This window comes from Pistacia vera, unplaced genomic scaffold, assembly GCF_008641045.1.
Source record: "Pistacia vera cultivar Batoury unplaced genomic scaffold, PisVer_v2 Contig1268, whole genome shotgun sequence".
NCBI lineage: Eukaryota > Viridiplantae > Streptophyta > Magnoliopsida > Sapindales > Anacardiaceae > Pistacia > Pistacia vera.
Window position 1 is genome coordinate 301,248 of NW_022195323.1, and position 124,204 is coordinate 425,451.

The window sequence follows — 124,204 nt, forward strand, 5'->3', positions numbered from 1 at the left end:
TAGCAGTAAATAACCATTAATATCACCAAAAGTCATAAAACCTCAAATCAAACTTTAAGAGGATTCACTCGAATTTTGATGAAATTACAGTTAAAAGTTATAACTTAAAAAGGAGGGTGTTTATAGTTTAGAAATATATTGTAAAAGTTGACATGAAAAAAAAAAAGCTTAAAGCAAATGATTTTGTTTCAACCAAAAAAGAAAACAAATATAGTCGAAAAGATAGTGACATTCGAGTCGAGGCTCATATAGTTTGTCTTGTTTTATAAATGTTCGCTGGGGAATAGCGACCCATTTAGACTAGGGTGGTAGGTGGGGTGTGCCGTATTTAATTTTTGCTGGTGACCAATAAGTGAAAGTGTTTAACAAAAATCAATCTCTATCTGCATCTGATTTGCTTTAGGGTCCCAATCTTTTCATATTTGAAGCCAAAAATACTACATCGTAATTGGGTTTTTTCTCTCTACATTCTCTCCTGATCCTCATATCCCTCTTTCTTCAACCTCATGTCCTTTTCACCTTCAATTTTCCATCTTTTTTTTTTTCTTTTCTTTTTTCATAATAGCCTTGATTTCATCTTTTCCTTTTTAACCTTTCAACTTTTTTTTTTTTTTTTTTTTATTTTTGACATTCGGGAATGTTCGAATTAGCTTACGCGTACTTCAACTAGTTGCTCTAGACCCTGAAGTTAACAGTTAAATAAACCTCTAATAATTATCTCTTATTAGTAGTCGTAGGGATTCAAACTTAAGACCTCTTGAATAATACACTCAAGAATCTTAAACGAACCATCAAAATATCTAAATTAGTTTAACCCCTCAACTTCACCTTCTCTTCCCATGGTCTATTAACTTTCAAGCCGCTTTTCAGTCCAATTTAAATGTTAAATTAATACTGTCATGCACACTGGACTAAATATTCTGAGCTTCAACCGTCAACATTGATTATAATATAGTATTAAACTGAACAAGTGTGACAAAACCTAGGACTTAATTAATATATCCAATGATATGGCATTACCAAGTATTATAATTGAATTGAATCATCTGGGTAAACTGCCAGAGTAAATTCAGGGTTTAAAAAAGTAGCAAATTAGAGTGTGCCACCTCATACATTGACAGTGGGCACAAACACATAAATAAAGTGAAGTGTGGCCAAATAGAAGAAGTTTGACCTGTTTAAAAATCGAGAACTGGGACAACTGCAAGTCAACCAATTTTAATTTGTATGTTTGGTAGGACCTGTCGTTCGTTGCTTTGTTCCAAGGGGTTTCAATTGAAGCTCTACTCTCTATGCCCATTTAAAATCCACTGCTCATTGAAACACATAATAATAAAATTTTGTAACTGGAATTCCCTTTTGAGGAAACTAAACTATTAATTGTCAAACTTGACCCTTTAAACATTCACAAATTCTACTTGGGTTTCTCTCATTCTCTTCTCTCTTTATCTCTTTTAATTCCCCTTTTCGAGAAAGTCTAACCATGGATAAGCGTCGCCGGAAGCAACCCAAAACTAGTACTAGTTGCTCTGAAGGTCAGCTGTTTCATTTTTTTTTTTTTTTTTAACTTTCTTGTTAAACCCGTTGGTTCTTGTTTGAGCTGTTGGATTATAACTCATGTTTTTTGGTTCTGATTCATTAATATTATTAGCATTATTGATATTATTTATATAACAACTAATGGTAGGTACCTTCAATCTCTAATGTTTTGGCAGAGGTGAGCAGTATTGAATGGGAGTTCATAAAAATGTCCGAACAAGAAGAAGATCTCATTTATAGAATGTATAAACTCGTTGGAGACCGGTAAACAAATCATAACTTACTTTTTTCGTTGCTGCAAAATCAGTTCAAAGTACATGTTCATGAATTGTTTTTCTGGGTTGTTTTCATGATTCAAATAGACTATTATCCTGTCCATCAGTCTATTTAATTTTCTTCAGAATGAAGCTATGTACTGTATTTTCGGAATCCATTATGTTTCAGCTTGTGCTTGTACAGCCTTCAAAATTTAAGTTTTTCGAATGACTATTTTATCCTGGTTGAATTCAACTAGTTATGAAGATTTTAGAGACAATTAATTACTCTATGCCTTCACTGTCACTGTTTTACACTTGAGCACCATCCCTTGTATCTTGATCACAGAAATCTCTCTCTTCAAAAAATCTGTTTTCCATCTCTCAATTTCAGATACAAAACAATCTTTCCCTTGGGCATTATCTGCACCAAATTGTATGTTAACTCCAATTGAGCTTGAATGGTTGGCCGTTGTTGAAAATCCATTGGTAATAGGATAAAGTAAGGTTAAGAGGCCGAGGCAACAACCTTCTGTTGGATTCATAATATAATAATTTATCAACAAGGAGAACATGGATTGATGATTACATTTTTTTGATGTTTATCTTTTCTGTTGCTTGAAAATATATATAAAATAACTACATTAGGTGATGGCTTGGGCAACTTTCACCATCATACTGTGAAATAATTGACCCAGTAATCAAATATTGATATACACTCACTTTCTGCTAATGTGATGAATTTCATTGTTCTAAAAAACATTTTTTTTCATACGTAGCAGAAGCAACTAATTTGACCTCATTTTTACTGTATAAAAAAGTTAATTCTTATGTGATTTTTATGTATATATTCTCGATGAACGTTCAAGTTAGTTTATTTCATCTCATTGCTGATAGAACATAAAATTTTCAGGTGGGCACTGATAGCCGGACGGATTCCAGGCCGAAAAGCAGAAGAAATAGAGAGGTTTTGGATTATGAGACATGGAGAAGTGTATGCCAGTAGACGAAGAGAGCTTAAGAAATTTAATTCCTAATCATATTAGTTTGGCTAATCGCAATTCGTTAGGGAATTTGATTTTCTTTTTTATCTTATCTTTTTTTTTTCTTTTGAAGACTTCCTTTTTGTACAAGCCGGTGCTGGTGAGAGTTGCAAGTATTGTCGCTAAACTATATTGTTTAAGTACTGAAGCTTATAACTTTGTGTTTTTCAATTACATTACATGCAAACACCAAGGACAAGAAAGGATGCACATTCATATAAAATGGATAAATAATATGTAAATAATAGTTAGAATAAGTCTATCCTTACAAAGACTTATACAAAGAAGCTTACAAAGTGAAAAAAAAAACACAAGGAAAAAACGGAAAAAGGGAAAGAAAGAGAGAGAGAAATCATGAAGATCAAGAATGAGAATTGTCTTTATATCCTCCCTTTGTATTTGTCTTTGTAAGACTAACACTTCTCTAATAGTGATATGGTACTGGGGTGGAATTCCACTTGATAATTTTTTACAAATTGGCTGTCCTTCTCTCTTTTGGGAGGGGTTGATTGGTCTCTATCACCTCTTTCCAAGTCGAATATTGGGCCACAACATTATTCCATGTCGCTGCTTCATGGCGCCCCACTGCAAGCACACCTTAACTTTGGTTGCATTGAATACTTCAAAAATTCTGCAGTCGGTAGAATTCTTAAAACATTGTGTTTCTATATATATATATCACTGGCATCATCTAAAAGGAAAATGAAAGAAATATGCTTGAAGTTTGTTTGAAATGGTTGATGGGAATATGATTTTGTTTGAAGGCTTGTTCGTCGATCAATTTCAACCCAAAATAGTTGCTGGGTTTTCCTTTTATGTAAATTTGCTGGTCTGTCTGATAGTTGAGATGTCTTATCAGTATATCTGCGGGTGGATTCGTCTTCGTTTATGGCATGTCACATTTATTTGTTATTTATTTTATGAATGGTATGACATTATCTACACTTAGAAAAACAAACAAAATGAAATCATAATGGCATTGGTTGTTCACTAGACACTCCTAGATTAGGACCAACCTCTCTCGGAATTAAAACCTAACTGATTATTTTGAACTTCTGGTTTTTTTTTTTTTTTTTTTTTGCAAGCCTCTTAATGGTTGCAGTGAATTAGGCAACATTATGGTCTACAAATTTCATTTTATTTTTGAGTAATCACAAGAGCAAAGAGTTTTTCCAAAATAAGAACCTGCTGAGTTTTCAATGTTTACATTTTATTCATTAGATGACTTCATTTGGGATAGAAATTATAAAATAGATAATGGTTGTTAGACGTTTAAGTCTATTGGTTTATAAAAAAGAGGTAATCCTCTAATTCAATAAAGTCTTATTGGATGAGAAGTGACACCCACTTCAAATTCTATCAATGATGAACACTGAAGACTCAACCAACTAACTCAATTTAAAGTGCATCTCTAAATGCTGAATCAGTTTCAACTTAGACGTTGGGTCCTACGATTCAGTTGGAAATTTTGGAATGAGAAAGTGGGTTGCTTATGGTTCCACAATCCACCAGTCCACTGGTCATATTACTGTACTATTATTTATTTTCTTTCTTTTAAAACCAAAACAATACTAGTTTCTCCTGCTTCATATCCATATTATATATTCTCTATCATGTTTGACGATTATATGGAAGCGGAAACCTTCTCCTAATATTTAAAATCACTACATATCTTGTTGATCTTTGTTCCTTGTTTAACAACTTCAAACTTGTAGACGTAAAAATCTACCTGTACGGAAGGGGGGTCTGATCCCGTGAGGTTGAGGCCACTAACGATCCGCTGTACCTAAATACGTAGAAAAACAAGTGCGTGAAGCGAACGGAAAACACCAGGGTAGTGTTTGCTATAGGCACTCCGACACCCAAGTCAACAAGGCTATAAAAGGCTAATTTAGTAAGGGCTAGGGGGTAGAGAGGTTACCGGAAGTCTAGTTGGAGATTGTGACTATGGCAGTGATGTGTAGCTCTCAAGTAGGAGCTTCGGGTGAGAAGGTGTAATGTAATATCCCTTGTGAGAGGGTTGTCCTCTATTTATATAGGAATTGTCTGGTCTCCCAATCTTAGTGAGAGTAGGAGTCCTAGTGTGACTCTAATACAAACCCTAGAGGAGTTAAGGCGGTGGTGAGCTGTCTTACCAGTGTTCGGATAGAAAGGTGATCCCGAACTGGAAAGTAACTTCGAGTAGGAAAGTGATCTGAATAGGAAGGTGACATTCGAATAAGAGATTGATTAGGAATAGGAAAATGATCTGTGGGGGCCGTGGGCTCTGAACTTGCTCATAGGTCCAGGAAGTGAGCGATGATTGGGAGGCTTATGCCCCGATGGTTTGGGCCGGTTGTATCTCGAATCAAATGGGCCTACACCAGGATTGGGCCTGGTCTCTTCCACACACTTAGGCCCATTTTCTTATTTGGGCCAAGGATGATTTTTTGCCCTAACAAAACGTTATCAGTCAAATGCTTGGATCTTGTCGTGAAAATTAACAAAACGTTATCAGTCAAATGCTTGGATCTTGTCGTGAAAATTCATTTCTCCATTCTTATCTGACACGGAATATTTTTTATCAGTATTTTAATCAAGCAGATCATCACAAATATATTCATTGGATGGATTGGGCATGTCCAATCCAGAATACACGACCCTATTGCAACAACGATTTATAAGCCCAGCTCGTTAAGAAAATGGATCGAAGTAAACAGAACGACATTACACGGACCCATCATCTGCAACATAGGTCCTATTGTTTATTTGTTACCCACAACTAAATAAAATTTTGTCTTTTTTTTTTTTTTTTTTTTTTAAAGAAAATAATGATATTTCATTTTAATTTAATTTTTCCAGATCATTCCTGAGCTTCAATAGTTATGTTGAAAGTTATGTTGACATGATTTATTATGTATGTTGTCTTAAGAAGTGATTTATTTAATATAATACATCTTTTTTTTCTTTTTTTTTAATAAACAGAATGTTGGGTCAGTTTATGCGCATTTTGATTAATTTTCAGGACTCATTGAATATTTTACAAATTTTTTTGATGATCAAGCCAATCCCTTGAGATTAATATATCTTTTTTTATGGTATTTAACTTAATAAAATATGACAATATCAAGATTAGTTTGGAATTGATGATTAAAGTCAAATTTGTGTGAGAATATGTGTGCGGTTTTTTCAGAGTTTTACTTGTTTAGTGGTTAGTACTACGACGAAGAATCAAACCGACCAAATTGAAGAAATAAATTGTAGTGAATAGTGGCAATAAAGACATTAACTGCCGTCTGAAAACTGTGGCATTTGAGAATGACCCTGTCGCCGAGTAAACTTGGAAATTGGAGGAAGCTGATTCTACGTTGTTTGTGGACGCGGTGAGTATCCTTCATTCTGTTGGCTTCAGCGTTTTATTTGCGTCATAGGTCAAGGTCAACAAATGTGAACGCAACTTTATCAATAACAAGGTCACGCGCACGCGGACGGTGGACCATCTTTCTTATAAAGGATCAAATCACTTTGATTATCTATGAAAACTACTTCTTTAAATCAATCAATCAACAACTATTTATAAACACAACTATATCATAGTCTTTAAAAATGGGTTATAACATTAATATTACACTATACGAAAGTTAATTATGTTAAAAAAGTTTATAAGCGTGGCTTAACATTAATTATGATTTGGTTTGATAAAATCAGGTAAATGTATAGTTCAATAAGATATTTTGATGGGCTTATATGATCATTACAGAATTTGTCTACTACGCTTTATTTTGAATAATCTGGATTAATAACAAGTGTAAGCTTAGACTTGTAATAAGCTTTAGAGTTTATTGGATCTTTAATAACAAATATTTGATTGATTGTTAATGTATAAATTATAAAACTTATTTTATAATGAAATCGATTAGTAGTAAAAGATTTATATTGATATGCTTTGTTAACCTTTGATAAAATACAATTTAAAATATGTAAAGTGTATGTTGGATTCACAATTGGCTAGTGTGAACACAATTCATCTATTCCCTTTTGATTTTTGTGGCAGCAAAAGAAACAAAATCTTCATTCAAAATTGATGGGGGGAGTGAGAGTCTACGATGTTGAATTCCTGATGAAGTCGTAAAAGGCTTATATTGTTGGAATGAAATGGGAAAATGAAATATTATTGCTGCATATAGACGTAGCTCTTTGTTTGTCTCCTTTTAAACAAACACACACCATGATTAAGGCATTTGCATCCTTTTTGACCTATTAAAAAGAAAGGCCCACACGTTTTCTACACTAAATGAATTGAAAAAGAAACAAAAAATCCCACTTTCTGTACAATAACTTGGTAATTTCTTGGAAGAACTGGTTTTCCCAAATTTTGCTGCAGCTCTCTCATGTCAATAAATGGAACTCTTTGTCAATCTATTATTATGATGATATATTCTGCGTGGTTATAAATAGTACAACGAATCTTTGAATTTTAAGATCACTGGAAGATTTTGGGAACCTGGCCCGGAGGGTTTGAAAATTACATGCCTTCACAGCAGAAAAAATGAGTGGTGCTTGTATTATTCGAAAATAGTGGTGATATCACATTTTCGCTAAATGTGGCTGATTTTGAACTTTTTGTTAATATAATTAAATGAATGTATTAGTGTTAATTTTTTAATAATCAATGTAGTTGCTATTGAAACGTCGATGAACATGGCATTTAATGGAGTGGCCCTGGAGCTGTGGATGCGGCCATGGTTTCCACTTGCTACAGTTAAATACAGAAAAATCAACATTACCTACTTATTTAATAATGCAGGTTCTGAACTTAATTAAATAAATGCATTTCTATTCCATGTTCAATTATTTTTAATATCTTTTAATTAACATCAACTGATTGAATGCATGTGTTATATATGTAACGGTGGCTCCGTATTCTTTTGTTATCCTTGGCTGTCTTAATAGAATATGAATTAACTAAATTATCATCAAGGTATCAAACAAATTATTGAAACTTTTTTAGAAAAACCGTGTTTCAGATTAAAGAATTACAAGTATGAAAAAATAAATTGCTCTGTTGAGTGGTTTAAGTATATATACGAGAGAAGACATTGTGCTTCAGATTAAAGAATTACAAGTATGGAAAAAATAAATTGTCCTTTTGAGTGGTTTATGTAAAATATATTCATATTTCAATATTCATATAAAAGTGATAATATAATCAATTTCAATATAAAATCTCCATGAAATATATGCGGAAGTAAATGACAAACCTCCAGCTATAGCAATTGTTGTTTGATCTTCTTGCTCCTTAAAAAATTACAAGATCTTCTATTGACTGCAATTTTAGAGTGATGGTTTTGAAACTAAAAATAAAAACTGCGTCATATGGGGACCTATAAAGTCTCCTTCTTATATGCAGTTGTCTTTTCATCAAAGACAACTGCTCAAAAGACACAACCGTATGACCACATCAGTCCACATCAGCAAGGACCAAAATGTAATTATATGAAAAGTGTAGGACCATATTGTAAAAAGTCTAACATTCTCCGACTTGATCCAAACTTTTATAATATAATCCAGAACACAAGAGATGTATATGCGGTATGTTCAATTAGAAAGAGGAAATTACATGAATCATAGCAGTAAGTCCCTTTTAAACAAGTATTACCTTCTATGTATTACAATGCAATTTTTCTCTTTCTAAATAAACGTTTAAATGTGGAATATCACTTTATAAACAAACCTCAAATGTTTGTTCCAAGTCCTCTAGAATGTTTGTTTGTCTCCAACCAAAATGTATACAACTTAAAAGAGAAAACAAACTAAATTTCAAAGTTTCAGACAATGAAAGTATTACCTCTCATAGTGACAAAACGGGACATAGTCCCATTTGAACAACATGATCCTTGAACGTCTTTGGTGGCATGCCTTTTGTTAGAGGATCAACAATCATCTGCTCGGTATGTATGTGTTCAATGAACACTTCTTTGGCTTTAACGTGCTCCCTTATTGCTAAGTACTTAATGTCGATGTGTTTACTTCGACTTCCACTCTTATTATTCTTAGCAAAGAATACAGCAGCTGAATTGTCACAATATAACTTTAATTTGTGCCTGAGATAGACTCAACACCTCCAGCTAGAATTAAACTCTCACAAATACCCTGTGTAGTTGCCTCAAACAGGAAACAACCTCAGCTTCCATGGTGAAGTGGCAACTAAAGATTGTTTGGCACTTCTCCAAGATATAGCCACCTCCAAGAGCATAAAAACAAATCCGATGTTGATATCCGAGAATCAACGTACCCAGCGAAGTCTGAGTCTAAATATCCGATGACTTTAAAATGTCGACCGTCTATAGTAAGCATGAAACCTTTAGTTCCTTGAAGATACCTCATGACCTTCTTTGCAGCTCTCCATGATCCAAACCTGGATTATTTTGATATCTTCCTAACATGCCAACTACAAAAGCGATGTCGCTATGTATAGACTTGAGCATACATTACGCTTCCAACAGCTGAAGCATAAGGAACGGTTTTCATTTGTTCCTTTTCAATCTCGTGTATGACATTGGTTCAGATTGAACCTGTCACCCTTAATAATGGGTGCAACACTGGGTGCAAATCTTTCATCCTAAATCTCCAAGAATTTTTTAATTATTTCATGAGATAGTCTCAAAACATGTTGAGACCTATCCCTATGAATCTTAAGCCAATGACATAAGACGCCTCACCCATATCCTTCATACTAAATGTTGAGAGAGAAATAGTTTCACCTCATGTAGCACCCAAATCATTGTTGCAAGTAGAATATCATCTACTATAACACAAGAAAGATGATTTTACTCCCACTGACCTTGTGATATAACCTGATCCATGCATTCTCTATAAAACCAATGAGAAGATCAGTGTGAAATCTTAAATACCCCTGTCGGGAGGCTTGTTTAAGTCATAATAGACTTCTTAAGCTTGCAAAACAATGCTCTTTACCAAATGTTAAATACATTCATATTCCAATATTCATATAAAGTGATAATACAATCAATTTCAATATAAATCTCCACGGAATATATGCGGAAGTAAATGACAACCTCCAGCCATAGCAATTGTTGTTGATCTTCTTGCTCCTTCAAAAATTACAAGATCTTCCACTGACTGCATTTTGAGTGATGGTTTTGAAACTAAAAAAAAATTGTGTCACATGGGGACCTGTAAAGTCTCCTTCTATATGCAGTTGTCTTTCCATCAAAGACAACTGCTCAAGAGACACAACCTTATGACCACTCAGTCCACATCAACATAGACCAAAATGTAATTATAAAAGTGTAGGACCATATTGCAAAAAGTCTAACAGTTTAAGTATATATACTAGAGAAGACACCTTAGATGATGGTTTTTTATTTTTTGATAATCGGGTGTCTGAGCTAGCTTATGTACCTCAACTAATCCACATGACCTATTGAGCACCTACAAGCATATTTTTAGATAAGCCACAAATATGGTAGGTGGTCTCAAGGTGATTTGAACCCACAAATTAATAAAATGAGCAAACTTTCTTAACTACCAGATCAATCTTGAGGTTCCACTTAGATGACTTTAGATATAATATAATATAATTTTCAATTTGTCAATATTTTAGAATACAAATAGTACTCTAATTTTTTAATGGAAGACATTAATTCTTCTATTTTGTTGTGTTCTATTAAACGTCAAATGTCAATAATAATCCTAATAAAGCAAGGCATAAAAAAATATAAAGAAAAAAAATTACAAAGTAGCAAAATATATATACTTAAATGGTGTTCAATAAAGTTCATTCACTTGATTTTATATCAATATTAAAAAAATAGAGATTATAAGCAGGGACGGATCCAACCACATGGCCCACTATCAAATTTTTTATTTTTTAATTGTTAATATATATTTTTATATTTTGGTCTACACTAATAAAATTAATAGATAAAATATTAATATATTTAATTTTTAGTTTGGTCCATTCTAACAGAAATTTCTGAACCCACCACTGATTATAAAGAGTTTAATGAATAAAAATAAAATAAAAAGTTAAATAACCAACCTATGATAGCTTACGACTCATAGTATAATTTATGTGAGTTAACCCTCATGATGGTCGTAGTGTTGTATATTTATTATCCAATACATCATTTACAGCCTTATTTTTATTTATTTTTATCTATTTTTTACAAAACTTCCTTGTTTTGGGTAAACATTTTGATGACTTTAATAATCACATTATTTACCATTAACAAGTGATATTGACAAATGAATTTTTAAGGGGGTGTTTGTCTAAGCTTATAACTGGTCAAACTAGCTTATAAGCTCTAAAATTAAGCTGACCTGTTTGTTTATAACTTTTTTTAGCTTATAAGTTGATTTTATAAGCCAAAAAAATAAGTTGGGGGGAGGTACTTTTTTTTTTTTGCTTATAAGCACTCTGCTTATAAGCTAGTTTGACCAAGTATATTACCACATTATCCTTGTTTAATTTTAAAATTCCATAATATATCCTTATTTAATATATTATCTTTTTAGTCATTTTATAAAAATGTACTATAAGCCACGTTTACCAAACACGTCAATTATTTATCAGTCACTTATAAGTACTTTAAACCAAATACGTAATTGCTTAAAATTTCAAATGCTTATAAACTAAAATTAGCTTATAAGCACCTGTTGCTTATAAGCTAATTTTCATAAGCTCAGACAAACACCCCTAAAATGTTTTAAACTCCAAAGCACGGGACGCGGAACTGTTTTTGTCTTCTACTGGGCTTGCCTAACGTGGCGACTTCAACAGTTCAACTTGGATCGGTAGCCGTAGGTACCCATAAAATTTAGAGCATTAGATACGTTTGTAATTATTGCATATATATATATATATATATATTAATTAGTAAACCCATTTTCCCATTGAGGTTTTGGTGATCTACATTCGCATCTATAATTTTATAAATTACAGAATCTTACTCTTAAATTAACAAAAAACTATTTAATTTAATAGTTAAAAAAAGTAAACAATCATTTTAAAGATAAAATTTTAAATACCATTCCGCTCTCAAATTCACCCCACTGAAAATTTAAAAATAACACTTCATTTCTCAAATTCACCCCACTGGAAAATTTTAAAATAACACTTCATTTCTCAAATTCCTCCACTAGCAATTTCAGGTCATTCCGACCTATTCTTGTGCAATCAACCCCTCCCGACACCACCATTACAATCCCTTCGACCACCACATCAAAACCCTTAACCTTCTTGCCTGATTGAACCCCCAATCGCTAATCGCTACTCTTAGTTTCAATCGACGTTTCATCCAAATTCTAGCAGATCCAGCACCGAAAACCACCCCTTACACCACCAATAGCATCACCGACTTCCCCCCATCAAAACCCCCAATATTGCCGATCGCAATTGTTCGTTGATCGCCGCGACCTCTCCTTAGGTTTTTGCGTTTTGCGCACTTTTCCAACCAAATTCCGTGGAAAAGTTAGTTTTGTGAGGAGGATAAGGGATGTTGATATGGCTTGGGGAGGTCCAATGGTGCTGGAACATCCCAGATTTTTGGCTTTGTCGGGATCGCCTCTAGGATTATTTGAGATATAGGAGTTATTTTGGAGAGAAAGTATAGTATTAATTTAAAGTGGAATTTAGTATTTATGAAACTAGGGGTGGGAACTGTAGATTTGCCAAACCTTGGGTGAGAAAATTAGTTTACTCTATATATTATGAAAAATGCTATCCTTACAAAAACTCATACAAAGAGGGCTACAAAGTGACATCATTCAGAAGAAACAAAGAAAAACAGAAAAGAGAGAAAGAAAAAGAAAAATCATAAAAAATTAAAGATAAAAATTATCTTTATTGCCCTTTTATATATATCTTTGTAAAATTAACATTTGCCCATATTATTTATATTTCTCAAAAGGAATAAAAGGAGGAGGGCGGTGCTGTAGCTGAAATATAAATAAAGGCTAAACTTGGTTGTGCTCACATGGGTGATCAATCAACATCAGCGTAGCACTGGGTTACATGGACGCAATCAGTTACGTCACATCATCCATCCGATTCATCATCTGTCTAGTGATTACGCGGAAGAAGCTTTGAAGATTCTTGCTGCCACATCACTCATTTTCTACTATGTTTTTTTTTTTTTTTTTCCATTACTACTAGTCAATTTAAAAGTATTGAATGGGTCAGATTTGGACCTTCTTCTTTTCTCATCTCTCACACTCTCTATATTATAACATTACCCCTAATTGTTCCTTCTGTGAAAAAACAACAAACCCCTCTCTCTCTCTCTCTCACCCCACAGTCAAAAGTTGCTCTTTTTCCATATCTTTCTCGCTCATATCCTCAGCATATCCCCTGCTCTTCTGCCCACCTTCCTCACTAAGAAAAGTTATTTGCCTTTGCCTTTCCCTTTTACATTCATATTTGCTTTAACAACCCTCTTTCTTCCGTTAAATTTATATCTCCCTCTCTCTTTGATCATTGCCAAATTATAACCCAAGTTTGGTGTTTTGTTTTCGGTCACTTCTTCTCTCACATTTTGTTCACCTCATCTCTTCCACTGGATCTTATTCTTCCTTCTTCGCTTCAATTGCTCCATCTATAATTATCTAACTATTTGTATTCCAGTTTTAGTGAATTTTCTGTATGGAAAAGACCATGGATCACAGAGCAAAACACTCTCATCATGAACTAATCCAAGGAAGAGCTAACTAAACAGCTTAGCAACCCTTCTTCATCGCCCAAAACTCGACACTCGTAATCCAAAAATTCTCTCTACTTATGAGAAAGCGCTTTCATGTTTGAACTCTGGTGCTTCTCCGGTTGACCGTAAGCTCAACAATAATATTACAATCTAGCATCACCATATTCCTTTCCCAAGTGTACAACAAATGAGGCTTCGGATCAAGATTGTAAAGATCAATGTCACAGTAAAGTGTACAAGAAGAGGTAAATTTAGGCGATTTGCAATTATTTTATGACATTTCTGCAACTTATGATTGAACTTGATCTAATTTGAATTATTGTATTGCAGAAAGACAATGGCCGGTGGACTGAACAAGTAAAGGTTTGCTACGGGACAGGGTAGAAGGGCCTCTTGATGATGGCTACTGCTGGAGAAAATACGGACAAAGGTATTCTTGTGTCTAGTTATCCAAGGTAAGAAGATTTTTTACTTGCAAACTTTCAATAATTTTCTAAATCACGGAGTTTAATTGGCCAGTCTATGTCTAATGATAATCAGTGTCGCTAATTAAAATACCTCGAGTATTAGACAAAGGTTAACCCACAATTTTTTTTTTTTTTTTCTGCTTATCTAAACTGACAGTGCCTATATTTTTGCCACAAATACGACTTATCTACTTCGATTATTCATTGTTCACTCACAAAAACATGTGTCCACTGCCCGCTAATCGAAAAGAAAAAAAAAAAAACTTTTTGAAATACATTAAATGGATATTTATATCTACAGGTCATATAGTACATTAGTACTTGAACCTAACCACAGCCCCTTTACTATCAGCCTTAGAGGCTAGAGCTAATCAATCTAGGCCGCCAAACCGACTCAGTCGCATCTCTCTCAAGCCTGAGCACCAGAGAACTTTAAGTTTGGTTCTGTCTTTTTGCTGTTTATGTGGCAAGGTTCATGCATCTCTGTACAAATTATTCGGTCATTAAGCTCTAGTACTGGTGATTGGTGATAGCAATTCATATTGTCCTTAGGGCCCCTTTTAAACGATTTCTCTTTTCACTTGTAGGCCATGTATCTTTCATATGACGTGTTTTAGAAAAGTATTAACTATTGAACTACTAGCTATATATATCAGGCCTGGTCCTCAAAACTAAAACATCTCTGTTCACAATTTTTTCTTAGAATCAAAAGGATATGTATATTTCTTATCTTCAATTATTGGTGAGTACTCTTCTTAAAAGACAAAACCCTATGATGTGAAGTGCATTATTTAACATACGCATAAATTTCCCATGAACATATGCAGTGTTTTCACTATTTGGACTTTTGCCTTTTACATAATTGTTTTCGCGTCTTTGTATCTAATTTAACTTGATTAGATATGTTGACTGTTCCTCTGAAATTTTTTTGTCACAATTTGCAGAGGGTATTATAGATGCACTCATCGTCACGCACAAGGTTGTTTGGCCACAAAACTTGTTCAAAGATCGGACGACGACCCTACCATTTTTGAGGTGACCTATCGAGGAAGACATACATGCAGCCAGAACACTCGTTTGGCTATACCCTCTGCTTTATCAACAAAGGAAGGGGCTAAAGATAAACAGAGTCGTTATCATAATCAACAGGAACCAGAAGATAAAGTAAAGCAATCAAAAGAGTTCATGATCCATTTTGGAACGGAGCTCAAAGTTAAGACCGAGGACCTGGACAACAAGGAGGAAATATTTCCTTCGTTCTCTTTTCCACAAACATCAATTACTGAAACTGAAAATATGGAGCACGATATTTTCAAAGAGTCCATGATGGAAATGGAAAACAATTTCATGGGTAGTTTTTCTCCATCATTTTTATCGCCCACAACTTCTGAATCCAACTATTTCTCAGTGTCACCATGCCACATGAACAACAGCTTTGGATTAGACCAAACTGTGCGTACTCCAGAGTCTGGAATCACTGAGATAATTTCAACCCCAAATTCAGTCACAAATTCACCAACTGTGGATCTTGATTTCTCACTTATTAAGGTGGATTTTGACCCAAATTTCCCCTTCGACAACCTAGACTATTTCTCATGATATGTTTCTTTGGCCTCATCGCGCCCAGTAAAAGAGTGAGTGAGACTATCAACTGATCCTAGCCAGCGTTGGAAAGATTTGCGGCACAAGAGAATTTTCTTGATTTGGTAGTTGGTTTTTCTTTTTTTCTGTTCGTCACCCTCCTGTGTACTTAGTTAATCGACATAGATTTCATTTGCAAGTTCTAGAAACCTAGGCACAAAATTGCAATCTTGTACCATGTAAAATTTCCTTATTTTTGAGCTAATGATATATATTTGAATAACAAATATAATATTCTTTAGCAGAAGCAGAAAAGTGACTGTTAAGTCGGAACAGCGAAATTATCACGAAATAAAATTTTAGGAACTGAGAACAACAAAGTAAACGTAAGAGAAACGAATACTATGATGAAGACATCCTCTAGAACCATATCATATGGATAGTAAAAACGGCCTAACTGCAGTTTTAGTGTATCTAAATTAATTAAATCATGTTGTATTCAAATTTCAAACTCTCCTCACTCTTGAGACTGCCATCGTCATCGTATTTATGCAGTTTTACTCCAATGCAATTGGCAATTCACTTGAGCTTTCATGTGAAATTCCAAATAACTTGTACAAATAGGTATATAAAACCGTTTGGAAAAGTGATTTGAGCTAGAAATGAGATTATAAAAAAAAAAAAAATTCTCAATAAACTTTTAATTATATATTAATGATGTTGGACCCATAAAAGAGATGAAAGGGTACGCAAAACCACATGATAGACCTTGTAAATGTACAAAAGTTCATCGTTTAAAATTTTTTGTTTTACTTGGGATTACACAAAATAATATGACATCATCATGTATAGCTTTTTAGTACGACATTTCGTTCCTTTCTTCCAATCCCTTCATACGACAAATCGTATTAAACTATATGTTATAACGACAAACCGTACAAAATCCTATCACACTGGTTTTGGATTCTGTGGATGAGTTTCAGTATTTAAATATGTGATGATTTGTTTATGCTAAAGCCTAAAATAAAAGAAAGCATATGCCACCAATTGAAACCATAAATGTAAATTAATAGGATGGTATTAGTAAATTTTTCATACCCCATGGTTCGCTGGTTGTACTTCCCACGGGGAATATTTCCTCTATTGGTATTATATGGTGATGATATGTTACACGTGTTACAACTAAGTTGAACTTAAAAAGATAGTAGTTGGTTTTGGGCCAGCCGCAATTTAAAATCACAGCTGGACCACTCAACTTATTAGCCACGAAAAGGAGTTTGACACTTCCGCAGAGTGCAAACGACATAGTCCCACCCAAGGTTTGACAAAATCCACATTTATTTCAAATTTTTACCCTTAAACAATCTTGTTAGCAATTATTAGGGTATAGAGAATGTAATTATCATAATACCCTTAACCCTAAAGTAGTATTTGGTTTTGGGCCAACCGCAATTTAAAATCAAAGCTGGACCACACTCAACTTATTAGCCACGAAAAGGAGTTTGACATTTCCGCGCAGAGTAAACTACATATTTCCACCCAAGGTTTGACGAAATCAAACCCTAAGTTACATTTATTTCAAATTTTCATCCTTAAACAACAGTGTTAGCAATTTTTAGGGTTTAGAGGGTATAATTATCATAATGCCCTTAACCCTAAATTAATAAATTATGTTTTAACCCTTAAATTAGTAGAATTATAAAACTTACCATTTTATTTTCAAATTATGTCAAAAACACACTCGATCACTACACACCCTCATCGGAAATAGCCCAATCTGGGCTGCTTTCGACGGCATTGAACCCCGTGGTCACCTCCATCACCTTTCCCATAGTCTGTTGCCCAAAACCCTCTGGTTCTCGACTCATTGGCCCCTCCAATCGTCGGCACCGTTAGGATTAGGGTTTTGGTGTTCTTCACTGAATTCCGATTGATTCCGGCGATGAAAATCCAATTGGACTCCACCACTGCAACCACCGTCTCCAAATCAATAAAACTCCTATGTCCCCAGCAACCGTTTCGTTGTCGTTCACTAGCCGAGAGTTCGTGTTCATCAGCCGTTTTTTGGTGAAGTGGTGGATGACAAACGGTGAGCTACCGTGACTAGGAACGTTAGGGGTTTTGGAGTCAAATAGTGGTGGTGGTTGGAGTTTTCGCCGTTCAAAACGGCTAGAAACTAGCAAAAACCAGTTGCATGTCACGGCTGCCATGCTCGGCGATCATCGAGTGATGAGGGATTGTGAAGGGTATAGTTTTGTAGAGAGGAGGATGAGGGTTCAAATGATGGTGACAAGAGTGATTTTGGGTGGAAGAATCATCAAAAAAAGGGTGAAAAACGTCAGGGACGTCGTCTGCTAAAGTGCACCGAAGGACTGTTAGAGGCGACGGTTTGTTAACATGCGTCACCTATGTAAAATGACCAATTTACCCTTTTACCGTTACATCAAACATTTTTCCGTCACTTTAAAGGTGAGAATCTAAAATAAATGTAATCTGGGATACCATCTTGGGATTTCGTCAAACCTTAGGTGGGAATATGTCATTTACTCTTTCAGCAGATGATTGCCGACACTTTCAGCACAACATTGTGGATCAATTTACTGGATCCAAAAGCCCATCAGAGCTTCAGAATAAGAAGCCATCACTGGTTTAGACCGCCCGTTCTTCTCGCACACTCGATGCTATCATCCAGTATCATCTTTGTGTCGTACTTGTATTCAAAACCCTTCTCTATAAGCTTTGTGCCGCCCCATTCTATTTCTCTTTTCGGCCCATCCAAATACCTGAAACCCAATTTCACAGTCCCATTAAAGACTTCAAATAACAGAATTCAAGATAACACTGTGCAGTCTGCAATATAAGGCTACGTTGACTACTTCCTCTTCGCTTCAATTGTCTCCACTATTAATTATCTACTATTGGTATTCCATTTTAGTGAATTTTCTGTATGGAAAAGACCATGGATACAGAGCAAACACACTCTCATCGTGAACTAATCCAAGGGAAGGAGCTAACTAAACAGCTTAGCAACCCTTCTTCATCGCCCAAAACTCGACAACTCGTAATCCAGAAAATTCTCTCTACTTAGAGAAGCGCTTTCAGTGTTGAACTCTGGTGCTTCTCCGGTTGACCGTAGCTCAACAATAATATTACAATCTTAGCATCACCATATTCCTTTCCCAGGTGTAGCCCAACAAATGAGGCTTCGGATCAGAATTGTAAAGATCAATGTCCAAGTAAAGATGTGTACAAGAAGAGTAAATTTAGGCGATTTGCAATATTTTATGACATTTCTGCAACTTATGATTGAACTTGATCTAATTTGAATTATGTATTGCAGAAAGACAATGGCCCGTGGACTGAACAAGTAAGGTTTGCTACGGGACAGGGTAGAGGCCTCTTGATGATGGCTACTGCTGGAGAAAATACGGACAAAGGATATTCTGGTGCTAGTTATCCAAGGTAAGAAGATTTTTTACTTGAAACTTCAATAATTTTCTAAATCACGGAGTTTAATTGGCCAGTCTATGTCTAATGATAATCAGTGTCGCTAATTAAAATACCTCGAGTATTAGACAAAGGTTAACCCACAATTTTTTTTTTTTTTTTCGCTTATCTAAACTGACAGTGCCTATATTTTTGCCACAATACGACTTATCTACTTCGATTATTCATTGTTCCTCACAAAAACATGTGTCCACTGCCGCTGAATCGAAAAGAAAAAAAAAAAAACACCTTTTGAAATACATTAAATGGATTTTATTCTACAGTCATATAGTACATTATTACTTGAACCAACCACAGCCCCTTTACTATCACCTTAGAGGCTAGAGCTAATCAATCTAGGCCGCCAAACCGCGACTCAGTCGCATCTCTCTCAAGCCTGAGCACCAGAGAACTTTAAGTTTGGTTCTGTCTTTTTGCTGTTTATGTTGCAAGGTTCATGCATCTCTGTTACAATTAATTCGGTCATTAAGCTCTAGTACTGGTGATTGGTGATAGCAATTCATATTGTCCTTAGGGCCCCTTTTAAACGATTTCTCTTTTCACGTTGTAGGCCATGTATCTTTCATATGACGTGTTTTGAAAAGTAATTAACTATTGAACTACTAGCTATATATATCAGGCCTGGTCCTCAAACTAAAACATAATCTCTGGTTCACAAATTTTTTCTTAGAATCAAAAGGATATGTATAATTCTTATCTTCAATTATTGTGAGTACTCTTCTTAAAAAGACAAAACCCTATGATGTGAAGTGCATTATTTAACATACGCATAAATTTCCCATGAACATATGCAGTGTTTTCACTATTTGGACTTTTGCCTTTTACATAATTGTTTTCGCGTCTTTGTATCTAATTTAACTTGATTAGATATGTTGACTGTTCCTCTGAAATTTTTTTTGTCACAATTTGCAGGTTATTATAGATGCACTCATCGTCACGCACAGGTTGTTTGGCCCACAAACTTGTTCAAAATCGACGACGACCCTAAACCATTTTTGAGGTGACCTATCGAGGAAGACATACATGCAGCCAGAACACTCGTTTGGCTATACCCTCTGCTTTATCAACACGGAGAGGGCTAAAGATAAACAGATCGTTCATAATCAACAGGAACCAGAAGATAAAGTAAAGCAATCAAAAGAGTTCTGATCCATTTTGGAACGGAGCTCAAAGTTAAGACCGAGGACCTGGACACAAGGAGGAAATATTTCCTTCGTTCTCTTTTCCACAAACATCAATTACTGAAACTGAAATATGGAGCACGATATTTTCAAAGATCCATGATGGAAATGGAAAACAATTTCATGGGTAGTTTTTCCTCCATCATTTTTATCGCCCACAACTTCTGAATCCAACTATTCTCAGTGTCACCATGCCACATTAACACCACTTTGGATTAGACCAAACTGCGTACTCCAAGTCTGGAATCACTGAGATAATTTCAACCCCAAATTCAGTCACAAATTCACCAACTGTGATCTTGATTTCTCACTTATTAGGTGGATTTTGACCCAAATTTCCCCTTCGACAACCTAGACTATTTCTCATGATATGTTTCTTGGCCTCATCGCGCCCAGTAAAAGAGTGAGTGAGACTAGCAACTGATCCTAGCCAGCGTTGGAAGATTTGCGGCACAAGAGAATTTTCTTGATTTGGTAGTTGGTTTTTCTTTTTTTCTGTTCGTCACCCTCCTGTATCCTTAGTTAATCGACATAGATTTCATTTGCAAGTTCTAGAACCTAGGCACAAATTGCAATCTTGTACCATGTAAAATTTCCTTCTTTTGAGCTAATGATATATATTTGAATAACAAAATATATTCTTTAGCAGAAGCAAAAGTGATTGTTAAGTCGGAACAGCGAAATTATCATGGATAAATTTTAGGAACTGAACCAACAGAGTACGATTATAAGTACTTTAACCAAATACGTAATTGCTTAAAATTTCAAATGCTTATAAACTAAAATTAGCTTATAAGCACCTGTTGCTTATAAGCTAATTTTCATAAGCTCAGACAAACACCCCCTAAAATGTTTTAAACTCCAAAGCACAGGGACGCGGAACTGTTTTTGTCTTCTACTGGGCTTGCCTAACGTGGCGACTTCAACAGTTCAACTTGGATCGGTAGCCGGTAGGTACCCATAAAATTTAGAGCATTAGATACGTTTGTAATTATTGCATATATATATATATATATATATATTAATTAGAGTAAACCCCATTTTCCCATTGAGGTTTTGGTGAATCTACAAATTCGCATCTATAATTTTATAAATTACAGAATCTTACTCTTAAATTAACAAAAAACTATTTAATTTAATAGTTAAAAAAGTAAAACAATCATTTTAAAGATAAAAATTTTAAAATAACCATTCGCTTCTCAAATTCACCCCACTGGAAAATTTTAAAATAACACTTCATTTCTCAAATTCACCCCACTGGAAAATTTTAAAATAACACTTCATTTCTCAAATTCACTCCACTAGCAATTTCAGGTCATTCCGACCTATTCTTGGTGCAATCAACCCCTCCCGACACCACCATTACAATCCCTTCGACCACCACATCAAAACCCTTAACCTTCTTGCCTGATTGAACCCCCCAATCGCTAATCGCTACTCTTAGTTTCAATCGACGTTTCATCCAAATTCTAGCAGATCCCAGCACCGAAAACCACCCCTTACACCACCAATAGCATCACCGACTTCCCCCCATCAAAACCCCCAATATTGTCGATCGCAATTGTTCGTTGATCGCCGCGACCTCTCCCTTAGGTTTTTGCGTTTTGTCGCACTTTTCCAACCAAATTCCGTGGAAAAGTTAAGGTTTTGGTGAGGAGGATAAGGGGATGTTGATGATGGCTTGGGGAGGTCCAATGGTGCTGGAATCATGCCAGATTTTTGGCTTTGTCGGGATCGCCTCTAGGGATTATTTGAGATATAGGAGTTATTTTGAGAGAAAAGTAATAGTATTAATTTAAAAGTGGAAATTTAGTATTTATGAAACTAGGGGTGGGAACTGTAGATTTGCCAAACCTTGGGTGAGAAAATTAGTTTACTCTATATATTATGAAAAATGCTATCCTTACAAAAACTCATACAAAGAGGGCTACAAAGTGACATCATTCAGAAGAAGAAAACAAAGAAAAAACAGAAAAAGAGAGAAAGAAAAAGAAAAATCATAAAAATTAAAGATAAAAATTATCTTTATATGCCCTTTTTATATATATCTTTGTAAAATTAACATTTGCCCATATATTATTTATATTTCTCAAAAGGAATAAAAAGGAGGAGGTGCTGTAGCTGAAAAATATAAATAAAAGGCATAAACGTGGGTTGTGGCTCACATGGGTGATCAATCAACATCAGCGTAAGCACTGGGTTACATGTGACGCAATCAAGTTACGTCACATCATCCATCCGATTCATCATCTGTCTAGTGATTACGCGGAAGAAGCTTTGAAGATTCTTGCTGCCACATCACTCATTTTCTACTATGTTTTTTTTTTTTTTTTTCCATTACTACTAGTCAATTTAAACAAAGTATTGAATGGGTCAGATTTGGACCTTCTTCTTCTCATCTCTCACACTCTCTATATTATAACATTACCAGCAATTGTTCCTTTTGTGAAAAAAACAACAAACCCCTCTCTCTCTCTCTCTCTCTCACCCCACAGTCAAAAGTTGCTCTTTTTCCATATCATTTCTCGCTTATATCCTCAACATATCCCCTGCTCTTCTGCCCACCTTCCTCACTAAGAAAAGTTATTTGCCTTTGCCTTTCCCTTTTACATTCATATTTGCTTTAACAACCCTCTTTCTTCCCGTTAAATTTATATCTCCCTCTCNTTATTCAAAGATGTACGGCCCCCAAAAGAGAAAACGTACAGGTACAGCAGTTAGTAACAGTTCCAACTAAAATAATATATAATACATGCTCTAATTTATTTCCCACATAAATGAGTTTCAAATGTTTGAAGTTGAAGAGACGACTGCAGAGCATTCAAAGACTTCATGCATGTTTAACTACTGACACTGGGAGGTATAGAACGATTAGTGGTAGTGGGGGATTAAAAAGGCCATGACAACTTCAACGCAAGGAAACTGATCTGAAAACTACATGGCTTAATGAAACTATATTTTGTTACAGATCATCATTAGTTCCCCACGCACACTTAATATCCTTTCCTTTCCTTCAAATGTGAATACTATTGACAAGATAGAATTCATGCTAGATGCCACCATGTTACATTGATGACCAGACTGGCTGAATGTTAGGGCCAAAAATCGTCATTGGCCCAAATAGGAAAATAGGCGTGACACCGAAGAAGCAGCGAAGCCCAATCCTGATGACCCTACCGCGTTAAGCCCATTTGGTACAATGTGTAGCCGGCCCGAACCACGTGGGCACGAGTCTCCTAATCCCAGCCCATTTCTCAAGTCTATGGGCGAGTATAGAACCCACGAACTCACCACCCATTCCTGGTCACTTTCCTGTTTGGAGTTCTCCTAATCAAAGTTAACTTCCTATCCGGACGTTGATAAGACAGCTGGTTAATGCCCTGATTCTTCTAGGGTTGACATCAGAGTCACGCTAGGACTCCTACTTCTACCAGGATTGGGAGACCAAACAATCACTATATAAGCAGAGGCCAGCCCTCTCACAAAGGACATCAACATTACCCCTTCATACCCGAGACTCTTTACTTGAGAGTTTCACTTATTCGCCGTAGTCACGGTCCCCGACTAGACTTCCGGTAATTTCTCATTCCCTAGCCCTCACTATATTAAGCATTTCAGCCTTGTTGACTTGAGCGTCGGAGTGCCTACGGCAAACACCACCCTGGTGTTTCCCGTTCGCTCACGCGTGTGTTTCTCTACGTGTGCAGGTACAGCAGATCGCTAGTGGCCTCAACCTCACGGGATCAGACCCTCCTTTCCGTACAGGTAGATTTTTACGTCTACACTGAACATATCTGCAACTACAAATACTGCAAATCTGGGTAATGATTCTTGATTAAAAAGTCAATGAGGGACCTCAGAGATTTATTAAAAATTTATTACACACGTTGATTGGACTTTGAATACTTCAATATAAGTAAACCGTAAACTCCCAACATAATATAAGTTGGCCCCATTAATTGTTCCACATAACTCATGTGGACCTCATTGCGCTAGCCATAACTAAGCGAAATTTGCTCTGTCTTCTGTAAAAAAACTTTACTTGGGTGGTAAGTCAACTCAATAGCCCAAGGAATATAATAACTTGTGATGATTAGTGATCATAACAGTAGAATTAAACTTACCCCTAGAAAATCATTAGAGTAAGAACATGAAAGATTAAGAGGTGTCCAACATGTTTTATCCATGCAGTCCTTAAAACCAGTACCATCATCCATTAGTGCTGATGCAGAAACCGTGCTGCCTGTGTAAATTAATCTCCTCACTGTTCCTGATCTAACACACGTCATTGCAATACTCTTAGCTACATAATTCATCTGGACTTGATAAGCCCAGGAGATCCTCTCGTGCCCCACGTTATATGGACTGATGCCCTAAAGCCCAATTGCTAGCCTTCTTCTCAGCCTTAGTTATCTTATTTCAGTGTTATTTCCTTTCAATGTATTTGCTGGTTTATTTCAGTTTCATTGCAGTTCATTGCACGTTTGCAATTCAGGTGTAGTGGGCGACTGAGTCTCCTAAAGAGTCGGATGCCATTAGCTTAATTTCAGTTATTTCCTTTGTTGTATAAACTAAGAGGGAAGGCAATGAGAGGGCAGATAAGAAGTTATTATATTTGTGGTTCATTATCACCCAAAGAGAATACATTACGTGTGTTTGTCATGCTTGTACTGATTGGGACCTATCATTGGTATCAGAGCTAGGTTCATGACGACAAACAAGGAACGGATCAAGCTTCTAGAGGAGGGGCTCAGAGGAGTTTAAGATGGGATGCAATAGATGGAGTTGGGAATCAAGGACAAAATCCAAGACTAGAGGATACCATTGCAAGACTATCTAAAGCATTTCTTTAAAGCAAAGGATCACCTAGCCACTCTAACTATCAGTAAGGGTGTTCAAAAAAATACAAAAACCGAACCGAACTGAAAAACGGTTGGAAAAATTCAAAAAACCGGATTTCCGGTTCGGGAAAAAATAAAAAGCGATTAACCAAAACCGGTTTTTTGAACTGGTTTTACATATATATGTATATATTAAATAAAAAAATAAAATAAAATATCATATATTAAATAAAAAAATAATAATATTTTTAATGTATTGTTAGTAGTGGTCAATTGATATCTATGAATGTTTAATTTTTATTTGGATATGCATTGTTTATATTTACAATTTAATTTAGGAAAAAATAAAAATAAAAAGTTTTACAAAAAAAAAAGGATAACCGGTTTTTCCTCCAAACTGGTTTGGTTTCGGTTCGGGAATTTTCCTGAATCGAAAAACTGGTTTGGTTCAAAAAAGCGATTAACCGGTTCAGTTAACCGCTTTTGAACACCCCTAACTATCAGCGTGAAGGACCCAACCGAATCAACCGAGATACAAATGATAACACTTAGCCATTTTCTTCCAAGATTGCAAAGCTGGAATTCCCGAAATTTTCAAGAGATGATTCGATGGAATGGCTCAATTGCGTGGACCAGTTCTTCGAGTTTCAAGAGGTAGCCGACGATCAAAAGGTTCTTCTAGCTTCGTTTCATCTCGAAGGCGAGGCGAATCAATTGTGGCAATGGTTCCGGAAAGCACTTGATGAAGAACAGATGAGTATCTCGCGGGAAGACTTCAAAGATGAAATGAGAGCTCGGTTTGGACCACCTGACTCTGAAGACTTTAACGAAGCTTTATCCTGAGTTAAACAGACGGGAACATTGCAAGACTATCAATGGGAATTTGAATGGCTTACGAACAGGGTTTGCGGATGGACCCAAAAGGCTCTCGTGGGTACATTCATGGGAGGCTTGAAACCAAAGGTGGCTGATGGAATAAGGATGTTCAAGCCTCAATCTGTAAAAGAGGCAAGTAGTTTGGCAAAAATGAGGGACGAACAACTTTCGAGACAAAGGCGATTCACACGGCCAAGCGCCTTACGAGCTTCCGCCACTGTAAGTAATCCCAATCCTCCCATGCGTTCCACACAAGCAACAATCAGAAGACTATCCTGGGATGAAATGCAAAAACAAAGGACTCAAGGGTTGTGTTTCAATTGCAATGAAAAGTTCACCCCTGGACATAAGTGTCAAGCACCACAATTGATGATCCTAGAGGGTTGTATACAGGAAGATGAAGCACCAGATTAAATTGGAGGGATAAACATGGCAAGAGAAATACCTGAGGTTGAGGAAGATGTCAGCATAAAGGAGCCCAAGATCACTCTACATGCTCTAACTGGATGGACCGCACCGAGAACAATGCGAATTAAGGCAGTTGTTGAAGCTCATGAGGTGGTTGCCTTAATCGATAGTGGATCCACTCATAACTTCATCAGTGATCGAGTAGCCAAAATGCTTCACTTGCCCGTGAAGCCCACGGAACTGTTTACTGTCAAAATTGCTAATGGAGAAAGATTATCATGTAAAGGGAAATATGAAAAGCTTCTGGTTTATTTACAAGTTAATGAGTTCCATCTCGATTTCTTTTCGTTGCCCTTGACTGGTTTGGATGTGGTGCTAGGAATTCAGTGGTTAGAAACATTGGGTTCAATAGTTTGTGATTGGAAGAAGTTAACCATGGACTTCATTTCGGAGCAACAACCTAAGAAACTTCAGGGGATTAAAGTTCCACCGATACAAGACACCACATTGCAGGGCTTCACTAAGGAATTTTGACAAAGACAAGCTGTGTTTGCTTTATATTTTCAGCTCGAAGGGCAGCCAAACCATGAGGAAATCCCATCGGATATGCAAGCATTGCTAGAGGGATATTCAAATGTCTTTACCGAGCCTACCAGATTACCACCAGCACGTGAAATTGATCACACAATACTACTCAAAGACAGAACTGAAGCTATTAATGTGAGGCCATATAGATACGCATATTTCCAAAAGACTGAGATTGAAAATCAGGTTCAAAACATGCTCAATGCAGGGTTGATTCATCTGAGCACCAGCCCCTTTTCTTCTCCGGTATTGCTAGTGAAGAAGAAAGATGGCACATGGCGATTTTGCACAGACTACCGAGCATTAAACGCTACCACTATAATGGATCGTTTCCCAATTTTGACAGTAGATGATATGCTTGATGAGTTATACGGAGTTTCAGTTTTTACTAAGTTGGACCTCAGGGTAGGATACCATCAAATAAGGGCCAGCACCCCTGATCGATATCCCTAAAACAACCTTTCGCACTCACAGTGGCCACTATGGGTACTGGGTTATGCCATTTGGGCTATGCAATACGCCATCTACCTTTCAAGCAATAATGAATTTGATTTTTCAACCATATCTACGGAAGTTCATCTTGGTGTTTTTTGATGATATTCTAATTTACAGTCCTACATGGGAGCAACACTTGGAGCATGTCCAACTTGTATTAAACATCCTCCGGCAACACCAATTCTATGTTAAGATGAGCAAATGTGCATTCGGCAAGCAAGAGTTAGAGTATTTGGGCCACATAATCACACATCGAGGAGTCAAAGTTGATGAACAAAAAATTGAAGCAATGGTTGCATGGCCAAGACCCTCCAACATCACTGAGCTCCGTGGTTTCTTAGGCTTAACTGGCTACTACCACGAATTTGTTCAAGGTTACGGATTAACAGCTCGACCATTGACTAACATCTTTAAGAAAGGGAAGTTTCAATGGAATGAAGAAGCGGAAGCGACTTTCTTAGCATTGAAAGCCATGACATCAACCCCGACACTAGCCATACCAAACTTTGCCGAACCTTTCATCATCGAAACAGATGCTTTGAGAGAAGGAATTGGAGCGATTCTAACTCAACAAAATAGATCGATTGGATACATGAGTTGAGCCTTGGGAATTACTAAGCAAGCTTGGTCAATTTATTCCAAGCAAATACTAACTATCGTGGAAGCAATACGATTGTTGAGACCATATTTACTTGGCTGCAAGTTTTACATCAAAACTGATCATCGAAGCCTCAAATTCTTTTTAAATCAACGTGTTGCAACTCCGGAGCAGCAAAAATGGGTGGCCAAATTATTGGGGTATGATTATGAAATCATCTTTCGACCTGGCTGTGAAAACTTTGCAGCGGATGCTTTATCTAGGTGACAAGAGAGTCCATTGTTGGTTGCTTTTCACTCTCAGAAGTAGATATTTGGGAGCAGATCAGAGAAGTTTCTAAGTCGGATCCCTACATACAGCTTATGGGACACAAGGCTAATGTTAATCCACATGGACCCTTAGCTTGGCGTGATGGTTTGTTGCTTTACAAAGGGGAAATCGTGGTGCCTACTGATCCCTCTTTAAAGGCCAAGTTGTTATATGAAGTTCATGATTCTAAGGTTAGAGGGCATTCGGGCATTCTTCGAACTTACAAAAGATTGCAGCAACAATTCTATTGGTCGAAGATGCATGAAACTGTTCATGAGTATGTCCATAAATGTGACATATGTCAACGCATCAAACCGGAAACCATGGCCCCAGCGGGATTATTACAGCCCCTACCAATTCCAGCACAGGTGTGGGATGACATCACTCTAGACTTCATTGAGGGGCTACCAGCTTCCCACGGCAAAGACATAATTTTGATCTTCGTCGATCGGCTAAGTAAGTTTGCTCACTTTATTCCCTTAATTTACCCATTTACGGCCAAAGTTGTTGCAGAAAAGTTTATTGAGGGCGTCGTCAAACTCCATGGAATGCCACGATCCATCATCAGTGATCGCGACCCAATCTTCATAAGCAAATTCTAGCAAGAATTCTTCAAATTCTCTAGATCAAAACTCATGCTCAGCTCAGCTTATCATTCCCAAATGGACAGCCAAACTGAAGTCGTTAACCAATGCGTCAAGCAATACTTGCGCTGCTTTGTTCACCAATGGCTGCGCAAATGGAGTACTTATCTCACTTAGGCAGAGTATTGGTACAATACCACCCACCATGCCTCCACGCAGATGACACCTCACTAAGCTCTTTATGGTCGTCTCCCTCCACTCATTCCGGCCTATCCGGCGGGTCTTTCACTAGTCCATGATGTTAATCAAACCCTCCTGCACCGTGACAAGCTACTCCACCAACTCAAGTTCAATTTAGAGATCTCCATGAACTAAATGAAGCTACATGTCGACTCCAAGCGTAGAGATATCCAGTTCACAGTTGGTGATCAAGTCCTACCTAAGCCTCCATCCCAATATGCCAACAAACGGTCTTCAAACAGGCTTGTCAAAAATTGTCCAGTCGTTATTATGGACCATATCCTATTTTGGAGAAGATTAGAACTGTAGCATATAGATTGCAACTGACACCCAGAACTCGAATTCACCCCGTGTTCCATGTCTCTTTGCTCAAACCATACAATGGCACTCAAGCTGACCCACCATTTGACTTACCTCCACTTGCGGACGATGGAGTACCAGCCCTCAAGCCTCAACAAATACTTGATACACAATGGGTTAAACGTGGAGACACCTTCATTGAAGAAAGCTTGGTGCACTGGAAGCATCTACCCCACGAAGAAGCCACCTGGGAGCCCTTTGATGCACTTTGTAATCAGTTTCCTAATCTGATGCTTGAGGACAAGCATCCTCTTGTTGGGGTGGGCATTGATAAGCCCAGGAGATCCTCTGGGGCCCCGAGGTCCAACTCACGTTATATGGATTGATTCCCTAAAGCCTAATTGCTAGCCTTCTTCTCAGCCTTAGTTATCTTATTTTAGTGTTATTTCCTTTCTATGTATTTGCTGGTTTATTTCAGTTTCATTGCAATTCATTGCATGTTTGCAATTCAGGTGTAGTGGGCGACTGAGTCTCCTAAAGAGTCGGATGCCATTAGCTTAATTTCAGTTATTTCCTTTGTTGTATAAACTAAGAGGGAAGGCAATGAGAGGGGAGATCAGAAGTTATTATATTTGTGGTTCATTATCACCCAAAGAGAATACATTCTGTGTGTTTGTTGTGCTTGTACTGATTGGGACCTATCATTGGTATCAGAGCCAGGTTTATGACGACAAACAAGGAATGGATCGAGCTTCTAGAGGAGGGGCTCAGAGGAGTTTAAGATGGGATGCAGTGGATGGAGGTGGGAATCAAGGACAAAATCCAACGACTAGAGGATACCATTGCATTTCTTTAAAGCAGAGGATCACCTAGCCAAACTAACTATCAGTAGGGAAGTTAAAAAAAAATGCAAAAACCGAACCGAACCAAACCGAACCGGTAACTAAACAGACTTTTGAAAATTACAATAATAAATGAACAACTTTTGACCTGTAACTCGGAAGAGTATTGAAGTGATGCCATCTTTGTTTATGTAGCTAACAATAACAAGTAGCTGGGAAGAAAACAAGAGTAGAAAGGTAGTACAAATATGATTTTCTTTATTAAAAGATGTACGGCCCCCAAAAGAGAAAACGTACAGGTACAGCAGTTAGTAACAGTTCCAACTAAAATAATATATAATACATGCTCTAATTTATTTCCCACATAAATGAGTTTCAAATGTTTGAAGTTGAAGAGACGACTGCAGAGCATTCAAAGACTTCATGCATGTTTAACTACTGACACTGGGAGGTATAGAACGATTAGTGGTAGTGGGGGATTAAAAAGGCCATGACAACTTCAACGCAAGGAAACTGATCTGAAAACTACATGGCTTAATGAAACTATATTTTGTTACAGATCATCATTAGTTCCCCACGCACACTTAATATCCTTTCCTTTCCTTCAAATGTGAATACTATTGACAAGATAGAATTCATGCTAGATGCCACCATGTTACATTGATGACCAGACTGGCTGAATGTTAGGGCCAAAAATCGTCATTGGCCCAAATAGGAAAATAGGCGTGACACCGAAGAAGCAGCGAAGCCCAATCCTGATGACCCTACCGCGTTAAGCCCATTTGGTACAATGTGTAGCCGGCCCGAACCACGTGGGCACGAGTCTCCTAATCCCAGCCCATTTCTCAAGTCTATGGGCGAGTATAGAACCCACGAACTCACCACCCATTCCTGGTCACTTTCCTGTTTGGAGTTCTCCTAATCAAAGTTAACTTCCTATCCGGACGTTGATAAGACAGCTGGTTAATGCCCTGATTCTTCTAGGGTTGACATCAGAGTCACGCTAGGACTCCTACTTCTACCAGGATTGGGAGACCAAACAATCACTATATAAGCAGAGGCCAGCCCTCTCACAAAGGACATCAACATTACCCCTTCATACCCGAGACTCTTTACTTGAGAGTTTCACTTATTCGCCGTAGTCACGGTCCCCGACTAGACTTCCGGTAATTTCTCATTCCCTAGCCCTCACTATATTAAGCATTTCAGCCTTGTTGACTTGAGCGTCGGAGTGCCTACGGCAAACACCACCCTGGTGTTTCCCGTTCGCTCACGCGTGTGTTTCTCTACGTGTGCAGGTACAGCAGATCGCTAGTGGCCTCAACCTCACGGGATCAGACCCTCCTTTCCGTACAGGTAGATTTTTACGTCTACACTGAACATATCTGCAACTACAAATACTGCAAATCTGGGTAATGATTCTTGATTAAAAAGTCAATGAGGGACCTCAGAGATTTATTAAAAAGTTATTACACACGTTGATTGGACTTTGAATACTTCAATATAGGTAAACTCCCAACATAATATAAGTTGGCCCCATTAATTGTTCTACATAACTCATGTGGACCTCATTGCGCTAGCCATAGCTAAGCGAAATTTGCTCTGTCTTCTGTAAAAAAACTTTACTTGGGTGGTAAGTCAACTCAATAGCCCAGGGAATATAATAACTTGTGATGATTAGTGCTCATAACAGTAGAATTAAACTTACCCCTAGAAAATCATTAGAGTAAGAACATGAAAGATTAAGAGGTGTCCAACATGTTTTATCCATGCAGTCCTTAAAACCAGTACCATCATCCATTAGTGCTGATGCAGAAACCGTGCTGCCTGTGTAAATTAATCTCCTCACTGTTCCTGATCTAACACACGTCATTGCAATACTCTTTGCCGCAAAAATTGTGGCTTCAGTCATGTTTTTGAACTGTTTAATTATTACAAAAATGAAACCTCAAATGGAAATTACAGGATCTTCATGGCAGAACTACTTATAATATAAATATGTGTGTGTGCTGATATAATTAATTAACTCCAGAGACAAGCCTGATCATACTCGGTGTGTAGCATTCATGTTATAAAGTTAAGTTTGTCTCTATATTCGACAAATTAAGCAATTCAAATTCTCAACGGGGAGAGAGAAAGAGAGATACCCAAGTTCCTCAACGTTGCATTTGACGGTATATCCTTTCTGTAAAAGCTTCTTGACAAGGGCAGATCGGAGCCAACGTAACCTGCAGCTCCAGTAAAACATATCTTACAGTTGTTCTTCTGATCCATGGAAAAATGTATATGTGGTTTAACACCTGCCCCACTTTCCTCTCACAAAAAGAAATGCAAAAGAAGACTTAAAGACAGCCATTAATGTTGCTTCAACAACTAATTCAATTTTCATAGTAGTAATGCTCCATCTCTTTCGTTTACTTTTGATCAATTAAAATCCGGTTATCCTTTCATTACCACATACCCACTAGTTAATCATAATTGTGATTGAATAAAATAATAATAATAAATTCCTACACAAACAAACTTAATTGGAGAGCTATACCAAACACAACATTTTCCTTCAGTTCCTCTCCTCTTTCAAATAACACTACTCTTATATTTATTATGATGCCCAATTCAGAGCTTTGCCAGTTGCCATAAACTAAAAACTAAACTAATTCATGTTCTTAAACCCAGATCCAGGTTTACCTGACCATAATTACAAAATTTTGAAAATTATATTAATTTATCTAAAAAGGAAACATTTTTTTAAATAATAATAAATAAAAAAAGGTACACCTTTAAGTAGCGAGTCAAATATGTTGTGCATGAAGAAAGAGTTTAGGAGACAAGGGTTAGAATTATAGAAGAATAAAGAGAAGATGTGGATATGATATTAATACTTGTATCGGAAAGGTACAATAATGATGAACAACTTTTGACCCATAAGGAGTGTTGAAATGATGTGTTTTTTTTTTTTTTTTTATTACATAATAAAATAGAACAAATTAATAAAGTAATAATAATTAACTTTAAGTAAAAAGAGTAAAAAGGTGGTGCTTGAATATCTTCTACAGATGAAATGATGATAAGCTTATGGAATCATACTCCCCTTGACGCATTCTCAAAGAATCATTCTCATTTGTTAGTGTTTCGCTTTTATGGCCTTTTGGTAGATAGAAAGGTGAGATGTTATGTTATGGCCATTAAATGAAGATTAAAAAACAATTATTTCACTAACTAACTCTTAATTATTACTTTTTTTTATTATTAATATACATTTTTTTGTAATACAGATTCATGTATTAAAATAGTATTAGGGAGTTTTATTTAATAAACGATTAGGTTAAGAATTTGTAGTTAGGACAATCTGGCTGGTATCATTATTATTGGTTAGGTAATCAGTCATTATATTAAGATACTATGTCAAAACTTTGAAATATATAGAATCTAGAACCAAGCGTTGGAACTTCGAACTGCTCGTATATAATGGGGTTTAATGAAATCATAATTTTCGAGAATTTAGAGACTATAAAATCAACAGTACGTATCACATATGATTAAGTGGGCAGGGCTTGCCTTAAATTTTTAGTTAAAAGGATAAAATATACAAAAAAAAATTAAAATTAAGTAATACTTTAATCCAGTCTATAAGAAGTTGATGATTTCTATCTATTAACCATGATGGATAGCATGATGTTTAGATAAGGCATTTATAATAGAAGAGACCTTTGAATATTTTCATCAAATTATTATCCATTTCCTTCCGATTATAATTGAAGATGATAATTTAAAATAATTATTATTTTTTAACAATATATTAAGATGCACTCGTGAAGTGGTGGACCACGTGGGCTAGGGGTAGTGTAGAAAGGGACACATTTAAGGTCGGTCCACATTATCTAAAGCCTAGTGATGCTACGCTTAGCTAAGCATCTCGTGGAAAGAACATTCTAACTTCATACACTTGTCATCACCATATAAGACCTCATTTACTCTTGTTAAGCTTGTATTACCTCACCACACGCCTATTTCTAGTTTAATTAATTAATTATTATTATTGTTTTACATTTATAAGTAATTATATATTGGAAGCTGATTAGGCTTATCATTAACTATTTTTTTTGAAGTAATTGACTCCTCAATTTTTATAATTACTTTTTCAAGAAAGATACATTATTTATAATTGGTTTTTCTAGTATTAAATATTTTACAAAATTTATACAAATATTTGCACGTGATATCATATCCTTCCTTGCAGTTTATTTGCTCTTCAACCAAGTAATACTAAACATTAATTAAAGTAGAGATCTTTATTAGAAAAACAAAATTTTAAAGCATATATACCTAAAAGGGGGGTAAAAACGAATTCAAAATATTCTTTTCATGTTTACGATATTCTTATCAATGTAAATTAAATTTAAATTTACTTCTTGATTGTATAAAATAAATTTTCAAGCACATTTATTTAGAGAACTAATATAATTTATTAAACAATATTTGAATTTTATTTGTTTGCGTCAGATAAGCTCTTGAACATTGTGTACGGTATTGGCATCCATGTGATATCTTAAGTCTTAACAAAATGACATGGTATTTATAAGTACACTAGTCAACTTTATATTTAAAATTAATATTATAATATTATCAGTGCGTTTTCCAATGTTACACGGCTTTACTAACAAACGATATTAAAACTTAAATTATATGTAAAATTTATAAAATAAATTTGACCAATACTAGATTATAATCAAACCTCTTTATTTGTATAACCTTAAATTCTAACTTAAACGAAACCGATATTTTCAGATCTGAAAAAGTTGCAATTTCTCGTGGATGTTGAACCCTACACAAATAATGTGGCAGTATATAATTGAATGGTACGATATGACTGGCGTGTGAAGCACGTGCTAGGTTCCACACATTTGCAGTGTGTCGGCGGGAGGGATTGTTACGGCTGATTATAAAGTATAGGGTTTGAGCTGGAAATCTGGCCCCGGCTGACTAAAACGCCCAACTCTATAACACTAAAATAGGAGCCAACGTAACCTGCAGCTCCAGTAAAACATATCTTACAGTTGTTCTTCTGATCCATGGAAAAATGTATATGTGGTTTAAAACCTGCCCCACTTTCCTCTCACAAAAAGAAATGCAAAAGAAGACTTAAAGACAGCCATTAATGTTGCTTCAACAACTAATTCAATTTTCATAATAGTAATGCTCCATCTCTTTCGTTTACTTTTGATCAATTAAAATCCGATTATCCTTTCATTACCACATACCCACTAGTTAATCATAATTGTGATTGAATAAAATAATAATAATAAATTCCTACACAAACAAACTTAATTGGAGAGCTATACCAAACACACAACATTTTCCTTCACTTCCTCTCCTCTTTCAAATAACACTACTCTTATATTTATTATGAAGCCCAATTCAGAGCTTAATGGACCTTTCCAGTTGCCATAAACTAAAAACTAAACTAATTCATGTTCTTAAACCCAAATCCAGGTTTACCTGACCATAATTACAAAATTTTGAAAATTATATTAATTTATCTATAAAGGAAACATTTTTTTTAAATAATAATAAAAAATTAAAAAAAGGTATCCCTTTAAGTAGCGAGTCAAATATGTTATGCATGAAGAAAGAGTTTAGGAGACAAGGGTTAGAATTATAGAAGAAAAAAGAGAAGATGTGGATATGATATTAATACTTGTATCGGAAAGGTACAATAATGATGAACAACTTTTGACCCATAAGGAGTGTTGAAATGATGTGTTTTTTTTTTTATTACATAATAAAATAGAATAAATTAATAAAGTAATAATAATTAACTTTAAGTAAAAAGAGTAAAAAGGTGGTGCTTGAATATCTTCTACAGATGAAATGATGATAAGCTTATGGAATCATACTCCCCTTGACGCATTCTCAAAGAATCATTCTCATTTGTTAGTGTTTCGCTTTTATGGGCTTTTGGTAGATAGAAAGGTGAGATGTTATGTTATGGCCATTAAATGAAGATTAAAAAACAATTATTTCACTAACTAACTCTTAATTATTACTTTTTTTTATTATTAATATACATTTTTTTGTAATACAGATTCATGTATTAAAATAGTATTAGGGAGTTTTATTTAATAAACGATTAGGTTAAGAATTTGTAGTTAGGACAATCTGGCTGGTATCATTATTATTGGTTAGGTAATCAGTCATTATATGAAGATATTATGTCAAAACTTTGAAATATATAGAATCTAGAACCAAGCGTTGGAACTTCGAACTGCTCGTATATAATGGGGTTTAATGAAATCATAATTTTCGAGAATTTAGAGACTATAAAATCAACAGTACGTATCACATATGATTAAGTGGGCAGGGCTTGCCTTAAATTTTTAGTTAAAAGGATAAAATATACAAAAAAAAATTAAAATTAAGTAATACTTTAATCCAGTCCATAAGAAGTTGATGATTTCTATCTATTAACCATGATGGATAGCATGATGTTTAGATAAGGCATTTATAATAGAAGAGACCTTTGAATATTTTCATCAAATTATTATCCATTTCCTTCCGATTATAATTGAAGATGATAATTTAAAATAATTATTATTTTTTAACAATATATTAAGATGCACTCGTGAAGTGGTGGACCACGTGGGCTAGGGGTAGTGTAGAAAGGGACACATTTAAGGTCGGTCCACATTATCTAAAGCCTAGTGATGCTACGCTTAGCTAAGCATCTCGTGGAAAGAACATTCTAACTTCATACACTTGTCATCACCATATAAGACCTCATTTACTCTTGTTAAGCTTGTATTACCTCACCACACGCCTATTTCTAGTTTAATTAATTAATTATTATTATTGTTTTACATTTATAAGTAATTATATATTGGAAGCTGATTAGGCTTATCATTAACTATTTTTTTTGAAGTAATTGACTCCTCAATTTTTATAATTACTTTTTCAAGAAAGATACATTATTTATAATTGGTTTTTCTAGTATTAAATATTTTACAAAATTTATACAAATATTTGCACGTGATATCATATCCTTCCTTGCAGTTTATTTGCTCTTCAACCAAGTAATACTAAACATTAATTAAAGTAGAGATCTTTATTAGAAAAACAAAATTTTAAAGCATATATACCTAAAAGGGGGGTAAAAACGAATTCAAAATATTCTTTTCATGTTTACGATATTCTTATCAATGTAAATTAAATTTAAATTTACTTCTTGATTGTATAAAATAAATTTTCAAGCACATTTATTTAGAGAACTAATATAATTTATTAAACAATATTTGAATTTTATTTGTTTGCGTCAGATAAGCTCTTGAACATTGTGTACGGTATTGGCATCCATGTGATATCTTAAGTCTTAACAAAATGACATGGTATTTATAAGTACACTAGTCAACTTTATATTTAAAATTAATATTATAATATTATCAGTGCGTTTTCCAATGTTACACGGCTTTACTAACAAACGATATTAAAACTTAAATTATATGTAAAATTTATAAAATAAATTTGACCAATACTAGATTATAATCAAACCTCTTTATTTGTATAACCTTAAATTCTAACTTAAACGAAACCGATATTTTCAGATCTGAAAAAGTTGCAATTTCTCGTGGATGTTGAACCCTACACAAATAATGTGGCAGTATATAATTGAATGGTACGATATGACTGGCGTGTGAAGCACGTGCTAGGTTCCACACATTTGCAGTGTGTCGGCGGGAGGGATTGTTACGGCTGATTATAAAGTATAGGGTTTGAGCTGGAAATCTGGCCCCGGCTGACTAAAACGCCCAACTCTTTACTCTACACATTTTGTTTGTTCTTATTGTTAAGACTTATCCTTATTTCTATGCCACTGCCACCCACCAACTACTATTATAATTAGCTAAGTGGCTATCACTTCATTGTATACAATTTTCTTGTTCATTGGGTCCACTCTTTTTTGCTCAATTCAAAGCTGTTCTTCTAAATTCTAATTTCTTCTATACTGCAGACTGCAGTTGCCAATGGCTTCCCACCTGTTCCACCCACTTCCTTTAATTGTATAACCAAGCCAAGAAAAAGAAATGACTTCTCAAGAAATTTATTGTATTATTTGACATATTCACATCCTGAGAAAGACCACAATTATCATACAATCACACGGTTTATATAATATAACTATTTGAATAAATAAAAACAGCTACAAACAAAACAAGAAAATACATTTAATTGGATATTTTGTTCTTCCATTTGAGAGCAACTTCAGTAAGTGCTTTTGTTGAAGAACCATTTTCACTGAGCACAGCTGCGGCCGCATCTTTTAAGTCCTTCATTCTATAGCGAACACGTTTACCTTCTTCACCTTCCATTAAACCCTTAACAACTCTAGCAATTTCTTCTTTTCCATAAAGGCCATTTTCACTAGCTTTTGGTCTCAATGCCACTTGAATGTGCTCGGTGAGCGTCACAGCGTTCATTTTCTGTTCTGCATAAAGTGGCCATGCTATTAATGGTACACCATTTACAACACTCTCCAGAACAGAATTCCATCCACAATGGGTCAAGAACCCCCCTGTGGAGTCGTGGCTCAACACTTGTGCCTGTGGTGCCCACGATGGCACCACCAGACCTCGCCCCTTGGTCCTCTCTAAAAACCCTTCTGGTAGAAATTTCAAAAACTCATTCTGGCCATGAACTCCAAAATATGTAGCATTAGCAACCTCGTCATTTGGGCTTCTTACTACCCATAAAAATCTTTGCTCACTCATCTCTAACCCCAAAGCCAACTCATTTAACTGACGGGAAGAGAGGGTCCCACCGCTACCGAAAGAAACGAATAATACAGACCCACGTGGCTGAGTATCCAACCACTTTAAGGATTCATCATCATCAGTTCTTGTACTTGAACCCATTTTCACAAGTGGTCCAACCGGGTAAACCGGTGGTTTACCGGGTTCAGCCTCTTGCAGAGCCTTAATAGCTCCTCCTTCCAATTCCATGAAGCTATTTACCATAATGCCCTCAGCCATTCTATACCTTTTTGTATGGTGGAGAACCCATTTATATGCTTCATTTTTTCTGTCTTGAACCGGGTCGAGCAAATATTTACCGTGAATGGGTATGCACCCGGGTATATTCACGGGTTCAGGAAGGTCTCTATACTCACATGACACTGAGGCATCAAGTGTAGGCAAATACAGAAACAAAGACAAAGCCATGGCCGTGGATGGGAAGAAAATGAAGGGTGACAAATTAAATTCTTTAGCAACATCAAAGGCGTCAGTGCCAAAAAGATCGACCACCAAGCTGACCAGTGAGGTATTAGCTACAAGTGACTTCAACGCATCCCGAAGAGAAGGAAGAGAGCGAGCCAAAGTGAGAGAAATTAAGGTTTCAATTTTTGAATTTTCTGGGGCGTCGTCTAATGTAACCGGGGGAAGAAAAATGGAGTTGATGGAAGAAGGAAGAGAGGCAAGAGTAGACGTTTGGGCTTTAGTAGGAGCCCCGTCGGTAGGAATAATAAAAGTGACAGCGAATTGATGTTGTTGAACGACTCGTTTAGCGAACTCAATGAGTGGGATGAGATGGCCCATCCCTGGAGTGGGTACAACAGCTATATGGGGTACTTTTGTTTGTGCCATGGTTGGTAAGCTTGATTCAGAACCTGGTTCTGGTTTCGGGGTGTTTTTTTTTTTTTAAGTGTGGAGGAAGATGAGAGGATATGGGTGGCTTATATAGAAGATGGGTTGTATTATTAAATTATTTGTACATGTGTGCTGTATAGGAGAAAATGAAATTGGGGTGTTAATAGTTTGTTTGTATGTATTATTTTGAAGTGGGGTTGCTGAATACTTCAATTTGATGGTTCAAAGGCGAGCGGGTAGGGTACGTACGTAGTGGTCATTGTTGAATTATGTGGAGCGGCGAATTTTATATATAAATGTGGCGAAAAATTACATGTGGGTGTGATGTCAGTTCTAACGTAAGGCTTACGTTATCAGCTCTTTATCTCTCAATTATTGCTCCTGATTTTTGATATGATTTAATCAAATATCACAACTTTGGTATCAAAAAGGTGCAACACTTACACAAGAACCACAACTGTTACATACTTTATCCTCTCTCCTATCATTAATATATTAATTATAATATCCAAAGGATAGATATTATCATCAAAGAAAGAATCATACAAACATATTAAAATTTAAATGCAGTCCATATTAGTTATATTAATAAGTCAAATTATTGTAACACCAAATATATAGTCATTCATTTATAGTAATTTATTAAAAATAATTTATTTGGCATTAAAAATAACTAACTTTAATTTCTTATTCAATTTGGTTGAATTATATTGAATCATAAGTTAAAAAATTGTGTTATAATAGCTTAATAAATGGTAATGTGTAATTAAGGATCTCAACTTTGATAAACGCTCTGTCTTCTCGACTTGGCGAGTGAGTGATAAACGCTCTATCCTAAAAATAAATATTTTCACGAATTTTTTTGTTTATTTAAATTAAAATTAAAATTAAAAGGCAATTGGAAAGCTCTAATGATGGGTGTCAAATATGGAGAAAAGTGAATAATTTGAAAGATTGAACCATTTTCCAAAGAAAAATGCGCACTATCTTGTTATATTATTGGGTAATGGCTTTTCTTTTGTTTTTGGAGGGATTGGATTTGATGTTGATGCAAAATTTCGAGACTTTTTCAATCTTGTCTAACATTTACATTCTTGTTTTTATATCCGCACGAGCCACCTTTTGTATGGTGTCCAGGTTCAAATATTGCGTCATGTTATGAATGTGAGGCCTTGGTCTATTAGTCGGTTGTTGTACTTATTTTGGCCTTTGGACCTCAACTTGCTCCACTTGTCGGCATTTACAATTTATTTTTTTTATCTTTTCTGAAAAGTTTATTCAATAATTTTGGTCATATAAAACATTAATGTCCCTGTTTGGAAGGTATTGTGTCGCGGCCCTACAAAATTTTGAATTATGATGTTAATAATTCTTGGAATGTCCGAAGAAGATCATTGGTATTCATTTAAATAACAATATGCTTTCGATATTTACGCTATGATAAATTAATGAAAATAATCTAATAAATACCAGCTTTACTACTTGCAATTATGTGAGTATGTTTATTTTATTATTTTTAAAATATTATTGGTAGGTAGAGTTTGATGATTGTTACGAGATAGAATTTAAAAATTGATAAAAAAATCCCTAAAGTTTGTTAATATAACTAAACACCCCAATATATAAATTTTTTATAAAATGACAAAAACACCCCCACCACGCACAGTTGCCAGATTCCCACCACTACCGTCGAAATCTGACATTACGGTGCACGACCAGTTGGATCTAGCTGGTTGTGCGGCAAGATGGCATTTTCCAACCAGATCCACCATGGATTTGGCCAAAAAATGTCAGATCTAGCCGTATTTGATCGTCAACAACGACCAAAGATATGACCATCAACGGTTAGATCTTTGGCCATAGATCTGACTGGATTTGACAGGTAGTGCACCATTATACCTGATTCCGACCACCTTCCGGTGGTGGTGGCTGGAATCTAGCAAATGTAGGTGGTGGGGTGTTTTTGTCAATTTCTAAACTTTTTTTTTTTTTTGGTGTTTAGTTAAATTAATAAATTTAGGGGGTTAAAAATAGTTGAATAAAATATAATAGTATTTTCAAAATAGGAAAACAAATGTGTATTTTGGAAATAGTATTAATATGATAGGAAAAAATAATTAAACAAACGGTATATTATTCTCAACTGTAGAGACTAGTGTAAGTCGTTGTTAGATAAAAAAATAAATCAAATTCTTCTAGAATTGTTTGGTTTTGAAGACTTCATTTGATTAATAGAATTTTGTTACATAGTATTATTTATGGGCTAGAGAGAGTGTGTAGCTTTCATATAATTAATTAAATATGAGAAAGAAAATTGGGCTAAGTAACATATGAAACGATCTATGCATTCAATAAAGACAGTTTATAAGATTAATGACGTGACGTTGGTGTGATGATAATAGTAAGGTGAAAATTACATATCAATAGTCATGTCTGTTGTTAGGTTTAGCATTTTATCTTCAAACTCTTATAATAATCAAAATATTAATTACAAATCTAGATGTAATGTCGTAATCTATTCTAATTTTCTATACTTTTATTCAGCCTACTTTATCTAATTCTTCATCAAATTATTAGTATTCGCAATTTAACTATAAAACTTATTCAACTCAGATGTACTGACTAAAGCTCCCAAAATAATGGGGGAAAAAGAAAAAAGAAGCCCATATATAAACAATAAAATCATAACTTTGAAAAATACTAGCAGCATCTAGATGGTTAAATATAAAAGGAATTTTTGTTGTGAAATTTTTCCCTATTTATAGTCAAAATATTCCCACACCTATTATCAAAATTTCATTTGTAAAAATCCAGTTGAGGGGTTGTAAAAATCAGGAGTGATTTAACACATCACAGGCTATATTACAATTCACATATCTACTATTATATGTTTTGAATTTTGAATTTTGATTTCCAATAATGGGCCCAATTGGTGTATACTGTAACCCTCTGTTCGCAGGAACTCATGGGCTGGGCCATTTTTCGGATCAAAATTTAAGGAAAGAGTAGCCTATTGGTAGTGGCCGATACTTACCAATCTTCTCAGAAGAACATATTGCATTTGAAGTCCGAAAAATAATGATAATTATTATAAAACAAAACATTTTTATAGTGATTCTCTGTTGTATAATAATAACCGTTAGGTAGTCATCAAAAAATTTGCCTCTACATAATAATAATTATATGTATATTACAAAAAACATATATACCATATTACATTAAAGTTTAAGATGAAATAAAATATTTATAAAGTTGTTTGAGATAATGATTTATAATTTAGAGTCGTTATCACATCTTTTATCTCGCAAGTACGTAACAAACCGTTAGCATGAACACTTTTTTGTTGAAACCAAAATCTTTCTTGCTTCTCAAGCATGTTTAGTGTTTCTTGGCACAAAACTTTTGGTATTTTCGTAATATCATTCTCAGGATTATCTTCTTCCTCTTCTTGTTTAATTGTAATAATGATTTTTTCTTCAATTAAAACATATATGACTTGTTGCTCATTTGAATAATTGAGGAAAACATTAATATCCATTTGATTTGTATAGTGAAATTGTCAAATTTAATCACTAAATTCATTTCTATTACTAAAACATAAATTATAAAACAATAAATCAAAACAGTAATTTTTTAATCAAAATAATAAATTTTATAATTATACCTCTATTAAATTAAAACCTCCTCATAATAATAAATTTAGTTTATCCTAATATTATGAATACGGGAGATTATGCTGTACTATCAAAGATATTAGAAACCAAAACATTAACCATATTATTTAACATTTCCGCCACGCTATCAGAAACTATAGTTGTACAATTTTCAAAATAACTTTGCAGTCCAGACAGATGGAGCTGGAATCCTTTTGAATCAACCCGCCATTGAGTCATTCAAATGGTTTCTTCGGTCTCTATTTGAGTTTTAAACTTGAGAACCAACTCAGAGAGCGACTTTGTAGAAGATCCTTCTTCAGTCAAGGCCTTGGCTGCAGCATCCTTCAGGATGTTCATACGGTGTCGCATTCTTAATCCTTCTTCGCCCTGCAATAGATGCTTCACAACCTTTGCAATCTCTTCTCTTCCCACCAGCCCATTTTCATTGGCTTTGGGTCTCAGTCCCACTTTTAGATCCTCGCACAACATTAAAGCATTTAGCCTTTGTTCCGCAAACAGAGGCCAAGTAATGAAAGGCACCCCATGCACAACACTTTCGAGTGTCGAATTCCAGCCACAATGAGATAAAAAACCAGCAGTTGAGCCATGGCTTAGGACTTCAATCTGTGGCGCCCAAGACGGAACAACTAGACCTTGTGCTTTAGTCCTTTCCAAGAACCCTTTTGGTAGAAATCCAAATGGTTCTGCATTACTTTGGGCACCGAAATAGGAGCCACTGGATGACGAATTATCAGGGCTTCTTACCACCCATAAAAATCTCTGCTCACTCATTTCTAAACCTAAAGCTAATTCATTGAGTTGGTCGTGAGACAGAGTCCCGCCACTACCAAATGAAACAAACAAAACAGAACCAGTTGGCTGATGATTTAACCATTTTAGACAATCAGATTCATCGGTACTCCCACTGCTAGAACTCGACCGAATTAACGGTCCAACCGGATAAACTGGTGGCTTACCTGGCTCTTGCAAAGCTTTAAAAACTTCTGCTCCCAAGTCCATGAAGCTATTCACAAGAATACCCTCAACTGAAAGCAATCGTTTCGCATGGTGAAGAATCCATTTGTACGCGTCGCTTGTTCTGTCTTGAAACGGTTGTGGCAAATCTCTTGCATGAACTGGGACACTACAACCTGGTATTTTGACCGGTTCCGACATGTCTCTGAACTCACCAGTAACCATCTCATCCAGTTTTGGAGCGGAAAGAACCAAAGACAAAGTGAAATGTGCTGAAGTGTAAAATACGTATGGAGATATATTAAATTCATTCGCAACATCAATGGCATCAGTGCTAAAAAGATCAACAACCAACGCCACAAGTCTAGTAGTTGAAAGCAGTGACTTGAGTGCGTCGCGAATAAAAGAAAGAGAGCGAGTCACATTAAGGGATATTTTAGCTTGGATGCTTGCATCGCTGGATAAGTCATCGAGGGAAGCTGGGGGAAGGAAAACATGGTTTATGGAATTTGGGAGATTTTCAAGGGAGGATATGAGGGTTTTGGATGGAGGGCCCGTTGTGGAGATGATGATTGTGAAGCAGAAGTTATGGCGGAGAACAAGTTGCCTGGCCAACTCAATGACTGGGACGAGGTGACCTATTCCTGGACTCGGTACTACGGCTATATGGGGCTTAGCTTCCATGGTTGGGCTAGTAAACTAATCTCAGTTCAATTGCGTTGGATTATACTGAATAGAAGAAGAAGAGTGATACTGTTCCCGGCGGGGCAGAGATCTGAAGAGTCTATGCAAGACTTCTAGGCTTTAGATTACAACCAGCTCAATTATTGATTAGGTAGTTGGGATGGGTAGGTGTTGAATTTTTAATTAATTATATTTATTTGTTATATTATCTATGGTAGTTTTTATAATTGTCTTTTTAAACAAGTTGAGTTGAATAGTATTCATAAGTTTTTTTTTTTTTAATATTTTTTAATAGTATTTTCTAAAAATATTTAGGGGTGCGTTTGGTTCAATATTTTTACCTATATTTTCAATCTTATTCTTCAAATATTGTTTGGCACATTATTCCAGAAATATTACTATATATTTTTAATAACTTTTAGACCCCTTAAGCTTATTAATTTTATTAAATACCCCCTAAAAAAAGTTTAAAATTTAACAAAAATACCCCCATTAACCCATTCTTGCCAGATTCTAGCAACCACCGTCAGTGATAGCCGAAATCTGTACAACGGCCTACACCACGATGGCCACTGGCTGATAGTTCACCGATTGCCAAATCCACAGTGGATCTGGCTGGAAAATGCCAGATCTGGCCGTCGTTGACCTAAAACGACGACCATATCTTTGGCCGTCGTTCAACAATGGTCTTCTTTGGCCTTTTTCGACCGTCAACGGCCACATTTGGCCGTGGATCTAGCATTTTCCGGCCAGATCCGTGGTGGATTTGACCAGAAAAGGCTATATCGAGGCTTTACGACATAGATCCAACCGATTTGTGTCGTAACGCAATTTTTCGACCAAATTCTGGCGGTGGTGGTCGGAATCTGGCACTACAGGTGGTGGGGGTGTTTTTGTCATTTTATATGTTGGGATGTTTAATTAAATTAGTAAACCTAGGGGTTTTTTTTTATAAATTTTTAAATTTTACCTCACAGTACTCTCCTATTTAACTACCCAATATTATTCCCAAAATCCTATTCAACTACCCAATATTTAGATTATTTTTAACTTTTTAGGTTTGTTAATTTAACTAAACATCCCAAACAATAAAAATTTATAAATTGACAAAAACACCCTCACTTACCAATATTTGTCAGATTCCGGCCACAGTTGGAAGGTGGTCAGAATCTGTTGTAATGATGCACTACTGGCTGGATCTAACCTATAGTGCGCCAATCTGATATTTCTCAACCAAATCCACCGTAAATCTGGTCAAAAAAAGCTAGATCTACAGCCACATGTCTGGCCGTTGATGGCTAAGATATGACCGTCGTTAACGACCAGATGTGGCTAGATCGATACACTATCGACTAGATCCAACCAATAGTGATCGATACACTATCGACTAGATCCAACCAATAGTGCACCATTATGATAGATTTCAACCATCTTCCGACGATAGTAGCCAGAATTTGACAAATGTGAGTAGGTGAGGGTATTTTTGTTAATTTTTAAACTTTTATTATTGAAAGTGTTTAGTTAAATTAACAAATTTAAATATTTGAGTTGAATAAAATACGATTGAATTTTGAGAATATCAAAACAAATGCAATTTTTTAGTTTTTAAGACAGTAGGAAAGCAGCAAAACAGACGGAAAGTCTTCATAGATAATTTAAGCAGGGTTAGGTTTTTGATCTTCTTTGGTGAGGGGCGTTGATATTCTTATTTAATTGCAGGACTTTAAGGGGGCAAGGGTCAATGGAAGATTGGCAGGGAAGTGAAAGTGAACAGAGCCACCAATAAGTTCAAAAAAATAATTTCTTCTCAGTTCTTAATCAATTAATCTCTGCAATCTCCTCTTTTCCAATTAAGCCATTATCGTTGGCTTTTGGTCTCATAATCTCTGCAATCTCCTCTCTTCCAACTATGCCATTATAGTTGGCTTTTGGTCTCAGTGCAACTTTTCGGTCCTCAGATAATATTAGTGCGTTCAACTTCTGCTTGCAAATAGAGGAAAGCAATTAAAAGGCATGCGATGCCGTACGCTGTCAAGGATAAAATTGCAACCCCAGTGAGGCAACTCAATATTCTTTTACATCTCATGTCAGAGTTAACCACGACGGCATGAATATACAGTGGAAATACAACAACACAGAGTAAAGAAGAAGTTAAATTTTATGATTCTTCCACTTGAGCACCAAGTCAGAAAGTGTTTTTGTAGATGATCCTCCTTTACTCAAAGCCTTGGCTGCAGCCTCTTTTAGGCCGTTCATTCGTTCACGAATCCTCATTCCTTCTTCACTTCTCAAGAGATCCTTTACAACCTTTGCGATTTCATTTCTTCCAATTAGCCCATTTTCATTGGCTTTAGGTCTCAATGCTACTTTTTGATCTTCAGATAACATCACAGCGTTCAACTTTTGTTCAGCAAATAGAGGCCAAGCAATCAAAGGCACGCCATGCACTACACTTTCAAGAATTGAATTCCAACCACAATGGGTCACGAACCCTCCAGTTGAGCTATGTCCAAGTATTTCAATTTGTGGTGCCCAAGATGACACTACCAAACCCTGTCCCTTGGTCCTTTCTACAAACCCTTTTGGCAAGAAATCAAAAGGGTTTTTGTTACTTTGGATACTAAAATATGAACCACTAGCAGACTTGTTATCTGGACTTTTTACAACCCATAAAAATTTTTGCTCACTCATTTCTAAGCCTAAGGCAAATTCATTGAGCTGATCATAAGAAAGGGTTCCGCCACTACCAAATGAAACAAATAAAACTGAGTTACTTGGTTGGTTATCTAACCATTTAAGACAATCAGATCCATTAGTTTCATTACTGGAGCTGGACCTTATGAGCGGTCCAATCGGGTAAACAGGAGGCTTACCTGTTCCTTCCTCTTGCAAAGCGTCAATGAGCCTTACTCCAAAGTCAACAAAGCTATTTATCAGAATACCTTCCGCTATAACAAACCGTTTCGTGTTGTGAAGAAACCATTTGTATGCATCACTTTTTCGATTTTGAACAGGGTCGGGTAAGTCTGATACATGGACCAAGACACCAAATCCTGGTATATCAAGAACCTGTGTAGGCATGTCTCTGTACTCGCAGGAAATATTCAGATCCATAGTTGGCAAGTTAAACAATAGAAACGCCAATTGCAAAGGGGATGATTTGAAAAATAGATATGGAGGGACATTAAATTCAACTGCGACATCAAAAGCGTCTGTACCGAAATGATCAGTAACCAAAGCCACGAGTCTCGAAGTAGAAACTAATGACCTGATGACTTCACTAATTAAAGAAAGAGAGCGAGTGATAGTGAGGGTAAGTTTGGCTTGGATGCTTGTATCTTTAGATAGATCTTCAAAGGAAACTGGAGGAAGAAAAATAAGGTTTATGGATGGAGGGAGATTGTCAAGGGCTGATTTTTGGGCTTTGAGGAGTTCGGATCCGGTGGAGGTGACGATGAAAGTGAGTACGAATTCATGGTGAAGAACGAGTTGTTTGGCAAACTCAACGAGTGGGATGAGGTGACCCATTCCTGGACTGGGTACTACAGCTATGTGGGGCTTTTGATCCATGGTATCTCAAAGCTAATCAACTGCGTTTTTTTGCCAGTATGGTTTTTTGTATTAGAGTACCATAGGTAGCTTCTGTGCAGTTGGCTTTGTGGGCAAGCGATTCACCCAGCGGTTACTGTGTTTGTGAAAAATTTGTTTGCATTATTTAAGTGGCTGTAGAATGCGTTATGTTTTAAATTTGAGTGATGGTATGTATATTTTTTTTATTGTCATATTTAGTTCAATGAATTAAAGTTATTTATTTATGGTCAGTAAAACAAAATTGTTTTATTTTTATTAAAGATTTTAAAAATCTATTGGTTTTTATATAGGTAAAAACCTTTTATGTTTTTAAATTATATATCTGATTCACAAAATATTGTATTTGTATTTTAAAAAATTACTTTAAATAATAGTTTTATGTTGATTTACAATCTGTCAACAGTTAAACCAAATGGGCCAGGCTCAGAATTTCAGCCCATCTAAAAAGGAGCCCAATAGTAATGTTATCGGGTTGGTACTTGGCACGTCATCAATCACCTAAGCTTATCGAAGACATAAGCATTAACCAGAAGACGAGTTTCTGAGCGCAGGAGGGGAAGCAAAATGATACACCGTAAATGGAGTTTGTTAACTGGCCCAACCGCCATTCTGGGTGGAATAGTAGCCGCCGTGGTCGTCGCCAACTTTATCTTCGTTGATCATGTAACTTTTATAACTCTTCTTTATTTTAAAGCATAAGCTTTCAGATCTATCACTCAAAGTTTCTCTGTTTTATTATTTATTTTTCTTATTATCCTTATTATTTCTAGGGTATTTTGTAACATTCGATTCTGATGTGATGATATAGAATATCGTAAAAGTTAGGGATTGGAACTTGAGTGTCCGATTCTTGATTTTGGATTGGGTATTATAAATTACTGATCGCGTTTGCTATACTTGTGACCGATATGCACAATTGATAATTTCTATAAAAACCAAATCAATTTAAGGTTTTGTGTAATGTTACTGTTTACTTTTAGTTCTCATAAATCTTCCATTGTTGTAATCTTACCAATTTTGAGCAGAGAATAGTTTACCAAGCTTAAAATAACCACTGAAATTAATGAGATATTCTAACATCACATAGTTCTGATAAATTTGAAGCTTATAGAAAGTTGTCGTCTTCTCTTATATGTTTGCAGAGCTGCTTAATATATTTTGGTTTTTATGCTGTGTCTAATATATTGTCTAACCTTTTTTTTTTTTTTTTTAATTTTCAGGATCCGTTCCGTAAACCACAGGAAAAGAAGTCAGATGTAGCCTCATCAACCAAGTAGAATGAAGGGAGAGTGAATACTTGGATGTTATTATGTTTCCAATTTTGTGTTATGTCTTCTTGTCATGTATTTTTTTTAAGGTTCTGTTTAGACATGAAATCTTAGTTGAATAAAGTTGAGCTAATGATCGTACACTTTAATTCCCCAATTACAAGGTTATTGACATTTAATCTCATAACAGAAGCTACATGTCTCCGATATATAATTCATGATACCAATGTTAAATGGGAGTTTTTACCTGCTTTATTGTTTACTTGTTCCATATGGTTTGTTGCTTAAACTAGCCCTTTGGTGTGTGCATTGATTTTCCTTATTCAAATGTGTGCAGAAATCAATGCTGGCATCCTTTAAATGCTGCGAATGTTTCCACTAAAAAGTTGAAGAATGTTTGTGAAGATAAATTTATGTTTGAAACTGCAAAAGAAGTTCATATGCTTTGTATTTTGAACATGTAGTGAGTCTGGATTCTGGCATTTTATTTTGAATTGATCTCTGAATTAGATATTACAGCATTTTTGTTTAGAGTTTTATATCTTGTCAATTCTGCAACTTAGTTCACAGTGTTATCATTTAACTGTGAATTGGTTGCCGAGAACCTATTCGGTGCAAAGTGTTTATTTTGATTTCTTTGAAGACGCTGACCAGGATAAGGCAAATTGGTTGTGACACGATATTTACCAATAGATTTCCAGAAGTAGGCACTTGTATTCAAACGAGTATTTGAAGGTAAACAGAAACAGCCCTATTTATTAACTCTGTCCCGCTGAATTTGCAGATTTACATTATTTTGTTGTTAACTTTTTAAATTTGTGTTTATGAATTCAATTAAGTTCGATTTCTGCTTGCCCTTTGCAATCCAAGATTGTTAAAAATGAAGTTGCAACATGTTTTGTTTTTGTAGTATTTGTAAAGAGTAATACTACATTTACAAAGTCCCCATACAAAGATATATGTACAAAGTGATGTGTCATACCATGATTGGACAATGAATTTGACTTTCGTTAAAAAGTTGACTTTACAAATTCACTCTCCCAATCATAGTATGACACCTCACTTTGTACACACATCTTTGTATGAGGACTTTGTAAGTGTAATATTATTCATTTGTAAACGGGCATATAAAACAAATGTTATGGTCATGTGAAGTAAATTACTTCGAATTTGATATAGCAGTATGTGTATGGCCAGAGAATCGAACAACCTAATGGAATCATATAATTACAGATAATTTTGACTTCAAATTACGACGATTCTGTCCAAACGGATTGTACATTTGCATGTTAACAGCTCCCAGCAGCTTCAGCCTTCAGGGAAAAAAGTTATTGTTGCCATATGATGAAACGCCAAAGATCTCTACTATGTTCATAAAAAATGTAAATAAACTCAGCATCTCAATTAAAATCCCTAATAAGCTTGGCATAATGATCATCTATAGATTCCATCATTCACCATCATCTCCATTACTAAATCATTCCAAGAGTCAATTGGGCCAGGCAAGCACCAATGTAAACAGTCATTCTGAACTTTGGCATTCTTATCCTTTGCGAATGGCTGAAATTGCCTAAATGGCCCTGGGTGGCCATCAGGTCTCAATAATGAAAGCCGAGTTGTATCTAATAATTTCAAAATAATCCCATTTTCAGCTCCTATACCTACAGCTTTCTCAACTTCTTCCAATTCAATATCTCGCATAACACTATCTACATCTCTCATATCCACCTCACCTTCTTTGAAGGGCACGGTTCTATTACAAGTCCCTCCACTGAACCATTCTCCGTTCTCAAAATGATCGGGCGTTGTGGTTCTAAAGAAAACGTATGCCTTGTGATCAGATCTTGTGAGAAACCTAAGAACTAGCTGGAGTGCTTTACGATACGCATAGTCAAATCCTAACTCAGTTAAATTCTTTCCAGGACAGTAATGGCAGCCTTGTACAGTGTTGTTTTCATAGTATATAGCAGTTTTGAGAAACCATTTCCCACCTGCAATCATCACGTAATCAAAGTTTTTGTATTGTTCCGTCCATTTTTTATCAAGTAGATCAAGATGGAGCTGGATTTCTGATGAGGAAACTCCATTGACGTCTTCAAAAATATCAGCTCTCAACAGGAATGGGGTCCAAACTACCGAAAGGGTGAAGTTGTGAGAAGGAAAGTGCCATCTTTTAGATCTATATTCCTCATCATGGTAAACCTCGTCAGCTTGCTCCACCTGTGGGACATGATAAATTATCAATGACACCATTTTTTGAAGATTGACAGAGTACAAGGCAACACAACAAGAATAATTGCAGAGAGATAGATTAACATATCAGGTTGTGGTAGGTCCTAATGAGAGCACACCAGCACTTTAGAAAACGAATGATTGTGGATTGTACGTGGGGTCTAGCTGGGTCGGGATTATATTGAAGTTGCATAAACTGCTCATCCACCATGTCTGAATAAATAGAAATATAGTTTAAAGTTTTATGCCAAGTAACTTTCCATTTTATCAGTCTACTGAATGCAAACGAAAAAAAAAAAAAGATGCCAATAATCACAGGCCACCAACAAGAAAAATATGTATATATCACCACCAGTGTTTTAGAAAAGACTTAGAAATTGAAGCAATGATAATAATTCTTCGCAGAAAACAGCTCACAAAAGACTCGATAATCCTAATGGGAGCAGCTGCCCTCCATAATGAAATTGACTTAAATTAACAATCTCCAAATAACCAAAAGCGAGGGAGAAAATTAAGATGGGAAATACAACTCACTATTGACAAGCCATTAACTTTTGTACCAACAATTAACTTAGCAATGATAGAGAAACTAGCAGAACTTTGGTGCTCTAGAGACCAGTCCCAAGAACGGCACAAAAAGTTCAGAGATAAGGTCACTATGGGATTCCTTCCTTAAAACATAATTCTAGTATAAAATGCTGAAAGTGATTTTCTACAACTAAGAATATTTGATTGGTCATTCCTTCTATTAAAAGAATAGGATATAGTCTCTTTTTTGACACCAAATATTTTTTATTAATAACCAACTTAGTAGTTTTCAAACACTGATTATTGCAATTGAAATCATGTCAACTGTCACAAGGAGAAAGAGTATTACTTTCAACAATTATTTTGAATTAAATGACACTTGAGCTTTAGCTTTTAGTTTCCTTCTAAGTTAGACTTTGTTTTCACTGATTTGGAGTCAACAACAAATGCATAGACACTGAACAATGACTGCGGTACCTAGGTATGAAAAAGAAAAATAAGCAGAGGAAACGAATGCAAACTATTAGTGTAAACTCAAAAGGTCAATCCGAAAAATCAGCTAAACTTACATTTTATTCTTTGAAAATTTAAAATATACCTGAGTAAGAATGCAAAGCAATGACTGCACATGGTTGCGAGAAATTGAATCACCAATAAAGGCCCAAGATTTATTCCTCATTAAATCAAGAAATCTCTCAGGATTGAACCTGGGTAATTCACAATCTCGTGGATTCCACCTCCAGTAAAGGTATCCAGAATCAGGTCTCCCATTCATCATACAATTCTGATGACTTTCAATTGCACGGCAGGTAACGTTACTGTAAAATGGACCAGATGGGTCCGGTATCCAGTCTCCGATAAAAAGATCACATTTTGCTGCAACAACATTATGTGTATAGAATCAGCCACCAAAAAACAGAGATCTTTCAATGGAGGTACGAGTATGCAAAGATTTGAGAAATCACCATACAAAAAAAATTACTCCTATCTAAAATACAAGTTACTAATTTTATATTTGTGCTCGCAAAGACAAAATGTTATACTATATTCAATGAAGAGTGAAGATGGCAGATTTGGATGTCAATCTAAAACCAGACAAGTGAACCCACAAACGAGTACTTTCACTCCCTTCCCGTGCAAAGCTTTGAACTCATCAAAATAAATCCATTCTAGATCCTCAAAAGACTTTAGTTCAAAAGAAAAAAAAATAAGTAAAAACTAAAAAAAAAAAAAAAAAGCACCGACCCCTCAAAATTTAGAGTAAAAATAGAAAAGAAGAAAACTATAACAATATTCTCTTACCATTATTGGATAATTGAGTTTCATTATTTGGTTGATAATAACCAGAAACAGGTTCTTGAGCAGGCAAAGACGTCTCAGGAGACTCTGCGTTGGTGTCTTCTAAAGGAGTCTGAGTCCGTTGAGTCTCAACCAGTGATGAAAATCCTATTGAATCAGAAACAAGGAAACGAAAAGCAAGGCCCAATAGCAAAAACGAGATAACAAGCTTTAGGATAACATGATTGAGTTTATTTTTACAGTGTGATGATGGGTTCAACTCCAACCTGATTTCCTTCACCATTTGGTGTAAGATAAAGATAGACCCAGAAAATCTATACAAAAATGGGAAGAGAGAGAGAAGAAAGAAGTGAAGAGAACAGATATTAAGGAACAACCTAAATGTAAGAAGTATTAGTTTGATTAAGTTAAAAATGCGTAACGTGTTTATTACAAAGGGCGTGTCGTGTCTGTATGGTGTAATCATGAACAACACTAAAAGATTATTGATACGAAGCTTATGCTTGAATAAACATAAATTGATGCGACTTTTGTCGGTTAAATGTTAAATCCGGCAAGAAATTACTTTTACAAAAGGTTATTGATTACACTAAATCAGCTAATTAGTGATTAAGAAATGCACCAGTGGAAAGAATATGAGTGTGATTTAAAACTGAAAATGAAGTTTATGCTGTCTGAGGCTTTGGATCTAAGTTGGGAAGTTATTTAGATGTTGATGCACGTGGCCTGCTTTTGCCTTCACACCTTAGATCTCCTCAAATTCACAGCTGTCTAGATCTGATATATTTGCATTATTTTCAACTTTTTTTTTAAACAATATTTGTTTTAAGTTACAGTGTCTATGTCAGTCTAGTGGGGCAAATTAATTTAGGAGAAGGAACTTCAAATACACTATGATGATTTGAACAAGGTTTGGGTTTCAGGGCAGGATAGGTGGATTGGGACATTTAAACAAACATCTGGTACATGAGGTTGAAAGATTAAACAAGAACATTGAATTGTTAAATCATAAGCTCTGAAGAAGAGCATTTTTTTTTTCTTTGGCAAGTTCTTGTCGTGGTTTTCGATATTGGTCTGATCTATGTAAACTGTACAATTATTTTATGGCTATAGGACAAAACTGGCATATTGATTTTTTAACCTTTTTTTAATTACTTGTTTTAAGATTCTATACAGTTCAAATTTCTATTTCAACCACCAACCAAATTTGTCAAAATCAAACAAAAAGAGCGTTTATTTTTTATTTTTTTGGTCGAAAGAGTAATTAAGCCCTTTGTCTTGGCTAGTTGTTTAACTTATTAAACTCTCTTCTATTCTAAAATCTTGTCATAAAAAATAAAAATTTTTGTTTTAAGATTGTTCAAAATCCAACTGTATTCTATTTAACTCAAAATATTTAACAATTATATTTCTCAATAAAAATTTATAAATTTATAAAAACATCCTCACATACTCAAGCAACAGTTACCCGCCAACAATCACCGTCGGTGTTGGAACAACTCACGATCGACTGAATCATACGCTGATTTGTCTATTTGGCTAGATCCATGGATGACAACAGCCAAATGACAACCATATCTTTGCAATCGTTGACGACCATCAACGACAACTAGATTTTTAGTTGGCATTTGACTGTAGTCAATGACCAAATCTTTGGCCGAAACAGTCAGATCGACGTACGATCAGCCAGATCAAACCAATCATGCACTATTCTGACAACTACGAGCCATCGCCCGATGATGGCTATCGACAATCAATTGGATAGATGAAGTGTTTTTGTTAATCTATAAACTTTTATCTGTGAATATGTGTTTAATTAAATTACCAAATAAAAAATAATTTAAATATTTTTAGAAAATATTTTAAAAAAATGTATCAAACATATTCTCAAAATCCTACACGTTCGAACAAATCTTATCTTATCTTATTATTAAAAAAAGTGTACCTAGGGAGCCTATATTTTTTATTGGAAATAATATCAAAAACATTCGGTACGTAAACATTATGATTTAGATTTACGGGCAGCAAGCCAGACCAGCAGGCCATTATTGGACAGGGCCGAGCGTAAGAAGGCAATTTAAAGAGGGCCGACTAGTGGCAAGTACACAGTACCCACAAATGAGGTCCACTACCGGTCGTCGCTTTTGCAGGTGGGCCAACCCTAATAGAAAGAGAGATTTGTATCCCTGTGTTCCTCATACACAATGATTGCCTCCAACCTACCACTTGGCATATATTCATTCGTACCCTCAACTTAATAGAACATGGAAAAACCATTTAGTAACTATGAAAATTTGTGGGAAAATTACACGGTTCATATACAAATGCAAAATTTACCAAACCAGCACTTTGATTGTGCAACATTAACCACCAGAAAACCTCAAATAAACTAAATATGAAACTTAAAAGAAATAGCTTACATGTATCAGGGTTTACCAACCATGCAAATATTGTATCATCCAGAATCCCTAGAAAACATTGTAACTCGTCTCAATGAATTTTCCAATTGACTCTACACCAAATTGCTTGATTCCTTCAACAGCTCTGAATCGCCATTAAAAGTTTATGATCTTTAAAATTTCACTGTGCGGCCACTCGAGGAGGTTTCATGCCAAATCCATGCTGTACCTTCTCCACTCTGTTCATGATGTCACGTTAGAAATATGCTTCTAAATATTATCTAACAACAAAGTATTCATAAGGACAATGTATGAGTTCATCATGCACTTAGGACAACAGAATTAAAGTCAGAAGTGATCGTTCCTCCATGTGTAACCTTGTCCTGGTATAAATTAATTAAGACACTCAACTCTGAATGTGCGAGGCTGCTATTTTTATTTCCATATGGCTCCCAAATAAATGGGCAAAATCTATGTTGTCACAACATTTGGAGCTACAGGCGATAGATAGGATGGTACAGTGGACAGATATAGAAGGTACTGGAAAAGCAATTAATAGCAATATTTTAATATTTAAAGCAATCAACATATAAAAGATTCTTACGTTGGAGCAAGTTTGCCAAGACTGTCGAGTTCTTCTCCAGTGTCCTCATCCACAACTCTCCCAGAAATCTCAATGATGTAAGACCTATCCCTGTCAGTTGGAAGTCCTCTCCGAGCAAGCAAATCCAAATCTTTTTGGTTAAGTTCTCTTCCATTGACAAAAATTCCAGTATTTCCACCAGCACAGTTTTCTGGCATGGGATAGTTGAGTTCTTCAATGAATGGCTGCAAAAGAATGACAATTTTTTACAATTTTTTTTTTTTTTAGTTAGAGATAATTTAGGAGAAAAAAACCAAACACCATGCACTAATAAATGTGTCAGAATTAATCAATCTTACAAGAATTATGCCAAGACAAGGCCCGCCCATGATACCCCAAAATCCACCTCGGACGTCATACCTGGTTCAGACACAAGAAACAAGAAACCCGTCAGCGGAATTGATACATGAGAAATAAGTATGCTGCTCCATATTTGAGCACCTAGCAAAACAGTGAATTATATGATTGAAAGAATGTTTAATTTCCACTTAAAAGAATTATTTAGAAGTCTATAATGTTAATGAAATTATATTAGATCAATATAGAACCCAAAGAAATTAAACCAATATTTCCCCCACTTGTGTGCATGGGATTGATGTATATAGGTCCATCGCTAAACCTCATTATAGCATGCCAAGTTGGAATATCATTTAAATGAACAGATGAATGTATGGGCATATTTACCAATATTGTCCAGGATGAATTGGTCCAGCCAACTTTTCGGCCTTCTTAACCACACGGTCTGGTATAATATGCCCATTCACAGAAACATTACTTTTGCCACGCTCTTCGGTTTTGAAGCTCTTCTTGAAAATATTTGCGAAAAACGATTCACCCCCTTTGTTGTTTCTAGGCATATCATCTTCTCTGATTGCATCCCCTGAATCTTGTGACATCACAGTATTAGAGTACTCATTTAATGATACCTCCATCTCAGTTGCCAATGATGCCTCTTTTAATGAATTTTGTCTCGTGGTAACTTTGTTCGGTATCGATTTCTCTTGATCAGAGCGACTACTTCTGTTCCCCTTTCCAAATCGATTAACAGCATGATTATTAGAAGAATACTCAAAATGCTCTTGAAGTGGTGAACCAGCAGGTGGTGGAGACAGGGTGGTATTAATAGGCTGCTGAATAGAGTTTGTGACCTCTTTTTGAGCAATTAAAACCTCTGGACTAGTTTCATCTCCAGAAGTACTAGGAGATGAAGAATGGAAGCTTTGCATCTCCTGAGGCTTGCCTAAGTTCAAAACTTTGCCTGTTGACAATGGAACAGGCTCTCTATCCATTGCCTCAAAGTCATAACCAGAGTTATCATAATCATCAGAAGAGAAATTAGCTCTACTGTGGTCCAAATGGCCACGGGAATGTGAAATATAGTCTTTCACTGCCTCACTAGAGCTATAATCAACCTCTGCTGCAGTCTGTTTTGTTTCAGCTTGAGCAGAAAGAACAAGTTTCTTATCGATGACTTCAAAATTGATAATTGAAGAACATGTTCCACACTGCAATTTTTGCTGATTTTTAGCCATAAGCTTTTCTTTTTTGGGCAGTTGCAGTAGCTCAAAGCAATTATTGCACATTAAAAATGGGGCACCACCAGCTATTGGACGGCAACGGTGGCCACCACTGGCTAAAACCACCCTCCGAGGACAGCAGCGAACAAAACCACCCATTTCGGAATTAAGGTCACTTGGCCATCTTGTGTGGGCTTGTGGACCGTGCAAATTTGATGGAGGAACAGCAGCCCTAAAATTATGAACACGTGGACCAAATGCCTCTGGAATCTCATGATGGTACAACATAGAATTAGTCGGTTTGTTGCCAAAAGCAGTGGGTTGAACTGGAGCTGAAACCCGTTGATTTTTGTCATAGCAATGGTAACAAGAGCAGGGAGGCTGGTGAAAGATTGTGTTTTGCTGGTATGACTCAAAACGATCATGATTTGTATCAACATATTGTCCCGAAAAGTATGGATGAGATGGTGGTGGTTGGTATTGACTGGGCAGCTGGTGGGACGCTCGCCTGAGCATTTGGGATCCAAAGGAATCCCCATACCCAGGAACATGATTTGGGTTATGTATTGAAGGATGTAAACCATGCATAGGCATTTCATGGCCATTTGTATAAGGAAATGGATCAGGGCCATGATTGAAATAAGAAGGCCCTGCAACATGTTTATCAGGCCCCGAAAGAGGCATTGAAGACCTCTCTGATCCCAAAGAACCATTTGGAAGCCAGGAATCAGAACCACCATAAGGATCTGGAGGAACTATCCTCCCATCAACAGGAACTTTCTCCTTTGGTTTATCTGCCACGTCACAAGACCGACTAAGCTGTTCCTTAAGCTCATCTAGCTTCCTCAGAAGCTCAACTCGATCGTGTTGAAGGTACTGAACTCTATTAGCCCCATCCAAACCAATACGATTCCTTAATGGCTCCCTGTAACTGTAAGAAGAATCTGAATGGTAATTTGACGGGCCCTCATCAGGATAACTTGAAGTTGGAAACCTTAAACCTCCAACATCAATTCTGGTGGTTCTGCGAGATCCTTCCACCTCACTTCTCTCTCCAGTTTGCCAATCTGACATCCGTCCTGATCTTTGGGAACCACCTGTATATCCAATTCGAGAATTCAGATTCCTACTTTGGATTCCTATTGCATTATCTGTTTCATCTTTCTTCGTGTTCACATCAAGGCCACGCTCAACACCCAAATTGTCATTAGTAACCTTAGATTGATTTGTACATCTGTCAGCAAGTTCAAAATCATTCTTCTCTGAGACCCTTTGATCACACCTCAAAGAACCAGAATTTGACTTATCTGTATCAGAAGTATCACTCAAGTCCGCTATTTCCTTTTCAGAGGAATTAGAGGATTTTGTGGTAACTTCTGCAATCTTCTCTTCTTCCGACTTCTCAGATAAAGTGTCAGCCTCCCGATTTTTAATTTTCGCTGTGAATTACATAAACAAAAACACCGACTCTCAAAAACTATGGGGAAGAATCATTTATAACAAAATAGCACAAGAAAAGCAAAGAAATTGAAGCACTAAACCCTAAATCTTCTTATTTATTTTGATTTCGTAAAATTAAAAATCTCAACCTAATTGCTCTTCTAAATTCTACGTTTTCTGGGGTTTTGAGTTTAAACATAGAAAACTAGCTAGGTCGGTTTCTTCCCATATTCATGAACACAAAATAAAACAACTTTTTTCAACAACAACTAATACAAACTTTATAAATTAATCAAGCTGCAATAACGCGAAAAATAAAAAAAGCTTACATCGAAGAACAGCACCACAACCACCACATTCATACACAGAATAATCTTCAAGTTCTGGAAGGAGATTCTCACACTTTGGACACAGAACCAACCTTACTTTGGTTGACTCGGTGCAATAGTATGATTATATCCCTGTCAGTTGGAAGTCCTCTCCGAGCAAGCAAATCCAAATCTTTTTGGTTAAGTTCTCTTCCATTGACAAAAATTCCAGTATTTCCACCAGCACAGTTTTCTGGCATGGGATAGTTGAGTTCTTCAATGAATGGCTGCAAAAGAATGACAATTTTTTACAATTTTTTTTTTTTTTTAGTTAGAGATAATTTAGGAGAAAAAAACCAAACACCATGCACTAATAAATGTGTCAGAATTAATCAATCTTACAAGAATTATGCCAAGACAAGGCCCGCCCATGATACCCCAAAATCCACCTCGGACGTCATACCTGGTTCAGACACAAGAAACAAGAAACCCGTCAGCGGAATTGATACATGAGAAATAAGTATGCTGCTCCATATTTGAGCACCTAGCAAAACAGTGAATTATATGATTGAAAGAATGTTTAATTTCCACTTAAAAGAATTATTTAGAAGTCTATAATGTTAATGAAATTATATTAGATCAATATAGAACCCAAAGAAATTAAACCAATATTTCCCCCACTTGTGTGCATGGGATTGATGTATATAGGTCCATCGCTAAACCTCATTATAGCATGCCAAGTTGGAATATCATTTAAATGAACAGATGAATGTATGGGCATATTTACCAATATTGTCCAGGATGAATTGGTCCAGCCAACTTTTCGGCCTTCTTAACCACACGGTCTGGTATAATATGCCCATTCACAGAAACATTACTTTTGCCACGCTCTTCGGTTTTGAAGCTCTTCTTGAAAATATTTGCGAAAAACGATTCACCCCCTTTGTTGTTTCTAGGCATATCATCTTCTCTGATTGCATCCCCTGAATCTTGTGACATCACAGTATTAGAGTACTCATTTAATGATACCTCCATCTCAGTTGCCAATGATGCCTCTTTTAATGAATTTTGTCTCGTGGTAACCATGTTCGGTATCGATTTCTCTTGATCAGAGCGACTACTTCTGTTCCCCTTTCCAAATCTATTAACAGCATGATTATTAGAAGAATACTCAAAATGCTCTTGAAGTGGTGAACCAGCAGGTGGTGGAGACAGGGTGGTATTAATAGGCTGCTGAATAGAGTTTGTGACCTCTTTTTGAGCAATTAAAACCTCTGGACTAGTTTCATCTCCAGAAGTACTAGGAGATGAAGAATGGAAGCTTTGCATCTCCTGAGGCTTGCCTAAGTTCAAAACTTTGCCTGTTGACAATGGAACAGGCTCTCTATCCATTGCCTCAAAGTCATAACCAGAGTTATCATAATCATCAGAAGAGAAATTAGCTCTACTGTGGTCCAAATGGCCACGGGAATGTGAAATATAGTCTTTCACTGCCTCACTAGAGCTATAATCAACCTCTGCTGCAGTCTGTTTTGTTTCAGCTTGAGCAGAAAGAACAAGTTTCTTATCGATGACTTCAAAATTGATAATTGAAGAACATGTTCCACACTGCAATTTTTGCTGATTTTTAGCCATAAGCTTTTCTTTTTTGGGCAGTTGCAGTAGCTCAAAGCAATTATTGCACATTAAAAATGGGGCACCACCAGCTATTGGACGGCAACGGTGGCCACCACTGGCTAAAACCACCCTCCGAGGACAGCAGCGAACAAAACCACCCATTTCGGAATTAAGGTCACTTGGCCATCTTGTGTGGGCTTGTGGACCGTGCAAATTTGATGGAGGAACAGCAGCCCTAAAATTATGAACACGTGGACCAAATGCCTCTGGAATCTCATGATGGTACAACATAGAATTAGTCGGTTTGTTGCCAAAAGCAGTGGGTTGAACTGGAGCTGAAACCCGTTGATTTTTGTCATAGCAATGGTAACAAGAGCAGGGAGGCTGGTGAAAGATTGTGTTTTGCTGGTATGACTCAAAACGATCATGATTTGTATCAACATATTGTCCCGAAAAGTATGGATGAGATGGTGGTGGTTGGTATTGACTGGGCAGCTGGTGGGACACTCGCCTGAGCATTTGGGATCCAAAGGAATCCCCATACCCAGGAACATGATTTGGGTTATGTATTGAAGGATGTAAACCATGCAGAGGCATTTCATGGCCATTTGTATAAGGAAATGGATCAGGGCCATGATTGAAATAAGAAGGCCCTGCAACATGTTTATCAGGCCCCGAAAGAGGCATTGAAGACCTCTCTGATCCCAAAGAACCATTTGGAAGCCAGGAATCAGAACCACCATAAGGATCTGGAGGAACTATCCTCCCATCAACAGGAACTTTCTCCTTTGGTTTATCTGCCACGTCACAAGACCGACTAAGCTGTTCCTTAAGCTCATCTAGCTTCCTCAGAAGCTCAACTCGATCTTTTTGAAGGTACTGAACTCTATTAGCCCCATCCAAACCAAAACGATTCCTTAATGGCTCCCTGTAACTGTAAGAAGAATCTGAATGGTAATTTGACGGGCCCTCATCAGGATAACTTGAAGACGGAAACCTTACACCTCCAACATCAATTCTGGTGGTTCTGCGAGATCCTTCCACCTCACTTCTCTCTCCAGTTTGCCAATCTGACATCCGTCCTGATCTTTGGGAACCACCTGTATATCCAATTCGAGAATTCAGATTCCTACTTTGGATTCCTATTGCATTATCTGTTTCATCTTTCTTCGTGTTCACATCAAGGCCACGCTCAACACCCAAATTGTCATTAGTAACCTTAGATTGATTTGTACATCTGTCAGCAAGTTCAAAATCATTCTTCTCTGAGACCCTTTGATCACACCTCAAAGAACCAGAATTTGACTTATCTGTATCAGAAGTATCACTCAAGTCCGCTATTTCCTTTTCAGAGGAATTAGAGGATTTTGTGGTAACTTCTGCAATCTTCTCTTCTTCCGACTTCTCAGATAAAGTGTCAGCCTCCCGATTTTTAATTTTCGCTGTGAATTACATAAACAAAAACACCGACTCTCAAAAACTATGGGGAAGAATCATTTATAACAAAATAGCACAAGAAAAGCAAAGAAATTGAAGCACTAAACCCTAAATCTTCTTATTTATTTTGAATTCGTAAAATTAAAAATCTCAACCTAATTGCTCTTCTAAATTCTACGTTTTCTGGGGTTTTGAGTTTAAACATAGAAAACTAGCTAGGTCGGTTTCTTCCCATATTCATGAACACAAAATAAAACAACTTTTTTCAACAACTACTAATACAAACTTTATAAATTAATCAAGCTGCAATAAAGCGAAAAATAAAAAAAGCTTACATCGAAGAACAGCACCACAACCACCACATTGATACACAGAATAATCTTCAAGTTCTGGAAGGAGATTCTCACACTTTGGACACCGAACCAACCTTACTTTGGTTGACTCGGCCATCGTACTATCATTCAATAAATAGTTTGAAAGTAAACGACGACCCAGTAAACTACAAGACCAGATATACCCTTAACAAACAAATCCAATAAATCAAACACAGCCGTCCCTTTCAAACTTGGAAATTTATAAGATAATACCAAAAGTAAAGTAATTTCAAGGAGAATGTTGGCTTACTGAGATCAATTGGGTACTATTTCAATGCTTCTGCTTTTTTTTTTTTTCCTTCAAAGAAGCTGAATAATGTGATTAGAGGGAAATGAGAAAATATAGTGCAAGGATAGAAGAAAAATGTTAAAACTTTTTTCTTCAGTTTTCTCCCCGACCAAAGAGGAAACTAAGATTGAGAGATGAAGGGAAGAGAAGAGAATTATCCGGAACACATAGACAAGAACCTAGAATTTATTGAAAAACTGAACTGAAATTCTATTCGAGAATGGTTTGTGTTCTGAGTAAACTGAGTTTATACTCTGTTGCGTTGGTTAGAGTTTTGTAAGGGAGAGACCTAGTTCCGTTTTCCAATGTTCTGGCTCTGGGCATTGATATTGGCTGTTGGCAGGACAAGTCTCTAGAAAAAGAAAAATCCAAAGAAACGATGTCGTTTGAATGAAGAAATCGTTTCAAACAAGCCATTGGGCCTTTGGATACAGAATAAAAAGTCTTGTTGGGAATCCACTGTCTGAACTGGAAGAAAAAGGTAAAGTGAATTGGAGACTTTTTTCCATGCACAAATACTACCAGCACTACACATTTTGTTGCTTCCCTTGGCCCCATTTCCCCAACTTTAAAATAAATAATAATATAAAAATGATTGGAAGAAGCAAAGTAAAGAGGTTCGGTGGAAATTAGGCAGGGACAGAGGGAGGTAGTTTTCTTTTTCTTTAGACTGATATATATTTAGCTGCCTTTATCTTTAGTCGATCCATGTTTTTGCTTTACAGGTTTATTGTTTGCGACTAGTGAGAAAAAAAGCATAGTTTTGGCCGTTGTGAAAAGAAGTGAAAGAAGCAGCGTCGAAAGAAAATCTGAGACTCCTCTTTCTCTCAGTGGTCTCAGTCTGACCAGTGGCCCCTGCTCTCTTACTATTACCTCATCAGTAATTACTCAATTCTCTCTCACATCACATATCAAACATTTACTGTTTGCTGCTACGAAACAAAATCACACTCATCTCTCTCTTGTTTTACAGCACAGAATTGAATGATGAACGTTTCAGAAATGAGTACTTAAATGCTCTATATCTACCTCACCTCCCCTTGTTTTTCTTGAAATTTAAATACAACTATATGAGTTGGTGAATTGGATTCTGCAGTTGTCAGATTTTGAGACATTTTAATATCCATTAAGTTAAGTGGATCTTGTTTCTGTTTTGATTTTTGAACAGAGTTGTGGGTACGAGTAATGAGTGTATCTTAATTAGTTAAAGATTAGTTGGGTATTATGATTTTCTAATTATAACTATAACTGAAGTTGTAATTTTGTGAAACATAAACATAATAATTGCTGCTTGCGCTTGAGAAATTCCTTTATTGGGGTCATAAATGCTACATTTTTATACACCAACTTCATAATGTTTTTATTGTAGCTTCATTAGTTTTTAAGCTTATTGGACATTACTTTAAAAAGGTTTGTGAATAATCCTTGCAACTAACGTGTTTACGTTTGTAGTACTGCTAATAATTATTTTTCAACTGCTATAGACAAGATTAATCCCAACCCAAAAAAAAAACAGACATTTATAATCAAAAGATTTCAAGCTACGGTGCATTGAGTTTCAATAAAGATTGCATCTGATCAGAAGATGGTTATTCAGTCAGTAGCATAAATAAAAACTTCATTAACAGGAACAGAAAATTAGGTACTCAAGCTACGTGCTGGCCTGCTGGGGCTAAACCAAGAATAAATGAAGAAGACCTTTTTTTTTAAAAAAAAAATAAAAAATAAAAAATTCTGTTAAAAGGATCGCCTGTTGCTTTGTGATTTTCCAAAGTAACCTGTGAAGACTTTTCAATGCAAGTAGAATATTTATCATACTCTCTTCAAAATTCAAATACTGCAGTCTCCATACTGAATAGTACTAATTAAGGTCCATAATAAATATTTAAAGATCTTCACAGGTTATTCTGGAGATACAAGCTAAAGGGACGTAAACGAGAAGGTGGGTAATTTCAAGTTTAAAGCATTGGAATCTCATTTGCTGGCATATTAATAACTGGATAATTGCTATCAACTTATTAAATTGCATTAAACTCAGTCGTCTCAAACTTTTTTTAACATGCAGTTGGAGGTTGGAACTTTGGCCCAGTCTTAAAAGAGTAAATTACAGAAGCGTGACCTGTAAAAGGCTGTATCCGATTAAAGAAACTACTTGCTGAGTTTGTTTATGATGCATTCCTGGAGGAATCGGCCCAGACCCAACTACTATTTCCCCAAACGCAAAATAAGACTAAGCCCAGAAATATTGTAAACGGCTCAAGTGTAATAAATGGGCTGTATTTTGGGCATAAATAATGGATCTTAGTCGAAAAGACAGACATTTCTTTGTCATGCAACCCAGAAGGTTGAAGTTGAAGTTTCGAATGGTGGTGACTAGTGAGCTCTACAGATCCACACACTAGCAGATTAACGTGAAACATGGCGTGCAAATGAGCATTGGTCGATTTCCACTTGGTTGACTGGACTGGTGTTTTCCACATTGGAAGTACACTAAACATTAGAATTTTCCACGGCGGACAACCAATACCTACCTTTGAGGGCTATCTATTAATATAATCAAGCCAAAAACTGCACTGTACTTCTTTCACTTGTTATCGCCCACCTAACTGGAAGCTTTTATTGAAGTTATTTCAATGATGTGATACGCAATACTGCTCATCTAAAAATTATTGAGTATCGGGTTGACATGGACTGGTTTAATGACAGTTCTGCTTCAAATCTTTAAATTATCTCAGACCCAAAAATAAATTCTTGTATCTGAATTGCAATTAATTCTGGTTCATCGTCAATTATCACTCCATTATTTTCTCAGAAAAAGGACAGGAAATCGTTTTAATCCATGTTTGGATGAACCAACTTCGTAAGTCTAACAACTATTTCATGTTCATAGTTTGATATCTAATAACAAATAATAAATAAATAGTCTAGTTTGGTGGATGAGTTGTCACTTCATGAGACTTTGATATGCTTGACCATTACAAGGGTAAAGAAAATATCAGAACGAATCGTTAATTAGATCCTTCATACAAACCACTGCTCTTCATTCAAGGATTTAGATTGCTAAATGAACGTGATATCATCCATAACAACAACATATTGAATGCAAATTATATGATTATGAACAAATGTGCATGATTGCCATAATTCATTTGAGATTATTTATCGATATATGCTAAGACAGAATGTAAGATTAAAGAAAAATACCAACATGTATTGTTTGTGCCATATTCTCCGTCAGTATCAATTACCTGTTTTAGCCACTGTATTTCTTTTTCTTCCAAAATCCAAATGCTTTATACATGCCACAGAGTATTTTCAACCTCTTGCGCTTATCAATCACTTCTCCAACTCCAATCTTCCTCTTCAACAACTTTCTGCCCACATAATCACTCAACGAACTGATTGCAGAAGAAGACGGAGGTTTAGTATGCGTTATGGAGCGCACGTTGGATGATACATCACAGGGACAGTAAAATTTGGTGGTAAGCCTCTTTGATCCGCCGAGAGATGGCAATGCCATTAGATGTCGCTCAATTAGATGAGTAAGCGATACCAGCTCATATGAATCATATAAAGGGCTACCACAATCCCATATCGCTACTGTTGCTTCTTCTTCTTCAATATTTTCTCTGCCTTCTAATGTTTCTTTCATCTGGGTTTCAGAGTTATCTCTTCTGTTGCTTTTGTCAAGATTGGCTTAATGAGTTTTCAATGCAGACACGACCGACAAACATTTCTTTTGCTTCCAAATACGGAGATTCTCGTCATGACGCATATCACATGTACCTTATAAGTTAGCTAACTTAACTATGCAGTTCCAGATTTGCCAGAAGTTATGAACCTGAAATTCCCAGTTTCGCCATAAGGTTGACGAATGCAATATGTGAGTTTTTGGGTTAAGACTGTCTTTATGACACAGAAGAAATCAATAAATAATTGTGCTGCCGAGTTCGGCGAAGAAAATGACAGATCCATTCATTAAATATTATAAATAATTTGCTGCACATTCTAAATACGCTTGTTTAATTCATTTTGAAGTTTTATGACATTTTAAATGTCAAAATTCTATTAAGAGAAAGCTCTATTCATTCTAGACTCTATGCATTTAACGATTGATTAGTTTGTTTTAAAATTAATACTGTATTGGGAGGCCAAAAATAAAAAATAACAAATCTTCTTGTGAAATAATATATATATATATGTTTTAATAGATGGTTTTGAAAAATCAAATCATGTGGACATATTTGGTTTGAAAGAAATAAATTTAAAGATTCTATCCTCTAAAATATACCATTTAATGACATTGACCAAAAAATTTATTAACAAAGAAACTTCTTTAATATCCCAAAATTATTATACATACTTCACCCGCTCCACCAACTACTACCATTATTCTCACCAATCAATATAATTAAATCAAAGCGAAACCTCATCATGTTAGTTTTTGTGGATATAATGGAGCTGACTAGGTCTGCAACTGAACAAACCCCATCTTTGTTTTCTGGGTTTCTGTTGGTCACAAGATAACTAAATTGATCCTAGCTAAGCAGATCCTCCTATTTAATTACTCTAGAATATCATCAGTGATAGTATTTTTGAAAAAGCAAGAGTTTAGTGGTAATCATGAGATAAGATTTAAAAATTAACAAAACACCCTCTAGGTTTGTTAATTTATTAAACATCCTTGTAATAAAAATATTAAAAATTACAAAAACACTCTTACCAACCTATTGAGTACCGATAGTCGACCACCACCATTGGAGGGTGGCCGAAGTCGTATCGACGTATGACTGGTTGAATCTGGCAGAGATGGGGCTAAAAAAACCAGATTTGGCCATGTTTGGCCGTCAACGATGGCCAAATCTTGGCTGTCATTGACGACCAGATACGGCCAAAGATCTGGTCGTAGATCTGGCCAAAAAATGATATATCGGTGCACTACCAGCCAGATCCAACCGATAGTGCGTCATTATACTAGATTTCGACCACCTTCTAATGGTAATGACCGAAATCTGGAAAATGTGGGTGGGTGTGGGTGTTTTTTGTCAATTTCTAAACTTTTTTTTTTTGTTTAGTTAAATTAACAAATTTAGGTGGTTTAAAAATAATTGAATAAAATAAAATAAAATTTTCAAAATAGAGAAACAAATATGTATTTGGATAGGATAGTGCAAAAATAATTAAACTAAACGACCATAATTCTTGCTTAGCTTCACATATTTTGAGTATAACATTTCAAGAAAATTAAAAAAGAAAAAAGTATTTTGTGCTTCTAAACTCTAATCCCCTCTCATTAATTGAAGTTCCCAGATGGATTTTCTCTGGTTCATGGAGTTAAGCTTAGCTACCACTCACACCCAATAAGGAAGAAAGTGGTATGAATTGACTTCCATCGTTTACAATTCACAGCCAAACTGCTGTGACTGTGAATAAGTGCCTGAATTGACACGAAAGCTAACTATGATTTATGTAACACGATCATAAAATATAGATCAGAAACACAAGGGCCACTCAATGTGAAAGGAGAAAATTCAGACAAGGTCATAAACCCACTTGTTTCACAGATAAATTGTCCTTGTCTCCATCAAAGAGATGGTCCACATTTAAGTGGTCCTCCTTTATCCACTCCATCATTAAAAGGGCAGTTCTTAACTCCATTGAATCTAGTGTTCAAATCTTACCATCTTTCTTACTTTTACTTTGTCAATTGATTTGTCTGTTTTTCGGTGAATGAATCAGGGAGCTAGGATAGCTTCGGCGAGACAAGGAATCAAACAAGAGCAATTGTTTGACTGAGTCTATAAATGCAATAACCTATGACATTATTCTGGCTTTATATACAAGAGGTATATACTAGATAAAAGATTCCAATGGAACAAGAAAGCTATAATAACAGATTGCATTATTCTATAGGAAAGCATGATCAAATTGAAGTTCCATTTCATACATTCAACCAAAAGCAGTACTAAAGTAGTTCTTGGCAACATTGTCAGCTAAGATTTGCAACACCGCATTGTTGATGGTTCCTACACACCTCGGGGTTTTGAACTGATTAAGAGCAGAGCCTAATGCGACATAATGATCTAGGATTTTCTGGAAGGTTCCCTTGTGAACAATTCGGAGCTCAAGAGGTCCTATGCCATTAACCTTCCGCGAACTAACATAGCCTGCATCGACAAATGATCGGTCCAAACAATTGCAGCATTCTTTCAAGACTTCGTCACTTGCATCACCACTAATTTCCCAGAAAATTACGTAGTGACCAGGATCTGTTGATACATCAACATGGCTTGTGAAGTCAAGCACTTCAAGTTTCTCTTCAGCTAAGAGCTTGGCTGCAGTTTCCACAGATAGCTGCAAGTCTTTTTCAGTGTTCTTGTCTATGTTTATGGTGAGTAACAGGTTACTCCTGCAGACAAATTTGAGTTCCGGGGTTGAGTTGTGGAAGCTCATAACCTTCACCACATCTCCTAGTCGATAACGATACAAACCTGCAGTTTATGGATAGAAACAGGATTCCAGATTTAACACAATGGCATAGTGCAACTTCAGAGTGGGAATAACAAATAAAAGTCGCTGAACAGTTAACATGAAACTATGAAATTGTATTGCAGAATATATAAAGCAGACTAGGTTAAGACCTAGATTTGAAAATTCAGAAATTAGTACCACCTGCGGATCCATCAGTTGCCAACAATTAAAGAAAAGATCCACCTATTACAAACTACTACGATTTTATCTTAATATTTTTAGGTCTGTGCTTTTTATATCATAGATGAGCTAAGCTGCTTCTCTTTTACATGGCCCAACTGAAACTTTCTCCTCACACGTTAAAAATGCCTAATAGACAAAAAACTACTAAAATTATTCACCTAGTCCTTGTTTTCTCCACAAAGAATACAGCACCATAAATATACAGATTATATAAATTATTCATGTGTTTGGTCAAATCCTTCTCGAATGCTTTTCTTAAGAACCCACTAAGATGTGAAAATCAAGAGACAAATGTGCCATGAAGACTAACTTCACAAGGAATTAGAGAAAAACTAGTCAATCAAATAATGTACAAGTAAACATTAAAATGTGTGTATGTGTGTGTATTTTATAAAGTAATAGTAAGCACATTGAACAAATGAATTTTATCTACTTCAAAAGATTGCTTCTGCATCTACATAGAAATTGTAACTAGATACAGATAACGCAGTTTTATGTCAAAAATAAATAATAGAGTGAGCTTGATGTCAGAATACACATGGATCTTCTTGAGAAGAGAAATTATGTTTCCTATTGCTGTCATTTACATGGGGAGCATGGAGGACCTAACAAGTCACCAACACCTAGAAAAAGCTATAGTTATTAACCAAATATGTTGTGTTTTATCTGTAGTTTATACAATAAGAGATGCATGTATTTCAGTCAGTTCGGGTATGTCAACTAGCATATATATAATCTTATTTCTGACGCAGCATGATATCAAAATAATATACAAAAAAGCATTACAGAACGGAAATGAGTAGTACTTCATCACGATAGAAGCTGCAATTTTATTCCTATAATCTCTGAGCATAATCAAGGTTGTGTTTTCAAGATGCTTATTAAATGACTGCTAGTTTAGTCAAGCATGATGTTACTATGTAAAGGCTGAAGGAAATAACACATAATAAACAACACAATAAATTCATCATTAATCAAAGTTATGGTAGCATAATGGTCAATCTCTACCAGTGTCTTAAAACGCTAAAATATATACTGGATGCGGCTTACTGTTAGTTGCTGAAGTTTTAAGAGCAATTCTGATTCTAAATCATTGAATTTAAAGCAAGAAATTATTCTTGTCAACAACTTTTTTACCTGCAAAATTTGTGACAATTATTTCATACTCTTCGCCAACCTTGACTTCAGTCAAACCCACTGGCTTGGGCTCCAGTCAGAGTACCTGATCCTCAACATTCTGAGGGAGGAATTCAAAATATCCTATATTAGGAAGCACAGCATAAGTGGCCGACTCAGGAGGCAAACTTGGATTGACATTTGCTCCAATCCAACCTTCTGAAGAACCATAATCAGCACTCATAAGATGCAGGTCCCCCGCATAATGCCTCAACTTTTGCAGATACGGCTCCATTGACCCAGTTAATATCCCATAGACATACTTCGCACTAGGAAAAAGTGTTGGTATTAATCCATACCAATTACTCAATCCTGAGCATCTTTTATGAATCAAATCAGCCAATTCAGGATTTGGCTTCAGTATTTTGGACATCGCTGCTCGAATTGAAGGGACAGTGATGCGACTTGAGAGGACACCTTCCCGTATGTCAGCACATAGCTCTTCCCAAACTACTTCAAATGTCCGGAAGGCATGGACAATGCTGTGGGCAAAGGTTGAAAACACAAGTTGAATTTCTTCGCAAAAGATTAGGCCACATAGGAGATGGCAATACAAGGACTGCTGGTAATCAGAACCAAATATTACTTCATCAGGGCTGCAACACTGGGACTGCATTGCCTTCATCCCACTTTTAAACTGTGCATTGCGGTAGACATTTGTAGTAGCAGTTCCTGCACTTAGACCCCCTTTTGTTTTGAACTGCCTGCTGCTATATATAAACTGTAAGGCTTTCCCATTTCCAATGGGAAACTCTCTGCAGGTCATAAAGTATTTTCATTAATCCAGGGTATACTTTCAATCACACAAAACAAGAAACAGGCAGAGCTTTTCACGTTTAACAACCCATGGGTGACTAACCCAAAATTAATATGGTTCATCAAAGCACAATCCATCTCTAGCAAACAACCAAAACACTTTTGTAACACCATGGAAAATAGAAAGATAAGCAATATTTTAAAAAAGTACTTGTTTCTAAAGGCAAAAGAGGTCCGAAATATCTGCATGGTGGTTTCCATCAACTCCTCATTAAAGGGTACAAATTTAGGCTTTCCTTGAGTGGTTCCAGAACTGCAATAACACAAAATTCCCCAGAAAAGTAAAGCTAAACTTTAATTTAACTCATGAAACAATAACAAATTTATTGAAAGTATGTACCTTAACGATATCGTTGTTATGGCCTTGCCAGTGAGGATATGTGAAGTATCACCATCAGCAATTCGCCGAATATAAGGTTCCAGGTCCGTATGAGAAACAAGTGGAACACAAGCCTTATAACTTTCAGGGTCTGTTCTTCCATTGAGACCAAGATTTTGTAAGTACTCAGCTGATCCATTTTCTTCCAAAATCTTTTTCAGGGTCTCTCTCTGAATCTTCTCAGCATCTTTTGTGATTGTTTCAAATTCCTCTATCACTTGATCTATATCGATAGTTTCCATCTTCTCCAACATCCTCGCAATCAATTTGTCTGCAAACCAAAACATAATATACACAAAAATAGAATAAGAGTCAACAGCATATACTCTAAAAAAAAAAAATTATTACACCAACTGAAACTCAACCACAAAAAAAAAAAAAAAAAAATATATATATATATATATATATATATACCGAAAAAGAACAAATAATGAGCTCATAATTGAAAAGGTCAAATTCATCTACTGCGCTCTTCAATATATGCTTGTGAGCATAAAAACAAATACGGCCATCAAAAGACGGACGTACATAATTGGATTAAAAAAAAAAAAATCTTTATTATTTGCCGAACCCAAAAATACAAAATTGAAATCAATTGAACGAACGGTTCAGAACAGAAAATGAAAGAGACTGAAAAATTATATAAGGTGATGAAATGAAGAATTCCAGAAGAGAGTTGGAAAGAAAGTTCACCAAACCAAAGAGCCAACACCTCAAAATCGAAGACGATAAAGAAGCTTTGAAGGTGTAGTCTTTCTTTGACGATAGTCAACTTGTTTGACTATCAACAATTTCGAGGAAAACGATTATTCCGTAAGGAAGGAAAAAGAATTTGAGAAAGATTTGAAATAAACGATTAATTAACCGGTACTAAAACAAGTATAGCTTTGAAGCTCCAATTCAAGAAATTAATGTAAGAATAAATCTTTTTTTTTTTTAAATAGAAATTAAAAAAATAATAAAGAAAGAAAGAAACTGATAGGCAACTAAAAGTCAACACGCACATATACATAAATAGAACAGAACCAAACTGGTAAAACGTAATACAGGAGCTTCGAAAACTAATCTGAGAAAAGGAAGACGTATTATAGAGTAACAAATTGTGGAAAAAAAAACAAAAAAAGATTGAGAAACAACAGTACCTGAGACAGTAGTGCGAGACTGAGAGATAGAATGAAGAAGGTGAAGATAAGGGATACAGAAGTAACGAATTGGATAGAAAGAAGAGAAAGAGAAACTGAAATCAGAACGAAGTTCAGTGAAGGGGGTTACGAATTCACCGATTTCCACGCTTTCACTCTGTCTTTTCTCTGAAAAAAAAAAATTGACCAAAAATGATGAGAGACTGACTGGCTGAGTAGCTTTAAATAATATTATTTTAGTAATTGCCCAATGGCTGTTCCTTTGGCTTTGGTGGCGAATGGGGATATGATGAGCGAAGATTCTTTTGGCTCAAGCATTATATAAGCGTTACAAAATGCCGTCCACTTTTTGCCATTCATATATTTTTTTATATTCACTTCTGAAATACCAGTTTTGCCCATATATTGTTGCTAAAATGACATAAACCTTTCTAGGTTGGAAGTTTATGTGGCCGAAATGACAATTATAGCCCTGCTTTATATTGTCTAAAATTAGACTTTTAGATGTGGATTTATCGCTGGGATGCAAAAAGGGGAGTTGAAAAGATTTTATTAAAGCCAGATTTGCCGTGGGGTCCTTCAAGTAAAGGGCTAGATTCTGGAAAATTTCCACTGTTTTGCTTTTTATTTTCTAGATTCCTTTCTTTTTATCTAATTCTTTATTTTATTGTAGATAAATAATTTTTTTACTATTTTAGTGCAATAAGTACACTGTTAAATTTATTACGGTACCCTTATTATAGTAAAAATCTCTCCATTATGAATTATCATAATGATGAAATTAATTAATTTTATTACTATAAACAGGCTATAATTTAATAGAATTGTAGTTACAAAAATTTTTTATTTTATAATTCATATTTTAGTAATATAGAATTAGGATTTCAGTTCGTGTTTTAATAATATTAGGATTTTAATTCAGCACTTCAATTGCCTACTTTTTAAACGAATAGAATATTGTGTCGTGGAATCAGCAAAGATAAATGTCCTTGATGGAATAGTAAATATAGTTACTGCATGGTTAAATTGATGTGAAGTCACAGACAATTATCAATTGTTTTAAGTATTACAAAATTGGGACCCCTGATGTTGATAAATTACAGGTTATAAATAAAGTGGATGAGAAGAATCAAATAGTCATTGTAGAATTGAGTGATCAGATTTGACAACTTCAATACACTAATCGAATGGATATTAATGTCTTCTTCAATCATTCAAATGAGCAACAAGTTATGTATATTTTAACTGAAGAATAAATCATTGCTACAATTACACAAGAAAAGAAAAAAAATAATCATGAGAATGATAGTACGGAAATACAAAGAAAATTGTGGCAAGAAGCTCCAACCAATGTTCTGAAAATCAGACCAGATAATGACCCGTTCAAGGGTCTGGTTTTTAGTTTGACCGGTTTGACCGATTGGATCATCCGGTCCGGTTTTCAGAACCTTGGCTCCAACCATACTTAAGAAGTTATAAATATTTTGGCTTTAACAATAAAATATTCAAGCCTGAGAAGATGTGGTAACAACTCTAAAGCAAAAATCATTCTCCCAAATAACTTTAAATAAATATTTTATCTTATCTTAAACTTTTAAAGTAACAAATACTATATTTTTTTTGTAATACATAATTATTACTATGTGGAGGCAACTTTATTTAAGACAGAAATTAGAAAAATTATAACTTATTACAATGTGAAGTTTATTCTTATTTATAATTATTCTAAGTTGGAAATATAATTTTTTATGACTATATAGAATTTATTGAGTATCTAAAGGTATTAAAGTAAATCAAGCATATAGTAATCTTATAATTGAATTAAGCCATGAAATAACATTTTTGACTTATTATATTTACTTTAAAAAGGCCCAACAAACTATTATGCGCCACAATTAATTTTAATTAGCCATAGGTCAGTTTTCTTTTACGCAACTTCTGTAACGCAGTTTTAAGATAAATACAGTTTTTAATTCAGTTTTACAATAAACGTACTTCCAAGAAAAGTGATGTTAACTGTTTTTGTTGTTACCAGAAAATGGAATCTTGGCTTATGCCATACGTTGGAAAATTGCGTCCGAATTTTTAATGTGATTGTGATTCGAATTTGATTGGAATTAATGGTTGATAATATATATGGTGGGGTAATAAAGAAGGAATACAATCTATCTAAATTTAGGGCATTTTGGAATGGTAGACGTAATGACCATTTTGTTTTATAGCTTGAAAATTAATTTTATTATTAATTCTCCAAGCTACTTTGTTTTCTTCCAACATTTCAGATCTTGTTTTTATTTCATTATTCTATAATGTTATGCCTCAAAAGTCACGCTTATGTCAGCCTAATAAATATGTTGTTAAGCCCATATCTCCTCGAAGATATTTACACCAACTTTATCTCATTTCAAGAAATGAATGGATGAGAGTCTTCCATGTGTCAAGACAACTTATAAAACACTCATTACATTGAGTGTTTAGGTGTATAAATAGGCACTCCTCTTCACGAAGAAAGAGGTTGGGCTGAGATTTGAGCTTCATTTTATTCTCTCTCTGTAAACACTGTATTTCTTACGGGCAAAATCATAGAAATAGTCAGAGATAAATAAAATAACAGTGGATGCAGGAGTCGCTTGTTGCATCCGAACCACTATAAAAACCCCTCTTGCCAATCTTTTATTTGTGTTTTCTGCAACATATATAATCTCAACTCCATATTCAAATCTCATGGATCCATCACGTGTGATTCCTAAGTCCACTTAGCGCTTCTCACGTGAAGTAGTTGGCGTCCAAAATCAAGCGTCAACAGTTTGGTGGCCCATGCAAATCCGATTCTCAAACCTGCATCCAAGTTCCTTGATGGCGTGCTCAGATCTCAAACCTGAGTCAGAATTCTCCAATCGTGTGGCCAGATCGCAGATCGCACACGTTAGAATTCTCCAATCGCATGGCCAGATCACACGCGTCAGAGTTCTCCGATCGCTTGGCCAGATCGCATGCGTCAGAGTTCTCCTATCGTGTGGCCAGGTCGTAGATCGCACGCGTTAGAATTCTCTGATCGCGTGGCCAGATCGCAGATCGCACACATCAGAATTCTCCAATCGCATGGCCAGATCGCAGATCGCACGCATCAGAGTTCTCTAATCACGTGGCCAGATCGCAGATCGCACGCCCATGCCGTCTTGATCCTCGACTTCAGATTACTGATCTTTAGCTTCAAATCGCGTGTTCAGATCGCTGATCACACGCTGAGATTGCTGATCTCTTGTGCTCTCAGGTCGAGCTCGTCATGACCTTTTTAGGTCGAGCTCGTCATGACCTTTTCAGGTTGAGCTCGTTTTGACCTCTCACTGAGCTCGTTTTGACCTTTCAGGTCGAGCTCGTTTTGACCTTTTCAGGTCGAGCTTGTTTTGACCTTTTCAGGTCGAGGTCGTTTTGACTTCTCAGGACGAGGTCGTTTTGATCTCTCAAGTCGAGGTCGTTTTGATCTCTTAGATCGATGTCGTTTTGACCTTTCAGGCTGAAGTCGTCTTGACCTCTCAAGTCGATGTCGTTTTGACCTCTCAGATTGAGCTTGTTTTGTTCATTCAGGTCGTTTTGACCTCTCAAGATGATGTCTTTTGCTCATTGAGCTCGTTTTGACCTCTCAGGTCGAGATCGTTTTGACCTCTCAGATTGAGGTCGTTTTTCTCATTGAGCTCGTTTTGACCTCTCAGGTCGAGGTCATTTTGCTCTCAAGTTGAGCTCGTTATGACCTTTCAGGTCGTGCTCCTAACAGATTTCAGGTCGTGCTCCTGCCAGATTTCAGGTCGTTTTCCTAACAGATTTCAGGTCGTGCTCCTAAAAGATTTCAGTTCGAACTCTTCAGTTCAAGACTGCAGCCATTCAGATCAAAGACTTGAGTTTCTGAAGCGCGATTACGCACTTCAAAAACTGGGAGGCTTCTGTTATGCCTCAAAAGTCACGCTTATGTCAGCCTAATAAATGTGTTGCCAAGCCCATATCTCCTCAAAGATATTCACACCAACTCTATCTCATTTCAAGAAATGAATGGACGAGAGCCTTCCATGTGTCAAGACAACTTTCAAAACACTCATTACATTGAGTGTTTAGGTGTATAAATGGGCGCTCCTCTTCCCGAAGAAGGAGGTTGAGCTGATATTTAAGCTTCATTTCATTCTCTCTCTGTAAACACTGTATTTCTTCATCTTTGTATGCCTTACAGGCAAAATCATAGAAATAGTCAGAAATCAATAAAATAATAGTGGATGTAAGAGTCGCTTATTGCATCCGAGCCACTATAAAAACCCCTCTTGCCAATCTTTTATTTATGTTTTCTGCAACATATATAATCTTAGTTTCATATTCAAATCTCATGGATCCATCACGTGTGATTCCTAAGTCCACTTAGCATTTCTCACGTGCGAGTAGTTGGCGTCCAAAATCAAGCGTCAACAGTTTACTCTAGAATATACAACATTTGATACCTTGTATTATCATTGTAAAGTTAGTCGGCTGAAGCGACCTGACCTTTATCATTAATACAAACATTAGTGGACGTAGGACTTGCTTCCTTAGCATCCGAACCACTTTAAAACTCCTTTCTTACTGCATTTGCTCTCGATTCTCTTGCTTTCATGTGTGTTTTATGGGTCAACTCAACATCTCGCACGTGCGTTTTGTTGGTGTCAAAATCAAGCATCAACATATAACATAGATAATTGAACATTCTTTTATCCTTTGAAAGTAAAACAAACTGGGGTTTGGAGTGACATTAAATATATGAGTCAATTATATGTATATATCCAAGAGTGTTCAAATCAACTTAGTATGTCTCGATAAGTTTATCGGGATTCTAAAATTAATAGTCAGATAAACCTTTAATGGTTAGTGGTTACCTCTTATTAATAGTTATGAAGATTTGAACTGAAAACTTTTTAAATAATACATTTAAAAGTTTCAAACAAACCAAACTATCTAGACATGGTTTTTCTATGTTAATCTTTGATTAGATTTTATCTTGTTGAGACTTGAGAGGGACTTTGCTTGGAATTGCCATTATTGGCGTTATTCTCATTGTACATCATCGTATTTGTATAACTGGACCCAGAACCCNGGGTAGTATGACTTTGATTATATTGTGCCTCTATACAATAACTCTGGCCCAACCCATTTCGTTTCCCAAATTTCTGAGCTGAAATACTTAGTATGATTTTTATTATATTGTGCCTCTATACAATAGTTCTGGGCCAACCCATTTCGTTTCTCAAATAGCGTGACAGAGAAATCCAGTATTATTTATATTCAAGATTTTTCTTCATTTTATAAATTCATTTTTTACACAATGAATGTTGTCATATCTGAGAGATCCATTAAATATATCTCAAATACTTATAATCTAATTTTTTTTGCCTATTAAATAATATATCAAAGAGTTTCTATCGTCACACATGATAGAGGTGATTAGGAAAAGCAATATTGATGAGATTGTCATTGAATTCTCAAGAACCTCACCTATATAATTTCTCAGCACCCATCAATTTCACCTTATCATCTTGACTGACCCACAAAGCTACCGTTGACTGCATGCATTTTTAAGATAATCTCATCGCCATCTCTTTCTGATTTTGCCCTTTAATTTCTCTGTCTTTGTCATGAGTCATGACCACAAATTCAATTAAATTCCAAGTCCAGATGGTTCGTTCGGATCCACTTTCAGATATTTGAAGTTGAAGGTTTCACACTTTTTCGGACGAAGGTAATTTCTCTACCTTTTTTTATTTTTCCCTACCACGAATTTAGTATAGTACATGTCATATATTGGTNCCATGATATTTTAAAAACTGCGTATGACTTTACTAGAATAGGCTACAAGTCTACAACATCTATGCAACAGGTAGAGATCCACCACAAATTATTACTAATTTATTAAATGGATAAGATATTAACCTTTAATTCCTGGACATGGAAAGTAGCAACACTTAGACGTTACTCATCCTTGCCCATCCACCAACTAGCTGTCTAGCTCGTAACATGTGATATGTAATATTGTTTTATCAAGCAAAACATTATTTTTATCGACTAGTTTATTTTCAGATTCTTTATTGGGTCAATTAATTTAAACTTTGAAATATTACTTGATTATTCTCCAAGGGCAGTCATCGTTTTACTATATAAGGGCACCGGCTAGGACAAGATTTGATAATTCCATTCTCCCATACATCAGTTGTCACTTTCCTGGAAAAAGTAAAAAAGGGTAATCCTGTAATTTCATTTCAAGTACTCCTTCTGATTCAGCGGATGACGTGTGATTACTAGAATTTGTTTAAGAATCACGTTAGTTGGAAGTCCACTGAACCAGCCAGACAAAGCGTCGGTTTTCCTTGTACAGTAAATGATATTTACATCTAGTGATTTAATTATACTTAAAATATTTGTTATGAAAGTGATTTACAATAATTTAACAAACAAAGTCTCTTCTTTGCTTTCTAAGCGATGTTTAAGGTTAAGGATAATGACGTATACAATTATTGTTACACAGATCTTATTTTTAAGAGTAAATAACTTTTTCCAATCCAAATAAGGGTTTAATGATACTTTTATACTCACAAATTTTTAAAATATCATTTTATTGTCTAAATTTATATCTTATTTTCAATCCTAACATCATTGTAACCCCATACCACCATCACTCTCTTCCCCAATCACCATTCATCAAAACCCTTCAAATCCTACTCCTGCCAACTCGGCCAATTATCGACTTTCGATCAATCCCAACCATAAAAAGACTTATAAGTCTCCTTTCTTCAAAAACTTCAATAATCTAAACGGAGTTTGTTCTCTATTCGTTATTGGAATATAAATTTAAATAGTAAAGTAGTATTTTAAAAATATGTGAGTGGAAAAGTGTATTATTTGAGTGGAAAAAAGTAAACTCTATTTTTAATCATAACTTAGATATGAACTAAACAGTAATCTCAAGAGAGCATGATTTAAAGATCTATTGTGCAAGTGTGATACATGTTTATAAGGTTAATTACGTTAATGTCTCACTGCAACCAAAACACATATTGCGTGACAAGTTTGCTCCAATCAGAACCTAATTTGATAAGTATATTAATTAACAACTAAACAAACTTTAATTCATTCAAATATTATGAATCTTTCATAATAACGTTAACCTCTGTCTAACTCAATATTGGAATAGAATAACAGTAACCCTATCTGTTAAGGCGTTAAGCATGCCTGCTTGAAATTTATGTATAATAAAACATAAATATTAAAGCCGTTATTAAATAATTCTTCATTTAAATCATGTAATTAGTGGTTGCATAAATAAAACAAAACTCGTGTAAATCAGATTATGTAGAAAAGGAAAAAACCATGATGAGATACAAACTTTTCAATTTAATTAATTAAAAAGAGTTACAGAAGTGACAAATTTTGTACTCTAATTAGTAACCACGTGAGACTTGGTTGTCGTAAATGCGTGACATAATTCAGATAAAAAAAAAATTGAGCTGACTTCTCCTCGGTGAGGCTTGTCAATTGAAATAAGCTGTTTGATTATCCGATAACTGTTTTGGTAATGGTCACGGGTGTCCATTTGCCTGTCTAATCCAGCACTTTAAATTTCAGTCGGTGAAATGACTATAACCCCACATTAATTTATTTTTATTTTAAAGGAATAGAAACAAGAAGTTTTGTTGGACGTTAATACATGGATTTTGTTAAAAATAAGACCATTTTTTAAGGTTGTGGGAATTTTGCTAGAGCTGAAGATGATAGATTGACTTAATTAGCTAGATATTCAGTGGAGAGGAAAAGTAATCAATGGGCGAGAAGTCAATGTACGTCCTTAATACTTTCATGTATAGTGTATACTTTTCGTACATTAATTACATTGTACAGTTCGATACACCCCTTTTTCCCATATTCTCATTCTATGGCTATGTGCAAACATGTTTATTTTCCAAGTTTGTAATAAACCCGAGCCAGTATAGACTATATAGTAGTCTAGACTTATCAGTCAACGTAGTGATCATAATAAAAGTTACAACAGCCAGGCATCAGGCCCATCCGTAACATACTGTATATTTATGTGGACTGCAACTTATTTTACACGACAACCTCACTTATTCCACTTGCCTTCGGTTACGATAAAAAAGGGCGCCTCTACTCTCTAGCCGTATACTGTTGCATTGGCACGCTCTTGAAATTTTAGGCTTGTTATGACTACAAAACTTAGGGTTGGTGTTAGCCTACGTCAGTAGACACTAATCAGAGTTCAGAAAGATTTTATACTGTTTAAGAGTTGTCACGTCGTTTTATGATAGAAAGAGTATGATTATCATCAACTTAACAAATTCAGGTTTTATCTATGAATGATTGAGGGTTGCATACATATCCAAGCCCCAGGTAATTTGAGAATATTTCTTAAGTTACCAATTAATGGGAGTCAATAAAGGATTTACACGACACCTACCAACTTGCAGATTTGTAATCATTATCTTGAATTCATTTACTATAAATAAAGGACTCCCCTTCTCATTTTCGGGATTCTGATCCTAAACCCTCATTCTGATTGTAATATTTATTTTCAGAATAAAGATAAGCCACGAAAAAAAGACTGACTTGATATTCTCTCTAAATACTTAGTTGTTACCTCTGCTCGTTGTTCGCTATACGCGACCTTTTAGTAATCTCTCATATATATAAAAGAAACAGTGAATGTAGGATTCACTTTAGGCATCCAAATTGCTTTAAAAATAATATCTCTCATTTACTATTCAGTCATTGTATTTGATCATAATCATTTGCGTATAATTTCTAAGAACAACTTAACACTTTACACATATGAGTTGTTGGTATCAAAATCAAGCATCAACAAAGTTTTAAGACAGTTTGTATTGTCAACTAAGCATAATCTTGTACGGTGGATACTGGGTAGCTTTGCCCCCTCTTTGAATCCAAGAGATAAATTAGACAAAGATAGAAAGATAAAATCAAAGATTATAATCAGTAGCATTTCTGCGTAAGATGATTTGTCGCCTCCAAAAAGAAGGGTAGATTCATCGCCGAAAGGATCCTTCAGTGCGATTGCATGTTATTCTCAAAAAAGTAAAAACTCCCTGGGCAGCCACTTAATAAGTGGTTCATGAATTTGCAAAGTAAAATAGTAAATCCCTCCTCAAGTTGACGTCATTTTACATCTCTATTCAAGTCATCACACCTATGTTGTATAATCTTTTTGCGTATATTCTCCATTGAATGAAGCAGCAAATCACAGCATCTTTCTTAACTTCTAAGTTATATTAATTTGATTGAAATCATTAATTTCTGAGCTGGAATAATTGGTATGATTTTTATCATATTGTGTCTCTATACAACAGCTCTGGGCCAATCCATTTCGTTTCTCCAATGATGTACCGCGCCAGTTTCCTTTCAAATGTAAATAAAATAAAATATTTCAGTTGTCACAGCAAATTAAGGGCCACTAACTAATAAGGTCACTATCTTAATCAGACTAAATTGCAAAGCACGATCATTTATTATACCAGAGTGCATTGTTGACAGCGAAGACTCGGGACATATTGGCTGAAACAATCTGTGAAATAAAGTTAATGGCCCGCATTCGTCAGCAATTTTGTTTTTTATATTATCAAAATGTTTTAAAGATTTTGAACATGTATTTTATGATATTTAACCAAAAAAATCACAATTGGATTTTATTACTACAACCCGATGATCTAATAAAAGAAACTTTCACATTAATTATCTGCATATAAAGTCTTCGATTTCTCGGAATAAACCCTTTTATGGGTCTTTTAATAATCTTAGAAGTTATGCAATGGCGAGGCTTTAACCAGCCTAATTAAGTGCATTAATAATGCTACTGAGATAAGAATTTGTAATTAGTTAGGCCGACGTTTGAACAGTAACAGTACACTGGCCGTAAAGAAAGTGGTACAAAGAAGTGGGGGGATCACCTGAGGTGGGGAAAAGGATACAATTGCTTAAACGTGATGCACGTTCATCATCAAGCACTACCATCAGCGCCGACAAATATGGCCGATTTTTCTTAAACGGATCAAGTTGCACATTTTCACTGGCAAATTTATACCAACACATTATCATAATTTTGTTTTAAAAAAGAAAATCATTAATTACTTGTTTGATTCATTTTTAGTCTAGGCATAATTAGTTTGGTTTTGTCCATACTCACAATTCCCCTTTTATCCTTGAAACAAAGGCATTCACCTTAGCAAAGCAACTCTTCTTTTACGTGTTTTAGTTAAAGCTCAACTCATATTTCAAATATTCCAACAAGGGTTTGATATATTATCTTTTAATACACTCATAGTGTTAAATGAAGAATATAATTATTCATTATATAAGATATACATATGATGTTTCACGTTTGTTAAATAAAAAAAGAAGAAGAAGAAGACTCTTTTTTAATTTAGATTTTAATTAATAGGAACTGATATCAATCGAGCAGTGGAAATATCTAGTTAATAATTGGATTAATGAAAGATTTATAACCATTGAATGCGGTGTAAATTTTAAAATATCTTATATCTTAAAGTTAAAACATGATCGTGGATTAAAAAAATCTCTCAGAAATTGAATTAATAATATTGATTGAAAAACTGTATTTAAAATTTTCATTAAAAGTCTACTACCCCACGTGGCTGAGAACATGTTATAGCCATAGGTTGCACATGGCTCAGACCGACACAGGAACCACCTAGGACCTTATTATATGAATACGATGTCGGCATTATCGTTTATTTATATTTATTGCTTATTAATGAATCTATATGGAGTTAATTGAATAATTACATAATATTTGTATGGGATTTAATGATGGGTTACAGAAATTTCCAAAAAGAGAATATTGTAGTGTGATTCCGTGTACGTGGTTGATTAATGTGAGTGACTTCTGTCATAGACAGTATATGTTCATGAACCCATTTCCCCTCGCTAGCTCCGTTTTGCATGCATGTCCAGATGTAGTTATGATGCGATGGGACCCTTGTGACTAAAACCCGTCCAGCAAATAAGATGCCAAATTCAATTAAATCTTGAAAATTATTCTAATGGCTGACTTGGGTAATTATCATTTGGGTAAAACCAGAAAAACCACATCGCGTTGTCGGGCTGGCGGCCACAATTTTATTTGTTCGATTTGAGGGACTTCAATTCTTGTGTATGCACTTTTAAAGCTATTGTCAAGTCTCAACGACTACGTCTGTTGCTGTTTCAATTTGTTATCAATTTAAGTTTTCCTTTTTTTTTTTTTTTTTTTTTTTTTTTTTTTTATTTTTTTTTTTTTTGCTTCTCTTTTTTTAATGTTCTTTAATTTGATATATTTAAGTAATCTTAAGCCGCAAATTTGACCAAATGGAAGGAGAAGTAATTATTGAGAATATTAAAATTTTGTCATCGCTTGGCTTTGAAGATTCAAATTGATCCTATTTATGATATTTCAATTCACTATTAAGATCTCCATTTTTGTTGGTTATAATATTTTAAAGGATAATTTTTAAATTTTTTTTATATTATATTGTCGGGATAGCCGCAATTTATAGATCGACAAATCTTAAGATATATATCATTCTATTGATTGTACTTACTGACTTTAAATAAAGATTACATTCATTTTCGCATCAAACTGTATCATATAAAATATAATTATATATTTAAGATCTCCATTTTTTGTTAGTTATAATATTTAAAGGATAATTTTTTTATTTTTATTTTATATAATTGTCGGGATAGCCGCAATTTATAGAAGACAAACTTAAGGATATATCATTCTATTTGATTGTATTACTGACTTTAAGTAAAGGTTATATTCATTATCACATCAAACTGTATCATATAAATATATAATTATATTATTTGTGTCATGTCATATATTATGGTTTGTCCTGATTCTATAGTTAAACAGTGAACATACATGCACTTAAAACAATAACTTTTGCTTTGTGGTTTCTAGATAAATTGTAAAAAATTTAAAATTAATCTTACAATTCAACTATTAACTAACTTATTGTTGTTATGTGTGTGTTTATTCAATAAGGTATTAATATATTAATTTTGCATTGAAAAGGTGGAGCACTAATCAAATTTGAAATTGAAAATTTATATGTACAATTTAAAAAGTACTTCAAGCGTGCATATATTCTTTCCATTCATTAGTAAGAAAATTCCAATTCAATCTATTGTCAATTTTACCCTCCATTTCATTTGAATTAGCATCTTTGAAAAATTACTAAGGAGATGCATTTCTCATTATTTTATGCGGTTTCGACTACAGGTAATTATTCAATTCATTATTGCCTATCAAGTAATATTAAATCTTAACAATTTATAAAATGAGCCTAAGCCCATTGCACGAACGTTCAATAAATGGGCTTGGCTTTTGTCTCTTCAAACAATAAGGCCTTAAGCTTGGGTTTAGTACTCGTTGAAAGCACAGTAACGGCCCGACCTATTCCACCTGGGAAAGAGTATGTTACTTAAACAATAACAAATTCTATCTATTAACTACTAATATGCATTATACTTTCTAGATACATGAGTAGAGTAGCATTGAAGAAGTTATAATCACTTGAAATTATATACTAGTATCAATGAGAAAAGTGAGAAATATTTATATCCATTTATATACGAAATTCAATTTAAGATTAGATGGAGAGATACCTTGTACGAAGATCTAAGGGTGGGTGGTAAGTGAGGGTAATGTTGCCCAAGCCCAACACAATGGTAATTGTACTTGTGCATTATGTTTTAGCGAACCTAATATGAACTTCGATTAATCCTAAGGGATTGGCCTCATAATGAGAAAGTTTTCTTATTTATTAACTTCTTTAAATTACCTTGGGATTCCTATCATATTTGTGACTTATAAAAAAATTAGACTTATAAGACCTTTATAGGCTTAGGAGATTAATTAAAGTATACGTAAACTGGCCCAAATACCCTGGTATTAAAAAAAAAAAAAAACTGATTCTGTGTAATGAAAATAGGATTTAATGAAGCCCCGGTAAGAAGAGCGTCAAAAGCCCATTTAGGTTTCCGTGTTGCAAAGGACACAAAAGCAACAGAAAAAGCTTAGATGCGTTTACCATTATTGGTGGTCGTGTGATTATTTATTGCTGCTGTCAACAAATACAACAACCATTATCACCTGACAACATTCCATTTATATATGTCCTTTGGTAAATTCTACACTTCCAACACCACTAAAGGGGTAGTATGACTTTGATTATATTGTGCCTCTATACAATAACTCTGGCCCAACCCATTTCGTTTCCCAAATTTCTGAGCTGAAAAATACTTGTATGATTTTTATTATATGTGCCTCATACAATAGTTCTGGGCCAACCCATTTCGTTTCTCAAATAGCGTGACAGAGAAATCCAGTATTATTTATATCAAGATTTTTCTTATTTATAAATTCATTTTTTACACAATGAATGTTGTCATATTGAGAGATCCATTAAATATATCTCAAATACTTATAATCTAATTTTTTTTGCCTATTAAATAATATATCAAAGAGTTTCTATCGTCACACATGATAGAGGTGATTAGGAAAGCAATATTGATGAGAGCACTTGGTGTAGTTGAATTCTCAAGAACCTCACCTATATAATTTCTCAGCACCCATCAATTTCACCTTATCATCTTGACTGACCCACAAAGCTACCGTTGACTGCATGCATTTTTAAGATAATCTCATCGCCATCTCTTTCTGATTTTGCCCTTAATTCTCTGTCTTTGTCATGAGTCATGACCACAAATTCAATTAAATTCCAAGTCCAGATGGTTCGTTCGGATCCACTTTCAGATATTTGAAGTTGAAGGTTCCGCACTACTTGGACGAAGGTAATTTCTCTACCTTTTTTATTTTCCCTACCACGAATTTAGTATAGTACATGTCATATATTGGTATGTCCGAGTACAACATCAAACGTACCATAATTATTATATACATGTCAATTATTTTTTAATTTAATATATATCAATAATATAATTATAAAAATAAATGAGAATTATAAAAAATTATAGATGACATAAAATATTAATTGTAGTACAAGACTACGAGCCACAATATTCTGATAACCATATGATATTTTAGAATAAGGTGTTCAGACCAGTTTAGTTAGATCTTGTAGGTGACTAAAATACATCCCACCGTGATGAACACTTCTCTCTTTTTCTTCTAGCTCCAAATCTACTCAAAAGAAGGTGCTAAAACTACAAAATATACAAAAAGGATATCCGGAACCCGAGGGTAATCAGAGAGACCAGTTACATCGAAGCATAAGGGCGAGTGTTTTGGCATCTCCATCCAACATATGCAACACCTGGTTTCAAGTTGAATTCTTCCCTAACACTAAGATCTGCAAAAGATTCAAACTGGTATTGGTCCCATCTCTAGGACCTCAATCCCACTGAGACTTACTCCCCATCCTATATCATCTTCGGGATTATCAGACACGGTGACAGCCCAGCGGAGATGCTTGTAGTTGAGTTTTGCACTTCAATCCAAACTCCAACTTTTGTACTGTCATCAAGCTCTGATTCCAGCTTCAGAGCAATAGATCCAGTTGAGGGCATTTCCGGGGTGTTATTCTCAAAGACAAGGAGCAGCGGCAGCTGATTCAACCATTCTCTAGAAGACTTGTGCTGCTTCAAAAAGCCTACTGGAATGTAAGGGCTCCGAGACTGAGACGGTGATCCAGTACTTTAGGCACTTGGTGAAGACCCATAAGAGAGAGTCTTATTCCTTGGAAGCAGACAAACAACTTGCCCAAAAGTGTTGAAGCAGTGTCCAAATCCATCAGAACCCAGGGCATTCTCAGGCCAGAAACAGATTGAGCCAACGATGCAACAAACATTTGATTTTCTAACTGTTACGCCAATAGCATACCATTATGCTGACTCAATAGGGGTGGCTCAAAAGATGAAATATAAGTGAGGCCTTTTCCTGTCATACAAAAAAAAGAATTCCTCTTTAATTACCTAAATCATCTAGAGCAGTAAAAAATTTCAATGACAAAACAACTGAAGTGATGAAATGGAGAACCCAAGAATCCTACTTAAAACTAGATTCCACAGAGTTGCAATCTCCAAAAATGAAAATGGAACCACGCTAAGGAAAAATGATAAGTCAAGTTAACTTATCTGTCAAATAGAGGAATTCTTAGAAACAAAACAAATAAATGACAAAATAATACTGCAGAAAAGTCCTACATTTTGACATCCGGAGAATATAATTACAAAGATTAAGAATCAGGATACGTGCATTCTCTTTCCAGCTTAAGATCTCTAATCAAGTTCATATGAAGGCGAAAGATCTTTAATGTTAATCTAACTGAGGTTACTAGAGGTGTATATAAAGAACAGATAATACCTGTTGGAAAGAGTTCCTAGTGATATCAAAATCTCTGCATTGAGATCCCACTGGTATTGCAGTTGCCGAACACCAATCACTAACATTTGCTGTATACAATAGTTTTGTGAGAGAAAGTGGGATTCCTGAAATATCACCAAGGTTTCCTTTGCCTGTTTCACTGGCTATCAACTCTGCTACAAGACTATCATTCTGCCCAAGACTTGTTTCAAAAATAAACCTTGAAGTTATCCCAGTCCTAACTCCTGCTCTATCAAGTGCATCCAAATTTTGCGAATCAATATCTCTCATCATCAATATACCTCCCAGGAAATCAACTTCTCCCCTTACATGAGTACTAGCTTCTTGGAATGGACTTCCCTTGGATGTTTTATAGAAGGAAAGCACTCGCTCAACTTTGTCTTGTCTGTCTCTGAGTTTCATCAAATCTGAGAATGCTTCTCTTTGCAACCGCTTCAAGATTTCAATCTGAAAATAATGCCATGGGAAGAGTTGTAAAGCTCCAACATGCAGTTTGTCGCTACCTATGGAAGCACCGACTTTGTCAAAGATAAACTGTGATCCCAAATGTACATACAGACCATATTTCACAAGCTCTCAAGACTTTATAACACGATATAAAATATATGTGTGCTTGAATCTAAATGAAATGTTCTCCTATGTAAAGTTACATTGTGAAATTACATAACATTTTAGTTAAGAAAAGAGGCTAAACATTGTCCCAAACCTTAAATTAAGAGTACTAGTACATCATGTATAAAGAATTATTCTAGAAAGCCTAACATACGTACATTCTTGAAATGAAATTGATCCATTCTACTTCCGGGCATAGAAAAAGGGTTTATGGTGCAACGTTCATTAGCTAAATCCTAATGAAAGTATGGACTACAAAAGGAAAGTCAAAATTAACTTTAAATTCTCCTACATCACCAGCAAAAGGATGGCATATTCAATTTTATGCTATCTTGGCTCAAAGTCTCAAACCATAGCCCTCAGAGTTGCACCCAATTTGAAAAAAGGACTCAAGTCAAAAAAGACCAAACCAATAGTCGTCTGATTTCTCGAGAACTGCTCCCACTATTTTAGCACTTAAGATTACACCTCTTTCATTTATTTCAGCTAAACACAACCTGATTGGTGTTTTGGGCAAGGTATAAACAAGGGTTTATAGTAGAACAATAATAAGAGCAAGAATGCAACAGCATACAATGTTAATAAACAATAAATGAAAAAGTGAGAGAGAAATACCGGATTGTGGCTGTATGAATTTTGCGGGCGATGTAGAAGGCCGTTAACGAAATTTTGGCTTGAAATTGCAAACCCCTTTACTTTCTCAACTGCTGAAGTTACAACATCCATGATAACACAAAGAAAACTGGTTTTCCACAATAAATCCTTCTTGTTTGCAGTGAAATGTTCTTGTTGCCCGTATCAAGAATCGAATCCCCAAATGCTATAAGAGAAGAGGACGTAATTTCGTTTTCTTATAACTCTGTAACTGCCCCTCTAGCACAAATCAATAAAACAAAAACAAAAATATTAGAACAAAATTTTTTAAGACTGCTTCACAAGAAAAAGAAGTCGCCACGCTAATTGGACACTCAAGTTCTCAATTTCACTCGGTTCCAGTTCAAGAACTCTCACTCTTACAACATAATTACAGCTATTCTTCTTTAGAAATACTCAAAATTTAATCTAATTTCAAATCTTTAAAATAACAATAACAATGATACAAAGTTAAGCGAAACGGTAAGAAACGAAACGAGAGTAAAAAATCGGCTCATATTTAATTGAAAATTCAAATTTAATCTTTTTAAATTTGATCAGATAACATGAGAAAATTGAATATTACAATGTGTTGGGAGAAGTCAAACCTCTCCGGCGGAGAAAGGCATAACCTCGCGCCCACCGGTGGTAAAGCGACGACGGCGAGAAGCTTCCGGCGGCTATTTCCGGCAGATGAAGAATGCGGATTTCAGAGTGCGATTCCCGGGGAAGAAATCGCGCGATGGAGGTTTTGTAAAACCCTTTATTGACTTCTGTAATGGCTAATTTCACAAACCAACCCTAGATTTTCACATCATTCAAATGTGGCAGATATGGGACTTTCAACACTTACTACCCTCACGTCTTACACCGTCAAAAATAATTACTAATAACTTAGGGGTAACAAGGTAATTTTCCACTTTACCCATAATGTCTTAGCGGTTGGGGAGGTTGGATCTAGTTGCAACGGGGTACGAGGGTGGGTTGTTGTCGAAGGAAAGATGAGAAGAAGTTGTGCAACGACATTGGGAGGGCAAAGGGGGACATGCGATTTCTTTAATTCTATTTAAGATATTATAGTCATTACTGTTTTCCTACCACGACAAAGGCTAAAATAATAAAATACTTATAAACCGTTACTTTTTCTTTGACGGCATCACACATAAGGGTAGTAAGTGTTAATTTTTTAAATAATATCAGGTAATAAGTGATAAAAAGTCCGGTACCTGGAACGCGGGGGTTTGATTTAAAAATCTCGGGCTATTATTAAAATTAGCTAATACATCAAAGTGACGTCGTATCATATTTAGAACACCGGTTTTTACAATTTTTTTAGAGCAAAGCGGTAAAATATTACAAAACCCCTAGAGTTTATTACTATGATGTAAGAGTAACTCCCTCTTTATTTGAAAAAGCATATTTCGTATAAATAAAAAATATTTTCATTAATTTCTAAATATAAAGAATAAAATTTTTATTCAAATCAAATAGACTCTGTAAATTTAATAAAGATGTCAAGAAAGAGACTTAATAGGAGAGAAAATTAATAAATAAAATGCATAGAAACTTAAAGTTTATTAATTAAAATTAGGATAAAGAGTGACATTTGACTCTCTAGATGTGAAGAGTCAAAATTACTCTTTAATTTATATTTAAATGATAAAGAGCATGTTAAACTCTTGTTTTTATTGATAGACTCTCAATAATAAAGAGTTTTTATCATAAAAAAAATGTTGGTTAAGTGTTGGGGCAAAAAATCGTCTTGAGCCTGACGAGGCCCAATAACGAAATAAACATGTCACGACTCAATGTCTCAGCCCAATCCTGATTGGGCCTACACTTAAAATCACCTTGTGAACTATCCACTCTACGAGTTGGACTATCCTATAAGTTAAGTTAAACTGGGTTTCAGCCCATTAGCCTGCAACAGTCCAAAATAGGAAATCAAAGTCCCATTCTATTTTCTCTTCTACTAAGATTCCAAATCTTACTCAAACTATTAAACTTAATCTGATAAAGTCAAGAAATCATATTTCTTTCCTGATAGGGATTATCTTACAAAATAGGACTTAGTGTCTTACTAGAATTCCAACCCCTTGGGTTTACTATAAAAACAGAGATCTGCCCTCTCATTAGGGGAGGAATCTCCCATAGTCAATCTACACTACTTATAACCATCTATTTGCTCTTAAAGTTCTTATTCCCAAGAACCCGACGCCTCCGCCGTAGTCCTAGCCTTTGACAAGACTTCTGATAATCTTTCTTTTCCTTAATTCTCATCAAATAATCTCTTTTAGCCTTGCTGACTTGAGCGCGGAGTGCCTACGACAAACACCACTTCGGTGTCTTCCGTAAGCTTCACGCTTGTCCTTCCATGTGTGCAGGTCTAGCAAATTGTCAGTGGCTTCAATCCCATGTGATCAGACCCTATTTTCATAATGGTAGATTTTTTGCATCTACATTAAGCATTATTGGTTTTGTCTTCATGGGAAGATCAAAAGGATTGTTAACACGTTCTTGGAGTTGCGGAATAGGTTTAAGGAGAGCAATAAATTGAGAGAGCAACAACAACTCCTAGTTTAATTATAGAACCTTGCTCAAATTAATGTAGTGTTTTTTTTTTTTTTTTAGTAAAATTTGTGTAAAGAGTTGAAAAATAGGCCTAATCTTTAAGAGTCCATCTATTTTTGTATGGGTAGTTCAACACTTATTATAATTATATATGTATATTGTTGAGGTAATTTTTTCGAGAAAAATCTTATATATCTCTGAGTTTTTATTGTATCTAATGTGGTATTGATTTATCGACACCATATAAAGCATATATTAATATTTGATCATTTGGGATCAAACATTGAAATACAATCATTTTTAAGAATATTGACACAAATAACTATGTCAATATTTTCTAATTGGACAAATTTAAGTAATCTCAATTCTCATTGTCGGGTGGCCACAATTTGACTCAAATTGAAGGATCAATAATTTTTGAGGATATGAAATTTCTCATCCTGCTTGCCTTCTTTGTTTTAAAACCCGAACCGGACCGGCCGGTTCGACCGGGAGCCGGCCTTTACTTCGGTCCGAGTTAACACAAAATCGGAAATATTAATTAACCCGTTTTGGACCGGTAATGGACAGACAAAATAGTATAAAACTGTTGATCCGACCGGCCTGGAGCTTAAAACGGTTCGTCTGATCCAAAAATTTCATATTCCTAATCCCTAAACCAATTTCAGCACCGTTTCATTATCTTCTATTTTCATCTTCAATGCTTGTTGACGACACTTACACTAAAATCTACTGGTAAAGAAGAAGAAGGAAGGGGAGGGAAGAAGAAAGAGAAGAGGAGACACGAGAAAGAGTAAGAAGAAGATTAGAAGAAAGAGAAGAAGAGATGAAGAGAAAGAGAAGAGGAGAGAAAAATTACAGTAGACGAAGAAGAAAGAAGGGGGGCCTGGGATTCAGGGATTTTTACAAAATGAACCAGATTTTGTTGAGTAAACAAGCATGGAGAATTCTATTAAATCCTGATATGTTATGGGTGCGAATCTTGAAAGCCATATATTTCCCTCAAAAAACTTTTGGGAGGCAACATGAAAAAAGAATAGTTCTTGGGGTTGGAAGAGTTTGTTGTTTGGCAGAAGTTTCTCAAGGAGAAAGCAATTTGGAAGGTGAATAATGGCAACTCAGTTCGAATTATGGATGACAATTGGATGCCACCAAGAATGCAGGACATTAAGCCTATTGTACAAACATATCAGAAAGTGAAGGGGCTGTTTTCCTTGACTGGTAGATCTTGGGATCATCATAAATTAGTTGAAGTTTATGGGGCTAAAAATGCAAAAAAGGTGGCAGCTATTCCAGTAAATCGGAACTCTGATCTTGACCTAATTGTTTGGCCTCACAAGTCCAATGGAACTCTGATCCTGACCAACTATGATGTGAAGACAAGTCATCACTAGTCCAGGGAGGAGGCTTTTCCTAGCAAAAATAACAATACATCAACATTCCAGGTGGTTGACAAACAACTGTGGAATGAGATCTGGGGCTTACAGACATTGCCAAAAATAAAAGTGTTTACATGGCAGCTTTGCAATACTGCAATTTCGACCAAAGAAAATTTATTTAAGAAGAAAATAGCTTCAGACTCTTTGTGCCCAATATGCCATGATGCTGTAGAATCGATGGAACATCTTATTCTGGGATGCGCTTGGACTCATCTGGTCTGGTTTGCCACTGATTTCCAATGGGATGTTAGAAACCCACAGGTTCTTAAACTAGAAGATTGGTTGTTGGAAAGATTCTTGATGTTGTCTTCATCTTTGGAAAAACCAGAAAGTGCCAAAGCCTTTATCACCAATCTTTGCTGGGTAATTTGGAAGATGCAAAATGAAGTGGTGTTTCAGGAAGCAAAAATTAATCCAATGCAGGCAATTCAGCAAGTCAAAATGCTAAATATGGAAGTCGAATCCTGCAAGCCTTCTGTTAACGTGATTGAGCACCCAACCTCCACCTCAGTTTGTAATAATTAGAGCGCGCCCCCCATCCAACTGTGATGCAACTTTTATGAAACTCTCTCATAATGGAGTGATGGGAATTGTAATAAGGGATGACAGAGGTATGTTATTAACAGGGCAAGCAAAAATTTTTTCGCTACAACCCCCCCTGTAGTAGAGGCGCTAGCTATTAGGGAAGCTATAGTTTTGATAGCCAATATGGGTTTGAGTAGGGTCTTACTGGAAACAAACCGTTTAGATCTTATTATGGTCTGCAGGAAGGAAAAAGTTTTTTGGGAGATTAATGCTGTTGTGAGAGATATACACAACCTTGCCCACAGTTGTTCCTCAGTTGAGTTTCAGTGGACCCGTAGAAAAGCTAATATGTTAGCGCATGAGGTTGACAACGTTAGATTCTTTGCCTTTCAATTGGTTGTCTTCTTGCCCTATGAGTATATTGAGGATTTGTGTTCAGGATAAGCCATGTTAACATCCAATTGAATTAGTTTGCTTATCTTCTAGTCTATGGCTGTCATATGTATGTTGTTTTCTCATTTGCATGCCTTGTCTTTTAAGGAATGGATACTTCTAACCAAGAAAAAAAAAAAAAATCCATATATATTAACTACTAATATGCATTCCACTTTCTAGATACATTGAGTTATAGTAGCATTAAAGACATTATAATCACTTTGAATTCTATACTAGTGGTAACAATGAGAAAAGTGAGAAAATTATTTATATCTATTTTATATATGCAATTCAATTAAAGACGGAATTATACTAAAGCATTATGTTTTTAGTATAACCCCAAGTGATTATAATGTCTTTAATTGAATTGCATATATAAAATAGATAACCCCAAGGGGTTAGTCTGGTGGTAAAAAATGTTTGTTCCCTTTATTAACTTACTGAGTTTAAACTATTTTGTGACCATTTATTACATTTGTGGTTTATCTGAATATTGGATTGTAAGATATTTAATAGATCTTAAGGATTACTTGAGATACAGATAAAATGGTCAGACACGAATTTTATATATATATATATATATATAAACTCCAATTCTATCTAATGATAGGATTTAATTGAAGCTATGTGGAAGGAAACCAATTAAAAAATGCCATAAATCAAAGATGACGGCGTCACTAAGGCCATTTAGGTTTCCGTTATTGCAAAGGGCACAAAAACAACAGAAAAGCTTTATTGGTGTTCGTATGAGGATTTATTGCTGGTGTCAACAATATAACAACCATATCACCTGATACATTCTAACTTGAAACTTATTGCCTATTAAAGTTTATTAAGCAAATCCTCCAAATTAATCTAAACGTAATTTTATATATTTGTTAAAATGTAGATAATCGTGAATGTTAATAACACGATAATTTTAATGGCTTTAAAATTTTCTGTTGTAAATTGACTAATAAACTGTCTTAAACTCTTATTGATAATTTCACGTAATTGATTAAATCACGCGCCTGTGATAGATCCGCAGTTAGATGAACCCTGCCTACTCTCTGTCTCAAGTCTCGGGTCTCAATACCACTAAAAACACTTCTCACGCTCCACGTTTATGACAAACACAGCGAGTGCGAGTTTGTATCTACACTCCCGAGTAGGGTAGGTACTCAGATAATTTGCTATATATATATGCACACGAAGACATACTCATGATGTAACGCCGTCGGACTCATACGCACATACACGTACACAGAGCTCACAGTTGAATCTTCACTCTCACTTCTCAAAAGCCGTCACCAACACCACTCACTCCCACTCGCAAACAGAGAGAAATGACAAGTATTGCTGCCTAATAATCGTTGGAGATCCGACCTGACCAATCGTCTCAAAGTCTGAGATCTTTCCCTCAGAGAACACAACTGCTCGCTACCTAGGGTTTGGTTTTTGTAATGGCTTCTGAGGATGTAAAGACCAGCGAATCGGCGGTGTCGACGATTGTCAATCTGGCGGAGGAGGCGAAGCTTGCAAGAGAAGGCGTTAAAACTCCAAGCTATGCGATTCTAAGTATCTGCAAATCTCTTGTCGCTGGAGGAGTCGCTGGCGGAGTGTGAGTTCTTTTCTTTCTTGCGAGTTTAACGGTTTTTCTTTCGTAGTTTTGAATGGAAATTTTAATCTGGTGAAAATTAAATGAAAACGTATAATCTTGTGAATTCTTTAATGTTGTAATTTGCGTGAGTGTTGACTTCATTGCCGCTCTGTTATTTTCTTGGACAAAGTTATTTTGGAATGTTCTTCCGAGTACTTTATGACTTTATTGATTCTCTGTTTATTTGTTTAAGAAGTTTCAATTTCAAGGTTTATCATATCGTTTCCTGAACTTATTATACTATGTATTTTGTTTTAATTGTTCTTCTGAAATATCATGTGAAAATTTTCATTCTTTAGCAGTGAGTAGTTTAAGAATTTCCTGCTCAATCCCACGAATTTGATCCCAATAATTTTTGTATAACCCCAGAGATATAATTGATTAGACTAGGTATTACACAAAGTTTATCTTAAAATTATTTTCATTTAGATCAGCATTTAATTGCTTCCTCAAATAAAAAAAATTCCCTTGTTTCACAAATTTTCAGCCTTCTAACTTACTACCATCTCTTTAGTTAAGGTGGACAATCTAAACTTCATATTAGAGTAGTGTACAGTATTGCACTTTGATCAAGAGAGCAGCATTAAGTTCTCTCCCAACAAAGCTATGCTCCTCTACTCATTAGAATTACAGTTGTTGATCCGTATGGTGGTTTACGCATGCAAATAAAATATAGGTTTCATCTCCTCTAAAGCAGAATGCAAAAGCATGATTAGGTTATGCATCTTTTATCGTTTCTTGTTGCTATGGTATTACCATGTTGTATCTTGACCGAACTGAGTCTTTGCATGTTAATGCAGATCTCGCACGGCTGTTGCACCATTGGAACGATTGAAAATATTACTGCAGGTTAGTTACCTCAATTTGTACCGGATGTGTATTATTGCACTCTTTAACACACTCATGTTGAATGCATATTATGATGCAGGTTCAGAATCCCCATAGCATAAAATACAATGGAACAGTTCAAGGGTTGAAATATATATGGAGAACTGAGGGATTTCGTGGACTGTTCAAAGGCAATGGTACTAATTGTGCTCGTATTGTTCCAAACTCAGCTGTCAAGTTCTTCAGCTACGAGCAAGCTTCTAAGTACGATTCTTTATAATTCTTGCTGCATTTGTTCGTTTGATTCCAGTTTCTTGTCAGAATGTCTCTGAAGGGTGAATATGGTGTAATTCACTGAACTACAATTTTGGTTATCTCTTTGTTGATCAAATATCAGGTTTAAGTTGTGTATAGTTATGTCCTAGCAAAAGTAAGTAAAAAAAGAAGAAGGCAGAAGAAGTATAAGTTGTATTTAGTTATGTATGTTAAGGTAACGTGGTTGTAGCCTCTTTACAGTGCTAAGCTTGCATTCATCCATCAGAGGCAGGGAATACATTATTTGATGATTCCAGCTGATGTATACACTCTTTACTAAACTTTAACTTCGACAAATCTAGATGACAATAGGAATTTTAAAATGAGGTCCAAATCACTTTCAACTACATAATTAAGCATTATAATCTCTTTTTCTTATATTCAGCTTTGCTGAGGAAAAGATGTCTAATACCTGTTACAAGCATTTTGGTATGCAGCCTATTAGATAGTTTGAGGGAGGGCAATGTTTGTCCTTCAAGTCTCTTACTACATTTATTCTTATGAGTAATGCTAAAGTTACCGAAGGGTGTGCACCGAATGATGTGGCAAAATCTTGACCGTTGATTCATTATAAGTTAATATTAATCAACGGTGAAGATTTTGCCACGTCATTCGATGCACGAATTCGGTTTATAACTTTCGGTAACTCTATCATTTTCCTATTCTTATTCTATATTTAGATGATAAAGTTGATAAAGTTTTCAAAAGGGTTGTCTATTACTATTTATTTGATTAGTTTTTCCTTTTGCTGATTGGTCCTCTCTATTTTAAACAGGGGAATACTGCAATTGTATCAACAGCGTACTGGGAATGGTAATGCCTACTTTTGTTTTCATTTTCTTTTTCATTGACAAATACTCCTTTGTGCATTGCAAGACTTTATGGGACTGAACATCATAACTTGATTATTACCATGGGATATATTTTGCAAAATACTAAGCATTTCTTCATGTTTACACACAAATAGGACTTGTAGGGATATGAAGCTTATTTAAGTTGCTTTTCCTTTTTAATTTTTGCAGAAGATGCTCAACTCACTCCTCTGTTACGCCTTGGAGCTGGAGCATGTGCTGGAATAATTGCCATGTCTGCTACTTATCCCATGGATATGGTACGAGGAAGATTAACTGTACAGGTACCGTCTTTAAACCATTTGTTTAAATTGCAAATTGTTCTCCAATAAAGTTTTCTGAGATACTTATTTTTTGGTTTAATCTCCTTTGAATTCTCCAATGAAGAAGGATATTTTTTTTTATTCCTGCTTTTTGCTGTGAATCTTTTCTATTTAGAAGAACTTATTAGCTTCTTTTTATATAAAAAGAATTGAGTTTACTTTTATGTGATTATTAGAAGCTGTCCCTTTTATACTTACGTGCATCTTAAAGGTTTTTATGATTCATTCTTTTTCTTTTTTCTCCCATTTGTATTATGTTTCCAGACAGATAAGTCTCCTTATCAATACAGGGGAATGTTCCATGCTCTGTCAACTGTGCTACGCGAAGAAGGTCCACGGGCTTTGTACAAGGGCTGGCTTCCTTCTGTAATTGGAGTTGTAAGTATTATTCTTCCTAGTTTTTTTTTAATTGGAGTTGGGAAGTCTTCAAGGCTTTTCCTTTCTTAGTTATACGTGGATCTTATACTATAACTCATGTTTGCAGATTCCATATGTGGGTCTCAACTTTGCTGTGTATGAATCTCTGAAGGATTGGTTAATTAAAGCTAGGCCTTTTGGACTAGTTGAAGATTCTGAGTTGAGTGTAACTACAAGACTTGCATGTGGGGCTGTCGCTGGAACTGTTGGCCAAACAGTCGCTTACCCTCTTGATGTCATTCGTCGAAGAATGCAGATGGTAGGATGGAAGGAAGCTTCCTCAGTTGTCACTGGTGATGGGAAGAGCAAGGCCACTATAGAATATAATGGCATGATTGATGCATTCCGGAAAACTGTTCGGCATGAGGGGTTTGGTGCATTATACAAGGGTTTGGTTCCAAATTCTGTGAAGGTCAGTCTGATATCATCACTTCTTTTCCATTTTGAAATCAATATAATTAACTACTAATATGCATTCCACTTTCTAGATACATGAGATAGTAGCATTAAAGACATTTAATCACTTTGAATTCTATACTAGTGGTAACAATGAGAAAAGTGAGGAAATTATTATATCTATTTATATATGCATCAATTAAAGACGGAATTATACTAAAGCATTATGTTTTAGTAACCCCAGTGATTAATGTCTTTAATTGAATTGCATATATAAAATAGATAACCCAAGGGGTTAGTCTGGTGGTTAAAAAGTTTGTTCCCTTATTAACTTATGAGTTTAAACTATTTTGTGACCATTATTACATTGTGGTTATCTGAATATTGGATGTAAGATATTTAATAGATTAAGGATTATTGAGATACAGATAAAATGGTCAGACACGAATTTATATATATATATATTATATAAACTCCAATTCTATCTAATGATGGATTAATTGAAGCTATGTGGGAAGGAAACCAATTAAAAATGCCATAAATCAAAGATGACGGCGTACAGGCCATTTAGGTTTCCGTTATTGCAAAGGCACAACAACAACAGAAAAGCTTTATTGGTGTTCGTATGAGGATTATTGCTGGTGCAACAATATAACAACCATATCACCTGATACATTCTAACTTGAAACTTATTGCCTATTAAAGTTATTAAGCAAATCCTCCAAATTAATCTAAACGTAATTTATTATTTGTTAAAATGTAGATAATCGTGAATGTTAATAACACGATAATTTAATGGCTTTAAATTTTCTGTTGTAAATTGACTAATAAACTGTCTAAACTTGTAATTTCACGTATTGATTAAATCACGCGCCTGTGATAGATCGCAGTTAGATGAACCCTGCCTACTCTCTGTCTCAAGTCTCGGGTCTCAATACCCACTAAAAACACTTCTCACGCTCCACGTTTATGACAAACACAGCGAGTGCGATTGTATCACACTCCCGAGTAGGGTAGGTACTCAGATAATTTGCTATATATATGCACACGAAGACATATCATGATGTAACGCCGTCGGACTCATACGCACATACACGTACACAGAGCTCACAGTTGAATCTCACTCTACTTCTCAAAAAGCCGTCACCAACACCACTCACTCCCACTCGCAAACAGAGAGAAATGACAAGAGTTGCTGCCTAATAATCGTTGGAGATCCGACCGACCAATCGTCTTCAAAGTCTGAGATCTTTCCCTCAGAGAACACAACTGCTCGTACCTAGGGTGTGTTTTTGTAATGGCTTCTGAGGATGTAAGACCAGCGAATCGGGTGTCGACGATTGTCAATGGCGGAGGAGGCGAAGCTTGCAAGAGACGGCGTTAAAACTCCAAGCTATGCGATTCTAAGTATCGCAAATCTCTTGTCGTGGAGGAGGCGCTGGCGGAGTGTGAGTTCTTTCTTTCTTGCGAGTTTTAACGGTTTTTTTCGTAGTTTGAATGGAAATTTTAATCTGGTTAAATAAATGAAAACGTATAATCTTGTGAATTCTTTAATGTTGTATCTTGCATGAGTGTTGACTTCTGCCGCTCTGTTATTTCTTGGACAAAGTTATTTTGGAATGTTCTTCCGAGTACTTTAAGACTTTATGATTCTCTGTTTATTTACTAAGAAGTTTCAATTTCAAGTTTATCATATCGTTTCCTGAACTTATTATACTATGTATTGTTTTAATTGTTCTTTGAAATATCATGTGAAAATTTTCATTCTTAGCAGTGGAGTAGTTTAAGAATTTCCTGCTCAATCCCACGAATTTGATCCCAATAATTTTTGTAAACCCAGAGATATAATGATTAGACTAGGTATTACACAAAGTTTATCTTAAAATTATTTTCATTTAGATCAGCATTAATTGCTTCCTCAAATAAAAAAAATTCCCTTGTTTAACAATTTTAGCCTTCTAACTTACTACCATCTCTTAGTTAAGGTGGACAATCTAAACTTCATATTAGAGTAGTGTACAGTATTGCACTTTGATCAAGAGAGCAGCATTAAGTTCTCTCCCAACAAAGCTATGCCCTCTACTCATTAGAATTACAGTTGTTGATCGTATGGTGGTTTACGCATGCAAATAAAAAATATAGGTTTCATCTCTCTAAGCAGAATGCCACTGATTTCCATTGGGATGTTAGAAACCTACAGGTTCTCAAACTAGAAGACTGGTTGCTGGAAAAATTCTTGATGTTGTCATCATCTTTGGAAAAACCAGAAAGTGCCAAAGCCTTTATCAGCAATCTTTGCTGGGTAATTTGGAATATGCCAAATGAAGTGGTGTTTTGGGGAGCAAAAATTAATCCAATGCAGGCAACTCAACAAGTTAAAATGCTAAATATGGAAGTCAAATCCTGCAAGCCTTCCGTTAACGTGATTGAGCACCCAACCTCTACCTCAGTTTGTAATAATTGGAGGCCCCCCAACCGCACCCCCCCCCCAAAACCCACCCAACGATTGGTTCAAAATCAATTGTGGTGCATCTTTTATGAAGCACTCTCATAATGGAGTGATAGGAATTGTAATAAGGGACGATAGAGGTATATTAGTAATGGGGCAAGAAAAAAAAATTCGTTACAACCCCTTGTAGCAGAGGCGCTAGCTATTAGAGAAGCTATAGTTTTGGCAGCCAATCTGGGTTTGAGTAAGGTCTTACTAGAAACAAACTATTTAGATCTTATTATGGCCTACAAGAAGGAAAAGGTTTTTTAGGAAATTGATGGTATTGTGAGAGATATACACAACCTTGCCCATAGTTGTTCCTCAGTTGAGTTTCAGTAGACCCATAGAGAAGCTAATATGTTAGTGCATGGGTTGCAAGGTTAGCAGCGTCGGATTCTTTGTCTTTGAATTGGTTGTCTTCTTGCCCTATGAGTATATTGAAGATTTGTCTTCAGGATAAGTCATGTTAACATCCAATTGGATTAGTTTGATTGTCTTCTAGTCTATGGCTGCCATATGTATGTTGTTTTCCCATATGTATGGGTTGTTTATTGAGGAATGGATACTTCATTCTGACAAAAAAAAAAAAAAAAAAAAAAAAGTAAGTTGTAGGGATTTCAATTTTTCAATAACCGACTATTGATGCCCACTTTTGTTAAGGAGGCCCACAGAAGCCTAAGGCAATTTCAAGACAACTTCACATTCTAACAAGGTATGTTGGGCTTCACATAAAGGTAAAGGTTTGTTTTCTTAACTCTATTTTGGAGACCATTTCATGGGGCATTTTTGGTGGTTTCTGGTGGGATAGAATAAAGTGTCCACTTGGAGCATTCTAATTGGATACTTTAGTCTTTATAAGCAACGAAAGTTGATCTAAAAGTGCAAGTCCAAATTGTTTTCAAGTTAATTTTCTAAATCATTATTAAAAAAAAAAAAAAAAATTGTGTAAATACATATTTGTTCATACATTTAGGCATAAAATTTTACATTTTCCAGGTTTGAGTAATGCTATCTACACTAACCAAATCTTATTAACCCTTATACTAACTGACATGGCAGATGCCACCTCACTTAATTGCCACGTCAGTTCCCCTAAAAAAAAAACAAATTTCAAAATTTTAATTGCCTCCCCTAAATGTATGAAAAATCTCTCAAAATAGTAACCATAAACCACTAGCCATATATCCTCTTCCACCACTAGTGTCGGCCACCGTCTTCCACTACCAACGCCAGCCGCCGTCGTATACCAACAACACTAACCACCGTCTTCCACCAGCACTAGTCATTTTTCATTCACTTAAATTAGAAACCATAAATGATGGAAATGCAAAATGTCATATTTACCCCCCTTAATGTTTAGTCTTTTATACGTATTTTTTGCCTAAATGTACTGATTATTATTCTATTTTGATTTAGGATGCAAATGGAGGCGTTAATTGCAAAACGGAACTAATTAAGTGAATTCGAACAGTTTCGATGTTGTTTCTTAATCTGGGCATAACTCTCTCATCCGAGCTCCGATTGAGATGATTCAAAATGATGTAGAACGCTAAGAAATATATCTACAACTTTCATGTTTTGAGTTCTGAGATATACTCACTGCATCAAGGTTGTAATCGAGCTTGAAGTTGATGCATCTGCACTGGACGTCCTGGAGCATTCTTCCTTGTCATGCAAATCAATTGGGCAGGTTATTATTGGAAGATTTCATTATTAATTAAAATTAAGGAGAGATAGGAAAATAGTTCCAACGGTGAATATTCAGGTATGGATTGATTTAATTTTGCATCAATGATCAGTTGTAAGATTCCGATGGCGGATGTTGTCTGAGACCAAGTTTTGTTATTATTGATTTCGATTTGAATTGTTTTTGTTATTTTTGCTAAGTTTGTTTTTCTGTTTTACTCAAAACCCCCCAGCCTTGTTCACATCATCGGAAAATTTGGCTAGACACTCTTCGTGGGATTGACCCTTGCTTAACGTATTTACAGTTCAGTAGTTAGGTTAGGAAGGTTTTTAATCTTGGTTGCCTACGACAGCACACCAATAAATCAACATCCGATTTTCCTCTACCACCAGCAATGCCAGCCGCTGTCTTCCACCAGCAGCACCGACCGCCATCGTCCACCAACAAAACCGACCACCGTCTTCCACTAGCACTAGTCATTTTTCATTCGCTTAAATGTACCAAAAATCTCTCTCAAATTAGAAACAATAAACCATAAACCACCAGCCATTTGTCCTTTACCACCACCAATGCCGGTCGTCGTCTTCCACCACCAACGTTGGCCATCGTCGTCCACCAATAGCGCCGACCACTGTCTTCCACCAACACTCGTCATTTCATTTGTTGAATTTATCAAAAATCTCTCCCAAATTAGAAACCCATAAGATTGAACCATCTTTTGCTTCATGGTATTATTTCTATAGCTTTAGATTAGCATCTAGGAACAATATAAGAGCTCAAGAGTCATGATAAAATGTTGTACTTGTTAACATGTGTTGTTTATTTTGCGGTTTGACAATTGCTAGACTATTTCATTGCAAAATAGTATATTTGTCTATTTGTTTCTCTTTATTGCAGGTTGTGCTTTTTTGAAATATGAGACAAAAGAACTGTTAGAGTAGGTGCCCTAAAGCCAATCAATTATTGTAAAATTGACTCTGTAATAAATGTTTATTTATCAATAAAATGAATATTCTACTATATCACGTAAATCATATTATATGTATTGATATATGTCCTTAGGATGGTAGAACCGTGACGAGGGTATCAAGTATTTCAAATCTTGATAGTGAGAACCATGTGATAACATATGGTAGCCATTCTAGAAATGTTTGTAGCCCTAATCTTATTCTGACCAAGGGCAAAGATGGCCTTTATTCTACCTCAAAGAAGTTTTAGGAAGGCCCCATTGTCCCCTTACCTTTTTGTGCTAGCCAGTGAATCTTTGTCCTTGATGCTGCATAAGAAATTGCTTGAAAAGAAATTCAGGTATTAAACTTGTGGTTCTCTCCTACCCAGTCTCATTTGTTTTTTGCTAATATGCAGTTCTTTTTTTGCAGCTGATGAAGCTGAGGCTTATGAAGTCATGGACTCTTAATGCCTATTCTATTGCATCAGGACAAAGGATCATCTTAGCAGTCTGGCCTTATTTTCTCTTGTATACCAGAAATAGTCAAGGACAAAATTTCCAAGGCCTTAAGCATCCTTTGTGGGACATTCCTTCAAAATACCTGGGGATTCCTTCTTCTTGGGGAAAAACCAAAACACAAACTCTGATGTTGCCATGGAGAGCGTTAAGCAAAAACCGAGGGCTGGAAAGAAAAACTCTTGCATTGTTGGTAAAGAAGTGCTTATTACAGTTGTCTTACACATCCATACTAACTATGCTATGTCCATTCTTAATTCCCTAAGCATTTTTGTGCTAAATTTGCATGAGTGTGACTAACTTTTGGTGGAAAAAAACAAGGAAAGGAAGAATTCATTGGGTTGGATGAAAAAGTATCAAAGAGCAAGAAAGAAGGTGGCTAGGATTCAAGGATTTATACAAAATGAACCAGGCTCTATTGAGTAACAAGCATGGAGAATTTATTGACTCCTGATATGTTATGGGTACAAAACTTGAAAGCCATATATTTCCCTCAAAAAAAAAACTTTGGGAGCCAACATGCAAAATGAATAGTTCTTAGAGTTGGAAGAGTTTGTTGTTTGGCATAAACCTTCTCAAGAGAAAGCAATTTGGAAGGTGAATAATGGCACTCTCTTCAATTATGGATGACAATTGGATGCCCACCAGGAATGCAAGACATTAAGCCCATTGTACAACCAATTAGAAAGTGAGGGTTGTTTTCTTCATGGTAGATCTTAGGATCATCAATATTAGTTGAAGTCTATGGGGCTGAAAATGCAAAAAAGGTGGCAGCTATTCCGGTAAGTTGGAACTCTGATCCTGACCATTGTTTGGCCTCACAATCCATGATCTATGATGTGAAGACAGGTTACCACCAGTCCAGGGAGGAGCTTTTCCCACAAAAAAACATACATCACATCCCAAGTGGTTGACAAACGATTGTGGAAGGAGATCTAGGGCTTACAGACATTGCCAAAAATAAAAATGTTTATATGGCAACTTTGTAATAATGCGATTTCGACCAACGAAATCTATTTAAGAAGAAAATAGCTTCAGACTCCTTGTACCCAATATGCCATGATTTGTAGAGTCTATGGAACATCTTATTATGGGATGCGCATGGACTCATCCGGTCTGTTTGCCCTGATTTCCATTGGGATGTTAGAAACCTACAGGTTCTCAAACTAGAAGACTGGTTGCTGGAAAAATTCTTGATGTTGTCTCATCTTTGGAAAAACCAGAAAGTGCTAAAGCCTTTATCAGCAATCTTTGCTGGGTAATTTGTAATATGCGATGATGGTGGTTTGGGGAGCAAAAATTAATCCTGCAGGCAACTCAACAGTTAAAATGCTAATATGGAAGTCAAATCCTGCAAGCCTTCCATTAACGTGTTGAGCACCCCACCTCCACCTCAGTTTGTAATAATTGGAGCACACTGCAAAATGCAAAAATGAATAGTTCTTAAGTTGAAGAGTTTGTTTTTGGCATAAACCTCTCAAGGAGAAAGCATTTGGAAGGTGAATAATGGCAACTCTATTCAAATTATGGATGACAATTGGATGCCACCAGGAATGCAAACATTAACCTATTGTACAAACAATTAGAAAGTGAAGGGTTGTTTTCTTCAATTGGTAGATCTTGATCATCATAAATTAGTTGAAGTCTATGGGGCGGAAAATGCAAAAAAGGTGGCAGCTATTCCAGTATTTGGAACTCTGATCCTGACCAAATTGTTTGGCCTCACAAGTCCAATGGAATCTATGATGTGAGACAGTTACCACCAATCCAGGGAGGAGGCTTTTCCCAGCAAAATAAAAATACATCAACATCCCAAGTGGTTGACAAACGATTGGGAAGGAGATCTAGGCTTACAGACATTGCCAAAAATAAAAATGTTTATATGGCAACTTTGTAATAATGCATTTCGACACGAAAATCTATTTAAGAAGAAAATAGCTTCAGATTCCTTGTGCCCATATGCCATGATGTTGTAGAGTCTATGGAACATCTTATTTATGGGATGCGCATGGACTCATCCGTCTAGTTTGCCACTGATTTCCATTGGGATGTTAGAAACCTACAGGTTCTCAACTAGAAGACTGGTTGCTGGAAAAATTCTTGATGTTGTCATCATCTTTGGAAAAACCAGAAAGTGCCACCTTTATCAGCAATCTTTGCTGGGTAATTGGAATATGCCAATGAAGTGGTGTTTTGGGAGCAAAAATTAATCCAATGCAGGCAACTCACAAGTATATGCTAAATATGGAAGTCAAATCCTGCAAGCCTTCCGTTAACGTGATTGAGCACCCAACCTCTACCTCAGTTTGTAAAATTGGAGGCCCCCACCCGCACCCCCCCCCCAAAACCCCCCACCGATTGTTCAAAATCATTGTGGTGCATCTTTATGAAGCACTCTCATAATGGAGTGATAGGAATTGTAATAAGGGACGATAGAGGTATATAGTAATGGGGCAAGAAAAAAAAATTCGTTACAACCCCTTGTAGCAGAGGCGCTAGCTATTAGAGAAGCTATAGTTTTGGCAGCCAATCTGGGTTTGAGTAAGGTCTTACTAGAAACAAACTATTTAGATCTATTATGGCCTACAAGAAGGAAAGTTTTTTGGAATTGATGGTATTGTGAGAGATATACAAAACCTTGCCCATAGTTGTTCCTCAGTTGAGTTTCAGTAGACCCATAGAGAAGCTAATATGTTAGTGCATGGGTTGCAGGCAAATTTGGAGGAGCCTTCAACGTGCGTTTGTTTCTCTTAACTCATGTTGTATATTTATGCAGATTTTATTTAATATAAATTGTTAAAATCATACCCTTGATCTTGGCTCATGTAAACGATCCTGTTATTTTATTTTTCGTTTCCGCTGCGTATACGGGACCGTTTACTAACATGATCATTGTCAGCTAGAACTCTCAAAGGGTGGGGGCCTCATCAACAATTCAATTGCTCAAGGACATGTGTGTCCAGTTTACTCCCTCACTTTTATTTTTAATGTGTGTCCATGTTTATTTTGGAATTTTGAAGTTGATGTAAATGTTCTTGAGTCTAACTCCAATGTAATTCATGTATCCTTAGTTGAAAAATCAATAAATATATGCTAGGAAGCCTCTTTTGTTTATGCGCCTTTGTGTTTAATCAAAGACAATTATTTTGGATTTTTTTATTGCACTTACAACCAAGTCATAACAAGCCTTGGTTATGCATTGGAGATTTCAATGATTTTTTGTCTCATAATGAGAAAGATGGTGTTTGGCCTTTCTTATAGAGGAGGATTTATGTTTTTAGAGAATTTTGTAGTCGTGCTCATCTATCAGATTTAGAGATTGTAGGTTGCAGGTATTCCTGGATTAATAATAGAGAAGGCTCAACCCTTGTTAGAGAGAAAATTGATCGAGGCCTAGCGAATTGGCCATGGAGGCAGCTTTATCCTAATACTACACTCACTATTAATCCTCCTATTGCCTTTGACCATGGACCTTTAATTTTGCGGACAAATTCAGAGAACAGGAAAAATAAAGCCCCATTTCGATATGAGCATTTTTGGGTAGAATATGAAGCTTGCAATGAAGTTGTAAAAGCAGTCTGGCAAAATGAAGAAAGTGGTAGTATTTGGGAAAAAGTCCAGTAAGGCTTGCGCCAAAGCACATGCAACTTGTCTCAATGGCACAAAGAAACTTTCAAGAATGCTAAATGGGAGATTCGGCATTTAGAAAGCAAACTCAAGCAACTTCATAATGCTGACAATGCCAAGTTCAGGTTGAGTGAAATAAAAGATTTTGAACGGAAAATTTATAGTTTATGGGACCAAGAGGAAAAGTACCGGGGAGCCAGAGCAAGGGTCAAGTGGCTTAATTATGGGGATAAAAATTCAAAATTCTTTCATGCGATTGCTTTACAAAGAAGAACTCAGAATAGAATTGTTAGATTGAAGAAGGATGATGGTGTTTGGGAGGAAGATGAGATCCGAATTACACAAAACTTCCAAGAATATTTTCAAAATTTCTTTTCAAAGTCTGAAACAAGGGATCTATCCCAAGTGTTGGCTTACATTCCTTCTTTGTCACCGAGAGAAATAATGAAGACCTGTCTCAACCAGTGGTCCATTTATGAAGTAGAGAAAGCGGTATTTGAACTTGGTGCTTGTAAATCTCTGGATTCGGATGGCTTTAGTGGTTTTTTTTATAAAAAAACATTGGGATATAATGAAGAATGACATATGCAAAGCTGTTGAAGACTTCATGGAGAATGGCTATTTTCCTACCAAGGTAAATAAGAATTTTATTGCACTTATTCCAAAAATTGAGTGCCCTGAATTTATGAGCTAGTACAGGCCCATTGGCTATTCAAATTTCATCTATAAAGTGATTGCAAAAGTGCTAATTAATTGTCTTAAACCTCTTATGAATACTCTGATTTCTCAAAATCAAAGTGTTTTTTTAAAGGGGAGGTTAATTCAAGACAACATAGTTATTGTTTAGGAAGTTTTTCACTATGTGAGGAAAAAGACTAAGGGCAAGCATGGAGAAGTGGTGGTGAAGCTTGATATGAACAACACCTATGACAAACTTAAATGGGACTTTTTGTAAGCTATTCTAAAAGTTTTTGGGTTTTGCGACAAATGGGGGCAAAGGATTATGCATTGTGTAACTTCAATCTCTTTTAGATTGAAGGTGAAATACGTTTAAATATAGTGTTACAAATATTTAAAATACTCTCATTATGTTAAATGTAATATATATACTATATAATCTCGATATAGTATATATATATCTATATATATATATTATAGATATTCTCATATAATATATAATATTATATATTATTATAGAGATATATATATATAATATATATATATATAGATATATAGATCTATATATATATATCTATATATAATTGATTTAATTGAGATAATGATGGAAATAAAAGAACTCAAATTGGGAGTGTTTGGCAACATGGGGGTTTGGGTTGAGCCCAAGCATTCCGTATGGGATTAGGGAAAATGGTTTTAAGTTATAAATAGAAAAGTGTGTGATTTGTTATAATCGATTTTTCTTGTTAAAACAAAAAACACAAAGCAGCACCTTTTGAAAACCATTCCCCGGCAGTTGATTGGCTTTGGAATCAATGTCATTGATTTGTTTTCTTCTTACTCTTGAAGCCAAAGAGGATCTAGCAAATCCCTCTTTGTTAGTTAGATTGTTTGGGGGATACGCAGGTTCGATCCTACACTGGAGTCGATAGCAACAACGTTCGACGCTGAGATCACCAGAGCGCCTTGTGCACCGATTGGTCACTAGCCCAATGAAGTTTTATTCAGAGCTGTTAATACGGTAGTGATTGACTGCATCGATGAGTGTATCAAGACTATGGTAGATCGACAGAGGATTCATCACTCCTCGGTACGGGAGAAGTTATCTCACGACACAATTCAGTAAATGGCAATGACACTAAAACTGTGGCCACAGTGAGATTGAGTTGTTGTTCAATCTAATTTATTGTTACAGTCATTGGTCCAACAACTGAATACATATATATCGAGAGTAATTGAGGTTGACACTATTTCTGTACCTCAGTCTCGATGAGATAACAGATGATGGAAGGATTTGATTGCACAGTAGCCATATCATTGATAGGTAGCTGCTTCGCTGAATCCGAATCTATCGGGTGGCCATGATGCCTTGTTAGGGGCTAATCTTGGTCTGTGTGTAGTGAGACGATTAATTGGTGTTAATCACAATACTACACATTGCTGGTATGATGAGGAGCCTATGGGTCACACACATAGAAGATAATTTAAGAATCAGTTTGTGCAAGGGGTGTTTTCATCTTTTAGGGTGAAAATGTATTTTGGTAATCTCACAGTGCAATTAAATTTGTTGAGGTTACTGCCTATATTTAATTTGATATTAAAATTAAATAAGTGAGATTATATTTAAATATATGTACACATATATTTAAATGGATTATTATTATTATTATTATTATTATTATTAAATGTTAATATATTTCTATAAATATATTAATTGAGTTTAATTGGAAATAATAATAATTAAAATAAAATATCATGATTGGGAGTGTTTGGATATAGGGGCTGTTTGGGTTGGAGCCCAAGTCTATTCCTTATTGGAATAGGGTTTCATGTGCACTATATAAATGCAAGGTTTTTGTGATTTTCAAAAGTAATGAGAAGAGAGAAATACAAGAAGTATTCAATCATTCTTCATTGAAAGAAAAACACAGCCCTTTCCCAAATCTTACGCCACCCTTGCTTTATTGAATCAAAGTTTCCTTGATTCTTGATTTAGTTCTTGAAGCTAAAGAGGATCTAGCAAATCCCTATTTAGCTCTTCAGGTTATCTTCGTGTGGATTACCGTTGGTTCGATCCTGTTCTTGGATCGGTAGCGAAAAGATTTAGAGACAATTTTGAAGCAGCCTCCAAACGTGCGTATGAACTCTAAACTTTAATCTGATCGTTCATATTACTGCATATTTTTTATGTAACATATAAACTGTTTAATCTGTGCCCTGATCTTGTTTTAATGGGAACGATCTATGCTTTAAAAGTTTTGTTTTCCGCTGCCCTGAGTTAGATTGTTTCCTAACAACGTACTATTGCTAATTGTTTTAATCATTACAAAATTAGGATCCCCAATGTTGATGAATTGCAAGTTACAAATGAAGTGAATGAGGAGAATCAAAGAGTCATTGTAGAATTTAGTGATCGGATTCAACAACTTCATTGCACTAATCGAATGGATATTGTCTTTCTCAATTATCCAAATGAGCAATAAGTCATGTATGTTTTAACTAAAGAAGAAATAATTGCTATAATTAGACAAGAAGATAAAAGAAATAATCATGAGGATGATAATATGGAAATATAAAAGTTTTGTGCTAAGAAACTCTAAACATACTTGAGAAGCTAGAAATATTTGGCTTCAACAAAAAGATGTTCATGTTAACGAGTAATCTACGCACAAGTTAAATGATGTAGTAACAACTCTGAAGCATAAATCATTATCTCAAACAACTTTAGATAAATATTTTATTTTATCCTAAACCTTTAATGTAATATAACATTTTTTTTTTTTAGCAATATACAGATAAGTATTACTATATGGAGGCAACTTTCTTAAGATGAGAATTAGAAAAATTATAACTTATTACAATATAGAGTTTATTCCTATATAGAGTATCACTATAGAGAGATTTTACTATATATATATATATATAATTTTGTGAATGATTAGTAAAAGTATTATTTTTTATTTTAATTCAAAAAGTATATTACTCATTAGACCAAGAGACAAGGAAAATTTTTTTTAAGGTTTTTATTTTTTAAATGAGGAGAGTCTAAAAAAAGTAAATTAATAATGAAGATTTAGAAATAAGTTAATTATAGATCTTAAAATCCATCCATAATAATCTTTCATTAGAAATTAAAATAAGGAGATAATCTTATAATCATGGAATTAGAATCAATTATCAAGATATTTTTAAATATTCGGGTGCAAATTAAAGCATATTATTTCCTAACTTAAATTATATAAGTCATAAGTTAATATCTATAAGCCAAAAGTAAAAATATATTTTTAATTGTTATATAATTATATCAATGATTTGATTCTAAAGATGTTTTCTATTATTATATATAATATATATTGATAATACGAAAATATAAAAATTTAGACAAGTCATATCAGAAAAAAAATATATATATATATACAATAATGTTCTAATTTTCTGAATGATTATTGATAAAATTGCATACAGAAGAAGATATATTTAATTTTTTTAAAGAAATGATATTATGTTATTGTGATTCAATCTATACATTTATATAGTTACCTAATATATATGTAAATGTTAATATATATGTTATAGATATATATATAATTACCTAATATATATGTAAATGTTAATATAAATGTTATACATATATATAATACTTAATATATATGTAAATGTTAATATATATGTTATACATATACATAATCACCTAATATATATGTAAATGTTAATATATATGTTATATATATTCTTGCAAATAAAAAATTTGGGTCCAAAAATAAATAGAGGGCGGGCCATGTGCTGGATCCGCCCCTGGGTATCAGTTTAGGGTTGAATGTTTGAATTTTAGCAATGGAGGTAGGGGTAGGTTAGGGTTGAAGAAGATGAGTGAATAATTTATGTTTTATTTATACATGGAGGTAACTTCTTCTAAAAATATTGAGTGAATTGGGATTGTGCTATTTCTTCATACATTTTCCAGAAAATGCTACTTCTCAATTCAAGGCTTCAAATAGTGTCATTTAATAAAATTTACCTATTGTTACATAAGGTCTTATCTGAAGTGGGGCTTTAGATAGTTATCTCATTTTAGGCCTTGATCCATTATAGTCATCATGAAGCCCAAAGATAGAAAGTGAGGCAGTAGGCAGTTACTAAATCATCCTGTAATCAGGGAATTCATAAGAGGTTTAAGACGATTAGTTAACACTTTTGCAATCACTTTATAGATGAAATTTGAACAGCTAATGGGCCTGTACTGGCTCATAAATTCAGGGCACTTAACTTTTGGAATAAGTGCAATAAAAGTCTCATTTACCTCGGTAGGAATATAGCCATTCTCTATGAAGTCTTCAACAGCTTTGTATATGGTATTCTTCATTATATTCCAATGTTTTTTATAAAACAAACTGCTAAAGCCATCCGGTCCTAGAGATTTACAATCGCCAAGTCCAAAGACTGCCTTCTCTACTTCATAACTGGACATTGGTTGAGACATGTCTTCATTATTTCTCTCGGTGACAAGAGAAGGAATGTAAGCCAACGCTTAGGATAAATCCTTCGATTCAGACTTTGAAAATATTCTTGGAAGTTCTGTCTAATTCGGATCTCATCTTCCTCCCAAACACCATCGTCATTCTTCAATCTAACAATTCTATTATGAGTTCTTCTTTGTAAAACAGTCGCATGGAAGGATTTTGAATTTTTATCCCCATTGAGGAAAAAGACTAAGGGCTAGCATGGAGAAGTGGTGGTGAAGCTTGATATGAATAAAGTCTATGACATACTTGAATGGGACTTTTTGCAAGCTATTCTGAAAGCTTTTGGGTTGTGCGACAAGTGGGTGCAAAAGATTAAGTATTGTGTAACTTCAATCTCTTGTAGATTAAAGATTAATGGTGAGTATGACCCTTTATTCTACCCTCAAAGGGCAAGGGGACCCATTGTCCCCTTACCTTTTTGTGTTAGCCAGTGAATCTCTATCCTTGATGCTGCATAAGAAATTGCTTGAAAAGAAAATCTCAGGTATTAAACTTGCTAGGTCTACTCTTGCCCTATCTCATTTGTTTTTTGCTGACAATGTAGTTCTTTTTTTGCAAGCTGACGAAGCTGAGGCTTATGAAGTCATGGAGACTCTTAATGTCTATTCTATTGCATCAAGACGAAGGATCAATCTTAGCAAGTCTGGCCTTATTTTCTCTTGTAATACTAAAAATGAAGTCAAGGACTAAATTTCCAAGGCCTTGAGCATCTCTTGCTGGGACATTCCTTCAAAATACTTGGGGATTCCCTCTTCTTGGGGAAAAACCAAAACACAAACTTTGAGTTGGATCATGGAGAGGGTTAAGCAAAAAACCGAGGGTTGGAAAAAAAAACTCTTGTCATCAGCTGGTAAAGAAGTGCTTATTAAAGCTATCTTGCAATCCATAACTAACTATGCTATGTCCATTCTTAATTTCCCTAAGCATTTCTGTGCTAAATTATGCATGAGTGTGACTAACTTTTGGTGGAAAAAAAGCAAGGAGAGGAAAGGAATTCATTAGGTTGGATGGAAAAAGCTATCAGAGAGCAAGAAAGAAGGGGGGCTAGGATTTAGGGACTTTTACAAAATGAACTAGGCTCTGTTGAGTAAACAAGTATGGAGAATTCTATTGAATCCTGATATGTTATGGGTGCAAATCTTGAAAGCCATATATTTCCCTCAAAAAAACTTTTGGGAGGCAACATGCAAAAAGAATAGTTCTTGGGGTTGGAAGATTTTGTTGTTTGGCATAAGTCTTCTCAAGGAGAAAGCAATTTGGAAGGTGAATAATGGCAACTCTGTTCAAATTATGGATGACAATTGGATGTCACCAGGAATGCAAGACATTAAGCCCATTGTACAAATAGATCAGAAAGTGAAGGACTTGTTTTCCTCGACTAGTAGATCTTGGGATCATCATAAATTAGTTGAAGTCTATGGGGTTGAAAATGCAAAAAAGGTGGTAGTTATTCCTGTAAATTGGAACACTGATCCTGACCAAATTGTTTGGCCTCACAAGTCTAATGGAATCTATGATGTGAAGATAGGTTACCACCAGTCCAAGGAGGAGGCTTTTCCTAGCAAAAATAACAATAAATCAACATCCTAGGTGGTTGACAAATAACTATGGAACGAAATATGGGGCTTACAAACATTGCCAAAAATAAAAGTGTTTATATGGCAGCTTTGTAATAATGCAATTTCTACCAAAGAAAATTTATTTAAGAAGAAAACAGCTTCAGACTCTTTGTGCCCAATATGCCATGATGCTGTAGAATCTATGGAACATCTTATTCTAGGATGCGCTTGGACTCATCTGATCTAGTTTGCCACTGATTTCCAATAGGATGTTAGAAACCTATAGGTTGTCAAACTGGAAGACTGGTTGTTGGAAAAATTCTTGATGTTGTCTTCATCTTTGGAAAAACCGGAAAGTGCCAAAGTCTTCATTGCCAATCTTTGCTGGGTAATTTGGAAGATGCGAAATGAAGTGGTGTTTTGGGGAGCAAAAATTAATCCAATGCAGGCAATTCAACAAGTTAAAATGCTAAATATGGAAGTCAAATCCTGCAAGCCTTCCGTTAACGTGATTGAGCACCCAACCTCCACCTCACTCTATAATAATTGGAGCGCACCCACCCCCCCGATTGGTTTAAAATCAACTGTGATGTAGCTTTTATGAAGCACTCTCATAATGGAGCGATGGGAATTGTAATATGGGATGACAAAGGTATGTTATTAACAAGGCAAGCAAAAAAAATTACGCTACAACCCCCTTGTAGTAGAGGCGCTAGCTATTAGGGAAGCTATAGTTTTGGCAGCCAATCTGGGTTTGAGTAGGGTCTTACTGGAAACAGATTGTTTAGATCTTATTATAGCCTGTAGGAAGGAAAAGGTTTTTTGGGAGATTGATGGTATTGTGAGAGATATACACAACCTTGCGCACAGTTGTTCCTTAGTTGAGTTTCAGTGGACCTGTAGAGAAGCTCATATGTTAGAGCATGAGGTTGCAAGGTTGACAACGTCAGATTCTCTGCCTTTGAATTGGTTGTCTTTTTGCCCTACAAGTATATTGAGGATTTGTCTTTAGGATAAGCCATGTTAACATCCAATTAGATTAGTTTGCTTGTCTTCTAGTCTATGACTGTCATATGTATGTTGTTTTCTCATATGTATGCCTTGTTTTTTAAGGAATAGATACTTCATTCTGACCAAAAAAAAGAAAAAAGAAAAAAAAATCATCTTGTAATAAAATGACAATTCAGGTGATGGCATTGAAACAAGAATAATAGAAAGCTTAAATTAAAAAGACATTTTAGTCCTCGAAGTTTTGAAATTGTAAAAGTATTACTTAGTTCTCAAATTTTAACACATGACATTTTAATCCGAAACTTTTCAAAATATATACTTACCTCAAAACTAATAGATGTTACAAAAAACTAAATAATGAAAGGGCAAAATTGGCACTCCTCTTAACCCGTCTATATTCACTGGTCTCCATCTCACAAATTTCTTAAAATTTATAACTCTAATGACCTAGAAAAAAAAGATAATTATAATCTTTTTACTTTTTGTTTTACTTATTTTTATTGTAATGATAATAAGAACGTTCGGCGGTGGTGATTGGCCGACTGCCCTCTTGGGTGGTTGGGGTGCTTTAGTTAATTTTTAAACTTTTATTGTAGGGGTCTTTAGTAAATTAGCAAATGTAGGGGGTTAAAAATTATCTAAAATAATAATAATATTAAAATAGAAGGGCAATTCAGTAATCTACATAACATACCCACCAATTTATTCCTCCCAACTAAACATATAAATATAACATACCTACCAATTTATTCCAACCTAACCAAACACATTTCCCTAAATATTCTCAGTAATCTTCAAAGTAATCTATCTTCTCATTAATATAATATTCTTAGTAATACAACATTTCCTAAACCAAATGCACTCTAAGAGTCTTATGAAATTATTCAACATAACCCTAAAAGGCCAGGTGACACTTGCTCATAACCTCATACTAAACTTTTAGAAGAGCTTTACGTGTCAATTGGAGTAAGAGACCCACTTAGACAAAAAAGTATGGTCGTGGGACCAGTGAGGAGAGGAGTTGGTTTTAGAGGTAGGCAAAAAGCTCGAGCCCAGTCTTAGGACCAGCTCGGGCCTTGGAGAAGGGTGATCGGGCCTAGGCTGATCCCTTCTCCAAGGCCCAAGCCCGATTAATTTCAGAACTTGTTCTATACATGCTTGCACATTTGTTAGGCCTGCATAGGACCGGTCTCAAGCCTAGGACCGGCCTGGGCTAGGACCGGCCTGGGCCCTCATAAAAGTGATAGACCCAAGACCGGTCCCAGCCAATTTGGACTGGCCCAAGCGCCCACCTCTAGTTGGTTTGATCATTGGAAGTAAAAAATTAAAACCATCCTTGATTTACTAAATGTATCCCATCACACAAAAGTCCACAGGTCTAAATTGAGGAAGAACACACCGTCCAATTCATTCACAACCTAGAATCTTGTGAAGCAGAAACATTCTTCTCCCATTCAGAAGAGTTAAATAATTTATTTGTATTCTAAACTATATAAACTTTTGTGAGAAAAACCATTAACTTGAGGATCAAAGAAGACACACCAGCAAGCAGTTCTGCGAGCCCCTTTTTAACCTCGATTACTCTTTTGTAGACAACGAAGCCCATAGTTCCCCAACATCCAAGCTTTTATTCACTCAAGCCCAAGCCCACAATTCATAGTTGCCCATCTTGGCCCAATTGTTGTGGACTAGGCCTAATGGAACACTATTGTCAACAAAAGGTATTTTAATTTTTGACATGATTTTTGTTTGTGTGAAAAATCATCCAAGAGAATTCTTGTTGCTTGAACAATCAAACTTACCTAAACCCATAGATTCATCCAACACCTACGATAAGTAAAATTTCGATACTCAAACTAGATATTAGATCAAGATTAATAATAATTAATAATTGAGGAGAGATTAAGTGTGTAGTGTTAGGTTACCCTTAAATTGGCCCCTAGTGGGGATTTATATAGCTTGAGCCTTCATAAAATGGGGAAACTTTTCAAGGTCACATGCCATGATTTTGGCAACATTATTGGCCTGAATATGGTGGATGTTGCTCAACGTTTTTGCTAAGATAATGAGAAGTAGGGGAGAAAACGGTCTCCTACTTTTAGGTAGTAGGATAAGTGTTTGAGTCTTAATTTAGTTGGGATATGCTTAATATGGGAAATGCTAAAGGTACAAAGACTCTTACAAAGAGTGTAAGAGTCTTTGTACAAAGTGATGTGGCATCTAACACACCACTAGTTTCACATCAATCTTCTCTTTCTTTTCACAAACTAGTGGTGTGACAGCTATCACATCATTTTGTACAAAGACTCTTTGTAGGAGTCTTTGTACATCTAGCATTTCTCGCTTGATATATGTTCTCTCATTGTGCCACATGTCATGCCAGTCAACAACTTACTGTAGCTTATGTTGGGCCGACTTTCTGGATTTTGGGCTCTCAACTTGGTCTAGCCCATTTGTCATATTTTATTCATTCTAGACCCTCTTATATTTTATTCATTATTCTAAAAAATATAGGTTGAAATGTCTTTTTTTTTTTTTTTTAAACTTGAAGACTAACTTGATACTTTTATCAAACTCTTTTAATCAATGTTTTGAAAACTAGATCGGACCGGCTGGTCGGACCGGGAACCGGTAGCCTCTCCTGTCTAGTTCAAGTTCTGGGGGGGTTTTGTTAGATTTTTAACTTATACGAGTTAATTCATAATTTTCTAGGGATATTTTACATTATTTCAAACTTTTAGGGATTAATTCATAAATTTTTTGGTTTTTTTTAAAATATATTAAATTTTAGGGACCAATTCAGAATTTTTTGTGGTATTTTTATAATATATTAAAATTTAAAGGATTAATTTACAATTTTTGCCAATCCGATCAATCAAACGATCAAACCGTGAACTGAACCCTTGACCAGGTGTGGTTTTCTAAACATTGCTTTTAATTCTTAAAAAGCTTGAATTCGAGGATATGGATATGGGTTGGGTCACAAATTGATATAGCATATTCAATTCTTATCTCATATACATGACATGACATGCCCAATTATTCCAATTTTATATTATGTCATGCTAATGATAATTACATCCATTACCCAATTCATATTTTTATGAAAAAAGTGCATGCCGTCCCTTCTTAATTCCTTTCATATTAATTATTCTTCATTCTAGATCCATCAACCTACATATTGCTCCCATCATCATCATTATCATTTCTTTTAGATTTCATTATAAATATATTATACAACTAATCTTTCAAGTGATCTCACATCCATAAACTGCTACGATATTAATATCTTTTTCAAGAGTTATTATTGTTACTGTTCTAAGTCCAGTACACAAAAATTTGGGCATGGCATCAATTAAAATGCTAATATGGATGTGGTCAAACTTGCTTGACATGCATGGACCAAATTGTTTGACAAAAAAAGTAATGGATTTGAGGGGAGATGGGCCTCTTCAAGGAGCTTGATTTTCAACACATTTAGTCACAATGTCCAATATCAACATGGAAGTTTTGTCCAGATGAAAAATGTGAGGTTAAATACAAGAAAAATTTACTAAAAATCAATGGTCCATTACCTTTTTTTTTTCCGAATGGTGAGACAATTACGTGATAATACCAAAACTTCAGACCGGTTTAAGTTACTGTCAGTTTTGTAGTAATTTAAGAATTTAGATGTTGTCATGATCACAACAAAGCTGTGTCCTGTTCGTTTCATTCTTCATCACTTCCAGGTCTGTGCCACTCAATTTTTCTCAATCTTTGATAATTTTTTTGTTGGTGGGGTGATGCTATAATTTTATCATGCAATAAGACTATTTTTAAATTCAAGAAGGGTGGCTTTCATTTTGGTTGGTTTCTTGGTTGATAATTCATTCTTTTTTCCTTAAATATTATGTCATCTGAGGATTTTAATTTCTGGGTTGGTGTTTTTTTCTTGCGGTCTTTAGAATTTTTGTTGTCTTTCTGAATTTTGTTACTGGGTATTTGTGAGGACTGCTGAAAACTGGGCAAGATGAAGATGATGTTCGAGTAGCTTTTCGAGATTGCATCTTTATTATGTTGATTTGGTACAGTTTGTGGTTGATATTCTTTGTTAAGTAAAACTGGTTTCATGGTTTTGTGTAGAATGTTCTTCGTTTGCTACAGTCTGGTGTTTATGATTTTGTTGGTTGCAGCAATCCTTTTATCTCTTTTTATTTTCCTAAAATTTTGTTACTCTTTGGAAGATGGCTGGGTTTCTTTGAATAGGAAGTCTGAGATTTGAAAATTCAAATTTTTGAACTCTTTAGATGTTCAAAATTATAAATTTTCTTGATCTGTTTTGGCAAAATAGAAGTCTCAGAGTATATTTGTGGATGGTTTATGGAAATTGTTTATTTTGGACAACAGACTTGTGTGTACTTTCTATCTGCAGTTTTGAACTGTTGACAGTAACAGTTGACGATGATAAACATTTTCCCGTTTTATTTGGGTTTTTTTATTTTTATATTAATTTTGATTTGGAAATAATGAAACTCTGGCACTGATGTTGGGATTTTTCAGTTTTAAAGTTGGCAGAGTTTTGGAATGACGAAGCTCAGGAATGGGAGCTCAGTGGAGGTATTAAGAAGAGAACATGATCCAGGTGGCTCTTGGTTTCCTGGAACTATAATTTCAGCATCTAGAAATCACTATGTTGTTAAGTACAAATTCCTTGTGAACCACAAAAGAGAGCCAGTTTTGGAGAAGGTTCATGTGGAGGATGTTAGGCCTCAGCCACCGCATGAGACTGGGAAAAGATGGATGGTCAGTGATATAGCTGAGGTGTTTGATTCTCAATGTTGGAGGGTAGGCAAAGTTGCAAAGGCGTTGAGGAAGAACTGGTTTGTCATTAGGTTATTTGGGTCCATTCAACTTAAAGAATTTCATGAATGTAACATGAGAATTCGACAGTCTTGGCATAATAACAAGTGGTCAGTCATTGGGAAGGTAAAGTCATGTTATCTTCTTCATTCAATTTGGTTTCATATTCAGCTTCAAGAGTTGGTTATTATCGTGTTTATGGTCGGTTTGTCCTTAGTTTCATGCTTCAACTATTTATTCTTGTGGTTTCCTTTCTGTACTTATGACTTGAAATCCATTTGTGCATACAATATAGGATTGGTTTAGTTGTTCTATCTAATGAAAAACTTGATAATTGTTCTTGATGAAAATCAAAATGACCTTACAACTTGTCCTCAAGTTTTTGCAAATAGGGTGGCATTTGGTCAATGGACCTTTTCTATNAAAAAAAAAAAAAAAAAAAAAAAGTAAGTTGTAGGGATTTCAATTTTTCAATAACCGACTATTGATGCCCACTTTTGTTAAGGAGGCCCACAGAAGCCTAAGGCAATTTCAAGACAACTTCACATTCTAACAAGGTATGTTGGGCTTCACATAAAGGTAAAGGTTTGTTTTCTTAACTCTATTTTGGAGACCTTTTCATGGGGCATTTTTGGTGGTTTCTGGTGGGATAGAATAAAGTGTCCACTTGGAGCATTCTAATTGGATACTTTAGTCTTTATAAGCAACGAAAGTTGATCTAAAAGTGCAAGTCCAAATTGTTTTCAAGTTAATTTTCTAAATCATTATTAAAAAAAAAAAAAAAAATTGTGTAAATACATATTTGTTCATACATTTAGGCATAAAATTTTACATTTTCCAGGTTTGAGTAATGCTATCTACACTAACCAAATCTTATTAACCCTTATACTAACTGACATGGCAGATGCCACCTCACTTAATTGCCACGTCAGTTCCCCTAAAAAAAAAACAAATTTCAAAATTTTAATTGCCTCCCCTAAATGTATGAAAAATCTCTCAAAATAGTAACCATAAACCACTAGCCATATATCCTCTTCCACCACTAGTGTCGGCCACCGTCTTCCACTACCAACGCCAGCCGCCGTCGTATACCAACAACACTAACCACCGTCTTCCACCAGCACTAGTCATTTTTCATTCACTTAAATTAGAAACCATAAATGATGGAAATGCAAAATGTCATATTTACCCCCCTTAATGTTTAGTCTTTTATACGTATTTTTTGCTTAATTGTACTTATTATTATTTTATTTTGATTTAGGATGCAAATGGAGGCGTTAATTGCAAAACGGAACTAATTAAGTGAATTCGAACAGTTTCGATGTTGTTTCTTAATCTGGGCATAACTCTCTCATCCGAGCTCCGATTGAGATGATTCAAAATGATGTAGAACGCTAAGAAATATATCTACAAC

The 124,204-nt window shown here is 35.4% G+C and overlaps 11 protein-coding genes and 2 pseudogenes across 12 annotated transcripts; 4 read left to right on the forward strand and 9 right to left on the reverse strand.

The window, feature by feature from the left end:
• The first annotated feature begins 1,313 nt into the window (after positions 1 to 1,313).
• LOC116121270 (transcription factor CPC) lies at positions 1,314 to 3,010 on the forward strand. The gene is made up of 3 exons (XM_031407237.1): positions 1,314 to 1,535; positions 1,716 to 1,803; positions 2,707 to 3,010. Exons 1-3 carry the CDS (start codon positions 1,484 to 1,486, stop codon positions 2,828 to 2,830), a joined length of 264 nt encoding a protein of 87 aa, XP_031263097.1. The 5' UTR covers positions 1,314 to 1,483; the 3' UTR covers positions 2,831 to 3,010.
• A 7,291-nt stretch (positions 3,011 to 10,301) lies between these two features.
• On the forward strand, positions 10,302 to 15,894 carry LOC116121424 (annotated as a pseudogene).
• A 2,652-nt stretch (positions 15,895 to 18,546) lies between these two features.
• On the forward strand, positions 18,547 to 20,604 carry LOC116121433 (annotated as a pseudogene).
• A 17,888-nt stretch (positions 20,605 to 38,492) lies between these two features.
• On the reverse strand, positions 38,493 to 40,003 carry LOC116121173 (hydroquinone glucosyltransferase-like). Its single transcript, XM_031407124.1, has one exon. It carries the CDS (start codon positions 39,986 to 39,988, stop codon positions 38,573 to 38,575), a length of 1,416 nt encoding a protein of 471 aa, XP_031262984.1. The 5' UTR covers positions 39,989 to 40,003; the 3' UTR covers positions 38,493 to 38,572.
• Positions 40,004 to 43,744: 3,741 nt separating this feature from the next.
• On the reverse strand, positions 43,745 to 45,426 carry LOC116121183 (hydroquinone glucosyltransferase-like). Its single transcript, XM_031407135.1, has one exon. It carries the CDS (start codon positions 45,304 to 45,306, stop codon positions 43,885 to 43,887), a length of 1,422 nt encoding a protein of 473 aa, XP_031262995.1. The 5' UTR covers positions 45,307 to 45,426; the 3' UTR covers positions 43,745 to 43,884.
• A 1,916-nt stretch (positions 45,427 to 47,342) lies between these two features.
• LOC116121209 (hydroquinone glucosyltransferase-like) lies at positions 47,343 to 49,013 on the reverse strand. 2 transcript variants are annotated; one of them, XM_031407158.1, is made up of 2 exons: positions 48,180 to 49,013; positions 47,343 to 47,885 (listed from the first exon to the last, which is right to left on the reverse strand). In XM_031407158.1, the coding sequence occupies exons 1-2, from the start codon at positions 48,874 to 48,876 to the stop codon at positions 47,458 to 47,460; spliced, it is 1,125 nt and encodes a 374-aa protein (XP_031263018.1). In that variant the 5' UTR covers positions 48,877 to 49,013; the 3' UTR covers positions 47,343 to 47,457. The 2 variants fall into 2 exon arrangements, with proteins under 2 accessions (XP_031263018.1, XP_031263012.1); XM_031407152.1 differs by having other exon boundaries at positions 47,344 to 49,011.
• Positions 49,014 to 51,292: 2,279 nt separating this feature from the next.
• On the reverse strand, positions 51,293 to 54,595 carry LOC116121241 (protein trichome birefringence-like 25). The gene is made up of 3 exons (XM_031407183.1): positions 54,228 to 54,595; positions 53,524 to 53,801; positions 51,293 to 52,385 (listed from the first exon to the last, which is right to left on the reverse strand). The coding sequence occupies exons 1-3, from the start codon at positions 54,505 to 54,507 to the stop codon at positions 51,600 to 51,602; spliced, it is 1,344 nt and encodes a 447-aa protein (XP_031263043.1). The 5' UTR covers positions 54,508 to 54,595; the 3' UTR covers positions 51,293 to 51,599.
• Positions 54,596 to 56,484: 1,889 nt separating this feature from the next.
• On the reverse strand, positions 56,485 to 60,664 carry LOC116121443 (protein ENHANCED DISEASE RESISTANCE 4-like; the record flags this gene model as incomplete). The annotated part of the gene is made up of 5 exons (XM_031407403.1): positions 56,485 to 56,862; positions 57,228 to 57,451; positions 57,566 to 57,626; positions 57,951 to 60,222; positions 60,553 to 60,664. Coding segments are annotated over 5 exons (2,727 nt in total), but the record flags the coding sequence as incomplete, so codon positions are not given.
• Positions 60,665 to 60,680: 16 nt separating this feature from the next.
• LOC116121450 (protein ENHANCED DISEASE RESISTANCE 4-like) lies at positions 60,681 to 64,622 on the reverse strand (the record flags this gene model as incomplete). Its single annotated transcript, XM_031407411.1, has 4 exons — positions 63,921 to 64,622; positions 61,319 to 63,590; positions 60,934 to 60,994; positions 60,681 to 60,818 (listed from the first exon to the last, which is right to left on the reverse strand). Coding segments are annotated over exons 1-4 (2,586 nt in total), but the record flags the coding sequence as incomplete, so codon positions are not given.
• Positions 64,623 to 67,501: 2,879 nt separating this feature from the next.
• LOC116121461 lies at positions 67,502 to 67,900 on the reverse strand. Its single transcript, XM_031407418.1, has one exon. The coding sequence runs from the start codon at positions 67,898 to 67,900 to the stop codon at positions 67,502 to 67,504; it is 399 nt and encodes a 132-aa protein (XP_031263278.1).
• A 2,219-nt stretch (positions 67,901 to 70,119) lies between these two features.
• Positions 70,120 to 74,198, reverse strand: LOC116121118 (jasmonoyl--L-amino acid synthetase JAR4). The gene is given in 5 exon segments (XM_031407060.1): positions 70,120 to 70,739; positions 72,100 to 72,893; positions 73,106 to 73,207; positions 73,295 to 73,604; positions 74,027 to 74,198. Coding segments are annotated over 4 exon segments (1,731 nt in total). The 5' UTR covers positions 73,588 to 73,604; positions 74,027 to 74,198; the 3' UTR covers positions 70,120 to 70,197.
• Positions 74,199 to 89,189: 14,991 nt separating this feature from the next.
• LOC116121471 lies at positions 89,190 to 92,161 on the reverse strand. The gene is made up of 4 exons (XM_031407428.1): positions 91,755 to 92,161; positions 91,151 to 91,408; positions 89,903 to 90,370; positions 89,190 to 89,399 (listed from the first exon to the last, which is right to left on the reverse strand). The coding sequence occupies exons 2-4, from the start codon at positions 91,259 to 91,261 to the stop codon at positions 89,190 to 89,192; spliced, it is 789 nt and encodes a 262-aa protein (XP_031263288.1). The 5' UTR covers positions 91,262 to 91,408; positions 91,755 to 92,161.
• Positions 92,162 to 97,318: 5,157 nt separating this feature from the next.
• LOC116121480 (mitochondrial adenine nucleotide transporter ADNT1-like) lies at positions 97,319 to 122,916 on the forward strand (the record flags this gene model as incomplete). Its single annotated transcript, XM_031407436.1, has 11 exons — positions 97,319 to 97,738; positions 98,578 to 98,626; positions 98,706 to 98,869; positions 99,696 to 99,733; positions 99,943 to 100,055; positions 100,359 to 100,472; positions 100,579 to 100,923; positions 106,465 to 106,743; positions 107,264 to 107,332; positions 107,698 to 107,808; positions 122,506 to 122,916. Coding segments are annotated over exons 1-11 (1,851 nt in total), but the record flags the coding sequence as incomplete, so codon positions are not given.
• Between the last annotated feature and the right edge of the window lie 1,288 nt (positions 122,917 to 124,204).

Excerpts from the sequence above, each read along its gene's own strand:
- LOC116121183 (XM_031407135.1), bottom strand. The coding sequence starts at position 45,306 with ATGGAAGCTAAGCCCCATATAGCCGTAGTACCGAGTCCAGGAATAGGT.
- LOC116121173 (XM_031407124.1), bottom strand. The coding sequence starts at position 39,988 with ATGGCACAAACAAAAGTACCCCATATAGCTGTTGTACCCACTCCAGGG.
- LOC116121461 (XM_031407418.1), bottom strand. The coding sequence starts at position 67,900 with ATGAAAGAAACATTAGAAGGCAGAGAAAATATTGAAGAAGAAGAAGCA.
- LOC116121241 (XM_031407183.1), bottom strand. The coding sequence starts at position 54,507 with ATGGTGAAGGAAATCAGGTTGGAGTTGAACCCATCATCACACTGTAAA. Across the intron at positions 53,802-54,227 it reads AACTCAATTATCCAATAATG|CAAAATGTGATCTTTTTATC; the intron begins GTAAGAGAATAT and ends ATGTTGTTGCAG. Across the intron at positions 52,386-53,523 it reads TGCTTTGCATTCTTACTCAG|GTGGAGCAAGCTGACGAGGT; the intron begins GTATATTTTAAA and ends CATGTCCCACAG.
- LOC116121209 (XM_031407152.1), bottom strand. The coding sequence starts at position 48,876 with ATGGATCAAAAGCCCCACATAGCTGTAGTACCCAGTCCAGGAATGGGT.
- LOC116121471 (XM_031407428.1), bottom strand. The coding sequence starts at position 91,261 with ATGGATGTTGTAACTTCAGCAGTTGAGAAAGTAAAGGGGTTTGCAATT. Across the intron at positions 90,371-91,150 it reads ATTCATACAGCCACAATCCG|ATTGAAATCTTGAAGCGGTT; the intron begins GTATTTCTCTCT and ends CATTATTTTCAG. Across the intron at positions 89,400-89,902 it reads CTAGGAACTCTTTCCAACAG|TTAGAAAATCAAATGTTTGT; the intron begins GTATTATCTGTT and ends TTGGCGTAACAG.
- LOC116121270 (XM_031407237.1), top strand. The coding sequence starts at position 1,484 with ATGGATAAGCGTCGCCGGAAGCAACCCAAAACTAGTACTAGTTGCTCT. Across the intron at positions 1,536-1,715 it reads TAGTACTAGTTGCTCTGAAG|AGGTGAGCAGTATTGAATGG; the intron begins GTCAGCTGTTTC and ends ATGTTTTGGCAG. Across the intron at positions 1,804-2,706 it reads TATAAACTCGTTGGAGACCG|GTGGGCACTGATAGCCGGAC; the intron begins GTAAACAAATCA and ends TAAAATTTTCAG.